The sequence below is a fragment of the Arachis ipaensis genome, chromosome B4 (assembly GCF_059453495.1).
Source record: "Arachis ipaensis isolate K30076 ecotype BB chromosome B4, ASM5945349v1, whole genome shotgun sequence".
NCBI lineage: Eukaryota > Viridiplantae > Streptophyta > Magnoliopsida > Fabales > Fabaceae > Arachis > Arachis ipaensis.
This window is the reverse complement of record NC_142439.1, coordinates 107,203,579-107,347,757: the sequence shown is the minus strand read 5'-3', so window position 1 is coordinate 107,347,757 and position 144,179 is coordinate 107,203,579. Positions and strand designations below refer to the sequence as shown.

The 144,179-nt window shown below is 36.9% G+C and overlaps 4 protein-coding genes, 2 non-coding genes and 2 pseudogenes across 8 annotated transcripts; 4 read left to right on the top strand and 4 right to left on the bottom strand.

The window, feature by feature from the left end:
- Positions 1–41,203: 41,203 nt before the first annotated feature.
- LOC107637896 (peroxisomal targeting signal 2 receptor-like) lies at positions 41,204–41,833 on the top strand (annotated as a pseudogene).
- Positions 41,834–48,854: 7,021 nt separating this feature from the next.
- Positions 48,855–49,289, top strand: LOC148568692 (uncharacterized). Its single transcript, XM_088484747.1, has one exon. The coding sequence runs from the start codon at positions 48,855–48,857 to the stop codon at positions 49,287–49,289; it is 435 nt and encodes a 144-aa protein (XP_088340873.1).
- Positions 49,290–68,719: 19,430 nt separating this feature from the next.
- LOC148568691 (small nucleolar RNA R71) lies at positions 68,720–68,823 on the top strand. The gene has a single exon (XR_015881695.1). It is a non-coding gene; the product is annotated as a small nucleolar RNA R71 (small nucleolar RNA).
- Positions 68,824–79,912: 11,089 nt separating this feature from the next.
- On the bottom strand, positions 79,913–81,871 carry LOC148568690 (uncharacterized). The gene is made up of 4 exons (XM_088484746.1): positions 80,818–81,871; positions 80,674–80,766; positions 80,126–80,179; positions 79,913–80,043 (listed from the first exon to the last, which is right to left on the bottom strand). Exons 1-4 carry the CDS (start codon positions 81,869–81,871, stop codon positions 79,913–79,915), a joined length of 1,332 nt encoding a protein of 443 aa, XP_088340872.1.
- Positions 81,872–83,976: 2,105 nt separating this feature from the next.
- On the top strand, positions 83,977–90,590 carry LOC107639493 (Peptidase C13 family). 2 transcript variants are annotated; one of them, XM_016343003.3, is made up of 11 exons: positions 83,977–84,586; positions 85,630–85,902; positions 86,285–86,326; positions 86,444–86,588; positions 86,793–87,022; positions 87,517–87,574; positions 88,202–88,279; positions 88,438–88,526; positions 88,859–88,940; positions 89,724–89,915; positions 90,012–90,590. In XM_016343003.3, the coding sequence occupies exons 2-11, from the start codon at positions 85,736–85,738 to the stop codon at positions 90,183–90,185; spliced, it is 1,257 nt and encodes a 418-aa protein (XP_016198489.1). In that variant the 5' UTR covers positions 83,977–84,586; positions 85,630–85,735; the 3' UTR covers positions 90,186–90,590. The 2 variants fall into 2 exon arrangements, with proteins under 2 accessions (XP_016198489.1, XP_088340020.1); XM_088483894.1 differs by having other exon boundaries at positions 83,977–84,588; positions 85,695–85,902.
- Positions 90,591–106,581: 15,991 nt separating this feature from the next.
- LOC107636701 (protein OCTOPUS pseudogene) lies at positions 106,582–109,450 on the bottom strand (annotated as a pseudogene). The gene has a single exon (XR_015880602.1). The product of XR_015880602.1 is annotated as a protein OCTOPUS pseudogene (transcript).
- A 4,147-nt stretch (positions 109,451–113,597) lies between these two features.
- Positions 113,598–114,420, bottom strand: LOC107636702 (uncharacterized). The gene is made up of 2 exons (XM_016340195.1): positions 113,886–114,420; positions 113,598–113,770 (listed from the first exon to the last, which is right to left on the bottom strand). Exons 1-2 carry the CDS (start codon positions 114,418–114,420, stop codon positions 113,598–113,600), a joined length of 708 nt encoding a protein of 235 aa, XP_016195681.1.
- A 22,949-nt stretch (positions 114,421–137,369) lies between these two features.
- Positions 137,370–137,479, bottom strand: LOC148568689 (small nucleolar RNA R71). The gene has a single exon (XR_015881692.1). It is a non-coding gene; the product is annotated as a small nucleolar RNA R71 (small nucleolar RNA).
- Positions 137,480–144,179: the final 6,700 nt, after the last annotated feature.

The following is a 144,179-nucleotide window of genomic DNA, read 5'->3' as shown; positions in this document are numbered from 1 at the left end:
TGAATCAGAGCTAGAGGACTTCTTTGAAGATGTTCAGCCTGATCTGGAGGAACCAGAGGAAATTAAAGAACCTCTAAAAATCCCTCAGGAAGAGGAGAAACCTCCTAAACCTGAGCTCAAACCACTACCACCATCCCTGAAATATGCATTTCTGGGAGAGGATGACACTTTTCCAGTGATCATAAGCTCTTCTTTAAATCCACAAGAAGAGAAAGCGCTAATTCAAGTGCTACAGACACACAAGACAGCTCTTGGGTGGTCCATAAGTGATCTTAAGGGCATTAGCCCAGCAAAATGCATGCACAAGATCCTATTGGAGGATGATGCTAAGCCAGTGGTTCAACCACAGAGGCGACTAAATCCAGCCATGAAGGAGGTGGTGCAGAAAGAGGTCACTAAGTTACTAGAGGCTAGGATTATTTATCCTATTTCTAATAGCCCCTGGGTGAGCCCTGTCCAAGTTGTCCCCAAGAAGGGAGGCATGACAGTAGTTTATAATGAAAAGAATGAACTGGTTCCCACCAGAACAGTTACAGGGTGGCATATGTGTATTGACTACAGAAGGCTCAATACAGCCACCAGAAAGGATCATTTTCCTTTACCATTCATAGACCAGATGCTAGAGAGACTAGCAGGCCATGAATACTACTGCTTTTTGGATGGCTATTCAGGCTACAACCAAATTGCAGTGGATCCTCAAGACCAAGAGAAAACAGCATTCACATGTCCATCTGGAGTATTTGCTTACAGAAGAATGCCTTTTGGTCTGTGCAATGCACCTGCAACCTTTCAGAGGTGCATGCTCTTTATCTTCTCTGATATGGTAGAGAAGTTCCTGGAAGTCTTCATGGATGACTTCTCAGTATTTGGAGACTCATTCAGCTCCTGTCTTGATCATCTAGCACTTGTCCTGAAAAGGTGCCAAGAGACTAACTTGGTCTTAAACTGGGAAAAATGTCACTTTATGGTAACTGAAGGAATTGTCCTTGGGCACAGAATTTCAATCAAGGTAATAGAGGTGGATCAAGCCAAAGTAGAGGTGATTGAAAAATTACCACCACCTGCCAATGTTAAGGTAATCAGAAGCTTTCTAGGGCATGCAAGATTCTATAGGAGGTTCATAAAGGATTTTTCAAAAATTGCAAAACCTCTAAGCAACCTGCTAGCTGCTGACACGCCATTTGTGTTTGACACAGAGTGTCTGCAAGCGTTTGAAACCCTGAAAGCTAAGCTAGTCACAACACCAGTCATCTCTGCACCAGACTGGACATTACCATTCGAACTAATGTGTGATGCCAGTGACCATGCCATTGGTGCAGTGTTGGGACAAAGGCATAACAAGCTTCTGCACGTCATTTACTATGCCAGTCGTGTTCTAAATGATGCACAGAAGAATTACACAACCACAGAAAAAGAGCTGCTAGCAGTGGTTTATGCCATTGACAAGTTTAGATCCTATTTAGTAGGATCAAAAGTAATTGTGTACACTGACCATGCTGCTCTTAAATATTTACTCACAAAGCAGGATTCAAAACCCAGGCTCATAAGATAGGTGTTGCTTCTGCAAGAGTTTGATATAGAAATAAGAGACAAAAAAGGGACAGAGAACCAGGTAGCTGATCACCTGTCCCGGATAGAACCAGTAGCTGGGGTGTCCCTCCCTTCTACTGAGATCTCTGAGACCTTTCCAAATGAGAAACTCTTTGCCATTCAAGAAGCACCATGGTTTGCAGACATTGCAAATTATAAAGCTGTGAGGTTCATACCCCAGGAGTACAGTAGGGTGCAAAAGAAAAAACTAATTTCTGATGCAAAGTACTACTTGTGGGATGAACCATATCTCTTTAAGAGATGTGCAGACGGAATGATCCGCAGATGCATCCCTAGAGAGGAGGCACAAAAGATCCTGTGGCATTGCCATGGATCACAGTATGGAGGACATTTCGGAAGTGAGCGCATAGACACTAAAGTCCTCCAATGTGGCTTCTACTGGCCTACTCTCTATAGAGATGCCCGAGAGTTTGTGCGTAACTGTGATAGTTGCCCAAGAGCTGGCAAGTTACCTCATGGTTACGCCATGCCTCAACAAGGGATCTTAGAAATTGAGTTGTTTGGTGTATGGGGTATTGACTTCATGGGTCCTTTCCCACCATCATACTCAAATACTTACATTCTGGTGGCAGTAGACTACGTATCTAAATGGGTGGAGGCAATTGCCACACCCACTAATGATACCAAGATTGTGCTGAAGTTCCTTCAGAAACATATTTTCAGCAGATTTGGTGTTCCCAGAGTACTAATCAGTGATGGGGGCACCCATTTCTGCAATAAACAGCTTTACTCTGCTATGGTCCGATATGGAATTAGCCACAAAGTAGCAACTCCGTATCATCCACAGACAAATGGGCAGGCTAAAGTCTCTAATAGAGAGCAAAAAAGAATCCTGGAACGGACTGTAATTTCCCGTAAAAAGGATTGGGCAAAGAGCTTGGATGATGCTCTGTGGGCATACAGAACAGCATTCAAGACTCCTATAGGAACCTCTCCATACCAGCTTGTGTATGGCAAGGCCTGTCATCTGCCCGTGGAACTGGAACATAAAGCCTACTGGGCAACCAGATTCCTAAACCTGGATGCTAAGTTAGTTGGTGAGAAAATATTGCTCCAGCTAAATGAGCTAGAGGAGTTCAGACTCAATGCTTTTGAAAATGCAAAAATTTATAAGGAAAAAGCAAAAAGGTGGCATGACAAGAAATTGTCATCCAGAGTCTTTGAGCCAGGACAAAAAGTTCTGCTGTTCAACTCTAGGCTCAGATTATTTCCGGGAAATTAAAATCCCGGTGGAGGGGACCATATGTGATTACAGGAGTATCACCATATGGATATGTTGAGCTTCAAGATATTGATTCTGACAAAAAGTTCATTGTTAATGGATAGACAATCAAACATTATCTTGAAAGCAATTTTGAGCAAGAATGCTCAAAACTGAGGCTTGAATGAAGCTCAGTAAAGGTCCAGCTAAAGACAATAAAGAAGCGCTTGCTGGGAGGCAACCCAGCCATTAGCAGGTTATTTGTTTTAAATAATACTTGTAGAAATTTGATATACATTTTCTTCAAAGGTTAATCATCAAAATTGAAGGAATTCACAGAGTTACAGAAGGATTCAATGCAAAAAGTAGAGAAAAGGAGCTTGCTGACAAGAAAACGCCAGTAAAGGTACCATTTTGGGCGTTAAACGCCAGAATTGGTACCATTCTGGGCGTTTAACGCCAGAATTGCAGCATCCTGGGCGTTCAGCAAAACGCCCAATGATAAAGGGATTTCTGGCGTTTAACGTCAGCCAGGGTACCTGGTTGGGCGTTAAACGCCCATAATGGCCAACAATTGGGCGTTAAATGCCAGAATGGATACCATTCTGGGCGTTTAACGCCAAAAAGGCAGGGGGAGGAGATTTTGTTTCCAAATTCAAATTTTTTCAAATTTTCATGTTTTTACTCATAATTTTCTGCATAAACATGTTTCAAACTTTCATTATTCACCCTCAATTTTAAAAAATTCAACAATTATCTAAATCTCTTTTCAATTTTCTTTCAAATCCTTTCCAAATCTTCTTTAAAAACTCAAGTATCTTTTCAATCTCTTTTCAAATCTTTTCAAACCCATCATATCATCTCTTATTTCTTAGATGCATAACCAAATTATCAGATTTAACCTCTTTATATCTTTTTCAATTGAAAAACTCATCTTTTTTCATATCATGATTTTATTTTCTTCCACCAATCATATCTCTATGGCATATCTCTTTCAAAATTTTCGAAATCCCTCCCCTCCTCTTATAAATACACATTCGGCCATCCCCTCCTCTCCACCATTTGAATTTGCCTCTTCTCCTCTCTCTCTCCTTTCCTTTCTCTTGCTTAAGGGCAAGCAAACCTCTAAGTTTGGTGTGTTTTTTCGTGATCACTGAGCTAAGACTCATCAGGATCATGGCACCTAAGGGAAAACAAACCAAATCAAGAGGCAAGAAAGAGAATACTCCAAAGAGTCTTTGGAATCAAGAGAGGTTCCTAACCAAAGAATATGCAGACCATTACCACAAAATAATGGGTCTGAGGTCAGTGATCCCGGAAGTTAAATTCAATCTGAAAGAAGATGAATATCCGGAGATCCAAGAGCAAATTTGAAACAGAGGATGGAAAACTCTAGCTAATCCTGAAACAAAGGTTGGAAGAAACATGGTTCAGGAATTCTACTCAAATTTGTGGCTAACAGATACGCAGAGAATAACTAGAACTGCCTTTCATACCTACCGAACCATGGTCACAGGGAGGCTTATTTACTTCCATCTGGACAAAATAAGAGAGGTCTTCAAACTGCCTCAACTACAAGATGATCCAGATTCCTTTAATAGGAGAATGGTGAGAGTAGATAAGGGGTTGGATCAAGTTCTAGAGGACATATGCCTCCCTGGAACTAAGTGGATAACCAATTCAAAAGGCGTCCCAAACCAACTCAAGAGGGGAGATCTCAAACCAGTTGCAAGAGGCTGGTTGGACTTCATTGGGTGTTCTATATTGCCCACTAGCAACCGCTCTGAGGTCACTGTCAAAAGAGCGGTGATGATTCATTGTATTATGCTTGGAAAGAAAGTGGAGATTCATCATCTGATTTCTTGTGAGATTTACACAATTGTAAACAAGAACTCCACTGAAGCCAAACTGGCCTACCCAAGCTTAATTTCTCTGCTATATAAAGATGCTGGGGTGAGGATGGGAGTAGATAAATTCATCCCAATCGAACACCCAATCACCAAGAAGTCAATGGAAGGACAAGTACAAGACAACTCCATAAAAAGGAGGGCGCAGGAGTTCCTCCCAGAAATTCCTGAAATTGACTACTGGACCCACCTAGAAGCGTCTGTTATCAAGCTGCAAGAAGCTATGAAACAACTTAAAGAAGAACAGCAGAATCAAAACTGCATGCTCTGCAAACTGCTGAAGGAACAGGAGAAGCAGGGACGTGAGCTACAGGAGCTGAAGCGCCAGAAGCTCTCCCTTGAAGGACCAAGCACCCCACAGATTGAGGGAGCATCCACTTCTCAAGATCAAGGTTGTTGAGTCCTAACTCTGTGATAACCTTTATTATTAAGAGTCTATTTTAAGAGTCATTTACTTTTCTGTTTTTTACTTTTCTGTCTTCTATTATTATTAGTTTGCTCTTATATTTATTTTTGAGTCTTATTATCATTCCATGATTAATAAAATTTAAAGTTTATGTCTTAAAGCTATGAATGTCCTATGAATCCATCACCTTTCTTAAATAAAAAGTGTTTTTAATTGAAAAAGAAAAAGAAGTACATGAATTTTAAATTTTAAAACAGTTTAATTATTTTGATGTGGTGGCAATACTCTTGTTTTCTGAATGAATGCTTGAACAGTGCATATGTTTGAATTTGTTGTTTATGAATGTTAAAATTGTTGGCTCTTGAAAGAATTATGGAAAAGGAGAAGTGTTATTGATAATCTGAAAAATCAAAAAATTAATTCTTGAAGCAAGAAAAAGCAGTGAATAGAAAAAAAAACAGGATGATATGCGAAAAAAAAAGAGAAAAAGAAAGAAAAAGCAAGCAGAAGAAGCCAATAGCCCTTTAAACCAAAAGGTAAGGGTAATAAAAAGGATCCAAGGCTTTGAGCATCAGTGGATAGGAGGGCCCTCAGGAACAAAATCCTGTCCTAAGCGGCTAAACCAAGCTGTCCCTAACCATGTGCTTGTGGCGTGAAGGTGTCAAGTGAAAACTTGAGACTGAGCGGTTAAAGTCGTAGTCCAAAGCAAAAAGAGTGTGCTTAAAAGCTCTGGACACCTCTAATTGGGGACTTTAGCAAAGCTGAGTCACAATCTGAAAAGGTTCACCCAGTTATGTGTCTGTGGCATTTATGTATCCGGTGGTAATACTGGAAAACAAAATGCTTAGGGTCACGGCCAAGACTCATAATGTAGCTGTGTTCAAGAATCAACATACTTAACTAGGAGAATCAATAACACTATCAGGATTCTGAGTTCCTATAGAAGCCAATCATTTTGAACTTCAAAGGATAAAGTGAGATGCCAAAACTGTTCAAAGGCAAAAAGCTAAAAGCCCCGCTCATCTAATTAATACTGATCTTCATAGATGTTTTTGGAATTCATTGTATATTCTCTTCTTTTAATCCTATTTCATTTTCAGTTGCTTGGGGACAAGCAACAATTTAAGTTTGGTGTTGTGATGAGCGGATAATTTATACGCTTTTTGGCACTGTTTTTAGTATGTTTTTAGTATATTTTAGTTAGTTTTTATTATATTTTATTAGTTTTTATTTAAAATTCACTTTTCTGGACTTTACTATGAGTTTGTGTATTTTTCTGTGATTTCAGGTATTTTCTGGCTGAAATTGAGGGACCTGAGCAAAAATCTGATTCAGAGGCTGAAAAAGGACTCCAGATGTTGTTGGATTCTGACCTCCCTGCACTCGAAGTGAATTTTTTGGAGCTACAGAAGTCCAATTGGCGCGCTCTCAATTGCGTTGAAAAATAGACAACTTGGGCTTTCCAGAAATATATAATAGTCCATGCTTTGCCCAAGATTTGATGGCCCAAATCTGCGTTTCAAGTCAGCTTAAGAATTCTGGTGTTTAACGCCAGAACTGGCATAAAAGCTGGAGTTAAACACCCAAACTGGCACAAAAGCTGGCGTTTAACTCCAAAAAAAGTCTCTACACATGAAAGCTTCAATGCTCAGCCCAAGAACACACCAAGTGGGCCCCGGAAGTGGATTTTTACACTAAACACCCTAGCTTACTCATTTTCTGTAACCCTAGGTCACTAGTTTACTATAAAAACTACTTTTAGTAATTCATCTGGTACCTCATGACACTTTACACGTTTCATATTGTATTCTCTACGGCATGAGTCTCTAAACCCCATGGTTGGGGGTGATGAGCTCTGCTATGTTTCGATGAATTAATGCAATTACTACTGTTTTCCATTCTATCATGCTTGCCTCTATTCTAAGATATTCATTTGCACTTCAACCTGATGAATGTGATGATCCATGACACTCATCATCATTCTCACCTATGAACGCGTGCCTGACAACCACTTCCATTCTACATGCTATCAAGCTTGAATGTGTATCTCTTGGGTTTCTAATCTAAGATTGGAACCTTCGTGGTATAGGCTAGAATTATTGGCGGTCATTCTTGAGATCCAGAAAGTCTGAACCTTGTCTGTGGTATTCTGAGTAGGATCTGGGAAGGGATGACTGTGACAAGCTTCAAACTCGCGATTGTTGGGCATAGTGACAGCCTATTCCGACATGATCGAGAACCGACAGATGATTAGCCGTGCGGTGACAGCGCATTTGGAATATTTTCACTGAGAGGACGGGAAGTAGCCACTGAAAACGGTGATGCCCAACATAAAACTTGCCATGCAAGGAGCCTTGCGTGCATGAAGAAGAAGACGGTAGGAAAGCAGAGATTCAGAAGACAAAGCATCTCCGAAACCTCAACCTATTCTCCATTACTGCATAACAAGTATTTATTTCATGTTCTTCTACTTTTTACAATTAAATCTGAGAATTATTGATATCCTGACTAAGAGTTACAAGATAACCATAGCTTGCTTCAAGTCGAAAATCTCCGTGGGATCGACCCTTACTCACGTAAGGTATTACTTGGACGACCCAGTGCACTTGCTGGTTAGTTGTGCGGAATTGCAAAAGTGTGATTGTGATTTCGTGCACCAACCGCCAACTTGTGGCACATTAATTTGGGGTCTATGCCCGGCATGTCTGCAGCCTTCCATGTAAAGAGGTCGACATTATCTCGTAAGAACTGTACGAGTGATTCTTTTATGTCTCCTTTTAGGATCGTACCAATATTGGTTGTTTTGTCCTGGATATCTCGGATCTGGACTTTCTCTACTTCACCTTCGGGTTGTGGGCGGAGTTCTTCCCACCTCTGAAATCCACCGAGTTCGATTGTGTGGAATTCTTCTCCTCTGCCTCTGAGGTTTATACTTTTGTTGTAACAGCGGCGCGCCGTCTTCTGGTCTGCTTTTATTGTAGCTACCCCTTCCGCAGTTGGGAATTTCATGCATAGATGTGGAGTCGAGACTATTGCGCCGAGCTGATTCAATATTGTCCAACTTATTAAGGCGTTGTAGGCAGAACTCACGTTGACCACGATGTAGTCTATCTTGAGTGTTCTTGACTGGTTTCCTTTTTCGAAGGTTGTATGTAGTGAGATGTATCCAAGTGGTTGCACTATGGTGTCTCCCAGTCCGAACAGGGTGTTCGGATATGCTCTAAGTTCTTTTTCTTCCTGGCCGAGCTTGTCGAAGGCAGTTTTGAATAAGATGTCGGCAGAGCTCCCTTGGTCTATCAGTGTGCGGTGGAGATTTGCATTTGCCATTATAATGGTGATGACCATGGGATCATCGTGTCCTGAGATGATACCGAATGCGTCTTCTTTAGTGAAAGTAATTGCAGGGATGTCGGGTGCTTCCTCCTTTCCCTCAAAATGATATACTTCTTTAAGATATCTTTTATGAGATGATTTGGAGATTCCTCCTCCTACAAACCCTCCGTGTATCATATGTACGTGTCTTTCTGGTGTATGAGGTGATCGCTCGGTTCGTCCGACATCTTCGTCTCTTCTTCTTTTTCTTTGCTCATCATCCCGGGTGGCCAGATACCGATCTAATTTCCCTTCTCTTACTAGTTTTTCTATGACATTTTTTAAGTCAAAACATTCGTTGGTGGAATGCCCACGGATTTGATGGTATTCATAATATTCGGTATGGTTTCCTCCTCTTTTTTTGCCTTTGAGTGGTCGAGCTGGGGGTATTTTTTCAGTGTGGCAGACTTCTCTGTAGACATCCACAAGGGACACCCGAAGAGGGGTGTAATTGTGGTATTTTTTTATTTTTTTCCCATGTCGATCTTCCTTCTTTTTGGACTCTTTATCCTTTTCCCGGGAGGGATAGGTGAATTTGAAATTTGAGATCTCTCCTAGTCGAGAGTTTTTCTCCATGTTGATGTACTTCTCCGCTCGTTCTTGCACTTCGTTCAGAGATGTGGGGTATTTTTTCGATATAGATTGACTAAAAGGTCCCTCTCGCAGGCCATTGATGAGGCCGATAATGGTGGCCTCTGTTGGTAGGCTTTGTATGTCCGGGCATGTTTTGTTGAATCTTTCCATGTAGTTGCGAAGACTTTTCCGATCTCCTTGCTTGATTCCTAATAGACTTGGGACGTGTTTAGCCTTATCTTTTTGGATGGAGAATCTGGCCAGAAACTTCTTGGCTAAGTCGTCGAAGCTTGAGATGGACCTAGGAGGTAGATTGTCGAACCATCTAATTGCTGTCTTTGTTAAAGTAGTTGGAAAGGCTTTGCAGCGAACTGCATCTGAGGCGTCGGTGAGGTACATTCTACTTCTAAAATTGCTGAGATGATGGCTGGGATCTGTAGTGCCATCGTACAAAGTCATATCCAGGAGTTTAAAGTCTTTTGGGATTTTAGTCTTTATGATCTCCTTGGTAAATGGATCTTGGTCCTTGCGGGAGCTATCCTCATGAGAGGATCGATTAGCTTTGGCCATGAGATCGGCTTCGATTTTTAGGAGTTTGTCCTCCAATTCCCGGCGTCGTCTTATTTCCCTTTGTAGGTTTTTCTCAACTTCTCGTTGATGCTCCGCCTCTTTTTTGAGTTGCTTTAAGCGATCTTGAAGTGCCTCCATGGCTCCCACAGTTGATGAATCGTTGTTTTTGTTAGGTTGAGGAGTATCTTTTGGTGTAGTGTCCGCGTTCTTCTGCGGCGTTCTATCTTCCAGATCCGAATTATGGTCGTTGTCATGGTCGTCTACCATGGTGATGGGATGACTTTCAGGTTCCCCGGTAACGGCGCCAATGTTCCAAGGGTTACCTGAAACTGTAAGTCGATCTCGGATGAGATCTTCTGTACCGGTCGGAGCTGACGTGTCCGGCTGGTGGGTGGCGACCGGAGCTGTCGTGTCCGACTTGTTGGACTGGCTGCGTTACTGATCCTTTGTCACCGGAGGGTGGTGGTACCTGCAAGGGACTCCGATGCTTAAGTTAGCAAGGGTATTAAGCAGGTTTTTAGTAGAATCAGAGTATGAGTTATACCTGGGTGCTCTATTGTATTTATAATGGTGTGGAGTGACCTTTTTAGATAAGATAAGTTAGTTATCTTTATCTTATCTTATCTTTGGGTGAGGTCATCTTATCTTCAAGGGAACCACCCTTATCTCTATAGGCTTGGGCTGCCTTTGGATTTGGGTCGTGTTCCTCTATTCGAGCTCTTTGAGATGAGGTCGGATAGTTTGGCCTGAAGAGGTCGGTCGCTTTGTCTCTAAACATCCTGGGTCGGATAGTTCGACCCAGGGTATGAACAGGCGCCATAAATTTGATAGTAGATTTATCGTCGGTCTAGAATTTCTCTTATAGAAATAAGAAATTCATTGTAAGCATAGTTCCAAACCAACTAATAATCCTCGATCAAATTTAAATATTGGTTGTCACAAGTACAAACCCCAATAAAAATTAACCGAAGTATTTAGACTCCGGGTCGTCTCACAAGGAATTGCAATGATGTGGTCAATATTGGCTATGAAAATACTAGGGGTTTGGTTTATAAAGGGGCAAGAGATTAAATGACAAGAAAAGTAAATCAAGCAAGTAAAGAAAGCAAGTAATAAAGAGAGACATTCATGGCAAGGGTTGAGAATATAGGCTTTTCATCCTAGTCACTAATAACAATAATTAACAAGAATTTATCCTATTTCGTCATCTCCAATGTTGGAAGAAGATGTAAGTTATCTTCCATGAGAGAAAGTCAAACAAGACTAGTTAATCTCAATCCCAAAAATCCTAATCAACTCACTAATTAATTTAGCAAGTGGCCACCGGGCGTGTTGTCATGGCCACCGGACATGTGTAATCCAAATGGGGATATGTTGGGCGTTTAGGAGAGGCCGTCAGGCATGAAGTTGTGGTCGCTAGGCGTCCATGCTTGAAAGCTTGGGTGTCTGGTTTTGTTCCTTTGGGCCTGGTATTGTTCTTTTGGATACGGTTGGGCTTCCCTTGAATCGTGTTTGTGTTTTCTTGCTAAAAAGGCTTTAATTATTTGTTATTTTGAGACAAAAACTCCTAAAACTACAATAACACTAACACAACTCCAGATGCTTGATCATTTATAAAATTTCACTAGAAAACATAAAAAATTTTATTAAAATCTAAGAAAACAAATGAAAAATAACCCTAAAAATGGCTTAAGATGGTGTTTCATCACTAAATCTTATGTATTTCTTCCTTTCTTTTATTATAGTGGCAATGGTTGGCTACAACACAACGATGGCTCACTTGAAGCAATCTCTTGGTTTGGGCATCGTGTCACCGGCTCCTCCTTATGTTACTGCTTATCCGAACCTGGAGCAGCCAAGACCCCGGATTGAGGAGCTTGAGCCCAGCCCATCTGGTGACGGTAAAACTCCTTGAGGTGCGGGGATCCCCACAGAGACCACCCCAAATAGAGATGGGGGACAAAATTCTTTTGAGGCAAGCACAGAGACCCAAACGGGGATCCCCGCCCAGTCCTCGCTAATCTCTGATATTCATAAATTTACTTAATTTTCCTTAATAATTTATTTCTCATATATGTTTTTTAGTCATTTCACATGCTATATATATATATATATATAGAGAGAGAGAGAAAGAGAGAAATTCTAAATTCCTAATCCTCATTTGGATAACCCTTCTTCATTTCAAAGATCCCTAGCACCGTCCATGCTCCACCCAACCTCTTTGCAACCACCCCTCGCCACTCTCCCTTCTCATTGCACCGTCACCCCTGACCGTGCCATTCTCTCTGTTCACGGTGTTCTATCTCCTCTTCAAGGGTGCATCTATTCTCCTCCTACAACTTTGCCTCCTGTCCATTCTCTTCCCTGCTACTGCATCTTCCATCTCATCAACTGCTTTGTGATCTGCTTTGCCGTCGCATTTCCCCACCGCGTCAATGCGATAGAAGTCGTCATTTGTCATTTAGCATTTTTGTATAAAATCTTACTATTTTATGTAGGATAGATACTTGTAATTCTACTCCTATGGAAATTAATAATTAGTCAGAATATCAAAAAGATGGAGAATGGAGATAGGGAGAAATTTCCCCCCTCAGTGGGGAACAGGGGCAGGGACGGGAAGTAAACTAAGGGCAGGGACAGGGAGCAGGGAGGTATCCCTCGCCCCCGCCCTGCCCCGTTGCCATCCTTAAGCCCAGCATTTAAGTGGTGGATGAAATGGACTCCCAGCTGATGCGTATTTTTCAAACCACAGACTACTAGCAAGTGCACCAGGTTATATAAGTAATAAACTCACAGTGAGTAAGTGTCGATTCTACGAGGATTAACAGATCAAGCAAGCAATGGTCAATTGATTAATCTAGTCAGACAATCAAAATTAGGTTTTTAAAAAGCTTGAACATAAACAGCAATGTAACAAAAGCAAACAGTGAGTATTAAAAGGTAATATGATTGAAAGAGTTAAGGTTTTAAAGATGTTGAGACGTCCGGATCAACAATTTTCACTTTCTACCTTGAGTATGCAAAGATATTTCCATGGCAAATCATTAGTAATTAAATTCCAATCTCTTGGTAATTCAATTTCTTCTTAACCTAATTCATCGCTAATTCCTTAGTCAATTACTTAAGAAAAGAGTTAAGCACATTTACTGATTCATAAGCCACACAATTTATAAGAATCTCCCCTAGTTGATTTGATGTCACTTATCAAGTCTAGTTTCAAAACTTAAGAGTTGTGAGAATTGGTTTTCAATTTTAATTCAATTAATAAACTTTTCAAAGAAGTTAAAAGAATTCAAGTCAAAGAATAATTATTTCCCAATACATTCAAGCCCTTTTTTGATGAAGAACGAAAAATTTTTCTTAAGAAGATATCAATGCATAAATCGAAGGTAGAAAAAGCTAGAATATTAATCCATGGACTTAACAAAGCTCCTGACCTTAACCAAGGAGAATTAGTTGCTCATGTTCTTCAGAGAAATCCTAAAATTATGAAAAGTAAGAAGTGCTGAAGAAGCTCGAGCCGACAGTGACTTCTCCCCTTATATACTAATCCTATAAACCAGTTTCAAATTCAAACCTAAAACTGAATCAAATATTTTTCATAAATGTTTTCTTCTCTGCAAAGATCTCCCGTCTTTCTATTTGCCAATCCTCAATTAATGCTATCATACGGCCTTTGATTAACCATCCAAGTGCTGAAGAATTGGAGATAGAGTGGCTTTGTTTGAATCCCCTGGAGAGTGTCCATAATTCCACGTCACACGTGAAGAATCAACGTGCAACGTAGAGTCCATTCTTGATTCACTTTGCTCTCTGTCTCATCTATGTTGCACGTGAAGAGTCCCATGTGGTACGTAGTCTTGATTCCATTTAATTGCTTCCTCTATTTGCTCTATAACATTGCACGTAGAAAAATCCATGTCCCACTGATGAGCGGATAATTTATACGCTTTTTGGCATTATTTTTACATAGTTTTCAGTATGATTTAGTTAGTTTTTAGTATATTTTTATTAGTTTTTAAATAAAAATCACATTTCTAGACTTTACTATGAGTTTGTGTGTTTTTCTATGATTTCAGATATTTTCTGGCTGAAATTGAGGGACCTGAGCAAAAATCTGATTCAGAGGCTGAAAAAGGACTACAGATGTTGTTGGATTCTGACCTCCCTGCACTCAAAGTATAATTTCTGGAGCTACAGGAGTCCAAATGGTGCACTTTCAATTGCTTTGAAAAGTAGACATCCAGGTCTTTTCAGAAATATATAATAGTCCATACTTTGCCCGAGTTTAGATGATGCAAATTGGCGTTCAATGCCAATTCTCTGCCCTATTCTGGCGTTAAACGCTAGAAACAGATTGCAAGTTGGAGTTAAACGCCCAAAACAGGTTACAACCTGGCATTTAACTCCAGAAACAGCCTAGGCACGTGTAAAGCTCAAGTCTCAGCCCCAGCACACACCAAGTGGGCCTCGGAAGTAGATTTCTGCACTATCTATCATAGTTTACTCATTTTCTGTAAACCTAGGTTACTAGTTTAGTATTTAAACAACTTTTAAAGATTTATTCTCAACATCATGACATTTTCACGTTTTACATTATATCTCTACGGCATGAGTCTCTAAACTCCATGATTGGGGGTGAGGAGCTCTGCTGTGTCTCGATGAATTAATGCAATTACTTCTGTTTTCTATTCAATCACGCTTGTTTCTATTCTAAGATATTCGCTTGTACTTAACCGTGATGAATATGATGATCTGTGACACTCATCACTCTCAACTTATGAACGTGTGCCTGACAACCACTTCCGTTCTACCTTAGATTGAGTGTGTATCTCTTAGCCTCTTGGTTCATGATCAGAGTCTTTGTGGTATAGGCTAGGATTATTGGCGGCCATTCCTGAGATCTGGAAAGTCTAAACCTTGTCTGTGGTATTCCGAGTAGGATATGGGATGGGATGATTGTGACGAGCTTCAAACTCACAAGTGCTGGGCGTAGTGACAGACGCAAAAGGATCAATGGATCCTATTCCAACATGAGTGAGAACCGACAGATGATTAGTCGTACGGTGACAGCGCATTTGGACCATTTTCACTGAGAGGATGGATGGTAGCCATTAACAACGGTGATACACCAACATACAGCTTGTCATGGAAGGAGACCTGCGTGCGTGAAGAAGAAGACAGTAGAAAAGTAGAGATTCAGAAGACAGAGCATCTCCAAAACCTCAATCTGTTCTCCATAACTGCATAACAAGTACTATTTAATTTATGCTTTTTACTCCTCATAAATATAATCACTCTTATCATTGATTTTCTGACTAAGAATTACAAAATAATCATAGCTTGCTTCAAGCCGACAATCTTCATGGGATCGACCCTTACTCACGTAAGGTATTACTTGGACGACCCAGTGCACTAGTTGGTTAGTGGTACGAGTTGTGAAAAGTGTGATTTACAATTCGTGCACCAAGTTTTTGGCGCCGTTGCCGGGGATTATTCGAGTTTGAACAACTGACGGTTCATCTTGTTGCTTAGATTAGGAAAATTTTGTCTTTTGGGTCAGAGTCTTTTATTTTCTTTTCAAAAATTTTTCAAAAATTTATTATTTTTCTTTATTATTCTTTAGAGTTTTCTGTTTGAGTCTAGGTGCATGTTTTAAGGTTGGTGTCCTTTGTGTTTTTGTCATCCAAATATATATATATATAGTTTTTCTCTGTTTAATCCTTGCATTTGTTGAATGTGTCTATGTTCTTCTGAATAGTTGCTCCTTTGAATCTTTCTTTCTAAAATTTTTTCAAAAATAATTTTTTTTTATTAAATCTTCTGTCAAGTTTTAAGTTTGGTGTTTTCTTGTTATTTTTTATTTAATTTTCGAAAATTTATTTTTGGTTTTCTAAAAATTTTAAGTTTGGTGTTCTTTTTTATGGTCTTGAGTCCTTTGAGTCTTTGAATTTTTGTTCTTTGTGTACTTGTGAATCTTCAAGGTGTTCTTGAGTCTTTCTTGTGTTTTGATCTTAAAATTTTTATGTTTGGTGTTCCTTGGTGTTTTTCCTCCAAATTTTCGAAAATAAGGAGCATTAGATCTAAAAATTTTAAGTTTTGTGTCTTTTTATTTTTTTCTCTTTCCTCACTAAATTCAAAAATATCTTTTCTCTTTATTTTAAATTAAATTTTCGAAAATTACCCTTAAAAATTCAGATTTTTTATTTTAAAAATCAAATCTTTTCAAAATTCAAAATCTTTTTCAAAAATCATATCCAAAGTTTTTCCAATCTTCTTAATTAAGCAATTACTTTCATTTTCAAATTTATTTTTCTCTTGGTTTTCGAAATTTACATTCTAATTTCTAATTATTTTATTTTATCTTATTATTTTTAATTATCTTAATAATTTGGTTTATTCTACTTAAATAAAATAAAAATAAAAATATATTTTCTTTGTAATTCATATCAATTCCATTTTATCCATCATGGATCTAAGTGGAAATGAACAGTCCAGAAGGACTCTGGGGTCATATGCTAATCCCACTGCTGTTGCATATGGGAGTAGTATCTTTATACCTCCCATCAAAGCAAGCAGTTTTGAGCTAAATCCTCAGCTCATTGTCATGGTGCAGCAAAACTGCCAGTATTCTGGTCTTCCACAGGAAGAACCTACTGAGTTTCTGGCACAATTCTTGCAAATTGCTGACACAGTACGTGACAAGGAGGTAGATCAGGATGTATACAGGCTGTTACTGTTTCCATTTGCTGTAAAAGATCAAGCTAAAAGGTGGTTAAATAACCAACCCACAGCAAGCATAAGGACATGGAAACAGTTATCAGAAAAATTTCTGAATCAATATTTCCCTCCAAAAAGGATGACACAGCTAAGGCTGGACATCCAAGACTTTAAACAAGAGGATGATGAATCCCTTTATAATTCCTGGGAGAGGTACAGAGGGATGCTAAGAAAATGCCCCTCTGAAATGTTTTCAGAATGGGTGCAACTAGACATCTTCTACTATGGGCTTACAGAAAGAGCTCAGATATCTCTAGACCACTCAGCTGATGGATCTATACACATGAGAAAAACTATTGAAGAGGCTCAAGAGTTTATTGATATAGTTGATAGAAATCAGCATCTGTACATAAGTAGTGGGTCCTCCATAAAAGAAGAAGCCAAAGCAGTGTCTACTGAACCTGGTCCTCCAGAACAAGTTGCTGAACTCAATCAACAATTGTGTTTTCTAACAAAACAGCTAGCAGAATTGAAGGAGATGCTACAAGACACTAAAAATACTAATAAAAATATGGAAGAACAATTGAATCAGACAAAACAACAGTTGTCAAAGCAGATAACAGAAGAGTGCCAGGCAGTTCAATTAAGAAGTGGGAAAATATTGAATACCTCACTTCAGAGCAGCAGAAAGCCAAGAAAAGAACAACTGACAGAGGATGAGCAAAATATTATCCAAAATCCCTCTGAGGACAGTAAGAGCCCATAGAGGAACAACTCTGGCGTTCAAACACTAGAAAAGGATGCAAAGTTGGCGTTAAACGCTCATCCCACGCGCAGTTCTGGCGTTCAAACGCCAGAAACAGGCAAGGAGTTGGCGTCAAACGCCCAATGAAAGCTTAGTTCTGGCGTTCAAACGCCAGAAACAGGTAAGAAGTTGGCGTCCAACGCCAATCAAGCTTCTGACCCTGGCATTCAAACGCCAGTGAGGGATCAGACAAACACAAGTGCTGATAACAACCCCTCTAAAAAGGCTTCTCCAACCACCTCTGTAGAAAATAAACCTACAGCAATCAAGGTTGAGGAATACAAAGCCAAGATGCCTTATCCTCAAAAATTCCGCAAAGAGGATCAGGATAAGCAATTTTTCCACTTTGCAGACTACCTCAGGACTCTTGAAATAAAGATTCCGTTCGCAAAGGCACTTGAGCAAATACCCTCTTATGCCAAGTTCATGAAAGAGATCTTGAGTCATAAGAAGGATTGGAGAGAAACTGAAAGAGTTCTCCTCACTGAAGAATGTAGTGCAGTCATTCTGAAAAGCTTCCCAAAAAAGCTTAAAGATCCCAGGAGCTTTATGATACCATGCATATTAGAGGGTAATTGCACCAAGACAGCTTTATGTGATCTTGGGGCAAGTATCAACCTAATACCTGCATCCACTATCAGAAAGCTTGGTTTAACCGAAGAAGTCAAACCAACCCGGATATGTCTCCAACTTGCTGATGGCTCCATTAAATACCAATCAGGCGTGATTGAAGACATGATTGTCAGGGTTGGGCCATTCGCCTTTCCCACTGACATTGTAGTGCTGGAAATGGAGGAGCACAAGAGTGCTACTCTCATTCTAGGAAGACCTTTCCTAGCAACTGGACGAACTCTCATTGATGTCCAAAAGGGGAAAGTAACCCTGAGAGTCAATGAGGATAAGTTTAAGTTGAATGCTGTCAAAGCCATGCAGTATCCAGACACACCAAAAGACTGCATGAAATTTGATCTTATTGACTCTTTGGTAGAGGAGATCAACATGGCTGAGAGTCTCGAATCAGAGCTGGAAGACATCTTTAAAGATGTTCAGCCTGATCTGGAGGATTCAGAAGAATTGAAAGAGCCTCTAAAACTTCCCCAGGAAGAGGAAAAACCTCCTAAACCTGAGCTCAAACCATTACCATCATCCCTGAAATATGCATTTTTGGGAGAAGGTGACACTTTTTCGGTGATCATAAGCTTTGCTTTAAATCCCCTGGAAGAGGAAGCGCTACTTCAAATGCTAAGGACACACAAGACAGCTCTTGGGTGGTCCATAAGTGATCTTAAGGGCATCAGCCCAGCAAGATGCATGCACAAGATCCTATTGGAGGACGATGCTAAGCCAGTGGTTCAACCACAGAGGCGGCTAAATCCAGCCATGAAGGAAGTGGTGCAGAAAGAGGTCACCAAGTTACTGGAGGCTGTGATTATTTATCCTATTTCTGATAGCCCCTGGGTGAGCCCTGTCCAAGTTGTCACCAAAAAGGGAGGCATGATAGTGGTTCATAATGAAAAAAATGAACTGGTTCCTATAAGAACAGTTACAGGGTGGCGCATGTGTATTGACTACAGAAGGCTCAATACAGCCACCAGAAAGGATCATTTTCCTTTACCATTCATAGACCAGATGGCTATTCAGGCTACAATCAAATTGCAGTAGATCCCCATGATCAAGAGAAAATGGCATTCACATGTCCATCTGGAGTATTTGCCTACAGAAGGATGCCATTTGGGCTGTGTAATGCACCTGCAACCTTTCAGAGATGCATGCTCTCTATTTTCTCTAACATGGTGGAAAAATTTCTGGAAGTCTTCATGGATGACTTCTCAGTATATGGAGACTCATTCAGCTCCTGTCTTGATCACCTGACACTGGTTCTGAAAAGATGCCAAAAGACTAACCTGGTTTTAAACTGGGAAAAATGTCACTTTATGGTAACTGAGGGGATTGTCCTTGGGCACAAGATTTCGAACAAGGGAATAGAGGTGGATCAAGCTAAGGTAGAGGTAATTGAAAAATTACCGCGACCTGCCAATGTTAAGGCAATCAGAAGCTTTCTGGAGCATGCAGGATTCTATAGGAGGTTTATAAAGGATTTTTCAAAAATTGCAAAATCTCTGAGCAACCTGCTAGCTGCTGACACGCCATTTGTGTTTGACACAGAGTGTCTGCAGGCATTTAAAACTCTGAAAGCTAAGCTGGTCACAGCACCAGTTATTTCTGGACTAGACTGGACATTACCATTCAAACTAATGTGTGATGCCAGTGACCATGCCATTGGTGCAGTATTGGGGCAAAGGCATGACAAGCTTCTGCATGTCATTTATTATGCTAGCCGTGTTTTAAATGATGTCCAGAAAAATTACACAACCACAGAAAAAGAATTGCTTGTAGTGGTTTATGCCATTGACAAGTTTAGATCATACTTAGTAGGATCAAAAGTGATTATGTACACTGACCATGCTGCTCTTAAATATCTACTTACAAAGCAGGATTCAAAACCCAGGCTCATAAGATGGGTGTTACTTCTGCAAGAGTTTGATATAGAAATAAGAGACAGAAAAGGGACAGAAAACCAAGTGGCTGATCATCTGTCCCGGATAGAACCAGTAGAAGGGGCGTCCTTTCCCTCTATTGAGATCTCTGAAACCTTTCTGGATGAGCATTTGTTTGCCATTCAGGAAACACCATGGTTTGCAGACATTGCAAACTATAAAGCTGCAAGGTTCATACCCAAGGAGTACAGCAGGCAACAAAAGAAAAAATTAATTACTGATGTAAAGTACTACTTGTGAGATGAACCCTATCTCTTTAAGAGATGTGCAGACGGAATAATCCATAGGTGTGTGCCTAGAGAAGAAGCACAGAAGATCTTATGGCATTGCCATGGGTAACAATATGGAGGCCATTTCGGAGGTGAGCGAACAGCCACCAAGGTCCTCCAATGTGGCTTCTACTGGCCTACCCTCTATAAAGATTCCCGAGAATTTGTACGTAACTGTGACAGTTGCCAGAGATCTGGTAATTTGCCTCATGGTTACGCCATGCCTCAACAAGGAATCTTGGAGATTGAGTTGTTTGATGTATGGGGTATTGACTTCATGGAGCCTTTCCCACCATCATACTCAAACACTTATATTCTGGTTGCAGTCGACTATGTATCCAAATTGGTAGAGGCCATTGCCACACCCACTAATGATACTAAGACAATGCTGAAGTTCCTCCAGAAATATATCTTCAGCAGGTTTGGTGTCCCTAGAGCACTAATTAGTGATGGGGGCACTCACTTCTGCAACAAACAGCTTTACTCTGCTATGGTCCAGTATGGAATTAGTCAGAAGGTGGCAACTCCATATCATCCACAGACAAACGGACAAGCTGACGTCTCTAATAGAGAACTAAAAAGAATCCTAGAACAGACTGTAAGTACCCGTAGACAGGATTGGGCGAGAAGCTTGGATGATGCTCTGTGGGCTTACAGAACAGCATTCAAGACTCCTATAGGGACCTTTCCATACCAGCTTGTGTATGGTAAGGCTTGCCATCTGCCCATGAAACTAGAGCATAAAGCCTACTGGGCAACCAAATTCCTAAACTTTGATGCCAGATTTGCTGGAGAAAAAAGATTACTCCAGCTGAATGAGCTAGAGAAATTCAGACTCACTGCTTTCGAAAATGCCAAGCTTTACGAAGAGAAAGCAAAGAGGTGGCATGACAGAAAGCTGTCATCTAGAGTCTTTGAACCAGGACAGAAGGTTGTGCTGTTTAACTCTAGGCTCAGGCTATTCCCCGGGAAACTGAAATCCCGGTGGAGGGGACCATATGTAATTACAAGTGTGTCACCATATAGCTATGTGGAGCTTCAAGACATTGATTCTAATTAAGAAGTTCATTGTTAATGGACAGAGAATCAAGCATTATCTTGAAGGCAATGTTGAGCGAGAGTGCTCAAGGCTGAGGCTAGATTAAAAGCTCAGCAAGGTCCAGCTAACGAAAATAAAGAAGCGCTTGCTGGGAGGCAACCCAGCCATTAGCAAAGCTTTTTATTTATTTATTTAGTTATTTTTAAGTATACAAGTTTAATATAAATAATCTTCAAGGTAAAGAATCAATTGCATAAGTTCACAGGATTACAGAAGGATTCAGAATACAAAACAGGGAGAAGGAGCTCACTGGCAAGAAAACGCTAGTAAAAGGTACAATTGGGTGTTAAACGCCCAAAAGAAGCATCTACGAGGTGTTTAACGCCAGTAATGATACCTTTTTGGGCGTTAAACGCCAGAATGGGTACCATTCTGGGCATTTAATGCCATACTTGCAGCATCCTGGGCGTTCAGAAAAACGCCCAGTGATGAAAGATTTCTGGCGTTTAACGCCAACCAGAAGCAACAGCTGGGCGTTAAACGCCCAAAAGAGGCTACAAATGGACGTTAAATGCCCAAAACAAGCAGCAGTTGAGCGTTTAACACCAGGATTATGGAGGGGAGGAAGTTTTTGTTCCCAACTTGGATTTTTTTCAAAATTATTTCCATCCAATTTTCTTGCATAAACATGTTCCCATACTTTCATTTTTCAAATTTTTTTTCCAAAAAATTTTTAAATATCTTAATCCTAAAATTAAATCTTTCTCAATTCTTCTTCAACCTCTTCTCAAATCTTTTTTTTCAAAACAGACCTATCTTTTTCAAAAAAAATTTTCAAACTCATCAATATCTTTTTCAGATCTTCCCAATATTTTTAAAACAAATCTATCTTTTTCAAATATCTTTCATATCTTTTCAATTTTAAATTACATCTTTTCTGATCTTACTTATCTCTTCCAAATCACATTTTCTATCATATCTTTTTAAAAGATTTTCGAAAACCCACCCCCTCCCCTTTAAATCCTCGTTCAGCCTCCCCCCTCTCCTCCACATATTCGAAATTGGCTCTCCCTCTATCCCTCTCCTTTCTTTTCTTTTGCTTGAGGACAAGCAAACCTCTAAGTTTGGTGTGTTTATCCGTGATCACTAAGCCAATACCCACCAAGATCATGGCTCCTAAGGGAAAACAAACCAACTCAAGAGGCAAGAAAGAGAATATTCTAAAATCACTTTGGAATCAAGGGAAGTTCTTAACCAAAGAACATTCAGCCATTACTACAAATAATGGGTCTAAGGTCAGTGATCCCGGAAGTTAAATTCAATCTGAAAGAAGATGAATATCCAGAGATCCAAGAGCAAATTTGAAATAGGAGCTGGGAAGTCCTAGCTAATCCTGAAACAAAGGTGGGAAGAAACATGGTTCAGAAATTTTACTCTAATCTATGGCAGACAGACAGGCAGAGAATAGCTGGAACCGCATTCTATGACTATCGAACTCTGGTAAGAGGGAAGATTGTTCACACCCCTCCTAACAAAATAAGGGAGATCTTCAAGCTGCCTCAACTGCAAGATGACCCAGACTCCTTTAATAGGAGAATGATGAGACCAAATCAGAGCTTGGACAAAATCCTAGAAGACATATGCCTCCCTGGAGCCAAATGGACAACCAACACAAAAGGTGTCCCAAACCAACTCAAAAGAGGAGATCTCAAACCAGTCACCAGAGGCTGGATGGACTTTATTGGGCGCTCTATACTGCCCACTAGCAACCGCTCTGAAGTCACCATCAAAAGAGCAGTAATGATTCATTGCATTATGCTGGAAAAAGAAGTGGAAGTTCATCAGCTAATTTCTTGTGAGCTTCACAAAATTGTAAACAAGAACTCCAAAGATGCCAAACTGGCTTATCTAAGCTTGATCTCCCTGTTATGTAAATATGCTGGAGTAAAAATGGGAGTAGATGAGTATATTTCAGTTGAGCAACCAATCACCAAAAAGTCAATGGAAGGACATGTGCAGGACAACCCCATCAAGAGGAGAGCACAAGAGTTCCTCCCGAAAATTCCTCAATTTGAATACTGGGGGCGCCTAGAAGCATCTATCACCAATTTGCAAGAAGCTATGGATCAACTGAAGAAAGAACAGCAAAATCAAAACAGCATGCTCTGCAAACTGCTTAGGGAACAAGAAGAGCAAGGGCGTGAACTGAAAGAGCTGAAGCGCCAGAAGCTATCTCTTGAAGGGCCAAGCACCCCACAGACTAAAGAGGCATCCACCTCCCAAAGCAAAGGTTATTGAGTCCTAACTCTGTGATAACCTTTTATCTATTTTTAGAGTATATAAGTATTAAAATTAGAGTCATTTGTCTTTATGTCTTTAGTTTCTTTTCTTTTATTGCTAAGTGTCTGCTTTTATGCCTAATTTATAGTATTTCCATTAAATAATAAATAAAGATTAGAGTATATGCCTTAAAGTTATGAACATCCTATGAATCCATCACCTCTCTTAATTGCAACTATTCTAAAAACAAAAGAACAAGAAGTACATGGTTTCGAATACATCCTTGAAACTAGTTTAATTACTTTGATGTGGTGACAATACTTTTTGCTTTCTGAATGAATGCTTGAACAGTGCATATGTCTTTTGATATTGTGATTTATGAATGTTAAATATGTTGGCTCTTGAAATAATGATGAAAAAGGAGAAATGTTATTAATAATTTGAAAAATCATAAAATTGATTCTTGAAGCAAGAAAAAGCAGTGAATACAAAAGCTTGCAAAAAAAAAAGAGAATGGCAAAAAAAAGGGGGAAGAAAAAGAAAAAGCAAGCAGAAAAAGCCAAAAGCTCTTTAAACCAAAAGGCAAGAGAAAAAAGCCAATAGCCCTTAAAACCAAAAGGCAAGGGTAATAAAAAGGATCCAAGGCTTTGAGCATCAGTGGATAGGAGGGCCTAAAGGAATAAAATCCTGGCCTAAGCGGCTAAACCAAGTTGTCCCTAACCATGTGCTTATGGCGTGAAGGTGTTAAGCCAAAAGCTTGAGACTGAGCGGTTAAAGTCAAGATTCAAAGCAAAAATAGAGTGTGCTTAAGAACCCTGGACACCTCTAACTGGGAACTCTAGCAAAGCTAAGTCACAATCTAAAAAGGTTCACCCAGTTATGTGTCTGTGGCATTTATGTATCCGGTGGTAATACTGGAAAACAAAGTGCTTAGGGCCACAGCCAAGACTCATAAAGTAGCTGTGTTCAAGAATCAACATACTAAACTAGGAGAATCAATAACACTATCTAAAATCTAAGTTCCTATAGATGCCAATCATTCTGAACTTCAATGGATAAAGTGAGATGCCAAAACTATTCAAGAGGCAAAAAGCTACTAGTCCCGCTCATCTGATTGGAGCTAAGTTTCATTGATATTTTGGAATTTATAATATATTCTCTTCTTTTTATCCTATTTGATTTTCAGTTGCTTGGGGACAAGCAACAATTTAAGTTTGGTGTTGTGATGAGCGAATAATTTATACGCTTTTTGGCATTGTTTTTACATAGTTTTCAGTATGATTTAGTTAGTTTTTAGTATATTTTTATTAGTTTTTAAATAAAAATCACATTTCTGGACTTTACTATAAGTTTGTGTATTTTTTTTGTGATTTCAGGTATTTTCTGGCTGAAATTGAGGGACCTAAACAAAAATCTGATTTAGAGGCTGAAAAAGGACTGCAGATGCTGTTGGATTCTGACCTCCCTGCACTCAGTGGATTTTCTGGAGCTACAGAAGTAAAAATGCCGTGCTCTCAATTGCGTTGGAAAGTAGACATCCAGGGCTTTCCAGCAATATATAATAGTCCATACTTTGCCCGAGTTTAGATGACACAAACTGGCGTTCAACGCCAATTCTCTGCCCTATTCTGGCGTTAAACGCCAGAAACAGGTTGCAAGTTGGAGTTAAACGCCCAAAACAGGTTACAACCTGGCGTTTAACTCCAGAAACAGCCTAGGCACGTGTAAACCTCAAGTCTCAGCCTCAGCACACACCAAATAGGCCCCGGAAGTGGATTTTTGCACTATCTATCATAGTTTATTCATTTTCTGTAAACCTAGGTTACTAGTTTAGTATTTAAATAACTTTTAGAGATTTATTCTGGACATCATGACATTTTCATGTTTTACATTGTATCTCTATGGCATGAGTCTCTAAACTCCATGATTGGGGGTGAGGAGCTCTGCTGTGTCTCGATGAATTAATGCAATTACTTCTGTTTTCTATTCAATCACGTTTGTTTCTATTCTAAGATATTCGCTTGTACTTAACCGTGATGAATGTGATGATCTATGACACTCATCATCATTCTCAACTTATGAACGCGTGCCTGACAACCACTTCCGTTCTACCTTAGATTGAGTGTGTATCTCTTAGCCTCTTGGTTCATGATCAGAGTCTTCGTGGTATAGGCTAGGATTATTGGCGGCCATTCCTGAGATCCGGAAAGTCTAAACCTTGTCTGTGGTATTCCGAGTAGGATCTGGGATGGGATGACTGTGACGAGCTTCAAACTCACAAGTGCTGGGCGTAGTGACAAACGCAAAAGGATCAATGGATCCTATTCCAACATGAGTGAGAACCGACAGATGATTATCCGTCCGGTGACAGCACATTTGGACCATTTTCATTGAGAGGACGGATGGTAGCCATTGACAACGGTAATCCACCAACATACAGCTTGCCATGGAAGGAGACCTGCGTGCGTGAAGAAGAAGACAGTAGGAAAGCAGAGATTCAGAAGACAGAGCATCTCCAAAACCTCAATCTATTCTCCATAACTGCATAACAAGTACTATTTAATTTATGCTTTTTACTCCTCATAAATATGATCACTCTTATCATTGATTTCCTGACTAAGAATTACAAAATAACCATAGCTTGCTTCAAGTCGACAATCTCCGTGGGATCGACCCTTACTCACGTAAGGTATTACTTGGACGATCCAGTGCACTTGCTGGTTAGTGGTACGAGTTGTGAAAAGTGTGCTTTACAATTCGTACACCACCCACCTAAGCCAGGAATAGGATGCGTACACATGACGGCCCAAAATCCTCTTATTGCCGTACGCATGATAGCTTATGTACCACGTGATAGCTTTTACGTCCCACGTTGCCTTTGGTGTCTCAACATTTTGCTCTCTGTTTGGTTCTAGCGTGCCACGGTCGTAATTCTACATCCCACACAAAGGTGAAGTCATGCGTACGCATGACAGACGTGTACGTATGATAGGCAAATTATCCATATTTGTGTGTATGCATGTTACATGCGTACGCATGAATCCCTTTTATTCTTTAATGTGGTACGTCTTGTTTCTCACATTGCACGCCCATTATCTTTTGTTTCAGAGAGTTTTCTGTTCAGTCCAGAGAGCATTCTATTTAGTACAGAGAGCTTTCTGCTTGGTAATTCCTATCCTCTTTTCTTCTCTGTTTCTTGTTGTTTTCCTTCCAAAGTTTTCTGTAATAAATAAATTCAACTAAATCAAAGTAATGCTCATTTTAACCATGAAATCATTGCATATTCAACAAGAATTATTAGTAAATCAAATGAAATCATGGAAGAAAAACACTAAAGATGTAGATGCATCACTACACCAAACTTAATACTTTGCTTGTCCTCAAGCAAAAGAGAACAGAAAAGAGAATAATTGCATTAAATGGAGTAAGGTTAAACCCCTCTTGAAGTTCATGCCTTTCTAGGGAGTGGAGTTTAGCAACCCATGCGATCATCTTGAATTCTTTTTATCCTCACTAAGTCTTGCACTCCTAGAAATGGATTATCCCTAAAGTTAAGGGTCGGATAATATTGTAAGATAGATGTTGATTACAGAGGTTATCAATACATGTATTAGCTAGAGAGAGCCTCACCTGTAAGACCTAGGTTGCTTACAGCAGTTATGTTTTTGCATACATTCGCTCAAGAGAGTCGGACCTGTAAGATAGAAATTGCTTACAGAGGTTATGACACTGAAAGCTAAACTCAGACAAAGGTTGCTGAGTTAAGTCGGAATATAATTTAATAAATAACAGAGAATAAAAGAATTAAAAGAATAAAAGAATCTAATGAATCTCTGCCACAGGAGAGCTGAGCATAGAAAAGAAAAGAATGTATTAACTAAAAGGATCTCTACTACAGGAGAGCATATGCAACCTTACTTGGGCCTTAGTGCCAAATGTATAGTGGGGACACCCACACACTGACAACTGTTTTTCAGATGTAAGCATATTGATATACATTTAAAAGTCTCACTGTATGCGGCCTAGCCGTAAGACTTATATGCAAATTGTATGCATCTGGAAAGCCATTTCTGAGACTTGTGCCCGGATAATGTCGGGAGCGGGTAGGCAACCGACACATGAGCTCATGGCCGGCATAGGATAGACATGCATCATACTTGTTTGCGCATACTTCTATATGATATGTGTTTTTGTGATTGTGTGTGTGTGCTTCTTGACTTGTGATTTTCTCTGTATCTCCGGTTTGTTAAAGTTGTTTGTATTATGAGGTTTGTTACTATTGGCCGTCTTTTGAAGATTGTAAGTATTCTGTTGTGGAATTCCTGTGTAACAAATAATAAAATGAACATAACTATACACTCCGACCCTACTAAGAACTCCCCAGTTCTTACCCCCTATTTTTACCCATTTCAGCTACACGTGCGAAGGTTTAGTGCGGAGCTACAGGAGCATAGAGGATTATGTTTACGAGTTGAGTTATTAGAATTTATTTTCCCCTTATCGTTTATTCTTTTGGTTTTTAGAGGGGTAAGACTTGTAATTGAGGTTCTTTGAATAAGTCTATATATATAAAGCTATGTGAATGTATATACTTTTGTGATTAAATGATTTAAAATAAAGTCTTGTTCATTTTTTTAATTAAAGTTTCGGTTCATATTAGTGAAGGCTCAATATTAAATAAAGATAGTATATAATAAAAAGGTTTTAGAGGTAAGTAACGCCTGAGCTTTTGGTACGATCATGAGGTGCTAAAAGTTAGGGGATTACACACCACCTCCATACTACTTATATCAACTTCTAAAATTTGTAGAAAATGGCTCACCAGCAGTAAAGCAGCACTATGGCAGCAGCAGAATGTGTACTATTATGCATCAAGGGCAACATGTATGCTCGGACAGCAATGAGCTGGCAGTGCTTCCTGGTGCAGCTATCTTTCTCATTCAGTTTTAAGATAGGACTTGGAGCCAAATCCAAAAAGACTTTACTGTGTTTAGGAATACATGAGACCAATTAATAGAATTTTTCAATCAGTAGCTACATATGAGAATCTTAGGAATCAATGAAAACCAAATAGAAGTATTGGAAATATATATTAAATAACCAATTATTCAATGAACATTCTCTTCCAACACAAATAATATTAATAGAGAAATGACATTTAATACAAAAATAATTTTGTACTATCATTTCACACTGATTTTTGTCATGGTGCAGCATTTATCTTCATTTTTTAATGCATGCTTATTTAATTGAAGTGAAGCATTATACTGCCATGTCGGGTTTCTGAACTAATCACACTTATAACAGTATGATCCTAAATACCTTTTTTCCATTTGCATAAAAACAAACATCAAACCAAATAAAATCCAAAAATTGCAGACTAAACACAACATTAGAATAAGGAAGAGCTAACAAAACAAAACATCTCCCTTTTAACATTTGGATAAGAACGAAACACTGAACCAAATAAAACCTTAAAACTGGAAACTTTGAACAATTAAATCAAACCATCAATACCAATCAACAAAAATTAAACAAAATCAAAGCTCTAATCGTGAATGTTTAAAGTATGAAAAAATTAACCTACTAATAGTTGATGTAGAAAAACTAGCTGAACAGAACAAGTAAAGCACTAGCAGTTCAGCACCACCTAGTAGCAGCTGAGCACTACAACAGCTGCAGCAAAACAGGACCAAATATCCAGAAGTTTAGAGGGAAAAAAAACCTAAACCAAATATTAGAATAGAACAAAAAATAGTTTAGAAAAATTAAAGAAAATGAAGAACCAAGAAAATCAAAATAAAAAATCAAATTCAAAAACAAAACATCAGATGAAGAAAAAATTTGATCAAATAATTTATCATGGCACTGCAAACACTAAACGGGGCTGACAGTTGGCGCTGATGGGTGGCGAGGAAAAGGGTTGAGAAAGGGAAACGGAGGTGCTACGAGTGAGGGAGAGGGAGACGATAGCGCGACGACTTCAGAGAGGGAAACGACAATGCGACGGGTGTTGAGCCATGGAGGTACATACAAAGAGTGCCAACGCAAGGAGCACTGGCAGAGGGAGAACCGATGGAGGGGTTATGAGAGAGGTTGACCAACGAGTGTCATTAAGAGCGAGAGTGAGAGTGCCAGCGAAGAACTACCACTGCTCCTGTGTGAGAAGGATGGAGGAGGAGGAGGAGAAAAGCGTTGTAGCTGGGACTCACGAACGCGCCATGAGAGCAACGACAAACCCACCACCGCTGCTGCCGTCCTGCCGTGTCTACATTACTGCTGCTCGAATTAGGGCTAGGGGAATGGGGAATAAGGGTTTTGTTACTGCATTTTCACTTTCAGACACACAAAATTAAAATTTTTTTGTAATCTTTTGGCCACGCTTTTGAAGCATGCCAAAAAAGTTACAAGAAATGGCCACACTTTTAAAACGTCACTATAACGAAATCATGTCGCCATGCTTCAAAAGCATGCCTGTTTCTCTCTATAGCCACGCTTTTGAAGCGTGGCAAAAAAACGTGGCCAAATCTCTAATCAATTGCCACCCTCATAAAAGCGTGGCCATTGACTCCTTTCTCCACGCTTTTGAGCGTAGCAAGAAAAAACGTGGCCAAATATCTAATTAGTCGCCACCATCATAAAAGCGTGGCCATTGACCCGTTTTGGCCACTCTTTTAAAGCGTAGCAAAAAAAAGTGTGGCCATAAGCCTTTTTTCTTGTAGCGAACCTAGCTCTCACCTTTGGCTGGAAATATCTAGAATAGAATAAGCTTTATGATGAGGCAAAATTTGAGCTCACGGATATCGGCAAATGCACCGGATCGTTCAAATAATACTACGGTAAGTGGATATCGTTCTCACGAGAGTTAACGGATTGAGACAAGCAATGTCGAATTAAATATCTAATTAGATCGATCAAACCTTAGATTTTAGATTGTGGATCTTGAAGAAAAGAAAAAGAGACTTGGAAGAATGCTTGAAGTTGGAAGAAAATTAATAAATGAGAATGTTGAAGGCCTCAGATATGTTTGATTCTTGGAAGAACAATGTGCAAAAATCTTTTCACAAAAAATCATTTATAATCAAACCTCAATCCCTTGGTGATTTAATTTCTCTAAATGCAATTAATTGCCAATTCCCTAGTCAACAAATCGAGAGAAGAGGTGAAGAATGATTTCAATTTTATTGGCACGCAATCTTCAGGAACTATCACTAGATGAATTACATGTCACTTATTCGAACTAGCTCTAGATAAGTGAAGATTATGAGATGAGTTTTAAGCTAAATTCCAAAATTAATTTTTCCAAATATAAAATCAGAATCTAAGACAGATTTAGAATATTTCCCAATAGTTCTAACCCTTTTTTATGAAGAACAAAATTCAATCTTGAAAAAATAAAGAAGCATTATTGAAATAAAGAAAACACTTACATTATTAATCCTAAAACCAAACAGAGCTCTTGACCTTCAACGGGGAGGTTTAGTGACTCATGATAGAAAAGAAACTAATCCTAATTATGAGTGATCCTCCGATGATGATTCCCTCTTGTGAACAAGGTTCACTTATTTATATCTTAAGTTTTATTTAGAATTCAAATTCAAAACTAACCCTAATCTTATCATTCAGAAAGATAAGATAGATAACTACGTACTTCAAATTCAAATCAAAAAAATAATTTAAATTTAATCTAGAAACAAATTCTAACAACCAAATCTTTATATTTCTAGAAGGACTTAATAATAACTAATCTCTTGAATCTTTAATCTTGGGATGTGACTAAGGCTTTAATGATTTTTATAATAAATTCGGGCCTTAATAAATATTGTATTCTGGGAGTCGAGCTAGGGAATGCTGGGCTTGCATCCTCAAATGTGGGTGTTGGCCCAAATTGCACCTCTAGAGAAGGTTGCATGCCGGGTTTGGAGTGAGATGCTGGGCTTATGTGTTTAATTAAAGGGGATGCCAGGCTTATGGAATGGGCCGCCGGGCATGTGTGTGCTTGGAGAGGAGGTGCTGGGCATCCATGCTTGAAGGCTTGGCGTCCGGTTTGATGCCTTTTAGGCCTGGTTGGACTGTCTTTGAATTGGTTCTGAATTTTCTTACTAAAAAGGATTTAATCCTTAATTATTTTGAGACAAAAATACCTAAAAACACAAAATACTAACACAACTTCAAATATTTGATTAGTTATGAAAATCCATTAGAAAACATAAGAAATTCGATTAAAAATCTAAGAAAACCTAAGAAAACAAATGAAAAATGACCCTAAAAACTACTTAAGATGATGTGTCATCACAACACTGATAAACCCCGATTTTGTGGTTTATCTTGTGCTTAATTTGGGTGGTTTTATCAACTTTTTTCACATTTATTCATTGAAATAGCATGGTTTTGTAATTCTCCCTAAATTTGTGCTTAAGTGTGAAAACATGCTTTTTAGGCCTTAAAATAGCTAAATTTAACTCACTTTAATTCCATTCGATGCCTTGATATGTTTGTTGAGTGATTTCAGGTTCATAAGGAGTATATTGCATGGAAGAAGTGAGGAGAAAAGCATGCAAAGTGGGAGAACCCATGAAGAAATGAAGGAACCGCAAAGCTGTCAAGCCTGACCTCTTCGCACTCAATCGATCATAACTTGAGCTACAAAGGTCCAAATGAGGCAGTTCCAGTTGCATTGGAAAGATAACATCTGGGGCTTCAAAATGATATAAAATTTTCCATATTTTCCTGACGTCTAGGGATGCACACGTGCACTGTACGCGTGCATGCCGATGGAGCAGCGTGATTCACTAAAGTGAAATCATGGCCAGTAATTTGCAGCTCATTTTGGGCCCAATCCAACTCATTTCTGATGCTATTGAACCCAAGGATTGTGGGGGGAATGAACCAAGTAGTCATAGTTTAATTTTCATCATGTTTTCGGGTAGAATTCTAGAGAGAGAAGCTCTCCCTTCTCTCTAGAATTTAGGGTAGTTTAGGTTAATCTCTCTCAATTTTCTCTTTCAATTCTTGTTTTGATTTCAATTCTCTTTATGTTTTAGTGTTCTATTGTCTTAATCTTCTTAGTTTTTCTTGTTAATTTCTTATTTTACTCTCTTTTATGTTGATGAACATTGTTGGATCTTGATTTCTTTGAATGCAATCTTATGTTTCCATGCCCTTTTATGTTTATCTTAGTTGTTATTGTTGATTTCTTGCTTGTGGTTGTCATGGGTTTCACTAATTCTAGCATTTTGTGATGTTTGCTTTTATTGCACTCTAGTTGTTTGATAAAATGTTTACACTAATTTTTTATTAGTTTTCTTGACTCTTGGCCTAGGCTAAGGGAATTGAGTGACCTTGAGTCATTGGGTCTCATTGAATTGGTGATTTGAGAACCCTTGGTGATCAATTTGATACGCATTGACACTAACCCACTACTAATCTAATTAGTAGATAGGTTGGGACTTATGGGTTGATGTTGATTAAGCCATTTGATATACTTCAAGTATAGAAGTACACTTAATGAGCTTGGTTCCTCATAATTATCAATATTTGGTTTGTAGACAAGGATGGTGATCTCAATTACCTATGCCTAGCCAAAAGTTCTTTTCTTTTATTTAATTAGTTCTTATCATTTTACTTTCTTGTCATTTAATTTTTCTTGCCCTTTATTTTCTTGCAAAAATATATAATCAAACCCCTTGCATTTTCATAGCCAATAATTGACCACTTCATTGCAATTCCTTGTGAGACGATCCGAGGTTTAAATACTTCGGTTAATTTTCATTGGGGTTTGTACTTGTGACAAAACCAAATTTAGTTTGATTTGAGGATTGACTATTGGTTTGGACAATACTAACAATGGAAATATTTTGTGGAATTCCGAACCAGTATAAATCCTTGTATCAAACACCAAACTTAAAACTTTTCTTGTCCTCAAGAAAAAACAAAAGTAAATAGAGTTTATCTTAATTTGAAAAGAATTAAAGAGTTTGCAAAATTAATTTTCAAAAAGTGGGATTTATGATAATCCTTGTGATTACATTCGCCTTCTCTTATCTTTGATGAATCTTGCATACTTAGGGTTTGAGTTTCCAAAAACCTAGATCCAAATTGTATTATAAGAATTCTTTTGAGATTATATGACTTGAAGACAGTTACTTCACATTTAATTCAGGGAAAGATCTTTGATACTTTTGACTCTATGTGTTCTGTTACAACGTAGCTCTTAATTAATGGGCTTTTAATCGATAATCCCGGACTAGTTGGCCCAAGTTACTGGGCGATAAAGCACCATTCGGATCTAATTATCCAAACCTCTCCTTGACACAATTACACCACAAGCACATAACTAGAAAATTATTGATCCATACTTCAATGCCCAAAGCCTCTTTGGACTCTAAATGTTTTATCTTAAGGCGACTCTTTAAGCGGGCTTTCGATAATCCTGATTCAGTTGACTCAAGTTATCGGGTGATAAAGCACCCCTCAAATTTACTTGTCCAAGTCTTTCCTTGAAACACAAACATCATAAGCACACAACTGGGCCCTAGTCATTGGTGCTCAAAGCCTTACAATTTTTGAAATTCTTTTATCTTTCCAGACTTTTTTTTCACTACTTCAAGGAATTGATCGTCAAATTCTCATAATACTTCTTCAAAGCTTTATTTTTGAAGATTCCCCTTCCATTTCATCAAGATTTAATTATCTTAAAATTTCTCAAATGTAACCACATATTCTTAAGCACCACCACTTTTGTTTTAAATTTATTATTCAATTTTTTTTATTAAGATATCCTCCATTACAAAAGGATCATTGGAGGTACAAGCATAGAAGAAAAAGAAAAAGTAAACAGACTATGGTATGCATGTAAGAAAAAGAAAAAGAAAACAAATAAAAATAGAAAAATGAAAACAAAGGAAAAAGAAATAACAAAAGGAAAAAGAAATAACTAACCATCACCAGAAAAGAGAATTCACCAAAACACCACTCACTCATCTTCACTACTCTCCTCATCTTTTGTTTCAACTATCACCTCTTCCATTCGAGCATGCCACACTTGTTGTTTTTAAAGCTCTTCTTCTCGTATTTTTTGAGCTTCTTTTTCCCTGTCAGATTGTTCCACTCTAGCTCGAGCTTCTAGATATGACATGACTTGAGGATGTGTATCGTGCATGGTCATGCAGAGATAGTTGAGCTTAAACCTTATTTCCAGGTGACGTTGTTTCATGTCCAACTGAAACTGTTGGAATTCTCTATAGAATTGTTGCAAGTTAACCCCTTGAGCTTGAGGTTGACTCGGCCCTGCTTAGAATTCTGGTGCAGGAAGAGGAGGAATCTCAGGTGCTTGAAGAGGAGGGGGAGAATGTTGTTGTGGTTCTCTCATTTGGTCCCCACGGATGTACCTTCTTGCGGCTCTCTCCATCACTACCTTGGTGATGGGCCTTTCATGCCTAACAAAAATGTCATCTTTAATGGATACTCCGGCCGCTTGGAACAACTGGTGGATGATACCCAAAAATCCAAGTTTTATCCTTGTTGTCTTGTTTTCCACAAAGACACTTATATAGTAAGGGATGAGTTTCGCTACCCTTACTTCTTCTCCCCTCATGACGGAGTGACTGAATACTGCCCTCTTCACTGTTACTTCAGAATGGATAAAGGTTAGAATAGTGTTATGTTGAATAAATCTAACCATTCTTTAGCAACGGGAATGAGTTTAGTTCTTTTAAGTTGGAGTGGCTCTTCACTTATACTCAACCTCCACTGCGTCCCTGGGACACATATATTTTAGAGAATTTCCCCAACTTTTTGTCACCAGTCAGCCTTAGCTTACCCCATAGTCATAGTAGTCATCCCCCAAATTGTAAGGTTGAGGAGGGATGCGGAGGACTCTTCAAACATTCTTAGAACCAAAATCAATACTCTTACCTCTTACATAGCTCTTGAACGGAGGTTCTTGAGCTACATCTTCAATTGTTCTCCATGCATTTGCATAGAATTCTCGGACTAATGTGGCTCCCATTAGTTCTGAAGGGTTAGCCAAGATCTTCCATTTCCTCCTTGCTATTTCGTTTGAAATCTCTGAATATTCTCCAAATTTCAAATCAAATTTCACTTCTAGGTTGATTGCTTTATTTATCAACTATTCATTGTAGTGTTATTAATGAAGTAGGGAACAAAACCAGTGAGTGTTATATGATGGAATAGCCAATTCCTTACCCTTTTTCTTCTTGAACAAAGACATCTTTGAATGATATTTTAAACCACAGAATGATATCTGACACCAAACTTAGAATTTTGGATACGAGTTGAGAATGAAGTATGGAAGAAGAAGACTGTATAGTGTGTGGAGTGAGTGATGGTTTATGCATGCATTTATAGGGAAACATGAAGTGGGGGTGTGGTGGTGGATGCATGAATTGGTGTGTGGTGTGCATGCTATGCAAAGAGAATCATCAAAAATCAAGAGCTAAATGCCAAGGTTCCAACAGTTGAGAGTTGAAATTATGAATGCATGTGAGTACATGTGAAAATATGACAACGGAAGGGTTTAGGAAAGATAAACACATGCATGCTAGATGAGTAATTGAAGTGATGTGTCATGCATGCATGGTGATAACTCAAATACAAGACAATAAAAAGAAATTAGAAGCTTTAAATATGCATGACATTATCAAAATCTAAGCCTAATTTTTGAAAATAGAAAAGTGATACGTCGGGAATTTAATGCTTAGTTTGCTCCTTGGGAACGTGCCCATGCCAAACACCAGGCTTCCAAGGATGGCCGCCGGGCGTGGCTTCTCAACATGCATAGATACGTTGGGCTTTTAAGGGTAGCCGCCGGGCGTGGATGCGCCAAATGAAGGGGACGCTGGGCTTATGGAGCATGTCTGTTGGGCATTCACTCCTCTCCCCCCCCCCCCTTTTTTTAAAGGTAACATATACAATAATTGACTATGCATGCATGCAAAATAAAGAATGTAACTAAAGATGCAATGTAACTTAAAGTAGAAAAGAAAAACTAAAACTAACCTTGGTTGAGTTGCCTCACAACAAGCGCTTCTTTAACATCACTAGCTTGACGTTGAATCTTCTAGGTCGGGAGTCAGATTATTTTATGGCACCTTTCAGTGTTGTCCTCTATCACTACTAATGCCTCTTTAGTTGCCCTTTTTTTGTAATGCACCTCCAGCCAATGAATCAATAGTGGTCCTTGAGCCTTGAGAGACTCCATCATAAAAGAATTATATCAGAAGCCATTCGGGTAGGTCATGGTGTGGACATCCTCCGAAAAGTTTTTTGTACCTCTTCCACACTTCAAGGAATGATCCGCTCTCTTTTTGGGAAAAGAAAGCGATATCTTTCCTTTATCAGACTAAGCTTTTATTATCTGCTGCCATTCTTTCTTTCCTTTTTTTTCTTGCATGCACAAACACACAAAGAGATCAAATGTACCTTGCGGAATAACAGAGTAAAGAAGGAAGAAAAGAAAAATCTAAACAAAATAAAGAAAAGAAAAGAAAAGAATATAATAGAAAAATTAAACAAGATCTAATTTAGGATTTAACCGGATGTATGTTGTCAATCTCAATTATTCCCGACAATGGGGCCAAAATATTGATGAGTGAAAATTTGAGCTCACGGATATCGACAAGTGCACCGGATCATTCAAGTAATACCACGATGAGTAGATATCATTTCTACGAGGATTAACGAATTGGGGGCAAGCAATATTTAATTAAATATCTAGTTAGATCGATCAAACCTTATATTTTGGATTGTGGATCTTGAAGAAAAAAAGAAATAGAAGAAAAAACTTGGGAGAATGCGTGAAGTTGGAAGAAAATCAATAAATGAGAATGTTGAAGGCCTCTGAGATGTTTGATTCTTGGATGAACAATGCTTATGATTTCTTATTCAATTCATACAAAACTCTTTTCACAGCAAATCATTTTAATCAAACCCTAATTCCTTGGTAATTTAATTTCTCTAAACCCAATTAATTATCAATTTCTTGGTCAACTAATCGAGAGAAGAGGTAAAGAATAGTTTCAATTCTATTGCCACACAATCTTCAAGAACTATTACTAGCCAAATTATATGTCACTTATTCAAACTAACTCTAGATAAGTGAAGATTATGAGATGAGTTTTAAGCTAATTCCAAAATTAACTTTCCCAAATACAAAATCAGAATTCAAGACAACTTTAGAATATTTCCTAATAGTTCTAACCCTTATTGATGAAGAACAAAACTCAATCTTGAAAAAGTAAAAAAAGCATGAATTTAAATAAAGAAAACACTTACATTATTAATCCTAAAATCAAACAAAGCTCCTAACCTTCAACGAGGAGGTTTAGTGACTCATGATAGAAAAAAAACTAATCCTAATTATGAGAGAATGATCCTCTGATGGATGATTCCCTCTTGTGAACAAGGTTCACTTATTTATATCTTAAGTTCTATCTAGAATTCAGATTCAAAACTAACCCTAGTCTTATCATTCGGAAAGATAAGGTAGCTAACTACGCACTTCAAATTTAAATTAAAATAATAATTCAAATCTAATCTAAAAACAAATTCTAACAACCAAATCTTTATATTTCTAGAAGGACTTAATGATAACTAATCTCTTGAATCTTTAATCTTGGGATGTGATTAAGACTTCTAATGATTTGTATAATGAATTTGAGCCTTAATAAATATTGCATCATGGGAGTTGAGCTAGGGAACGCCGGGCTTGCATCCTCAATTGTGGGCATTGGCCCAAATTGCACCTCCAAGGAAGGTTGGATGCCGGGTTTGTGTGTTGCAAATGGAGGAGGGATGTCGGGCTTGGAGTGAGATACGTCAGGCTTATGGAATGGGCCACCAGGCGTGTGTGTGCTTGGAGAGGAGGTGCCGAGCGTCCATGTTTGAAGGTTGGACATCCGGTTTGATATCTTTTAGGTCCGGTTGGACCATTCTTAAATTAATTTTGTATTTTTTTTGGCTAAAAAATGCTTTAATGCATTATTATTTTGAGATAAAAGTACCTGAAAATACAATAATACTAACATAACTCTAAATATTTGATTAATTATGAAAAACCACTAGAAAACATAAAAAATTCGATAAAAAATTTAAGAGAGCCTAAAAAAACAAATGAAAATTATATTAATCCTTAATGTAGCCAATTAACTTACATCTCCTATAGGTGATTTAACACATAATATGTCTAGTCGGGAATAGATCTTCTCAATTGTTAAAAAAAGTTGAGGAAATAAAATGTGATATATATATATATATTGTTTCGCTTATAAAATTAATGGTGAAAAATTACACTTTACTCTCTCAATTGTTAAAAAAAAATTAAAAGAATCTATTTTCTGTCTAATCTAACTTAAAACTTGTTAAAAGACAAACTTTTTAAAGTTACATTAAAAAGTTAAATAAAAAGTCACTAAATATTTTTAGCAGCTTAATACTATACTTATAATTAATATTTTTAAATTTTAGCAGCTTAATACTATACTTATAATTAATATTTTTAAATTTGACTGACACACTGCTAACTAAAAATAATAAATTGTATCGGTGCTGTAGCATTATTTCTCTAACAATAAGGTAGTGTTTGGTGGAGAGATAGAGATGAAAAGACTAAAACTGAGAGACAGAGTTAAGAGACAGAAATTGAAATAAATTTTAGTATTCTGTCTGGTGCAAAGTAGGAGACAAAAATTGAAACAAGAATAAAATTCTAATTTAATTTGTACAAAGGGTAAAATTGGAATTAATTAATTAAAATGAAGGTATTTTAGGTATAAAATGTTATTAAAGTTTTAGTCGCTATCTCTAAAAATTTTAGTCCCCTCTGTCCATACTTTTTGGAGGTACTAAAATACTCAAATTTTGAGGATAGAGACAAAAATTTTAGTACCAATCTCTAAACCAACAAACATGATATTAAATCTCAGTTTCCCAGTCTATGTCTCGGTACCCAAAACAAACGCTACCTTAAACCAAGTAACGCAATGATTTTGAGATCAAACGTGGATGGCCATGTTAAATACAAGACAACCTATAAAACTTGTGATAGGCCACCAATAATAATAGTCAAGCCACTCCACATTGCTAATAATAACCCCATGTTCGTTGAACATAGCAAGCACATCTAAGATGTTATTGGTTAAAATTAGACTCTCCCCTTTTATTTTCCTATTCACACTTGCTGACATATTTATCAAGGCTTTAACCAACTTAAGTTGGTTGGGTGATAATTTATTCATCTGTTTTGTTTAAATAAATGTTTCAAATTTTACATTTTTTCTGTAATAATTTATTAATTAATAATAAATCCTTAAATAAGACTTTGATTTGTGATACATTGTTTCTTACTCGATTAAATTAAAAAATAGCATAAAAGTTTAATATTTTACCAAAACTTTATTTGTGTTCTGAAAATTTTGCATCACTCTTGAATAAGTTGGGCCATTAAAAAACTATAAACTTTAAGTTGAGGGGTATTGTAATGAAAATATATCCAAATCATTATTATATCATATATATGTATCCTTCGAAAATATTCTTTCTAATTTTTGGTTATTTGATTTGCAATAATCTCTCCTTAAGACTATGATTAAAAGAGAGATTGAGACTAAAAGATAGAGATTAAGAAATAAAAATTAAATTAAGTCTTTATATTGTGTTTAGTATAAAATGTGCTAGATTAATGAGTTATGTCTAAATATCATATTTGGTTTAAGATAAATATAAAAATTGAGCAGTAGATTTGGAATTTAAAAAATTATATAAGAGTATTTTTGGAAAAAAAAATATTGTTAAAGCTTCAACCTCCAGTTTCAGAAATTTCAATTTTCTTTGTCCTCATTTTTTTAGAAGTACCAAAAATACTGAAATTTTATATCTCATGACAGTAATTTTAGTTTTGACTACTAAATACAAATTTACAATACTAAATCTCAGTCTCCCCATCTTAGTTTCACTCTCTAAAAACAAACACTACTTAAGTGTATACTTGTTTATATACATTTAAGTATATGATCTTGTCATATTTAGAAAATTTGCTTATTGAATTAACTAAAAAACTTTTATATATATTACTTGTAATAGTATTTAGATTTGTCCAAAAAATTATAGCATGGTTTGATTTGGAACATTATTTGAATCATATATTGATTGAATTATTTCACATTATGAAAAAAAACGCAATAGTTAAATCAATATTTTAATAATCTTTACTGAAGAAAAAGTTTTAAAATAATTTTTTTCAAAAAAAAAAAACAAAAAAATAAATATTAGAAAAATAAGAAAAACATCAAAATTATTTTCGATTATTGAATATACTGAAAAAAAAATACTTGTTACTTGTGATAACGATAAAAATATTCTCAAAATATTTATAATGCGACAAAATAACCAAAAAGAATATTATGTGACAAATTATTTTTGTATTTGTAAAACTATTTATGTATTTTATTCAAATTAATGTAATAATATTTGAATAACTATTTAAAACATACATATAAAAAATAAGATAAAAATTAAATTTCTAGAATTCCTTCATTTTTTTAAATATTCTTCGCAGTCGACAAAAACATACAAAAAAATCTATTTAGCATAAAATCGCTAAATTTTAAAAATAAAAATATTTTATTTTTCTAATTATTCTTAAAAAAATTCTATCAAAATCCGAATTCTAAAATAATTTTTAAAAATATATGAGTAAATAACTATTTCTAACCATAAAAAAATCAGGCGTTGACAAAAACTACTCACAGAAGAACTAAATGAACTTTATATCCTTGAAATATGAATTATATTCGACAAAAATATCCAATCATTGAATGTTTATTGACTCCGTCTAAAACATACTTTAAATTTCAAAATTAACCCTATCACTAATCATCTTCAACCTCCTACTATGCCGTCCTCACCTTCTCTTGGGACGACATCGCCAAGCTTTGGACCCTTGATCGCTCTTCCTCCTTCAGCACCTTCAAGGAACAGTCCTACTACATCTACTCTGCCGTATAGAACCTTCGCCATGCTGACGTCTTCACGTCTACCTCCGACGACTACACCTTCCACGTATGGGATGTTCATGAACCTTCGTCCTCCATGGTGTTCCCTCCTCACAAATTCGAGGTGCTAACTTGCGATTGGAACAAATACGATGACTACATAATTGTGATTGTTTCGGTGGATAAAAGCATCAAAATTTAGGATGTGAAAATCTTTAGGGTTTCAATTGCGGTTATGAATAGGCACGAGTATGTGGTGAGGAAGGTGAGGTTTTCGCTGCACGTGCGGAATTTGATGGTGTCTTGCTCTTATGATCTGACGCTTTGTGTTTGGGATTTCATGGTGGACGATGTGCTTATGAGTCGGTACTATCATCACATGGAGTTCTTCGTTGGCATGATATAAATGTTCTTGTTGAAGGCTTGATGGCCAGCACTGGTTGGGACGAAGCTTGTTTATGTTTGGCAGCATGGCACTAATAAAGTTTTGTTGGGTCAGAGCAAGGCATAGCAAGAGTTGAAGGTTGAAAATGATTGGGGGTGGGGTTAGTTTTAGAATTTAATGTATTTTTTAAACGGAGTCAACAAAAATTTAACAGTTGAATATTTTTTATTGAACATAATTCATCTTTCAAGAGTATAAAGTACATTTAGTTTTTTCATAATCAATTTTGTCAGCGTATGAATCTTTTATGGTTAGAAATAACTATTTAATCAAAATATATATATATATAACATTAGATAAATTTTTTAACAAAAGTCGAATATTTTGTAGTTTACCCAAAAGTAAAGGTAATAAAAGGCTTAAAACCAAGGTTCTAAAAACCGGACCAGTCATCAAACTGCTCTAGTCATTAGTCTACTGGTCCAACCGGTCTGACTGGTGGTTGATAAATTCCGTTTTTAGGATTTATCATGTATAGATTTTAAGGGTTTTATCAATGATCTTCCATACTTGTCCATATAAAACTGCATGATTTTGTGTTCTCTTTCCAACTTTGCCTCATAGATGAAAATATGCTTCTTTTGCATCAAAATGAATATATTGTAATCCTCCTCTATTACCATTCAATGTCTTGATCCGTTCGTTAAGTGGTTTCATAATTTATAGGGCAAAAATGGCTAAGAGAAGTGAAGGAAGCATGCATGAATGGAAGGAGCATAGAATAAAGCAAGTTTTGAAACTTGGGCATGTGCGCGCACGCGCAGCGTGTGCGTACGCGTGGATGTGTACCCCAAGAGCCGACTGGGTGGAGCCGAGACGAGAAGCCGGCGCGCTTATATGGCTGGGCCACAAGTCATTGGATGCGCGCGCACTATGCGCCTGTGCGCAGATCGCAGAGGACCCCAGGTGCACGTACTCGTACAGTGCGCGTACGCGCCGATGTGCGCACGTGATTTTTTTAAAGGAAAACGTGACCAACAATTTCAGGGGATCCCAGGCCCAGTTTTGGAGTAGAATTTTGGAGGGAAAAGCTTAAGAAGACCAAGGATTAGGAGTGTTAGAACAATTAGTCATAATTCTAGATATTTTAGGGAGTTAGTTACATTTTGTTTTTAGAGAAAGAAACTCCAACTTCTCTCTAGGATTTCACTTCCTCCATTGCAAGTTTCCTTTGATTTCTTGGTGAGATCTATTGCCAATTCACTTTTGTTTTGATACAAGTTGTAGATCCACTCTTCTTCTACTCTTAATTGATGTTCTTTTGATTCAGTCTCTTAGATCTAGATTTGTTTGACTTTGTTACTTTGAATTTTGATTAATGAATTGTGGAATTTCATTTAATTGCTTGATTGTTAATGATTGTTTGGATTAGATAGCTTTAATTCAATTTTCTTCTCTCAATTACATCATGTCTTCTATGATTACCTACCAATTGTTTGTGATAATGACAACCCTAGCTATGGAGTAGATTTCTCTTACTTGGCTTAGGGGTTGAGTTATTGGAAACACTTGAATAGTGGATATCAATTGTAGATTATGAATTGAGAATTGCTAATTGACTTGGAGTGCACTAAAGCTAGACTTCTCTAGGGTGAGACTAGGACTTGTGACTCAAGTTAGTTACTCTCACTTGACTTTCCTCCATTATTAGGGGGTTAACTAAGTGAAGCAATAATAATTCTTATCATAATTGAAGGAAACTATAATGATGGAACTTCCAATACTTGCCCTTAGCCAAGGCCTTTATCTCAATTAATTGTTGTTTGCTTTTGTTAGCTTGAATTCTTGCACCAACTCTCAAAACCAAAAAAGACTTCCTAATCAATGATGTGCATTCTAAGGTAATTCCTAGGGAGAATGACCCGGGATCAATACTCTCGGTCATAGATTTTAGAATCGTTTGATGCGATATTTGCGTGTTGGTTAGACTATACTCACGATTGGATTCATTGTTAATTTCTAACCGGCATACGAATATTTCGGTTCATCAAAATGGCGCCGTTGCCGGGGAGTTGCTTATGTGTGCCATTCTATTGGTTAGTGTGAATATGTTAATATGTGGATACTTGCATTTCTCTCTTGATTGTTTGTTTGTTTGATTGTAGTTAGGATTAGTCTTTGCTTAGATACAAATTGATGTCCTGAGCTTCTTATCTCCTTCATTGTATGACGCGTTCACTACCAAATCTGAGCTTAGCCCCATTTAATTCGGAAATTGAAAGAACTTTGCTTCATATCAGGCAAGCTCGGAGGCGGTTGGCCTTTGAGGAAGGTGAAAAGGTTTTTACCAATTCATCAACCATAACATCGTCATCCAACGAAGGCACTAATTACTCTTCCGTTGATACTACTAATAGTTCTTCTTTTGATCTAGGTGTTGACGATATGGCCGCTCCAAGGAGAGTTACTCTCAAGGAAGCGGGTGCACCGGATTTTGTTCTCCAACCTCTCCATGTACTACATCCCAACTTGAATGCAAACTTTGAACTCAAGACCGCTCTCATCAATCTTCTACCAAAGTTTCATGGACTTCCCGCACAAGATCCAATTAGACACCTCAAGGACTTTCATGGTGTGTGCTCAACCACTAGGCGGGAGGGATCCGATTAAGTGGCCATATGGTTGTTTGCCTTCCCTTTCTCTCTTGAGGGAAGGGCCAAGGAGTGGTTCTATACCTTACCCAGTGATGTTGTCTCCGATTGAGACTTGCTTACGAGAGAATTCCTTGATAAATTCATGCCCGTAGAAATGACGGACAAGCTAAGGAAGGAAATCTCTTGTATTATACAAGGTGAAATGGAAACTCCATATGAATATTGGGAGCGGTTCTGCAAACTTCTTGACTCATGTCCCAACCACATGATTGACACTCAAGTATTACTTAGCTATGTGTGCCAAGGCATGAGGGAGCAAGATAAGAACTTATTAGATGCTTCAAGCAACGGTTCTTTGTCAAAGTATAGGACGGCGGAGGAGGCATGGCAACTCATTACCGACTTGGCCGAGTCCACTCAACATGCTAGACGGAGAGTCAACCGCCCAAAGGCCGTGAATGAAGTCTCTTCTAGTGATGAGACCGCTACCCTTACCAAGACCTTGTGTGAAATGACAAGCCTTCTAAAGCAACTCCAAGTGAATCAACAACAACCTCCATCTCAACAACAACCACCACCTCCTCAAAACCAACAATGTCAATAATTGGTCCCCCAAAAAGTGTGTGGCATTTGCCAAAGCTACTCCCACTACACGGATGAATGTCCAAGTCTCCAAGAAGATAACACTCTAGCGGCTACCCACAACTTTTATGATCTCTCCTACTATGAACGTGCTAATCAAGGATACCATTCACAAGGGAGCAATTACAACCAAGGGTACCCCCAACAAGGAGGCAACTATAACCAAGGGAGTAACAATTCTAATCAAGGTTGGAGGGATAGATCCAACCAAAGTTGGCGGGACAATTATCAACAAGGAGGTAGGGACAATGGAGGCAACCAAAGATGGAACAATAACACTCCACAAAACCGATATTCACAAAATCCTCCAAACTAACAACCAAACCAAGGAAGGAACTATCAAACCTACATACCACCTCATAGACAACCACTTCCACCCAATCAATCACAAGCACCACAAATCACCTATCCGTCCACTTCTCCAAATCAAGATGACACACTCCGATCCATACTCCAAGGGCAAAAGAAACTCCAAAATACACTCAACTCAAGTCTCAATGGCCTTACTTCCACCCTCCAAGCTCTCATTGCTCGCATGGAGCCACCTTCTACCTCTACTCCTTAAGCCTCAACCTCTAGTGTCATACCTTCTCAACCTCTACCCAACCCCAAGGGTGGCATCGATGCCGTAACCTTGAGGTTTGGGACTCAATTGAAAGAAAGGGACTCAAAGGCACCTAGTCCAATTATAGTCACTCAAGAGGAGAATGGAGTTGAGATAGAAGAAATTGAAGAGGAGGAGGAAGCACAAGTGGTAGTTGAAGATGAAGACCCTCAACCAAAGAATGAGGCCCCTAGAAAGAAGCAAGTCTTAGAGGAAGTGGCTCAACCAATTCCATTTCCTACATTGGCAAGAAAGGCTAAGAAGCGTATAGAGCTTGACCCAAAAATGGTAGAGATGTTCAAGAAAGTGAAGGTAACTATCCCTCTCTTTGATGCTATACATCAAGTACCCAAATATGCGAAGTTTCTTAAGGACTTGTGTATGAACAAAGATAGAATTCATGAGTTAGAAACTATTCTATTGGGGAGTTCTATTTCGGCTTTGATGGGAGCCATTCTAGAAAAGTATGTTGATTCGGGCACTTGTTTAGTCTCTTGTGTCATTGATGGAGTCCAATTCATTGATTGTATGTGTGAGCTCAGTGCATGCGTTAGCATTATGCCTCTTTCCATTTATCATGTATTGAAGCTCCCACCGTTGAAGCGGTCGGCGGCTAGGTTTGTCTTGGCGGACAAGAGCATAATAACTGTGACGGGTATTGTGGAAGATGTGTTGGTCAACATAAAGGGTTTGATATTCTCAATTGATTTCCATATCATTAAGATGCCACCAAGTGAATCCGAAAGGACATCATCTATCCTTCTTGGGAGGCCGTTTTTGAGGACCTCTAGATTCAAGTTGGATGCCCATTCGGGAACCTACTCATTTGAGATAGATGGGAGAATTGTAAGTTTTAGCCTAGAAGAAGCAATGAGGCACCCACTGGAGAACCACTCCATATTCCGGTGTGACTTGATTGACAACATTGTGGCCGAAGTGCATTATGCAAAGCTAGATGAGAAACATATGATTGAAGAAAATAGTGAAGACCCAAGTGAGGAAGTTCAAGTGACAAGCCAAGAGTAAAAGCTAGAATTGAAGCCACTACCGCTCCACCTAAAGTACTCATACCTTGATAAAGCCCACAATTTTCCGGTGATTATAGCAAGGGAACTAAATCCTCAACAAGAAGAGAAGTTGTTATGTGTTTTGAGGAAGAACAAAAGGGCAATAGGGTGGAGCTCGGCGGATCTAGTAGGGATAAGTCCCCAAGTGTGTAAGCACCGGATTTTTTTAGAGGAAGAAGCTAGACCCGTAAGACAACCTCAAAGACGATTGAATCCTACCATTTTGGAGGTTGTTAAGAAGGAGGTAACACGGTTACTTGAGGCGGACATCATCTACCCTATTTCGGATAGTGAATGGGTGAGTCCCGTTCAAGTTGTGCCAAAGAAGTCCGGAGTAACCACAATCAAGAATGAAAGCGAGGAGCTCATAGCAACACGGGTGCAAAACTCTTGGCGAGTATGCATAGACTACCGAAGGTTAAACTCGGCCACTAGAAAAGACCATTTTCCACTTCCGTTTATCGATCAAATGCTCGATCAATTATCCGGTAAATTCCATTATTGCTTTCTAGATGGCTATTCGGGGTACTTCCAAATACACATTGCTCTAGAGGACCAAGAAAAAACAACATTTACTTGCCCTTTTGGAACTTATGCCTACAAGCATATGCCATTCGGCTTATGCAATGCACCGACAACTTTCCAAAGGTGCATGATGAGCATATTTGCGGATTTTCTAGAGCAATCCATGGAGGTATTCATGGATGACTTCACAGTGTATGGTGATTCTTTTGATCATTGCTTGGATAACCTTGAAAAAGTTTTGGAAAGATGTACTAAAACTAACCTTGTCTTGAATTTTGAGAAGTGTCATTTCATGGTTAAGCAAGGCATTGTTTTAGGACATATTGTTTCCAAAGATGGTATCTCTGTAGATCCGGCAAAGATTAATGTTATATCTAGCTTGCCTTACCCCTCCTTCGAGAGGGAAGTCCGTTCTTTCCTTGGACATGCAGGATTTTATCGAAGATTCATAAAGGACTTTAGTAAGGTAGCATTGCCTCTCTCAAGGTTGTTGCAAAAGGACATTGAGTTTGATCTAAGCAAGGAATGCATGGAGGCTTTTGATAAGCTCAAGGTAGCATTGACCCAAGCTCCCATCGTGCGAGGGCCAGATTGGAGTCGGCCATTCGAGATAATGTGTGATGCTTCTAATTTTGCCGTGGGAGCCGCGTTAGCACAAAGTGAGGGTAAGATTCCATATGTCATAGCCTATACATCAAAAACACTAGATGGAGCCCAATCCAACTACACTACCATCGAAAAAGAACTTTTGGCCATAGTTTTTGCCTTGGACAAGTTCCGAGCATATCTACTCGATTCAAAGGTGGTAGTGTACTCAGATCATGCGGCGTTGAAGTATTTGTTGGCTAAGAAGGAATCCAAACCGAGATTGATTAGATGGGTTTTATTGTTGCAAGAGTTTGACTTGGAAATTAAGGATAGGAGTGGTACGCAAAACCTAGTGGTGGACCACTTAAGTCGCGTTGAACACACTAAAGGCGATACCACTCCTATTAATGACTCTTTTCCCTTTGAGGGCTTGCATGCAATCTCGGAAACCATTTCTTGGTATGTGCCAATCGCAAATTACTTGGTATCTCGCTCCTTCCCTCCTAATCTCTCCAAACATCAAAGGGATAAGCTAAAAAGCGAATTCAAATATTATGTGTAAGATGACCCATACCTTTGGAGATGTGGGGCGGATCAAGTAATTCGAAGGTGCATTCCATAAACCGAATTTCACTCAATCTTGGAAGCTTGCCACTCCTCCGAATGAGGGGGCCATTTTGGACCTCAAAGGACGGTAAGAAAAATCCTAGATTGTGGATTTTGGTGGCCAACTCTTTTCAATGATTCTTCTCATTTTTGTAAATCTTGTTCTCAATGCATTAGATTTGGCAATATCTCTAAGAAGGATGAAATCCCCCAACAAACCATGCTATTTTGTGAGATTTTTTATGTGTGGAGAATAGACTTCATGGGCTATTTCCAAATTCTAATGGTTTTCTCTACATTCTATTTTCCGTTGATTATGTGTCCAAATGGGTGGAAGCAATACCCACCTGGACGGACGATGCTAATGTGGTCCTTTCCTTTGTGAGAAATAACATCATTTGTAGATTTGGGTCGCCACGAGCAATCGTGAGCGACCAAGGTTCACATTTTCCAATAAGAGAATGGAAGGGCTAATGAAGAAATATGGCATCATGCATAAAGTAGCCACGGCCTACCACCTACAAACAAACGGCCAAGCCAAGGTTTCCAATCGGGAGATTAAACATATCTTGGAAAGAATTGTGAAACCCAATAGGAAAGATTGGAGTGCAAAGCTTACCGATGCATTATGGGCCTACCGAACGGCATACAAAACGCCAATTGGCATGAGTCCCTTTCGGTTGGTATATGGCAAAGCTTGTCACCTACCGGTGGAGATAGAGCACAAGGCATATTGGGCCATTAAGGAGTGCAATCCAAGTTTGGGTGGAGCCGGAGTTGAGAGAAAGCTACAATTAGCGGAGTTGGAATGTTTGAGGCTTAAAGCTTATGAGAATTCTAGACTTTACAAGGAGAAAATGAAAGCCGTGCATGACAGGAACATAAGAGGTAAATAATTTAAAGCCGATGATCTAGTCCTCCTTTACAATTCTAGATTGAGATTGTTGCCTGAAAAACTAAGGTCAAAATGGGAAGGCCCATACCAAGTAGAGAAAGCGGAACCCTATAGGTTTACCATTTGCGCCATCCCTCAAGTCTGGATATCTTCAAGGTCAATGGGCACCGTCTCAAGTTGTATCATGGTGAGCAAATGAAGAGCAACAAGGAGATTTAGGTATTCCTTTTGGAAGACGCACCTCTTGGCAAAGAGCAATGAGCTAGTGAAAGTCCAACTTAAGGACATTAAACAAAAGTGCTAGGTGGGATCTATCATTTTTACCCTTTTGTATATAACTCTTGAATTCTTCATTGTTTTGTGATTGATTAGCTATAGTCTTTGTTAGATTTGATTACGAATACCTTAGATAACTTGTTCATGAAGATTAGCATTGTTTCTCAAAAGATGAATTGATTGTGTGGTAAAAGAACACCCCATCTTTGGGTTTTATATTGAGTTTTGGGTGTTTTTGACCCCTTTGGCTTGTTTAACCACTGAATTCTTGACAATTAGGCATTCTTCATGTCTCAAAAAAAAAGGGGGGTACGCGTACACACCCCTACGCATTCGCAGCTCCTAGGTCATTTTTCAAAGAGTTGTGCAAATTCTGGGCCAATTTTGAGCCCCAGGCATAACACCCCTCGTGCGTGCGTGCACCTGGCGCGTACGCGCCCATGGCCATTTGCGCAAATCTAATATTATGCCAATGGCCTAACTCGACTCACGCGTACGCGCACCTCAACCAAAATGCATATCGACGCACCAGCGCACCGTGCGCATCCACGCCGATTGTAAAATTTCATCTTCAAGTACTTTTTCCCGAGAGTTGAGCCAAAGTTGTGCCCAATCTGTGCTGGGCGCACAACTCAGGTGCACGCGCAAGCGCACCTTGCGCTCGCACGCACATCTGCTCTTCACCGCTTTGCGCGCACGCGCACTATGCGCGTCCGCGCCCTTGTTAATTTTTTCCCATGCGCGTGCACGCGTGCGTGGCGTGCGCATGCCGGTTTCACAAACCAAAGACATTAGAGTGCGCCCTTTTCTTTCAATCTCTTCTTCCCTTCTTGCCATCATCCTTCTTCTTCACTTCTACCCCCCTTCTACCATTTCTACCACCCCTCTTCCGCCACCACTGGCGGCAACCACCACCTCTGGCGGTCCCACACCTCTCTCTCTCTCTTCTCCTCTCTCATATTCTCCCCTACCTTTTCTCTCGCTTACATACCCCATTTCTCTTCTTCCTCTCAAGGTACTTCTCATTTCTTTTCTTGTTTAGCTTTCTCTTCCTTCTCCTTCTCAGTAGCTACGTTCCCTTACTCTTCCTCTTAGTTGGTTTTCATTCATATTTACTTGGTTTATTAGATTTTCTTTCTTTTTATTTTTTCATATGGGTGTTAAAAGTGGGGATTACTCTTGCTTTGTTGAGTTGGATTCTCTCAATTGCTTGCCCTTACAATGTGTGGTATGCTATGATGTTTGATGATGCTTTATGGGATGTTACATTGCCACCCTTCTCTCATTTTAGCATAAAAAGGGATGTACACCAAGTGTTTGATGGAAGGCCCACATGACTTTTTGGAGTTATATTTGACTTAATGCCCTCTACTTTAGTGCTCTTTCTCATTCACTTGCTTATTCATATGTGCATTGAGCTTACTACATTTCTTGCTTCATTTCTACATGGTCATCCCATAATTCTCACTTCTTGTTATTGATGTTAAGAGTGTGTGCTTCTCATGCTTTTTGTTTGCATGCATATACCACTCATACATCACATGCTAGTGATTAGCCATGGTTTTTATTGTTGCCTTAGTTACATGTTGCAGTTGTCATGTATCTGATAAACCATTATTTTATGATTTATATTGTGTTTAATTGAGTGGTTTTATCAAGTCTTTACCTACTTATTCATATGATTAGTATGATATTATAATTCCTTCCTAATATTGTTTATGGTTGAAAACTTGCTTCCTAGAAACCTTTAATTAGTACATTTTAACTCTCCTTTATACCACTCGATACCGTAATCCGTGTGTTAAGTGTTACAGACTTCATTGGGCAAGAATGGCTTGGAGAATGGAGAGGAAGCTTGCAAAAATGGAAGGAACACAAGAAACTAAGGAGATGACCAGCGAACACTGACGCGATCGCATGGCTCACGCGAGCGCACAAAATGAAGAAATCGCAGTGACGCGAATGCGTGCATGACGCAAACGCGTGGAGTGGAGTCTGCACGAATGATGCGAACGCGTGGACGACGTGAACGCGTGACAAGGAAAATTGCTGAATGACGCAAACGCGTGGACGATGCGTACACGTGACCTGCACGATCTGCAGAAATAACAGAATACACTAGGGGCAATTTCGGGCCGCGTTTTGACCCAGTTTTTGGCCTAGAAACACAGATTAAAGCTAGGGAACATGCAGAGACTCGAGACGCATACACACACATTCAGATACATCAATATTAGGATTGCTTTTAGTTTCAGATCTGAATCTAGATTAGCTTAACATTAGTAGTTTATGCTTTTGCTTTGTATTTTTGGATGCTGAAGATTCATTACCTCCGTGAAGACATTACTTTAGTTTGTTTCCTTATTCCTTTACTCTTATTAGTTGCTCATTGACCCTATTCAATTAAATATGTTGCATTTTGAATTTATTAATATACAGAGTTACTTTTATTTTTAATTAATTATTAATTCTCTATTTTATTTTGTTTTAATTTATTATGCCTTCTTATATTTTTATGAGTATTAATTCCATATCAATGGAGTAGATTTCCTACTTGACATGGGGGTTGATTAAGAGGAGACACTTGAGTTGGAATGCTCAAGTGCTTAGTTAAATTGGACGTTGTTGGCTAATTCTGTACCTACTAATGCTAGACCTTCCCAAGGGAGAGGACTAGGATTTGCGGGTAAGACTTAGCTCAATCACTTTACTTTCCTTTATTTAGTAAGGGTTAACTAAGTGAAAACAATAACCTCTTTACACTACACTTGAGAAGATTCTAACAAGGATAGAACCTCCAATTAATCATTCCCCCAGTCAAGGCCTTTTAATATTAATAATAATTCTTAGTTTTATTGCTTTAATTTACAATTATTTTTACTCATTATCAAAACTTAACTTTTCTGGAAAACTTCTAGTTAATAAAATAGCACTCTTTTCTGCAACTCGTTGGGAGACGACTTGGGACTCATACTCCCAGTATTTTTATTTCTAAAATTTGTGACAACCCCTTTTTAAATTGGTGAGGCAGACTTTAGCTGGTTGAGAGCTATACTCGCAACGCATTTCTCTTATTAAGACTCTCTTAATTGGTCTAACTTCTGCCCTCTCATCAATTTTTGGCGACGTTGCCGGAGAGTTGCAATAGTGTGCTAGATTATTAATTAGTGTACATATTTTATTTTATTTGCATATTTTATTTTTATTTCTGTTACCATGAGCTATACGTCTTTCTCATTGAATGACACGTTCATTGCCTGATCCAAGCTTAGCCGCTTTTGATCCTGAAATTGAAAGAACTCTTTCACGTATTAGGCGAGCTCGACGTCGGTTAGCCTCTGAGGGTGGTGAAGTGATTGTTATCGATTCACCAGTCTCATCTGAGGGCGAATCTGAACCGCCTTCTGAGAGTGGGACAAGCTCATTTACTACTGATTCAGTTGATTCACGTGTAGATGACATGGCAGAACCTAGGAGAATTACTCTCCAGGAAGCTGGAGCCCCAGATTTTACACTGCAACCTTATCAAGTACATCATCTAAATCTAGTTGCAGATTTTGAATTGAAGACTGCACTAATCAACTTGATACCCAAGTTTCATGGCTTACCTGCTCAAGAGCCTATTAAGCACCTTAGGGATTTTCAGACAGCCTATTCTACTGTTAGGCGTAATGGTGCAGATGAAACTTCTATTCTGTTAACTGCCTTTCCATTTTCTCTTGAGAGAAAGGCAATGGAGTGGTACTACTCCCAACCTGAAGCGACTGTTACCAACTGGGATACACTCAGGAGAGAATTTTGGAAAAATACTTTCCAGCTGAAGTCACAGATAGACTGAGAAAAGAGATCTCCTGCATTGTTCAAGGTGACTCAGAGACTCTCTATGAATACTGGGAGCATTTTAAGAACCTTCTAGACGTATACCCCTATCACATGATTGACAGACTAGTATTGATCAGCTACTTCACTCAAGGCATGAATCCCAAGATAAGACTACACTGGATGGTACTAGTAATGGTTCTATGAAAAAGTACAAAACCGCAGATGAAGCATGGCAACTGATCAGCAACTTAGCTGAGTCTACTAGAAATCATAGACCGAGGCGTAGCCACTCAAAAGCTGTTGCAGAGGTTTCCTCTAGCATTGAGACTACTGCTCTTACACAGAGTATATGTGAAATGACCAACCTACTGAAGCAAATGCAGTTGAACCAACAATAACAAGCTCAGCCTCACCCACCACAACAGAGCCAACAGTTAGTTCCCCAAAGAGTATGTGAAATCTGTGCTGATTATAGTCAGTACACTAATGAATGTCCGTAGCTCCAATAGGAAGACAACACTGTGGCAGCTACTCATAACTTCTATGATCGCCCGAATCAAGGATACAACCAACAAGGCGGCAATTACAACCAAGGTGGAAACCATAACTAAGGATGGCAGGATAACTCCAACCAAGGTTGGAGAGATAATTCTAACCATAATTAGAGGGACAACTATAACAGAGGAGGCAGAGATAACAATAGAAACCAGAGGTGGAATAACAACATTAACAACAGACAGCAGAATCAGAACCAGCCATACAGAGCACCTCACCTAAGACAATCTCAAGGATTCCAGCAAAACCAACAGCAGGTTTCTCAGATCACTTGCTTCAATTCCTCATCAAATGATGAGATGCTCCGTTCTCTTGCACAAGGGCAACAAAACATGCAGACGCAGCTGAACTCTACTTTAAATGGTATGATTGCCATTTTACAAGCTCTCGTCTCCCGGTTAGATTCATCACAAAATTCCACCAATCAACCTTCAAGCTCCAGTGGAATTCCTTCTCAACCCCTACCTAATCCCAAAGGTGGCATCAATACTATCACTTTAAGGTCCGGAACTACATTACAGGAGAGGAACCAAGAGGAGCCAAGCTTACCAGAACACGTCCCAACTAAGGATGTAGTGGAAGTGGAAGATGCTGAAGAGGAAGAGGACGTACAAGACATAGTTGAAGAAGAAGCAGCTCAACCACAGAACGAAACACCAAAGGATGCAAAGGCTGTACAGGATGCCATTCCTATCCCATTTCCACACCTGGCAAAGAAATCCAGGAAGCAGATGGAACTTGATCCCAAAATGGTAGAAATATTCAAAAAGGTTGAGGTAACTGTTCCCCTTTTTTATGTTATTCAGCAGGTACCTAAATACGCAAAGTTTCTAAAAGATTTATGCATACATAAGGATAAGATTAATGAATTAGAAACTATTCCTTTAGGTAGTTCTATATCTGCTTTAATGGGAGGCATCCCTGAAAAATGTAGTGACCCAGGTCCATGTATGGTTAACTGTACCATTAGAGGTGTAATTTTTTCTGACTGCATGTGTGATTTAGGAGTTTGTGTTAGTATAATGCCATTGTCTATATATGATACCTTAAGGCTCCCTCCCTTAAGGCTCCCTCACATTTTCTATTGACTTCTATATCCTGAAAATGCCCCCTAATGACTCAGGAAGACCATCATCAATCCTACTTGGAAGACCATTCCTGAAGACTTCAAAGTTCAAGCTGGATGCATTCTCAGGAACTTACTCCTTTGAGATAGATGGCAGAACAGTGAAATTCAGTTTAAATGAAGCTATGAAGCACCCTCCAGAAGATCATTCTATCTTTTAGTGCGACATTATTGATGAAACTGTAGCTGAAGTTCACCAAGAAGAAATGGAAGAGAAGCACATGGAGCAAGGTCCAAGTGTGGGGACACTTTCTGAAAACAATGAAGACCCTTTACCATTATCACCAGCCCCGGATGATCCAGAGCCTAGCTATGAGCAGAAATTGGAATTAAAGCCTCTTCCTCAACACCTCAAGTATGCTTACCTTGAGGATAAGCAGAAGTTCCCAGTTATCATTGCAAGAAAACTCACCTCTCAACAAGAAGAACAACTACTTAATGTGCTGAGAAAACATAAGAAAGCAATTGGATGGAGCTTGGTGGATATAGTAGGTATCAGTCCCCAAGTTTGTGAACACAGAATATTCTTAGAAGAGGGAGCAAAGCCTGTCCGTCAACCATAAAGAAGATTGAATCCTACCATCTTAGAAGTTATCAAGAAAGAAGTAACCAGACTACTTGAAGCAGATATCATTTACCCCATTTCAGACAGTGAATAGGTAAGTCCAGTACAAGTGGTGCCCAAGAAGTCTGGAGTCACAACAATAAGAAATGTGCATGGAGAGCTCCTGACAACTAGAGTGCAGAATTCATGGAGAGTTTGCATTGACTATAGGCGTCTCAACCAAGCCACTCGCAAGGATTATTATCTCTTGTCATTCATTGATCAAATGCTTGATCGCCTGTCAGGTAAATCTCATTATTGTTTTTTAGATGGTTATACAGGATATTTTCAAATTTATATAGCTCCTGAAGATCAAGAAAAGACTACTTTTACATGTCCCTTTGGAACATATGCTTATAAAAGAATGCCTTTTGGTTTATGCAATGCACCAGCTACTTTCCAAATATGCATGATGAGTCTTTTCTCTAATCTCATTGAGAACTGTATGGAGGTTTTTATGGATGATTTTAGTATATATGGTGATTCATTTGGCCTTTGCTTGGATTGTTTATCTAGAGTGTTAGACAGGTGTGTTAGTACCAACCTTGTATTAAATTTTGAAAAATGTCACTTTATGGTAAAATAAGGAATTGTACTAGGACATGTTGTGTCTAATACTGGCATTTATGTAGATCCAGCAAAGGTGGATGTTATTTCTAGTTTACCTTACCCCTCCTCCATGAGGGAAGTCCGTTCGTTCCTTGGCCACGCGGGTTTTTACAGGATATTCATTAAGGACTTCAGTAAGGTAGCACTGCCTTTATCCAGATTGCTGCAGAAAGATATTGAGTTCGAGTTCAGTGAGGATTGTATGCAAGCATTTGATAAGCTGAAGATTGCCCTGACTCAAGCCCCAATTGTGAGAGGACCAGACTGGAGCCAGCCATTTGAAATTATATGTGATGCTTCCAACCATGCAGTAGGAGCGGCACTGGCTCAGCGCGAAGGTAAGGATCCTTTTGTAATTGCTTATGCATCTAAGACTTTAGATGCTGCTCTATTTACTTGGTACTAAGGTAGTAGTGTACTCAGATCATACAGCTCTAAAATATTTATTAGCTAAAAAGGAGTCCAAACCAAGGCTAATACGTTGGATACTGCTGCTGCAAAAATTCAATTTAGAAATTAAGGATAGGAGTGGTAACCAGAATTTAGTGGCAGACCACTTGAGTCGCCTTGAGCACATTAAGGATAACTCCACTCCTATAAATGATAATTTTCCTTTTGATAGCTTACATGCAGTACCTGAAGTAGCTCCTTAGTATGCACCTGTAGCTAATTATCTAGTTAGCCACACTTTTCCCCCAAATTTTACTAAGCATCAAAGAGACAAGCTAAAAAGCGAGTTTAAATATTATATATGGGATGATCCATATTTATGGAGGTGTGGTGCTGACCAGGTAATTAGATGGTGTGTGCCTCAATCAGAATTCCAGTCCATTTTAGAGGCCTGCCACTCATCTGAGAGTGGAGGACATTTTGGCCCCTCAAAGAACAGCTAGAAAAATTCTAGACTATGGATTCTGGTGGCCTACTCTTTTTAAAGACGCTGCTGAATTTTGTAAATCATGTTCCCCATGCCAAAGGTTTGGCAATATATCCAAGAGGGATGAGATGCCTCAACAGATTATGCTTTTCTGTGAAATTTTTTATGTTTGGGGCATTGACTTCATGGGTCCATTTCCAAATTCTAATGGTTACTTTTATATACTGTTAGCCATAGATTATGTTTCTAAATGGGTGGAAGCAATTCCTACCCGTACTAATGATGCTAACACGGTTGTTTCTTTTGTTAGAAACCATATTATTTGTTGCTTTGGATCACCACGAGCAATTGTGAGCGATCAAGGCACTCACTTTTGTAACAGGAGACTAACAGGATTACTGAAAAAGCATGAGATAGTTCATAAAGTATCAACAACTTACCATCCCCAGACCAATGAGCAAGCAGAAGTCTCTAACAGAGAAATAAAGCGTATCCTGGAAAAGATAGTAAGACCTCATAGGAAGGACTGGAGTGCCAGGCTACAAGATGCACTCTGGGCATATAGAACAGTGTACAAGACACCCATTGGGATGAGCCCCTTCCGCTTGGTATATGAAAAGGCTTGCCACCTCCCAGTAGAGGTGGAACACAAGGCTTTCTGGGCTGTGAGGGAGTGCAACATGAACTATGAAGAAGCTGGTGCTGAAAGGAAGCTGCAACTAGCAGAACTGGAGAACCTTCGCCTAGAAGCATATGATAACTCCAGGAGATACAAAGAAAAGATGAAGGTCATCCATGACAAGCACATAAAAAGGAGAGAATTTAGACCAGGGGAGTTAGTTCTTCTTTATAACTCCAAACTGAGGCTTATGCCAGGTAAACTGAGATCAAGATGGGAAGGTCCATACAGAGTAGAAAAGGCAGAGCCATACGGAGTTTTCCACCTGCGTCATCCTTCTAGCTCCAAATTTCTAAAGGTGAATGGACATCGCCTGAAGCTTTATCATGGTGAGAAGACGAAGGATCAAAAGGAACTAGAGGTCTTTCTTTTGGAAGACCCACCAACAGAAGCAGAATGAGTCTGAAGAGCGTCCAACTTAAGGACGTAAAAGCAAACTGCTAGGTGGGAGACAACCCACCATGGTATGATCGTTCCGTTTCAGTCTTAGTTTTATTTTACTTTATTCTATTTTTATTTTTGTTAATGACTCTTCTCATAATCTCTACATAAAGTTGCATATAACATGCATTTACATTTGCATATTGCATACATATATATATATATAAAGAAAAAAAAACACGCACGCGACGCATAAGCATCGCTGACGCGTCCACGTCATATGTGCGTTCCGAAGAAAAGATAATTAAACAGAAAGTCACGCGAAAGCGTGGCTGGAGGCGTGCCTTAGGCACAAACATGCCCACGCGTCCGCGTCACCCACACGGCCGCGTCCTTTTCGAAAATAGCCTCCCACGCGTCTGCGTCACCCACGCGAACGCGTGCCCCTAAAAATCAACGTAAAAGAGGTGTATGGCAGCAATTTATGATGGAGCTGGGCTGGAATGATGCTGGAAGCACCAGCCCTACCACACGACCGCGTGCCCCACGCGGCCACGTCGTTTTCAAAATATAGTCACCCACGCGAACGCGTCACCCTAAATTTTGGCAAAATGAGTTTGAAACAGAGAGTCGCGCGAACGCGAGGCTGCTCTCGCGCCAATCGCATAAATCAAGTCACGCGACCGCATGACCCATGCATCCGCGTCACTTAACAAAAATCACACACCACGCGACCGCGTGACCCACGCGTCCGCGTCACATGCGGCGCACAGATTATCCAGATCAGCCAAATATCATATCTTTTCTTCCCCAAATCCTAATTTCTCCTTTTCATTCTTATGTCTTTCTTCTCCCTTCTTCCTCCTCTATTCATTCTCACTTTTTACCTTCTCCTCCCTTATTTTTCACATCCATTATCAAGGTTCTTTTCTTTCTCTCTTTATTATTATTTTTCCATTATTTTTATTTATGTTTACTTCTTCTTTTACTTTCATTCTCTATATTCTATTTTTCTTTTACTTTTCTTTTTATTCCTTTAATTGGTGTTAGAAATTTATTTGGGTTATTATCTTCTTTTATATTTTGTTTGTGAGTTATTATGAATTGTTTGACAATTATATATTACTTTTCATAAGGGTTGCTTGCATGACTCAATTTACTACTTCCAATAACATATTCACCATGCATGCCAAGTGTTTGTGAAAAAACCCGTATGGCATTGTGCATTATTTTAAATTATTCTATTCTATTACTTTAATGCCTGTTTTTTACAAAACCCCTTTTATATTTTATTGATTAAATATAATTGTCAATACAAACAGATTATTAGTTTGAAAGGCTTGGTAATCTAACTTGGACATTGAATGTTTGATCTATGCTACTCATGCCTTTGCCGGCATGCCAATAAACATCTTGCATTTAATTGCCGTCACATGCACTTACTATATTACCTTTGATGAACTTTTCACATGTAGTATAGACCATGTGTTAACGACATCCTTCTTTACCGTGAATTGATTATCACCCTTCATATTCGCTCCCTTGCTCGAACCCTTAGCTTTATATATTACTTTCCTTTTCCTTTTTCAGGATGGCCACCAAAAAAGGTAAAGAGAAAGCTACTCCCAAACCACCAGCAAGAAGAGGAACAAAACAAGCATTAGTGGAAGAGCCATCTTCAACAGCGGTGAAACCCTCAACAAAACGAATCAAGAGGATCATCAAGGTCGATGAAAAAGAGAAAGCATTCCCAGCAAAGGACACTGCGCGGTTCACTAACCGCTACTGTGAGCAGATGTTCCCCATCCTGGTAGCAAGGAACTATAACAATGAACAACTTCTCATCCTCCCAACCATCATTGCTGAAATTGTTGAGCCCCGCATTGAGCAAAGACAATGGGGATTCCTACGGAGACAGCCACGGCAGGTTAATCTATCATGGGTAGTTGAATTCTACTCCGATTTTCACATGCCAACCATGTAGTCTGTCTATGTCCGTCAGAAGCAAGTCCCCATAACAGAAGAAGCCATTCAACAAGCTTTAGATCTTTCCCCTGCTCCAGAGGGATTGGACGCATTCCAAGAAGCCTCACTCAAGTGCCAGACATACCAATTTGACTAGGACGCCGTTCTCAGAGTTATCGCACAACCTGGCAGCAGATGGATCTACGGATACCATCGTTCCCGACCTAAGGGCATATTGGCTTCCGCACTCACCTTAGAGGCTCGAGTATGGGCACAGATCATGTCCCATTACGTCTTTTCGAGCACTCATGAGTCCTCCTTCACTACAGACATGGCTGTTTTACTCTGGTGTATCCTTACAGACCAGCACCTCAATTTACCAAGACACATTCAGCATGCTATGGGACATGTAAAAATTACGGGCAACTTACCTTTCTCCGCCTTGGTTTCAGATCTAGTCTCAGCAGCCGGAGTCTCCTATAGAGCTGGGGACACCAAGGCCATGATTCCACGAGATGATCAACACGTCCCTAACGGGAAGTATATCAGACCTCCAGTAGCAACTATCAACCGGAGCACGAAACCAGCAGAAGATATTCCTTCTTCTTCCACACCACAAGCACCTTCTACAAACTGATGCACGGAAAACTTGTCTCTCAACAAATCTCCCTTCGGCAAGTGTACCGAAGTTATCGTCAAGTAAAAACTCACAATAGAGTGAGGTCGAATCCCACAGGGATTGATTGATCAAGCAACTTTAATTAGAAGAATGTTTTAGTTGAGCGAATCCAGAATTTGGGTTGAGAGTTGCATAAATTAAAATGACGGGAATGTAAATAACAGAAAAGTAAATGCTAGAATTAAAGGACTGGAAATAAATGACTGAAAATAAATTGTAGAATTGTAAATGGGAATGGGGGATTTGCTCATAAAAGTAAATGACAGAAATTAAAGAGAATAGGTAAGATCAGAGATGGGGAGTTCATTGGGCTTAGGAGATGTTGCAATTCTCCGGATCAAGTTCATTTTCATCTCTTCCTCAATCAATGCACTCATTGATCTCCTTGGCAATCTTAAGTGATTGAATTACAATTTCTTGCAATTCAATCTCTCAAATCTTGATCAATAGCCAATTCCTTGGTCAATTGCTCATGAGAAGAGATGAAGTATGGTCACTGATTATACCACATGCATTTCCCAAACCAAGTATTGAGAGGGTTATAGTCACATACCCATCCAAACCCAATTTGGTCCAGCATGAGAAAGTATTTCTAGCTTGATCTCTTCATTCCTCTTTCAAGGTTCAAAAGAGATCCAAGTTTGAATAGCTTCTCTTCCAAGATAACTACTCAATTGGATGAAGATCGAAAGCTTTCAAGTAAAATCAAGAGGAAAGATAGAAGAAGAATAATGAAAATTAGTATTGATCCATCAAATTACAACAGAGCTCCCTAACCCAATGAAAGGGGTTTAGTTGTTCATAGCTCTTGAAAATGAAAACAAAGATGGAGAATACATCATAAAACTAGAAATTGCAAAGAAAGTAAAATACAGAGAGTAGTTCCGTTTTTCCCAGCCTCTAGAACCTCTTTACAATTCAAAGCTACTCCTATATATACTACTCTTCTCAGCTTCTAGTTTACTCTTCAAGTCTTGGGCCTTCGGATCTTGAGTTTGAAGCAGTTCGTTTCTTCATTTGGGCTTGGCTTTACTTGCAGAGAGAAAGTGCTAAGTGGGCAGAGACTTCAGCTCAGGACGTTAGGGGTGTTAATATTTAGTGAGAATATAAGTTCGAGAACGTTAGTGACACTTAACATTGTCACTAACGTTCCAATGCACCCCTTTGTCTTACGTTAAAACCCACGTTAACTAGGTTAACGTGGCTTTTAACGTTGCCTTGTTAATCCTTCGAGAACGTTAGTGACACTCAACATTGTCACTAACGTTCCAGTGTGCCCCTTCTTGTTTCACGTTAAAGCCCACGTTAACTAGGTTAACGTGGCTTCTAACGTGGTCCTTGCCAACCTTCGAGAACGTTAGTGACATTCAACATTGTCACTAACGTTCCAATGTGCCCCTGGGTCTCACGTTAGAGTCCACGTTAACTAGGTTAACGTGGCCTCTAACGTTGCCATCTTTAGCCATCCCAACGTTAGTGACAATGTTGAGTGTCACTAACGTTGGCTCATCCTTCATTCCTCATCGTTAGCTTCCACGTTAACCAAGTTAACGTGGAGGTTAACGTGACTCTTGGGGGTTGTGTGGTTGCTTCAACGTTAGTGACAATGTTGAGTGTCACTAACGTTGTCGACAACTCTTCATCCTTTACGTTAGTTCCCACGTTAACCAAGTTAACGTGGGAGTTAACGTGGTACTTTGCACCATAGGCCAACGTTAGTGACAATGTTGAGTGTCACTAACGTTGGCTTCTCTTCCCCCCTTAACGTTAGAGGCCACGTTAACTAGGTTAGGTTAACGTGGCTTCTAACGTGGCCACTTATGAGTAATTGCCAACGTTAGTGACAATGTTAAGTGTCACTAACGTTGGCTCAACTTCTCTTCTCCACGTTAGAGTTCACGTTAACTTAGTTAACGTGACCTCTAATGTGGGCATTGATGGCTTTTTGAGAATGTTATTGGCAATCACTTTTCTCATCAATCTTGCAGGTTACCTCCCCTTTTCTTGCTTCCTTTTTGGTACTGAAATCAAGCAATAAAGTGCATCAAAGCTCTAGTCCAAGTCATGAGTAATGCAACATAATATTTGTCACTAAACTTATGCAAAATTCTCATGAAATTATGTAAAATGCACAATGTATGCTTGAATCAAGGCATAAGTGAATATTTACCCAAAACTAGCTTATTTCCTAAAGAAATGCATGAAACTAACCTAAAAACAGTAAAGAAAATGTCAGTGAAACTGGCCAAGATGCCCTGGCATCATAACACCAAACTTAAAGCTTGCTTGTCCCTAAGCAAGTACTGGAACAAGAGAATGATGAATGGAATATCCAGAGGAATGAGTCTTCCTTGTGGAAGTCATATTACTGATTTTATGGTGGTTTCATGCATAGCAACTTAGGTTCATTCCATTACTGGCTTTCAGACCTTTATCATGTCCCTAAACACTTACTTTGTTTATATCCCATGAGATTTTTATTCATTGATCCTTTTATTGTTATTTCAAGGGTTATTTGTGTTATTTAGGCTAAGTGCTCTGTAAGGGGGCAACTCTTTAAGATAAGCTTTCAGCCAACACTCCCGAACCAGTTGGTTCAAGATGCTAGGTGTTGAAGCACCCCTAAGGACTTACTCCCTCAAGTCTCTCCCCCATACATACACACCACAGGCATATAGTTTATTTTTTTTTTTCTTGAGACCTTGGTGTCCAGCACCTCTTTGGGTTACTAAATGCTCTGTAGTGAGGGTTACTCTTGATAGTGGATTTTCAGCTGATAATCCCAGGTTAGTTAACCCAAGTTACCAAGTGATAAAGCACCCCTAAGAGCTTATTCATCCAAGTAGATCCCTCACACAGGAGCACCACAGACACTTGCCTCAAGATTAAAACCATTGATGCCTAGCCTTATTGCTTACTCTTTTTCTTTTGTTTTTCAATTCCATTGTTCTTTCCCTTTTCTCTTCTTAGGATCTTGTTATTAACTTAGTCTCATGAGTATATCCAAAGTCAAGTATTCAGGATAGATAATTGTCCTCCTAGCCTTGTGGTTGAACCAATTTAGCTAACTTATGACTACCCCAAAGATTCATGAATGCACCTCCACATTAGGAACCCTACTCTGGTCTTTTAAAAACATAAACATTATCTTCTTCATTTGATAAAAAGGGACAAGCTTACAAGTAAATAAGGGAATGATGCAGTGACATTTAAACCAGAAATCATGGACCTATTCAGAAGGAAAACTTAAAAGACAGAATTTTAAAAAGTTTAAACATAACATGGAAGCAGGTTCTATTTCATACAAGATCTTCCTTATTTAAAGCATATAAAACAATGGACTAAAAAGAACTCCACCACCTTTCATTCATGTGGATGCCCCTGCTCCCCTCCTTGCTTGTCCTCATTGTGTCTCTCTTGAATGCTTGTGCTTCCACTTCCTTTGCCTTTTCCAAGCAGCTTCTTCCAGAAACCACCATCTTCCATCTTCTTCTTGAGTGTCTCCTTTTGCTGTTTCACCTTCCTCTCTTCTTGTTCTACAAAATCTTTTTGGACCTCATCATATGTAGGGATGGCATAGTGTAGCTGATGCATATTACTGGTCATGTAGTTCAACTTGGCTTGAGTATTTACATAGAACTCCTCCCTATGTAGTTGCCTTCCTTCATTGAGTACACTGAACTCATTGAAAGTTTTCATTTGGGCTATCTGCCGCTAGTTGAGTTCTTGCAAGTGCTTCTCTTGAATTCTTGCCTCTCATTCACTTGGTTGATGGCTTGAGTGAGCCGGGAGTAGTGTTCCTGCTGCTGCTCCATTTGTTGTTTTTGCCATGCTTCCTGTTGGCTCAGCCAGTTGGTTTGAAGGTTCAGTATTTGCTCTTGTCCTTCCATATGTCTCTGTCCCAAATCTTCAATGGCTCTTAGAAGGTGAGTCATATTCAAGTTGGCTGGGTCATGATGCTCTTCTTGTTGATAATCTTCTTGATGATATTCCTCTTGATGAGCTTTTTCCTGGGCCCTTTGCCTTCCTATATGTGGCCTTCTTAGTTGCTGAGCCGGTGTGGTATAGACCATTCGCTCGAGTGTGACTGGCCTCCCTGGGTTCACCCAGTCTGGGCTGCTGTCCTTAAATATTACCTTGGCCTTGTTGCACTAGCGGAGAATGGTGCTGGGGTACCAAAGTCTGGCACCTGAGTCAGCTTTCTCAGCTGACTCTTGAATCCCTTCGGCAATGAGCTCATGCACTTTGATTTCCCCACCTTGCACTAAGCATTGTACCATAGTGGCTCGATTGATGTTAACCTCTGAATTATTAGCAGCTGGTAGGATGGACCTCCTTACAAGCTCAAACCACCCTTTGGCTTCAGGGTGAAGGTCTCCCCTTTTTATGAATTTTGGTCTCCCATCTGAATACCTCTCCCAGTCAGCGGCTATGACACAGATATCTGATGCTATTTCTGAGAGCTCATCCTTATCGGGGCTTCTACTTATCCTTGCCTGATAACTCTCCTCATCAAAATGAGGTGATTTCAAGTGAAGAACTCTTGTTATGGCACTTGGGCTGAAGTGCACCTCCCTTCCTCTCACATAGCTTTTGAAGGTTGGGGCTTTGGTCTTATCCTCTCTAACTGCATTTGCATACAATTCTTTGATGAGGTTTCTATTGATCTTCTCCTCTGGACTGGTGAGCAATTGCCACCCCCTCTGTTCGATTTTTCTCCAAATCTGTGGTGATTCATTGGTATTGATTTGGAAGATTAATTCTGGCAATATCCTTCTGGCACTTATCCGCTCAAATTCATGCTCATGAAAGGCAGTCTTGAATCTCTTGTCATCAAAAGGAGCACTCTCCATAGGCCCCTTCCTCTTTTGCCTCTTTGAGCTTGATGATGCCATGACTTGAATTGTTGTTTGAGGGGGTTTGGGGCTTCGGATAGATGAAGAGTGGGTTGGTTAAAGCAATTTGTGATGAAGAGTTTAGTGTGCCAATAGAAGTGTGGAGAGTGGGGATTTGGATGTGAGGAGTGAGCATGCACTAAGGTTCACTTATATAAGAAAATCATGAGTGAGTGAAGGGTGTGGATTGCATGAATGTTTACTAGATGGATGGATGGGGTTGTATATGAAGGAAAGACAAGGATCATCACTTTAATGAGAGTGATTGGTTCGGTCTTCAAGGGTTTTCTTTCTCCAATGTTGCATGGCAGCGTTTCCTCATGCGTTCCCTCTTGAGACATGTGTGTAGTGCTCTTCATTAAGTGGCGAAATCTCCCCCATTTAATTGTCCAATCAATCCCTTTTTATGCTTCTTTTCCTTTCCTATAAAGATTTGAAATAAGGAAATTAATATCATAAAAAAAATCTACGGCTAGAATAAAAATGAAAGAAAGGATTTGATTGTTTGTTTATGAATTCCAACTAACTAACTAACTATTGGTGGGTCCTTATATGCATTTTGGTGGCACCATGAGGTGACACCAAACTTAGTTTGGATCACTGTGATGAAAGTTTTGTGTTCAAAGCTCCCAAGACTAGCATGCATCTTGGTTTGCTTTGAACACCAAACTTGTCCCTCACTATATTCTGCATAAGAAGATTTTCACCAATTGTTTGTTAAGTTTGGATTGAAGCTCATAAAGATTGACTTATTCATTATCATCTGAAAGCATATAAAACATGGGTTGCCTCCTATGAAGCGCTTCTTTAGCGTCACTAGCTTGACGTTTTTCCTTCATCATGGTGGTTGGTAGTGCTTAAAGTCCTTCCCTCTTGCTGTGGACTTGTATCCATTGGTTGGATCAATAATCTCCACATGTTCCAGAGAAAGAACTCTGTTGATAGTGAAGACCTTGGGTAATTAAGATGGCACAGTAGGGAGATTAGGGGGAATATCTGGGAAGTAGGCTGAGACAACTCTATCCCCTGGAGAGAAGTCTTCCGTAGGGATCTTCTTGTTCCTCCATCTCCTTGGTACCTTCTTCTTTGTTTCTTTTGAGGTTGCTTTCCCCTTGGTGACCTCTTTTCTCCAAGGATTTGTGCTGCTATCTTTGCCTGCCTCTAAAGGTTTGCGTTCCTCCAACTTTTTCTTGAGCTATGGCAATTGCTGTTTTCCTTGTTTGTCAGTTAAGGGGATCTCAGAATGAACTGGCTGTGCTTCAGTGCTTGTTTCCTCCTTCAGTGTCTCATTATCATTTGTGCTTAGTTTCTTGTCCTCTTGATCTGTTTCTTGTGAGAGTTTGAAAACATTGAAGCTGAGTCGTTCATCATGGATTCTCAATATTAGCTCCCTTTTCTCTACATCAATAAGTGCTCTGGCCGTAGCTAGGAATGGTCTTCCCAATATGATTGGGTGAGTGTGACTCTCTTCCATGTCCAGAATGACAAAGTCTGTTGGGAGAAAGTACTTTCCAACCTTTAGCAACACATTTTCCACCACTCCTATTGCTTGCTTTTGAGTTTTGTCAGCCAGTCTGATAATGACATCTGTGGACATTATCTCATTGATCTGCAGCCTCTTCACCAGGGATAAGGGCAGTAAGTTGATGCTGGCCCCTAAATCACATAGTTCTCTGTCGAACATGTTTTCACATATGGCACAAGGGATATGAAAACTTCCTGGGTCTCTTCTTTTTGTAGGCAACTCAGGTTGAATAAGGGCACTACATTCCTTGTTCATCACTATAGTCTGTCCTCCCTTGAGTGAGCTTTTCCTGGGAAGAAGTTCCTTCATATACTTGATGAATGCAGGCATTTGTTGAATTGCCTTGATGAATGGTATGTTCACATGCAGAGATGCAAACAAGTCTAGGAACCTTGAGTATATTCTTTTTCCCACAGCACCATTGAGCAGTTGAAGGAATGGTGCATAGAGCTTCAGCAGCTTTTGTTGTGAGATTCCTGGTTCTTTGTGATCTCTATCCTCCTCCTTTGTTGAGTTGTCTTCAGGTTGTTTGCACACTTTGATTTGCTTGTCTTCAATCTCTTGATCACTTGTAGTGACCATTTTGCAATCTTCCCATCTTACTTTCTTTGCTTCTCCCTTGGGGTTTTTCTCCGTGTCACTTGGGAAGCTATCAGTAGGTTTGGGAATCTTCTCAGCTAAATATCCCACCTGGAATTCCAGCTTCCTAATGGTCTATCCCTGGTTCTTAATATTGGCTCGCACCTCCTCTTTGAACACCTTATTTTCTTGAATCTCTTGGCATATTCCTTCAAGTAAGGCTTCAATCTTAGAGAGCTTGTCATCAATTAATGAGTGATTCGGAGCAGACGTGCTGTTTTGGTTTTGATAAGTATGTGGAGAAGTGTTGTTGTGGGGGTGTTGAGATATCCTCTGGGTGAATTGCTGGTGAGCTGCATTATTGTTGGAGTTGTAACGTCTCTGGTCTTAGTTTTGATCTTGCTCACTTTCCCACCCAAAGTTTGGGTGGTTTCTCCATCCAGGGTTGTAAGTTTTTGAGTATGGATCATAGTTTTTCCTTGGTGAATTCCCAATGTAGTTGGCTTGCTCATGACTACCCTCTGCTTCTTCATGCACTCCTTCTTGTGTTGTTGATGAAGTGGAGATTGCTGCTACTTGGTTCCTCTCCATCTTCTTGGTGAGGTCAGCCAGCTGCTAGGTAATGAGCTTGTTTTGGGCCAACAGAGCATCTACATTGTTTAGCTCCATCACTTCTCTTGTGTTCCCTCTTTTGGAAGCATAGAAGTAGTCGTTCTCTGCTACTGTTTCAATAACATCTATGGCTTCCTCAATGGTCTTTTTCTTGTTCAAGGATCCTCCAGATGAATGGTCTACGGCCTTCTTTGACTCATAAGAGAGCCCTTCATAAAAAATGTGCAGCTGCACCTATTCATTGAACATGTCAGGTGGACACCTCCTTGTTAAGTCCTTGAACCTTTCCCATGCTTCATATAGAGTCTCACCATCTTGTTACCTGAAAGTTTGAACCTCAGCTCTCAGCCTATTGATTCGTTGAGGAGGGTAGAATCTTGCTAAGAATTTGTTCACCACATCTTCCCAAGTTGTCAAGCTCTCTCTTGGAAAGAATTCCAGCCACTTGGCTGCCTTGTCCCTGAGTGAGAAGGGAAATAAGAGCAGTCTATAGGCGTCAGGATGAACACCATTAGACTTCACTGTGTCACATATTCTCAGGAAGGTGGTTAAATGTTGATTGGGGTCTTCTTGAACACTTCCTCCAAACGAACAGTTGTTCTGAACAAGGGTGATGAGCTATGGTTTAAGTTCAAAGTTGTTGGCATGGATTGTTGGCTTTTGGATGCAAGTTCCACAATTGCCTGGGTTTGGATTAATGTAAGAGCCCAAAACTCTTCTATCCTCCCCAGCATGATTTGCTCCACCTCCCCTGCCATGGTTGTGAGTCTCTTCTTCATGATGATTTTTCATGTTTTCTTCCATGTTAGGTTCAAAGTATTCCTCAAAGTGTTCCTCCTCTTCTTCAGCACCAACTACACGTTTTTCTTTTGCCTCCCTCCTTAGTCTAAGGAAGGTTCTCCCAGGTTCAGAATCAAAGGAATTTGAAGCCCCGCTTCTTCTTCCTGTCATACAACCAACAAGTACAAGCAAAGAAAATAGGTGCAGACAGCATTTGTGTCAGAATTACTGTTAGTTGTGGGTGGTGCAATATATCAAACAGTTAGTGGGTTAGCAAACAGAATTGAAAATAACAAAAAAAAACAAACGAGTAGAGGGAGAAGGGAAGAAGGTTAACTAAAACAAAAAGTAAATCATTCAAACAGAAAAATGAAATTCACAAAATAAAAATGCTCAATCTAGTGATCTTCCAATTTAATCATTGTTGATGCACAATCAATCCCCGGCAACGGTGCCATAAACTTGATGCACGGAAAACTTGTCTCTCAACAAATCTCCATTCGGCAAGTGTACCGAAGTTGTCGTCAAGTAAAAACTCACAATAGAGTGAGGTCGAATCCCACAGGGATTGATTGATCAAGCAACTTTAATTAGAAGAATGTTCTAGTTGAGCGAATCCAGAATTTTGGTTGAGAGTTGCAGAAATTAAAATGGCGGGAATGTAAATAACAGAAAAGTAAATGCTAGAATTAAAAGACTGGAAGTAAATGACTGAAAATAAATTGCAGAATTGTAAATGGAAATGGGGGATTTGCTCATAAAAGTAAATGACAGAAATTAAAGAGAATGGGTAAGATCAGAGATGGGGAGTTCATTGGGCTTAGGAGATGTTGCAATTCTCCGGATCAAGTTCATTTTCATCTCTTCCTCAATCAATGCACTCATTGATCTCCTTGGCAATCTTAAGTGATTGAATTACAATTTCTTGCAATTCAATCTCTCAAATCTTGATCAATAGCCAATTCCTTGGTCAATTGCTCATGAGAAGAGATGAAGTATGGTCACTGATTATACCACATGCATTTTCCAAACCAAGTATTGAGAGGGTTATAGTCACATACCCATTCAAACCCAATTTAGTCCAGCATGAGAAAGCATTTCTAGCTTGATCTCTTCATTCCTCTTTCAAGGTTCAAAAGAGATCCAAGTTTGAATAGCTTCTCTTCCAAGATAACTACTCAATTGGATGAAGATCGAAAGCTTTCAAGTAAAATCAAGAGGAAAGATAGAAGAAGAATAATGAAAATTAGTATTGATCCATCAAATTACAACAGAGCTCCCTAACCCAATGAAAGGGGTTTAGTTGTTCATAGCTCTTGAAAATGAAAACAAAGATGGAGAATACATCATAAAACTAGAAATTACAAAGAAAGTAAAATACAGAGAGTAGTTCCCTTTTTCCCAGCCTCCAGAACCTCTTTACAATTCAAAGCTACTCCTATATATACTACTCTTCTCAGCTTTTAGTTTACTCTTCAAGTCTTGGGCCTTTGGATCTTGAGTTTGAAGCAGTTCGTTTCTTCATTTGGGCTTGGCTTTACTTGCAGAGAGAAAGTGCTAAGTGGGCAGAGACTTCAGCTCAGGACGTTAGGGGTGTTAATATTTAGTGAGAATATAAGTTCGAGAACGTTAGTGACACTTAACATTGTCACTAACGTTCCAATGCACCCCTTTGTCTTACGTTAAAACCCACGTTAACTAGGTTAACGTGGCTTTTAACGTTGCCTTGTTAATCCTTCGAGAACGTTAGTGACACTCAACATTGTCACTAACGTTCCAGTGTGCCCCTTCTTGTTTCACGTTAAAGCCCACGTTAACTAGGTTAACGTGGCTTCTAACGTGGTCCTTGCCAACCTTCGAGAACGTTAGTGACATTCAACATTGTCACTAACGTTCCAATGTGCCCCTGGGTCTCACGTTAGAGTCCACGTTAACTAGGTTAACGTGGCCTCTAACGTGGCCATCTTTAGCCATCCCAACGTTAGTGACAATGTTGAGTGTCACTAACGTTGGCTCATCCTTCATTCCTCATCGTTAGCTTCCACGTTAACCAAGTTAACGTGGAGGTTAACGTGACTCTTGGGGGTTGTGTGGTTGCTTCAACGTTAGTGACAATGTTGAGTGTCACTAATGTTGTCGACAACTCTTCATCCTTTATGTTAGTTCCCATGTTAACCAAGTTAACGTGGGAGTTAACGTGGTACTTTGTACCATAGGCCAACGTTAGTGACAATGTTGAGTGTCACTAACGTTGGCTTCTCTTCCCCCCCCCCCCTTAACGTTAGAGGCCACGTTAACTAGGTTATCGTGGCTTCTAACGTGGCCACTTATGAGTAATTGCCAACGTTAGTGACAATGTTAAGTGTCACTAACGTTGGCTCAACTTCTCTTCTCCACGTTAGAGTTCACGTTAACTTAGTTAACGTGACTCTCTAATGTGGGCATTGATGGCTTTTTGAGAATGTTATTGGCAATCACTTTTCTCATCAATCTTGCAAGTTACCTCCCCTTTTCTTGCTTCCTTTTTGGTACTGAAATCAAGCAATAAAGTGCATCAAAGCTCTAGTCCAAGTCATGAGTAATGCAACATAATATTTGTCACTAAACTTATGCAAAATCCTCATGAAATTATGTAAAATGCACAATGTATGCTTGAATCAAGGCATAAGTGAATATTTACCCAAAACTAGCTTATTTCCTAAAGAAATGCATGAAACTAACCTAAAAACAGTAAAGAAAAGGTCAGTGAAACTGGCCAAGATGCCCTGGCATCACAAACCAACTGCTCAATCAGATACTTGAGAGGCTAGAACGGCTTGAACGGAAAGGAAAGCAAAGAGAACGCCGTAACAAGCGTAGATTTACATACCTCAAAGAGCTACTTGTTGGTAACCACCCACCTAGAGAAGACCCAGACACCCCGGACTCTACCTCATTTACCAGCACAGGGAGCCATGACGGTCCCGATGATGGAGATGCTGCTATTAGCCCCCCTTTGTTCCTGATAGATGGCACCGAAGACGGTGCAAAGCTTTAAGTGTGGGTAGGTCGGTCAGTACCTAACTTCCGGAGGTAATTTCTTTTTACCTAAACACCAATAAAATAAGGATATTTAGTTAGTTTTTCTTTTATTCAGAATAGGATAAATTGCATAGTAATAGGTTAATTGCTTGCATGTTCTACTTGATTGAAAAATAATAAGTTTTTTTTTCAAACCCTATTTTTGAAAATTTTTACTAATTTAAAATAAATATTTTGTGTTAAACTTGTTAGAAGTTGTATTTGGAACATAGTTTAAAAAGCTAAGAACACACAACCCGTGAGATTTTGAGCCTAATTACATGGTTACATTATTTAACCATAAATATTTTATTCTTGTGTGTTTACTTCTTTATGATTGTAATCTTTATTTTGTTTCATCCTGTATGTCCAATGTTTAATGTATCTATATGCATGCATATGATTGAGGTCATTAATTGTTTAGCTCACTTATCCCAAATAAGCCTACTCTTCAATTACCTTTGTCAGCCAATTTGAGCCTTTTAAATCCCATTTGTTCTATATTTTACCACATCACTAGCCTTAAGCAGAAAAATAATTAAATATCCCAAAATGAATCTTTGGTTAGCTTAAGATAGAAAGTGTGTTAATTAAGCATGAGAAAATTGTAGGAATATTGGTTAATAAGGGGATGTATCATGATGGAAATTTGGATACCTACTCATATAAAACATAAAAAAATTGAAATTCCATGTGCATTGGTATGTTATTTCTATCTAAAAAAATCCAAAAATATTCAATAAATATTTAAATAAATAAGGGAATAAAATTACCCCAATTCTAAGTTAAGTAAAGCTCCAATGCATATGTGATAAGAAAATTAAAAGATAAAAAGTTAACGCATGAGTATGTAATGTGAAAGTGAGAAATTATGGGTAGCTAGGCATGAATTAGAATTATATAGAGTATATGTATGTTAGGTGAAGGCTTAGGTTAGTCAAAGATTCATATTCTAGCTCACTTAGCCATATATATATACCCTTACCCTTACCTTAGCCCCATTACAACCTTGAAAAGACCTCATGATGTTTGCATTAGTACATTAAATATTGTTGATTGGTTAGGTAAAGAACAAAATTTAGAAAGCATGATTAGAGAAGAATAGAGTGATTACCCTATACACTTGAGATACTAGAGTGCATATACACCATCAGTGAGGGTTCAATGCTTAATTCTATGTTCCCTGCTTTCATGAGCTATCTTCTTACAATGTTACCTGTTTTTACTATATAAAATTGATTTAGTGGAATTTGATTTACGTTTGTCTTGAAGAGCTTATTTATTTTTAACCAAGTAGACAAGAATCATATAGTTGCATTCATATATATAGGTTGCATTGCATTGCATGAGTCTTACATTTCTCTACTCATTCATTTTATCTCCTTAAGCTAAGCATGAGGACATGCTAATGTTTAAGTGTGGGGAGGTTGATAAACCATTATTTTATGATTTATATTGTGTTTAATTGAGTGGTTTTATCAAGTCTTTACCTACTTATTCATATGATTAACATGATATTACAATTCCTTCCTAATATTGTTTATGGTTGAAAACTTGCTTCCTAGAAACCTTTAATTAGTACATTTTAACTCTCCTTTACACCACTCGATGCCGTGATCCATGTGTTAAGTGTTTCAGACTTCATAGGGCAGGAATGGCTTGGAGAATGGAGAGGAAGCTTGCAAAAATGGAAGGAATACAAGAAACTAAGGAGATGACCAGCGAACACTGACGCGATCGCATGGCTCACGCGAGCGCGTGAAATGAAGAAATCACAGTGACGCGAACGCGTACCTGACGCAAATGCGTGGAGTGGAGTCTGCACGAATGACGCGAACGCGTGGACGACGCGAATGCGTGACAAGGAAAATTGCCGAATGATGCGAACGCGTGGACGACGCGTACGCGTAACCTGCGCGATCTGCAAAAATAACAGAATACGCTGGGGACGATTTCGGACCGCGTTTTGACCCAGTTTTCGGCCCAGAAACACAGATTAAAGCTAGGGAACATGCAGAGACTCGAGACGCATACACACACATTCAGATACATCGATATTAGGATTGCTTTCAGTTTCAGATCTGAATCTAGATTAGCTTTATATTAGTAGTTTATGCTTTTGCTTTGTATTTTTTGATGCTGAAGATTCATTACCTCCGTGAAGACATTACTTTAGTTTGTTTCCTTATTCCTTTACTCTTATTAGTTGCTCATTGACCCTATTAAATTAAATATGTTGCATTTTGAATTTATTAATATACAAAGTTACTTTTATTTTTAATTAATTATTAATTCTCTATTTTATTTTGTTTTAATTTATTATGTCTTCTTATATTTTTATGAGTATTAATTCCATGTCAATGGAGTAGATTTCCTACTTGACATGGGGGTTGATTAAGAGGAGACACTTGAGTTGGAATGCTCAAGTGCTTAGTTAAATTAGACGTTGTTGGCTAATTCTGTACCTACTAACGCTAGACCTTCCCAAGGGAGAGGACTAGGATTTGCGGGTAAGAGTTAGCTCAATCACTTGACTTTCCTTTATTTAGTAAGGGTTAACTAAGTGAAAACAATAACCTCTTTACACTACACTTGAGAAGATTCCAACAAGGATAGAACTTCCAATTAATCATTCCCCCAGTCAAGGCCTTTTAATATTAATAATAATTCTTAGTTTTATTGCTTTAATTTACAATTATTTTTACTCATTATCAAAACTCAACTTTTCCGGAAAACTTCTAGTTAATAAAATAGCACTCTTTCCTGCAACTCGTTGGGAGACGACCTGGGACTCATACTCCCAGTATTTTTATTTCTAAAATTTGTGACAACCCCTTTTTAAATTGGTGAGGCATACTTTAGCTGGTTGAGAGCTATACTCGCAACGCATTTCTCTTATTAAGACTCTCTTAATTGGTCTAACTTCTGCCCTCTCATTAGTATCCAAGCCACTTATTCTCTTATGCTTTATCACTTGCATGAGTATTATCTCTTGGTGCTTCTTTAAGCTTAAATTTTGCCACCTTTCCCTCTTTTCTAGGATGGTTATCAAGAAAGACAAAGGGAAGGCATCTAAGAAGGCACCGCTCCGGTCCACTAGCAAAGCACAACAAGCACCTAGAGCCAAGCCCCTCCTCAATAAGACAAGGAGCGTTGCTAACATTGATGTTTTGGAAAAGGACAATCCGGCAAGGGATCCGAACAAGTTCCCCGACCGCTATTGCGAACTTGCCTACCCTTTGATAAAGGAAAGGAACTATCTTGCGGAGCCTCTTCTAGCCCCTCTGACTCATGTCATCCCGCTTGTCATGCCCTACATCGAACGGCAGCAATGGGAGTTCCTATTGAGGAAGCCACGTGAAGCAAACTTGTCGTGGGTGATAGAATTTTACACCAATTACCACTCCTTATCCCTTACATCAGTATTTGTGGGCCGAAAACAAGTTTTCGTCACAGAGGAGGCCATTCAAAGTGTGCTTAAGACCAGACCGTTAGCGGAAGGGATTGATGCATATCAAGAGGTTTTGTCGGCATGATGCAAATATGAGTTTGATTGGGATGCCATCCTCAAGGTCATTGCTACACCCGAATCATTCTGGATTCGAGGGAGGATGAGGCCGAGGCCCAAGGGCATTGACGCACGTTTTCTCACCAGAGAGGCTCAGGCATGGGCATAAATTCTAGTCCATTATGTGCTCCCTACCACCCATGGCTCATCTATTACTGCTGAGTTAGCCTTGTTGGTTTGGTGTGTCCTCACAGAGAGACCGATTCATATTCCCCGTCTCATTCGCCAAGCTATGGGCCGCATCCACGCTAAGGGGAACCTACCCTTCCCCGCTCTAGTGACCGACTTAGTTACCGCAGCCGGTGTCCCCCGAGAAACCAAGGACCGGAGGGCCATGATCCCGATAGACGGTGATGTTGTTCCAAACGGGAGATATCTCTACTCTCCGGCGGATACCGAGGACCCGAACTTAGCCATCCCCATGAGCATTCCCACCTCCTCCACCGCACCACCAAAATCATCCATGCAATGCATAGAGGACCTTCACAAGAAGCTTGATCGTTATGAGCGGCGCAATCAACGCCGATACACTTTTGTCAAGAAGATTCTAAGTTGCTTAGCACCACCTATGGAAGAACCAGAAATCTCCACATCCACCGGCACCAACAATGAAGATAGTGATAATGGAGAGGATGATGGACATTCGGAAGCCGATCAACCACTGCGTCTCACTCAAGGCGCGGAGGACCGTGCCAACTTCTAAGTGTGGGGAGGTCAGTCGGCCGACCGGTCTTCATAGGTAACACCCGAATAAATTTTGAATTTGTTTTGTTAAGTAGGATAGATTGCATTTGACATCCATTGCATGTTAGTTATCTCCTAATGAGTCCACTTGGTTAGAGTAATGACTTCTTTCCTAGGAAGCTAGAACTTTAGGGCAAACTCACCAATTTTAAAGATGCTATGCTTGTTTGAAGAATGTAATTTGGAGCATGGATTTTGAGCCAAGAACACAAGCAAGCGAGTTTTGAGCCTAATTGCGTGGTTACATCTTATAACCACTTACTTCCCTTCTTGTGTGTATTGTTCTTTCTCTATGATTGTGATCCTTAATTTGTTTGACTCTATATATCCATTTTTATATGTATGAATGCATGTACATGATTGAGACCATCAATTCACTTAGCCACTTACCCAAATGACCTTACCTTATAACAACCTTTGCAACCAATTTTGAGCCTACGCTTAACCCACTTATTCTTAATTTTAGCACATCACAAGCCAAAAGCGAAAAACCCATGAATGTCCCTATTTGAATCCTTGAATAGCTTAGGTTAGTACGGGTGTGCCATTCAAGTGTGGGAAAACGGGGGAGAGCATTGGTTGAGGTAAAAGCATGTTATTGTTAAAAATATTGGGAAGTGGATACATACTCATGTGATTAATTGAATATATAGACCTTATGCATTGATATTCTTGTACATAGTTTGAAAAAAAATTTAATAAAAAGGGGAAGGAAAAAAAAAAGAAAAGAGACCCAAAGAAAAAAGAAAAAAAAGGGAAAAGGAAAAGAAAAGAAAAAAAAAGAGATATATATAAAGAGAAGAAAAAGAGAAGCAAGAAAAGGGGACAAAATGTCCCAAAATAAGACTCAAAGACGAATCAATGCATATGTGTAATGATCAAAAGTGAAAGCATGAGTATGTGAAAGAGTGAGGAGCGGGTGGTTAGGTTAGTACATAATTGTATAGGATGTTATATAGGTTGGGAGGGGAGCTTAAGCTAATTAAAGGATTCAACCTCTAGCCCACTTAGCCAAATATATAACCCTACCTTAACCCTAACCCCATTACAACCTAAGGAAAGACCTCATGATATATGTATGCATGCATAGAACAAGTGTTGATTGTTAGAGAAAGAAAAAATTTTGGAAGAGCATGAAGTAGGAGAGGATTGAGTGATCAACCCTATACACCAAGCGGATAGAGTGTAAATACTTCCGGTGAGGGGTTCGAAACTCAATTCCTTGTTCTCGGCTCTCGCAAGCGCTCTTCATGCAAGCTATGCATATTTCACTTTGATGACTAATATTGGTAGAGTTCATACATTGCCGATCATCTTGCCCTATGTGCATATATATATGTGTCCTAGGAGGATTGAATTGCTCTTGACCAAGTAGATAGTAGCATACACCCTAGTTGCATTCATGTAGGTAGATTGCATCCCATGAGTCCCACTCTCTTGTGATCCTTTGATCTTTTGCTTTCCTTTAGCATGAGGACATGCTACACTTTAAGTGTGGGGGGTTGATAAACCCCGTTTTTAGGGTTTATCATGTGTAGATTTTAAGGGTTTTATCAATGATCTTCCACACTTGTCCATATAAAACTGTATGATTTTGTGTTCCCTTCCCAACTTTGCCTCATAGATGAAAATATGCTTCTTTTGCATCAAAATGAATATATTGTAATCCTTCTCTATTACCATTCGATGCCTTGATCCGTTCGTTAAGTGGTTTCAGAAGTTATAGGGCAAAAATGGCTAAGAGGAGTGAAGGAAGCATGCATGAATGGAAGGAGCATGGAATAAAGCAAGTTTTGAAACTTAGGCATTTGCGCGCACGCGCACCGTGCACGTACGCGCGGATGTGTACCCCCAGAGCCGGTTGGGTGGAGCCGAGACGAGAAGCCGGCGTGCTTATATGGCTGGGCCACAAGTCATCGGACGCGTGCGCGCACTATGCGTCTGCGCGCAGATCGCAGAGGACCCCAGGTGCGCATACGCGCAGCCGATGTGCGCACGTGATTTTTTTAAAGAAAAACGTGACCAGCGATTTCAGGGGATCCCAGGCCCAGTTTTGGAGCAGAATTTTGGAGGGAAAAGCTTAAGAAGACCAAGGATTAGAAGTGTTAGAACAATTAGTCATAATTCTAGATATTTTAGGGAGTTAGTTACATTTTGTTTTTAGAGAGAGAAACTCCAACTTCTCTCTAGGATTTCACTTCCTCCATTGCAAATTTTCTTTGATTTCTTGGTGAGATCCATTGCCAATTCACTTTTGTTTTGATACAAGTTGTAGATCCACTCTTCTTCTACTCTTAATTGATGTTCTTTTGATTTAATCTCTTAAATCTAGATTTGTTTGACTTTGTTACTTTGAATTTTGATTAATGAATTGTGGAATTTCATTTAATTGCTTGATTGTTAATGATTGTTTGGATTAGATAACTTTAATTCAATTTTCTTCTCTCAATTACATTATGTCTTCTATGATTGCCTACCAATTGTTTGTGATAATGACAACCCTAGCTATGGATTAAATTTCTCTTACTTGGCTTAGGGGTTGAGTTATTGGAGACACTTGAATAGTGAAAATCAATTGTAGATTATGAATTGAGAATTGCTAATTGACTTGGAGTGCACTAAAGCTAGACTTCCCTAGGGTGGAATAAGACTTGTGACTCAAGTTAGTTACTCTCACTTGACTTTCCTCCATTATTAGAGGGTTAACTAAGTGAAGCAATAATCAATTCTTATCATAATTGAAGGAAACTATAATGATGGAACTTTCAATACTTACCTTTAGCCAAGGCCTTTATCTCAATTAATTATTGTTTGCTTTTGTTAGCTTGAATTCTTGCACCAACTCTCAAAACCACAAAAGACTTCCTAATCAATGATGTGCATTCTAAGGCAATTCCTAGGGAGAACGACCCGGGATCAATACTCTTGGTCATAGATTTTAGAATTGTTTGATGCGATATTTGCGTGTTGGTTAGACTATACTCACGATTGGATTCATTGTAAATTTCTAACCGGCATACGAATATTTCGGTTCATCAGTGGTTCAACCGAAAAAACTATTTTAGAATAGAATAATAAATAAATTATAAATAAACATCCTAAAATATAATTATAGTCTAATATAAATCTTAAAATATCTTTGAAATTTAAAACACTACATAAACTATCATCAACCAAATCCATATGATCTTATCAAAATACAAACTCAAAAGTTAAATAGTAAAAAAAACATATCTAAATATTAAATCTTATCATCATGATTTATCAATCATCAAAATCTGCAAGAACTTAATGCAAATTTGCTTCGGTGGGATTATCTTCACCTTCATTTCCACCCTCTTGAGCAGAAGAATCAAGAGATGCAGCATAAAGACCACTACTACCACCGCAACTTTGATATAAATCAACATCAATATCACCTAATAAAATACACATGTTATCATTATATTATCAACTAACAACATTCTAATAAATCATTAGAAAATAAACTATAATACTCACGCAATAAGTCATCCACATTACTAGGAAGATCAGGCTCTTTGTCTACAACCTCTTCTGTCACCCAAAAATCAACTAAATTGATACTTTCATAATCAATTGGATCATATTGTATCTTTTGCTTTCTTTTTTCTTTTTCCTTCCTAAAAATTTAAATACAATATATGAAGAATTAATAATTTACAAATTTGTTATGATAAAAATTCCGTATGAAATAATATGATATTGCATGAAACATATATTACCTGGATTTAAGATGCAAATTATAAGTAACGTAAACAATATCATTTAGTCTATCATGCTCCAATATATTTTTTCTTTTTGTATGAATCTAGTCAAAAAGACTCCAATTTCTCTCACACCCAAAAGAAGTAGATGCTTGGCTAAGAATGCGAACAACTATCCTTTGTAAATATGAAGCAGAACTATTGAATAACCTCCACCATTCATCTACCAATTATAAAACCATAACATATTAAAAGTTATCAATTAAAAACATAAAAGCATAAAACAAGTTACTATTAATTAAACAAATATTCAAATATTATTACCAGGCTTAAGTTTAGATGCAGCTCGAATAGCTTCTGGTCTATCAAAGCTTTCCTTCCGATCTCTATATAAATGTATTTCTTTCATTGCCTCAACTGAATCCAAATTGTTTCACTTGCAATACAAGGTAATAAGATCAAGCAAACCTCGCATAACATCAGGTGCTTCTTTATAATTTTCATTAAAAAATAATGCAGGATTCAGGAAGTAAGCTGCCACATGAAGATCTTTCTTCAAATGCTTGTCCCATCTTGAGTTGATAATATCTGTGTACGGCTGATATACAGTCTTGTTTTGCCTAAACATCTCTTTAATTGCATCTTCTGCCCTTAGCATTTCTTCATAAACATATCCCAAAGATGGTTTGTCATCAGCATCAACAAGCCTCAGCAATTTAATCAGAGGGCCCACAAGTTTACATGCAGTAAAGCAATCATCCCAAAATTTGCTATCCAAAATAATAGCACTCACAGCTCTACCAGTAGCACTCCTTCCTAATTTGTGACCAATAAAGAATGAATCTACAATCAATGCTTGCAAATCCGCTTTACACTCAAAGATGCTCTTAAATTTGATAAATATAGTTGCAAAACGGGTTGCACCAGGACGTACAATTTCTCTCCAATTAGGTATTTTTCTAAGCCAAGATAAGAAAACCATATGATTGTATACAAATACTGTGATCTTTGAAGCACATGTTGCAAAGTTAGAAATATGCGCCATGCTGCTTATATCTTTCAAAATAAGATTAAGGCAATGAGCAGCACATGGTGACCAATAGATATTATCATATTTCTGATTGATAAGCCATCCAGTAGCAACATAATTGGCCGCATTGTCAGTCACAACATGCATAATATCATTAGGGTCAATCCATTCAATCACCTCAGAAAACAAACTATACAAGAGTGAAGCATTTTTTACGATACTGGAAACATCTATTGATTTCACAAAGCATAAACCTTTAGAACAATACACCAGAAAATTAATTAACGTTCTTTGTCTTTGATTTGTCCAACCATCAGCCATGAGGGTACATCCAGTTTCTCTCCATGCACTCCTATAACTATCAACTAGGATTTGACATTCTCTTTTAAGATCAGCCAACAAGTGAACCCTTAACTCATCATAAGAAGGACCTTTGTAACCAGGTCCAATACCACCAACACCATCCAGCATATCTTGGAAAAATGGAGACATCACAGTATTAAATAGAATTTTACAATCCAAAAGGCACTGAGCAAACCATTTATCAACCTCGTGTATTGCCTCTTTGTTTTGCAAAAAACTTTTTAAGATTTGGTTGAGCTCCTGGAGTTGTTCTTGGTGCAAACATAGGAGGAATGACTTTGGCTTTCTTTTTTGGATCGCCTCCAACCACTTTCTGACTAGAAGTATGCTGCTGTTCTTGTTGAGCTATTGCTTCATTAATTGCATCCTCTACCTCATCACCACCCTTTACACTAAAACTTACTTTTCTTTTGTTTTTCTTGATCTGAATTTCTTTCAATAAACTTTTCATCTATTTTTCCACATCATATGGAACTTTAGGACATTTTTTCACGTCTCCAATAATCTTTGCTAGATGTTTCTTCATCCTGTGAATTTTGCCTCCATTGAAAACTTGTAGACAAAATAAACATTGATATTGTGATTTTCCATTCACTATTTGTAGAGTAACATATTTCCAAGCTAAATCTGTTTTTTCCCGTAAATTAGAAGAGCCTTGTGATTGACTATCGTTAGTACTAGGGGATTAGGATTAGTAGCATCATTCGAAATAGGAGGATTGACAGGCAGATTATTATTCACAGATGCATTATTATCAGCAATTGCTTCTTGATTAATACTATTATCCATAACTGAAATTAATAAAACAGATACGAAATTAAAAACAGCCGCAGCACAATGAAAAATCAAAAAATCATCAACAAGACCATATCTGAATTCTGCCTACAGCATTCAGCAGCAAACAAACTAAAACATTAACCAATAATCACAAAACACTAAACCTTCACCCAACAATTACAAACAAAGCTAGCAATTACAAACTTTAGCATATTGGAAAACATTCCAAAACACTAAACCTTCACCCAACAAAACCAGCAACTACAAAACAAAGCTATTAGCAAATTTGAACAAAAAAATTAGGAGCCATCAGCAACTAGTAAAACAATAAAACACTATCAGAGCCATTTTGCAATTAGAAAATACTAAAACAGAGTAACAGACTAATAGAGCCATCGAGCCATCAGTAAATTTGAAAAAAAAATCTTACAGCCATCAGCAACCAGCAAATGTAAGACAGATCCATCAGCAACAGGCAATTACAATTTACAAAACATTACAAGAAAAATGGAATAAAAATAGAAGAAGAAGACCGAAAAACAACAATTTCAGAATTTCAAAGTTCAAACCAAGAAGAAGACCGAACATTCAGGAAGATGAAGACGAGAAGCCACTAACCTGGGTTCCGTGCCGAGAAGCTAGTGAAGATGAAGACGACGTGCCGAGCTACTGGGTTCCGAACACGGAGAAGAGGAAGAAGCGGCGCCCCTGAGGACCTGGGGACGGCGGCGGCGCTAAGGACTTGGGAACAGCGGCAGCGATGAAAGGCTAGGATTTTCCCTTTGCTTCAAAGTTCTCCAGGGAGTAAGTGACGAATGATTGGGGGAAGAAGGGGGGTTTTGGTTCACGAATGGATCTACTTCTGTTTTTTCTTTTTTTTTTTTTTTTTTTACAAATCAACAAAATGGCATCGTTTTATTCGAACCGGTTGGTTATCGGTTCGGTCCAACGACCAGTTCTCGACCGGTTCGGCATTTTTCAAGCAGTTTTTCCTCCGACGGTTATAGACAGCGGAGCGGATCGTTTCTATCGCCGGTTTTCAGAGCCATGCATAAAACTTGTTGGGCTGATCTGTTTTATTCGCCAGACTAGAAAATTGAGAGTCCTCTAATTCACCTTTTTTAAAAGGGTGTGACTCCTCCAACTACAGATTCAGTCGTTGCCGGCTCCAATCCCTACTTAACTCTGGTTAAGAAGCCCTTATCTCCCCTTTCGCATCAAAACCTTCCATCGGACAACTTCTTTGTTCGCATCAAAGGCCACCATCAGTGAATGTGATTAATTTGTTCTGTAATTTTTCAATAACTATTGTAATTTAAAAGAATAAAAAACACTTAGTTGAATTAAAAAAAAAAGCTCTATCCTTAATTATCAAATTCGGCTCAATCCAATTGGTTCGATCGAAAATCCAATCGACCCGGATTAAACAAAACCCAGACCTCTAACCGGACCGGGTCATGCTTTTGTTTTTGTTCGAAAGTTGAAACGGCGTCATTTCTTGTGAAGTTGTGGTGCCCTAGTCTCTGTCGGATCACCCAACCCTCAACGTCTCTCTTCTCTGGACTTCTGGTGTCTTTTTCTCGTCGCTCTCTCCCTCAACCTCAAGCTCTCTCACCTCCGATCTCTGACTCGGTCTCGCACTCACTGTCTAGGACTGAGGCTCGTCGTCGCCCTCTGTGTCGTCACTGTCTCGAACTCCGTCCCCGCCTTCCACCTTCCTGCGCACGCTTCGCCGGCGGCAGAAGCAGACGGAACCAGCATCTGGTCCCTTGGGTGGTGGTCATTGTCGTCTTCTTGCTTCGGCCATCAGTTCATCTGGTCAGCTTCCTTCACCGTCACCGTCTCGCTCCCAGTCGCGCGCCTTCCCCGCGATCGTCGTCGCCGCGGCAGAAGCAGCAAGTCCCTGGGCAGGTCGTCGTCGTCGCTCTCTGTCTCGTCACCGTCGCACTCAGAGGCACGCCTTCCCTGCGCTTGTTGTCGCCGGCAGCAGGTCTCGGTGGGCTAGTCTCCGTTGTCGTCTTCTTGCTTCGAGCCTGGCTGTCAGCTTCCTTCACTCAACCCGATTTGGTGTGTTCCAACAAATTCCCCATTTCTTTCCATTTCAATTTTGTTGCTGTAATTCATCACTGCATTTTGATTTTGTTGCTGAAAGTTGAATGTGTTGCGAACCTTGAATTTGTTGCTGTCTTGCTGAAATAATCACTTAGCTTAAATTTGTTCATTGCTGAATGAATTTTTTGTTCATTGAACGATGAATAATCACTTAGTTAAATTTTTTTGTTGCTGAAAATCATCACTGAGTTGAATTTGGTACTGATTATCATCATTGAAGATTGAAGCTATTGTTGTCTTGCTGAAATAATCACTTATCTAAAGTTTTTGTTGCTGTAAATCTGTAAATCATCTTTTGAGCTGAATCTTTAGTTGCTGAAAATTATTATAGTTGAATTTGTTGTTGAAAATGAGGTTCATCTTCTTTGTAACTCAGAATAAAATTGTTCAGATAAATTGTTGTTTCCATGCTTTCTGTTTGTATTATTATGGATTATTCTTGGTATTGATTTGTGAAAAATACACAAATGTAGCTATAGATGCAATCAAAATGAAAGAAATGTAGGTCAAGCTTCAAATTTTTCCTATGAAGATATAGATGCCAACTTTCTTATTATTCCTTGGATTTGATTTACTGATTGTGTTATCTTTTGTTCTCTCTTGTTCATTTAAATTGAGAAAGTATTTTGTACTAGTGACTAGTATATTATCTCTTTTTGCATCATTAGTTATGTACAAGAATTGATACTTAATTTTATATTTTTATTTAATTATGACCGGATCAATCGAGTAAATTAGTGACCCACCGGTTGAACCAGTGATCCGGTGACCTCGTCGTATGACCAGGTCAATTACCGGTTTAGTTTTGATAACTATGGCTTTATCTTGCCATTACCATTACAGTTGCTTGAACATACACTGATCTGGACTCTTCCTTGCTAACTTTTGTGAGATATCAGTCGTTTGATATGTATTTGACATTTGATTGTTTGAGAACAATCAGAAGATATTTTACAGTTTAATGGGAGTGACTTCTGGTGGCTGAATTTTGTATGCAGCTATGTAACAGTTCTTTGGTAGTGGAAGGAAATAAGCAATTGATCATTAGTTTCATATCTACAAGAACAACAAATTCAATAGATGCGAGAATAGCTTGATAGAAGGATGGAATTTTGCTTCCTAAGGATTTTAAAGCTCACTATGAAAGTACTCGTGATGTTATTGCTATTTCTGGGCAATATCAGGAACTCTGCAGCATATTTTTCATCTTCTTCTGAGGCTACCATGCATACTAATAATTGGGCTGTTCTGGTCTGCACATCACGCTTCTGGTAAATCAAGGCTTCATCTTTACTTTATCCAAATTCCTTTTGAACAATGCTATGTTACTGTTTTATAACCTTCTATATAGCTTCCTGATTCTAATTATATGAATAATAAAAGCATTTTATAGCTACCTAATGTTTCATGTTGTTAGTTTTCTCTAGTTTCTTTGCTGAGCATCTTAATTCTTCTAGCAGTTTGGCAACAATAAATGTGAATGATGTATATAGGATACTCGGTGAAAAGTTTTCAAAATTGTTTACCGAGCACCGACGGTTTTTTTCCCTAGCTTAGAGAGTAGATTTAAACTGATGTTTGCATTGGACTATTGTTAACATCGCAATTCTATGACAAGGCTAGTATACTAAGCACGCTGCTTCCCATTTTCAGGTTTAACTATCGACATATGGCAAATACGTTGTCACTGTATAGGTAAATGTTCAACTTTAGTTTTATTTTTAATTTTTTAAAATTATGGTTGGTACTGATCAGTTGATCATTACAAATTCTTTCTCTTTTATTGATAAATAAATAATTTCTCTCATTCAGGACAGTTAAGCGGCTAGGAATATCTGATGAGAGGATTATACTCATGCTAGCAGATGACATGGCATGTAATGCAAGAAACAAGTACCCTGCCCAAGTTTTTAATAACGAAAACCATAGACTTAACCTGTATGGGGACAATGTTGAGGTGAGTTTTTGAGGTATGCATTATGCCTGACTCTTCTATAGGGCTTAGATGGGACAATGATTATTGTTAGGTTTGCCTTTGTCTTATTACAAACTTCTGATCTTGTAACATTTGGAAGCTAAAATATTTGCATCTTTCCAATTTTTTTTATGGCTCCCATATGTAGTCTTTAAGAGGGTGATGATTTTTCCTGCAATCCATCAGGTAGATTATCGTGGTTATGAAGTGACAGTTGAAAACTTTCTGCGTGTGCTTACTGGACGTCATGAGACTGCTGTTCCAAGGTCCAAGCGACTTCTTAGTGATGAAGGAAGTCATATTCTTCTCTATATGACAGGGCACGGTGGTGATGAGTTTTTGAAGTTTCAGGATTCAGAAGAACTTCAGAGTCATGATTTAGCTGATGCTGTGAAGCAAATGAAAGAGAAGGGCAGGTCTTGAATTCCTATTTAACTTATTATTTGTAACTTTTCAATCATAATTTGTATGAATGGAAATAATAAAAAAAATTTGGGGTATAAAATTTGTTCGATGAAGGAAAAAAATAATTCAAGAGTAGGGAGAATAAAGAATACTTTTTAACAATCTAAAATGGGGGAAAAGAATGGAACATAGCTTCTCAATCCCCAATGCGTGCAGACTAAGGAGTATGGACTCTTTGTACATGTACCTATTTTGCTGAGAATAAGGATCTTGATGGTGACTTTATCAATATGATTCCATGAATTCAGGAACCTTTTTCTATTCTTTCTTATCTATTTTAACTAAGAAAATCTACATGAATATTGTCCTTTTCACTATAAAGTTATAGACTTATAGGAGTCTAATTTATCTCAGTTACCTTTATATTTACCAGTCATTGACATATCGAATCATAATTATTATGTTGGATTAAGAACTCATTTTTTGAACATTTGGGATTTATTAGGTTTAAGGAACTGCTGATAATGGTGGACACTTGCCAAGCTTCTACTCTCTTCTCTCAGGTTAAACATTGATTTTGACATGGTTGTTTGGATTTTTAGGAGCTTCCATAATTTTTATGCCAATTCTCATGGAAAAAGAGTGATGTGATCCTAAGTATTCATTGTCCAGGCTAAGAGTGATCTCTGCCTAAGTCAAATGAACCCTTGTGTTTCTCTATATATTTCATGTTGCTGTTGAATGCTTGCAGTTGGTGGAAGTGCTATATTTTCAATGATTAGAGAAATCTGGAGCTTGGAGCTGTTATATTTATTTGTTGTTAGCAGTTTAGCTGTTGTTGTTAGCTTCTTGAACATCCCTAGAGCAATTGCGTAATCTTTTTGAATGGGGAGATTTACAAATATCCTGGTCTGATAATGATGTTAATCTATTTTATAGCTATACTTGCATAACCAATTTTTTGGTATATTATATATTTCATTCAGTGTTAAACATCATATTGTGAAGTACAAAGATTTTGTATCTTACTTTTTTTCTCCTAATCTAGTTTTAATTTCTTCCTAGGATAAAGGGATGCTCTTAGCTTTTACTATCGATGCATTTTTAACATATTTATGTTCTTGGAAGCCACTCTATTTCACAAGTGTCCTATATATATTGCTGACTAGATTCATTTTTCTGGGTTGCAGCTTCAATCACCTGGAGTTCTGGCAATTGGAAGTAGCATGAAAGGAGAGAATTCATATTCACATCACTTGGATTCAGACGTATGTATTAATTTGACATTGTTAACCAACTTGTAAAAAGCACATAGAAGTATTTGACATAATATGCTACAGTTTATCCATTGGATTTCTTCATGTTTGGCTCCATAGGTAGCAAACTAAAATTCCCTTTTGTACTTGCACTTTAAAATATCACACAGGTTGGTGTTTCAGTTGTTGATCGTTTCACTTTCTACACACTTGCCTTCTTTGAGAGGCTGAATATGTATGACAATGCCTCATTGAGCAGGTACATACAAGAATGTTCTTTATATATATTTTCAGGAACTATTTTATCCATGCTAATGTGTCTCCCTAGTATGTGTATCTATTGTCATGTACATTCTTTTAATTGCATTTCACTTTCTATACGTTTTGGTGCAATTCATCATAACTTTTAACAATCCTCCAAAAAATTCACTGATCTGTGCTGATTAAAATAATTGGCCTACTTGTAACAAGAATTTTTCTCACTCTTATTTATTGAGAAAGTTGGTAATCATGAATGGCTGAAATTCCCGCCAAAATTATATATTCACAGCTAGCTTGTTTACTTTGCAAATTTTTATGCTTTGTTTGCAGTCTTTTCAATTCATATAATCCAAATCTGTTGATGTCAACTGCTTACTACAGAAGGGACCTATACCAACGCCATTTAGAAGAGGTAATAAACATTGTGGATGTAATTTGATTCCTTTGCTTTGCGTCTGACGAATTGCTTCTACCTGGTAGTGTATGTGATGTTTCCACTTGGTTAAATTTGATTGCTCTCTTGACAACCAATAAGATCTTTCTTGAATTAAGATCCAACATTATTGCAAACTTATTCCACTCCATTTAAGTATCATTTACAATCTGTATTCTGGTCTTGAAGTTCAGTGATGTTTCTACTGTTTCCTGATTTAAGTCCAATTTGTATCATATTTGTTGTAATAGACTATAAATCACTTTGTCAAGCTACTACTTAACTAAACTAGTTGGAAAAGCCAATCCGCATTTATGTAATAGGTTTACTGCTTTGAGACATCATGACAAAGCTGAGCTTCTTGAAGTTACACGAGAATGGTGGGTTTGATTTAATGTGTTTATTCTACATTGTAATTGTTGTGCTTTATACATGGCTTGTATGTAGAGTGGATACCTCTTCCTTGTGGACACATTTTGATGGGTTGAGTGATTTCCGTCCCTCCATCAATAATAAAACCGTGAGGCCCAGAGTGCCAAAGTAAACAATATCCACAAGCGGGTGGACTGAGCTGTTACAGCATTCCTATAGCTATAGCTAGACTGCTGGAGGTAGAGGGAGACTTGGGAAAACCATAGGAGGAACTATAAAAGAATGCTTTAAACATAAATATGATAGAACAATTTCGTGGTGTTTGATTCATGTAACAGACTCCATTTAGTAGAACAATGCTCAGTTGTCTTTTTGCTTTACTTTTTCTAGGTACCTGTGACAAACTTCTTTGGCTCTGTGATGGAAACAATACACACTGATTCAGCATATACATCCTTCACAAATAAAAATTTTGGGGGAGCTAAAACCAAAATATTTTTGGGTCAATCTTTCTCCAGCAGTGACATAAATTCTGTGAGAAACTCTGATGATGAAGATCAATTCAATAATTTAACGGCAGAGGTAACTCACCCCCCTCTTCTCTTTTGGTAGCAATTGAGAATTCAATATTCCCTCCGCTAGGGTTATGTTTACTCTACTTATATCTGGCTGGAACAGGAAGATCAACACAATGAAGTTGGACAGTGTATTTTCTGTGCCATGGATAGTGGACATCTGTGGAGTGTTATTATCGGCAATGTTATTACACACGAAAGTGTTGATTTCTTTGTGTGCTATGGCCTGGTTTTAATGCTTCCTCTTTTGGTGTTTTCGACATGGCTATCATTGTAACTGGTTGAAGAAAACATTCTATAAGTCTCTAGGCTGAGTTCCATTGACGCCAGATGTCATGGTGGCTTGCTATGCAATTTCACACCATGAAGATTTATCAGGGCTTTTACTTGTACATGGGGGTATATGCACACTGAGAGAGCTTCATAGTTGCGTATCATTTATATTATATTGGCTATTTTATCCTTGATGCAGAGTTGAGTTCTTCAGTTATAATGTGTTCCACGAACATGATCTTTCTCTCCGTGAATACATTATAAATGAACCATCAAAAGATTTTTATGCTTATTGGGGGAGGTTATGTATAGGTAGGCAGCTTTGTTTATCAGTAGTATCATTAAACGAATGGGAATTAGCCATACTTAAAATTAAAGTGGTTATTCATAAAACACTCCATTTGGATTATCGTTTGCAAATGGATATTGATATATAGTTTTTGTAGAATAAATTTTGATAGAAATTAGATTAGATTGATGTCAAAGAAATTTGTGTTTGGATATAGGCTTTAAGAATGACTTCATATTCATGAACAAAAAAAAAATTTAATACTGACATCAAATTCAAATATTAGAGATCTAACAAGCAGATTTATTTTGTTGGGTTATTAGGACTGCAAGTGATGTGTAGTTTTCATTGATTAAACTTGTACGTTTAACAATACAAAAAAAAAAAAAGTTGGTACGTTTAACTTAAAATGGTTTATTGTTATTTGTTCTTTTCTTTTTTTTAGTAAGTATTGTTTTTATCTTTAGTATTTAGGATAAGTCTTAAAGTTGTCTCGAACGATTAAATTATCCTATTTAAATTCTTAATATTTTAAAATCTCTGTTGTCCTGTCATTAATAATATGTTAACAGAATTGACAGTAGAACAACATTAAGATAACTTTGCAACGGTAAGAACTTGAATAGAACGAAAATATTAGGGACAAAAACTCTTTGAAGAATTATCTAATCAAGTAAAATAACAGTGAATTTCAAAGAAATGAATTGTAATACAAATTCAGGATTTTTACTCGTATTTATAGAATGGTTAGTAGTTAAATTTTCGAGAAAGAAAAAAAAGAATGTGGTACATACATATAACAAAGTATAAGTTATACCTTTTGTCTCTAATATACTAAACTTCTTTAATATTTAATTTAATTAAATTATTTTTAACTTTTAAATAAATTTTAATTTTTTCTTCAATAATTTTGATTTTTATTAACTATAGATAATTACTTAGTTTTTTTTTTAATTTTTGTAATACCCGGTCTAACTGAAATTAATTAAATAATAAGTTAAATAGGAGCGAATACGGTTGGAAGATTTGGCAATTTGAATTTGATGATTTAAATATGATATTTGGATTCAGTGAATTTTTCCGAGTCGGAAGACATAGTTTTCTGCGTAAAAGCGCGCAGTGGAATTTTGACCGGCAGTACCGGCTGAGACCTGTCTGGTACTGCAGCTGAGAAAATTGATTATGAGTAAGTAGGATTAAGAAATGAGGAATTATAATTAGGGGAGGTAGAAATATTTGAAGTGCGATTTAGAGCGCTAATCTTAAAGGTTTTGGTCCAAAATTGGGCCAACGGACAAAAATAAGTGAACCGGACCTAAGTGGGCCCAAGACCCAACATATATAAACATTAGTTATGAGCATTTCAGCTCATTTTGCCCTAAAGAAGGGGTGTTGGGCGCTGAAATTGGGAAGAGAGAAGAGAAGAGAGAAAACCTAACTGTCTTTGATCTTCAAACCACCATAACTTGAGCTACGGAGCTCCGATTGACGAGCCGTTTCCGGCCACGCGTCGCTCTTCTCATCCTCTACAATTCTATCTAGGTTTGGTGGTGAGTATTCCATTCATCTCTGCCCAGTTTTTGAAATTCCCCACTGTTACACGTTTTTGGGTAGTTAGTGTTGAAATCTTGTGATTTTGGGTGTTTAGGGATACTCCAACATAAATTCTAAGTGGGTTCTATCCCTACTTCATATGGGCTGAGGTAAGAAGTGCTCAAACCCTTGTAATTTGTCATTTTTATGAGCCCTAAGTTGATGTATGTATGTGATATTGGTTATGTTAGTGTATTTGGTGATGTTGGTGCACAATTGGGAGATTGGTATTGCTTGAGGAGCTTTGGTAAGGCTTGGAGCTAAGGTTGGTGAAGAATTCCAAAGAAGAGGCTCAATTGGTTTGGCTACAAGAGGTACGGTTTAAGTTTCATTTAAGTACCATGTGTTGTGATGAGAATTCCTAGGCTAGATGCCCCTAGGATTAAGTTTGGATTATGTAAATGGTTGGTGCTAATATGCATAGTTGATATGTAACGTGAATTAATGATTGGGTTGAGAATTGTGTGACCTTGTATGCTTGGTGTATTGAGAATTTGATGTACTGGGTAATGAGTATTGATTTTGTGGTTTATGCATTTAAATTGTGAAAATTGGGCCGGAGGCCGTGAATTTTGGGCCGGAGGCCGGAAAGAGGTAAGAAAGGTAAGTCGATGTGTGCATTGTATGATGGCACAAGTGATTGGATGAATTTCAGATAATGAATATATGAATGATTAGGTTGGTTATTGAATAATAAGGTTTGAGAAGTTGAAGTGTGGAATTTGGTAATTTTGGGTGAATTTATGTAGATGAGGTATGTTTGGTTCGGTTGAGATATATTATGTGATCATATATGTGATTATGATTATTGATGCCTTGATGGTATGATGATGCATTAGAGATATGTATGTTGTGATATATGCTTGGGGAATGATTAAGGTTGATTTGTGGGTGAAATCACGTGATAGTGAGTATGATATTGATTATGTATAATGATGGTTGATTGGAAATGGTATTATTGGAAATTGGGATGAGGAAGGATGTATGACATGATATTGTGTTTGTCCTTTAGCCATTTGATTGAGAAGTGTTAAAATGGTTGGATGTGGTTTTGGAAATTTTTGGTAAAGTGTCAATGTGTGAGTTGAGGATGACTTGATGTGGATTTTGGTACATTTAGATTGATTTCAAAAAGGGTTGAAATTGGCATGTTTTGGTTGATTTTGAAAAGAGTTGAAAATTGCTTGTTTTGAAAATGGCACCTTGTGGTTTTGTATGAAAATATGGTTTTTGGACACACTTTAACGGGAAATAACTTGGACTACGGATCTCTGTTTTGTGCCAAATCTATTTAGAAATGAAATTGGATCCGGGATGTCCATGCCGTTCGAAGAACGGGTGAAAAATGATTTAAAATGAGAAAGTTATGTTCGTCGGAAGATTGGGGGTTGAATCTGTAAATTCTGCAGCTTTTAACTTAGAAAATTTTTAGCAGAATGACCCTCCACGCGTAGGCGCACTTGGCGCGTACGCGTCGTTCTTCAAGAAGGCACCATCCACGCGTGCGCGTGGTGTGCGCGTGCGCGTCGATGCGCTGCACCCAATGCCCAGCTATTTTCCAGAGAGTTGTGCCAGAGTTTTGCCAGTTTTGTGCCTGGGCGCAAGAGCACCCACGCGTACGCGTGGCTGACGCTTGCGCGCCGTTTGGATATTTTTCAACCCGCGCGTATGACGTTTGCGCGTCGATGAGTTTTTGGCCATCCGCGCGTGCGCGTGGAGTGCGCGTACGCATGGCCCTGTTTTCATGCCAAAGATGGTTTTTAAGTTTTTAAAGCCAAATCTCATACTTCTAAGCCTCCAATCTCATCCCTTAGGTATTAAATCATTATGATATGCCTAGCAATGAGGAAGGAACTAGGAGATGTGGTAACTTGCGAGTGAAGCAAGGGAAAAGGTTATGATCAATGATGATCAGATATGATTATATGAGATATGGAGGGTGACGGTGGAAGTACCGTGTAAGCCATGAGCCGAAAGGCTATAATTATTGATAAATGGCCGGTTCTTGATTGAACCATGGGCCGGATGGCTGAGTTATTGCCGGGTTACGGCAAGGCCATTATTGTTTATGGATGAGTATAAATGCCTATATGATTAATAAATAAATGTGTTACATGGATAACAATGAAAAAGGTTGAAATGTGATGTGTGACCCCGGGTAGTAGGCAGTGGCGTTGTCCACTTGCTCCGGGTATGAGACGGGAAAGGATGTTTATGATAAATGAGTTTAATTATGGAGTTTTGAACACATGTGTATTTGTGATACCTGGGTAGTAGTAAGGTGGTGGTTCGTCCCGCTTGCTCCAGGTTAATGTTTGAGATTTGATAACAGTGATGATTACTTCTAAACTGAACGAATGTATGTTTTGAGATCCTGGGTAGTAGCAAGGGTTGTGGTTCGTCCCACTTGCTCCAGGACAGAGATTGAGACCCTGGGTAGTAGCAAAGGTTGTGGTTCGTCCCACTTGCTCCAAGTCAGAGATTGTGACGCCTGGGTAGTAACGGCAGTAGTGGTGAATCCACTGGCTCCAGGTTGAGCTTGTAAACACCCGCTTGGGTAGTAGCCGCAGTAGTGGTTATTCCACTGGCTCTGGGTTGAGCGGGTAGTAGCAAGGGGTTGTAGCTCAAACCTACTTGCTCCGCAATTGGTGTTTCTGTCCAATGGTTAGCTACCAGGACATGTCGGGTTGGCTATATAACCGACAGATGATATCATCAGCCATAGGGCAGGCATTCATCATTTGCATATGTTTGAATTGTTTGGGTTTGCCATTTGTTTTGGATTTCTACATCATATATGCCATGTTACCTGACTATATGCTACTTGTTCTACTTGTACCATATTTGTGTATTACTTGCCTGTATTGCTTGTGTTTGTACAACTGAGAGGCCCCTCATGCTGGTGTCGGTGGGTGTGAGGGCTGTTCTTGATGGGATGAATTGATGATGCGATTGCATGATGATGATGAATATTGAATGAGATAACTGGAGCTTCCTGGGTAGACGCAGTGATGTGGTTTCACTAGCTCCAGGCGAGTGTATGATGTATTGATATAGAATTGCTGAGGCAGAACAACTGGTGATGGTTTTGCTTATAATTCTGAGTCTGATTCGTGGAAGAGTCAGCGAGTTGGGAAACATGTGAAACATGAATTGAATTTAGCACTCCCTTATGACAGTTGCCTATTCATGGATTAGCGAGAACCTAGGATGAATAATTGGTGAAGAAGTTTAGGATGCTTAGTGAGTTTTTATTGCAGTACATTGAATTTATTTGGCACTTTTACCGTACTGGGAACCCATGGGCCCGGGGTTCTCATTCTGTATATATCTCTTGTTTTTCAGATACAGGTCCAGGTGCTCAGAAGTGAGCTGTGGTTCGTCTGAGAGATGGCGAAGATATTTATTTTCTCTACTTTGTGTTTTGCTTAGAATCTCTCCACCTTTGTTTTGAAAAGATTATATTATGTATTGAACTCTTTTGGAACTTGCCTATAGAGGCTCTTATGTTTCCTTTGGGAGAGATTAGGATATACTGTTGTCATCTACTTTCATACTGTACCCTAGCCGGCCTAAACTTCGCAGGTCGCGACTAGTGGCTATTTACTTATGCTATAAATATCTATCTGTTATCTATCTCTTAATCTCCTTTATGCCTTGTCCATATATCGCGTTCGGCTTAGCAGTTTAACTTTTCGTTGTCGAAACGTGAGTGATACGTCTTCGCGATTTTATTTCTACTCTTTTCAGGCTTCTCGATTAATACTCCTTTCAAAAATTACCTATATTTATATATTAAAAATCCACCTGAGAGTCGTACCACCGTAATATCATTGACTTATGACTCGAGCATAAGGATTTGAATATTAGGGTGTTACAATTTTTCTCTTAATTAAAAATAAATTTACTTAGAATGAACATAATATGATAAAGGGTAAACTTTTAAAAATAAATTTATTTAGAATAAAAGTAATGTAATTAAGAGTAATTTACTTAAATATGATTAAAAAATAATTGAATAATTATCTACTATAAAAAATTGATATTATTAAAGAATAAAATTAAAATTTATTTTAAAATTAAAAACAAAGTTTAATTAAATTAAACATTAAAAAAATTTGGTACATTAGAGACAAGGATAATTTATATTTTGTTGTATATGTATCATACTCTTTTTTTTTTCTACAAGTTTATGTACTAGTCATTCTATAAATATTCCATGATGAGTAAAAGTTTTCAAGAGTAAAATTGAAAAAATAAGTTTACTTTCTAAGTAATGTGATTAAGAGTAATCTACTTAGATGTGATTAAAAGATAATTGTATAATTATATATTATAAAAAAATTGATAATATTAAAGGATAAAATTAAAATTTATTTAGGTAAACCACAAAAAATACACTCGAATTGTCTTGATACTAACAAAAATGCTCTCAAATTTCGTTATCAACAACAATGACCTCAAATAATTTAAGAACATGTCAAAAATATCTAGTTGTGACCAGAGAGAGCTACTCCATTAACGAAAAAAAATGTTATGTGACTTGTCAATATCAGAGTCTCACTTGTCACATAGGAAGTTTTGTTTACCACATCACTTTTTTTCGTTAATATGAAACATCGAGAGTAATATCTTTTTATTACGTTTTTAAATAATGAGGGTATTTTTGTCAATAACAATATTTGGAGACATTTTTGTCAGTGATAAAATAATTCGGGTGCATTTTTGGTGGTTTATCCAACTTATTTCAAAGTTAAAAATAAAATTTATGTAAATTAAATATTAAAGAAGTTTGGCACATTAGAGACAAAAAAATTATAATTTATATTTTATTGTATATATATCATGCTCTTTTTTTTTTCGAAAATTTATCTACTAGTCATTCTACAAGTATTTCATGACGAGTAAAAAGTTTTCTCATAAAATAAAATAAAATAATTATTGTTTTCCATAAAAAAAAGTTATTTTTATTTCCTGAGATTATTTTTTTTTTGAATGCAGCAGCAAGTTAGCCCAACATTTGTGGATTCATATTGAAGTTCATCCACCACATCAACAAATTTTGTAATTTCAACCTTAGTCTGCCTTTGCCAACGATGAACTTGCAGATACTCCCAAAGTTCGCTTATGGTTTGGGCAAACTTGTCCCAACCGTAGCACAGAAAATGCCTCCTTATAATTCATAGTGATCGAATTCTCTTCATTCACATTTCTATTTACCTCTCCTTCTACTTATTATTCTCATTCTAATCACTTAAAATGTTTGGAATATCATTGTTATTAATTCATTATAATGGAGAAATCTTATTTGATCAACTGTATTTAGTTCTATTCAACCGACCTTTATATACTTGCCGACCGAAGTGAGGGGTCTGATAACGTTAAAACTTTTTGTAGTACATGCTATTGATCAACAACACACAAAGAAGGTGAAAAAAATCTATTATAGATATCCAATGGAGGTGGGCAACACTTTACTTTACAAAAGGTTTTTTTTTTTTTTGCTGATGAACATTTTTATAATTATTTTTTTATATCATTATCACTTCTAATAATTTTATATTTGATATAGGTATGAAATACATGATGACAAATGTAACACCCTACCACACAGAGTCTTATACTTAAGTCATAAAATAGAGGTGTCGAGGTATTACGACCTCTAAAAAATAAAATTTAGTACGTATAGTAGTGTGAAAAGATTTGTAACTAGGAGCCTTTGAAGAAAAATGGAGTAAATCAAAACGTGCAACACTCCGATCGATAACGTAAACGAAGCAGATAAAGAGTAAACTGATGCTACGAGATATACAAAGAGTGCCAAAATACATATATCAAGACTCGGGACTTGGCTTGCGAAGATAACCGACCCGAACATATAAGTATATATACATATATATAAGGGAATTACTCAAAGACAACCCAAAAGACAAAATACAGAACCTGTTTCTCCAAAATAACCTCTAAGAGGAGTTAATACAAAATACATATATAGTGGAGAATATAAGCATCTAAACAAGTATATAGTGATCAAAATAAAATCCCAAAAAGTTAAGGGTCTCCGCCAAAAGGAAGTCTCTAGCATGCCTCAGCGAGGAACCTCACGTCCTGCATCTAAAAACTGGGGATTCTCAGCATGGTAACAGTGCCTAAATATCTAACATGTAATGTCTTGGAAAAGCCGAAGGCAATCCTAGAACTCCCACTTGCATAATCAAAGCATATAAACAATTCTAATCCATAAGAATAAAAAACAGGCAACTAACTAAGGGTCTTCGTTCTAACTACAAATCCCCATTCCAATTCCTGCAAATCTCCCAACCGCCAACAGTAATTGAGATGCAAACACAAGTATATCAAACAAAGAAATGCACAAGTAGGAAGCAGATAAGACAATTAGGCAATTAGCAAGTAATGATGTAGTCAATTAGGCAATCCATACAAGTCACATATAATGCATATGATGCATGCCTGTCCTAGTGTCTGATGAATCTCATCTGTCGGTTATAAAGCCAACCCGACAAGTCCTGGTAGCTAACCATTGGACTGTTCCTCTGTCGTGCATCCCCAACTCGAGTTATACTCAACATAAATCATAATTTCATATATATCCAACACCCTCACTGGTGTATATTTACGGGGGCGAGCTCATCTGGAACTTTCACAGTGTCTGGCCACACTTACGACATAGGGTCAGTAGAGTATTGAGTCTCCACCTGGAGTACGTAGTGGCTAGCCACTTCTTTCACCCAGAGAAACTCGTGTCTCAGATAGGTGGAGTGCAACAATCCCAATAATCACAATTCAGCATATATGCATATAAATCACAGTCATATATTAACATTCATCTCAGCCATCCGGCTTACAAATCATACTCCGTAATCAGCCATAATCATCATTACACACAGCCATTCGGCTCATATCATACCACATCCATTCGGCTCATATCATATACAGCACACCAGCATCCTCCCTAACAACTCATATCATCATAATTCATCATACTCAACATAACATCCCATTTCTTCCTCCACAATTTACCCTCTTCCCTAGCTTACTCTCGTTCACTAGGCATTTACATCAATTTAAGATTTAGGAGATGAAACTCGGGATTCATAAGTGTGAAACAACATCTCGGAAGGTTACAAGCTCGTTGGAAATGTGAAAAACTTGAAAACAATAGCTTTAGAAAATAACTGGGTTGCGTGCGTACGCACAGGCTTGTGTGTACGCACAGAAAGCAAAATCTCCAGGGTTGTATGCGCGCACGAGGTGTGCTAGCGCCACCAACAGCGTGCCATTCCCAACATGTGCGTGCGCACAGGGCTGTGCGTATGCACAGCTCGAAATCCTTCGTTGGTTGTGTGTGCGCACAGGGCGTGCTAGCGCTGCCAGCAGTAGCCCCATTCCCGCGTGTGTGTACGCACAGGGCTGTGCGTGTGCACAGATCCAAATTTTCGTGAGGTGTGCGTGCGCACACAAACCAGAAATCACAAATTCTGCAGAAGTTGCAGAATTCAGATATCTGGCCCGAACTTCCAACGATCATATCTCCTTCCTCAAAAATAAGATTTCCACCGAATTTGAACCATTTTAAAGCTTATGAAATTATCTTTCTTTTGATATAAACATCATCAAATTCCGAAAACAATTGCTCAAGATATGATCCATTGAAGTTCATCAAATTTTCATTTTTACCAAAAACTTATAAACTCTTCGTTTCAAAACATACACTTACCAATTCCAACATTAACCATTTCCAAACCTCATTCAATCATCAACCCATCAATTACACCATAATTAACCAATATCTCAAATTAACAAATCTCACATCACAATCCCCATTTTATATCTCAACTCCCAAAACAATAATCATTTTCATCAATCACCATACATTTTCACATGTCAATATCATACTAAAAAAAAAACATGCTCATCAACAAGAGCTTCAACCTTTTCATCAAATAAACATATCAATCCATGTATCCATCTCAATTCAATTCATTCATCAAATATATCAACATGTCACAACCCACCAAGTCCATGCATAACAACACAATTTACATCATTCATAAACTAACTCATTATTTTAAAACCCTATCTTAAGGCCACTAGCCTACGTTTTCACACAATATTACATTTTAGATACAGAAAACCGAAACCATACCTTGACCGATTCGCGTTCCACCTGGAACACCTCTAATATCAACCTTCCAAGGTTTTCAAACTCCACCAACAGATTTTTCCAACACAAAGCTCCTTTCCAAACTTTCTAAAATCACCAATCAAGCTCCAATACACACATATATAATGCCTAAGCCATAATATCATATCAAAACACAATAGCTCAATACCCAATACCTCAAATTTAATACTTTCACTAGGGTTTGAGATCTCTTACCTTACCCAAGGGTCAAGAGAGCAAGAACAAGCCTTCCCTTCAATTTAATTTAATCCTATAATACAAAGGAGCTTAAAAATCTCAACATTTTTGCCCATGAAACTCGAAACTAAGGGCTGAAATTCAAAAAAGAAAACGTGGCTTACCTCAAGATTAATTGTATGGGTTTTGTAGAGCTCAACGCCGCGGTCGCGTGGCCGCAAATGGTGCGTCAATCAGAGCTCCGGATCAAAAGCTATGATTAATTGAATGTGGAACAAGGGTTTTGGAACTTCTCCCCTTTCTCTTTCTTAATTTCAGCGTGCTTGTTGCGTTTTGAGGAGAGAGAGAGCTAAGCTTCATTAATGAATGAGGCTTGGATGGGCCGTTGGGCCCAACTTGGGTCCGGTTAGCCAGTTTGGCTCATTCGGCCCAATCTTGGGTTGATTTTTTTAAAATTGGTGTCGAAATTCTCGTTTTTAATTTCTCTATCACATTAAACTATAAAAATCTCATTTTCTCATTTTCTAGAATATATTTTAATTTATTGGTTAATTAGTCATTAATTAACCAGATTTTACAACAAAAACATATAGTTAATTAGAGGTTGACATAATCCGTTTTCAAATGTCCATCTGTTGGAGTGATTTATATTTCTGGTTGATATGTGTGCAAGGACTTCTTCGAAAGTCAGTGATGAGAATCCTTCAATTGGGTATTAGAAAAAATATTAGAAGGTTAATGGTTGATTTGAACATGCCCCCGAAAAAAGTCAAGGGGAGTCAAATTATGAGAATTATAACGATGGAATGTTGGAAGCGGATTATAAAAGTCATGATGGTTCTATGATCAGAGACCCAATGATGGATCCTTTTCAAGCTAATATATGACTCGTAACCCACCTACCTACAATAAAATGATAAATTAAAATTTACACAACAATAAACATTAACTTATATTAACTTACATGAAAATGAAACATAATTTCTTAAATGCATATAATACCTTTCTACCAAAGAATATCGTGGCTGATCAAATCCAACAGGTCGACAGCTAGGGATGTGATGATATGCGCAGGATAAAAGCAACTCCTGCATCCACTCAAGTTTTGTTGCTTATAGTCAGTTGCATGACACATCTGGTGGTACAACCACACAAGCACAACTAAACCCCCAAGATAGCCGGCCACAACAGTCCAAATCCTCCAACAGAGGTAACCACCTCATGTTCATGCAGGAGTCAAATGCGTCTGGAAACAAAATGCCTCTTAAGATCTGCATGATGTATCCTTGGGTGTATTGAAATAGTCGTTCCTTCGTCGCATCTCAGCAAAGTCACTACATGCAGTCTTTCTAAACCACGATAAGTTGACAATCCACTTATTTTGCACCTATTTGTGGTTCGGACTTGGTATATATCCTAATAGCTATTGGCATAGGTTTTTCATGGAATATCCATCGTCGAATTTCTCTATCCACCGATCTAGCCATTAACAGTATCTCTATCAACATTGAGACCCAACTTATATGCCACATCCTGTAAAGTTATCGTCATTTTTCCACATGACAGGCAAAAAGTATGAGATTCTAGCCGTCATCTCTCTACCAACACAAAAACCAAAGTTCGATTATAGTCCCAGTCAACCATCAAAACTAACCCATCTAAAATGTATCCTGACGCATTCATAACACTCTACCAGACTAAAAAAAAATATGTCAAATTCATGTTTGAAATAATAGAAATTTTATATTTATTAAAAACATAAATTAAACATTATATTAGTTGGTCAACTCTATCAGCAATGTGCTCTGTTTGATCTAATTTATACAAGGTATCCTAATAACCTACTAACTCTTGGTTCATCAACATAGCTAAAATAAAATATTTATAAAATTAATATCAGTAATTTTAAACTAACATATATATTTTACAACAAATATATTAATAAATAACTCTAATTAATTAATAATAAAAATTACAGAAATTTATCCAAAATACTTAAATAAGTAATATCAATATCTTGGAATAATTAAGTTTACAAAATAAAAAAATTATAACATATTAAATCTACACTTATCTAATAAATTATTTTAAATAATTAACAAAATATCTCTATCACTTGCCACTAATTTCAAAATAATTAATTCTAAGTAACTATTACACTAATTTTTAAATAAATAACTCTAAATAATTATCTCTATATTTCTAAATACATAACTCAAAATAATTATTTCTATATTTCTAAATTATTAACTCAAAATAATTAAAAGATATCTTTCTAAATAATTAACTCTAATAAATTATTTCTATATTTCTAAATTACTAACTCAAAATAATTAATTCTATATTTTCAAGTAACTAATTTTCAATAATTATCTCTATATTTTTAATTAATTAAGTCTAAATAATCACAAAATATCTATTCTAAACTTAAAAAAATAACGTTAAATAAATAATATAACAAAAAAATAATTTAAAAATAAAGTAATAATTTAAAAAACTTACCTGAAACTTGACTTGAGACAAGAGGAGAGTAAAAATAAAATATTGGGAGACAATAAAAGTGGGAGGAGAAGAAAAAATTATTTTTTATTGGGATGAGAAATGAGGGGAGACCACCAGGGTTATATACCTAACCTCACTCAGTTTTCTACACTAGTGGATGAACTTACTACATTTTATGATGATAGCCGATGTAATGGGCGAACTTCACAATACGAATCTACAAGTTTGCTAAAATATGTTAGGTGAACTTATTGTTGCATAAAAAAAAGATCTCAAGAAATAAAGATGAAAATTTTTTTTATTTTGTTAAAAAAAACTGAGTAAAAATTTTGAATTCTTAATGTAATTTATTTTATTAAAATTTTCTTTCATTTTATTTTATTTGATAATTTTTTTAAGAGTAATACATTGCATTTGTCTTTAACATTTTTTTTTCTATTTAAATCCTTAATGTTTTAAAATAAACTCAATTTTATTCTAGTATCAATTCTGTTAACAGATCATCAACAGTAGAATAATATTGAGATGATTGTGAAATATTAGAAACTTAAATATAATGATTTAAACATTAAAAATCTAAACATTTGGAATAAAAATGATATTTTACTTTTTTTTTTCCATAAAACTAAGCTTTCAGTTTTGATTAGGGTTGCACACGGAATAAATATGATCAAAATTTTGATCTGATCTGCATTAAACTCATCAGATTATATCGAATACAATATCTACACTTTTTTATATTCGGATCCGATCTTATCTGCATATTTGCGGATTGAATATCAAATATATTCGCAAAACAGAAAATGTTTTAAAAAACTTATTTCTAGTAAAAATTTTATATTAAAAATTTATACAAAATATAAATATAAAATCAGAAAAAGTACCATAAAATCAAATAACTCAGTGTTATATCAAAATTTCGTCAATTATATGCCATATAACCTCCATAAATATTATTTCTCATAAATAAGCTTGAAGTGTACATAACTAATACCATATTTTAGAGTCGGAATTTTATTCATCATTTATCTTTAAATCAAAAACTTCAACTGAAAAAAATAAAAATAAAAATATCAAACAAATGTTGTAAATTCTCCTTCCAAACACTTATACCTGAAATAATAATTTTCTTTTCTCTACCAAAATTTTGGAATTTGCAATATGCAAATTAAGCATGGCCATAATCCGTTCTTAGATGTATCATTGTAAGATTAAATCAATAGAAATTTATATTAGTAGAATAATAGATAATAACAATTTGAATGTCACCTAATCCCCGATGAATTATGTATAATACCTACTTATTGGTACATTAATTTTTTTTTTCTTTTGGCTATGAAAGTTTAAGGGTAACTACTCTATCCTGTTTCTGATTTTTTTTTATGAGCTCGAACGTATTTTAATCATTTTTAAACCTTAATTAAGCTCCATTCATTAAGAAAAATGGACTCGTACTTCGGATAATAAACTGTTATCTGCTGATATAGTGATATCTCAGGTAACAGTATCAATGGTTGCAGGACTGAAAACCCTCTTTCTACTTTTTTTTCTTCTTCCTTTTCCTCCTCCTCTCCTTCCTCTTTTCTCACCAAAACCCCCCATTTTCAAGATGCTGGAACTCCATTTGGTGCAAGATTCTCTGCTGAAGAAGGTTTTAGAAGCAATCAGGGAGCTCGTAAACGATGCAAACTTCGATTGCTTCGCGACTGGGTTCTCACTCCAGGCCATGGACTCAAGCAACGTTACTCTCGTGGCGCTCCTATTGCGGTCCAAAGTTGGTGCGACTGCAACATCTCAATGGGGATGAACCTCAACAACATGGCCAAGATACTATGGTTCGCCGGAAATGATGACGGCAGCGACACCGTCACTTTCATGTTTGAGAGTCCAAGTACTATTCATTTTCCCAAGAAATATTGATTTCAATTTTTGTTTTAATTTTGTCCGATTATATCTAGGGTTTTAGATCTATATGGTTCATTTTTTTATTTTTGTTTGATCTTTAGTTGCTAATTTTGATATGGTATTATTCTAATTCTTTAACCTTTTTATTGATATTTAGGATTTTTTCTTGCTAGAAAATTGTACTGGAAAGGAAAGACCTATTACATTGTTATTTGTGTGTTTGAAAGTTTGATCTTGATTCTGTAGTTGATATGAGTTCAGTTGTTAATGAATTGGTACAAATTTTAGTGTTTGGTGTTTGGATTTTGAGGAGATTTTTAGTCCTACAATCATTTGTTGGAGTTGATATTTGGCACTGTTAGCTGATACATCAGTAGATAATTATTTATCATCTAATAGTAGGGATCAATTTGTCTATTTTTTTTTAATGGATGGAGCCTGATTGAAGTTCAAGGATAATTAAGATGTCCTGTGTTTTTACAGAAAAAAATTTAGACCCGAATAACATATTTACCCAAAATTTAAATAGGTTCAGCAACATTCAATCGAATTATAAATCACTTATTAAAAAAAGTATTTTCTATGACGAATGAGATTACTCAAACTCATTCTTTCTTAATATGTTCCAAACTTTTATCACCTATGTTAATTCTCTTTAGCAGTTGTACATTAGTTCATAAGTGTAAAAGCATCTTTATTTTTGTCACCTATGTTCCAAATATTTTTTATTTTTTTTTTTAAAATATTATGCATACACAAACAATCAACCACTAAATCAACATTATATATTTATAAATATGTTCCAAATACTTTTTATTTATTTTTTTAAAATATTATGCATACACAAACAATCAACCACTAAATCAACATTATATATTTATAAATAAATTATATATTTATAAATAAATACATGTGACGTTTAATTTATTTTAATATATATTTTCTATTCCAATGTATTTTTACACGACAATGAGAGCCGACAATTTCTCACCTTATAACTGTTTTGTATTTACCTATTCTTACTTTCTCACCTTAACAAAATACTCGATATCCCATTCTTTAAAGAATTTGTTCAATATATTCTTGTTGAAATGTAAGGGCACACTAACATAGCTGTGTGCACGTATCATAACAATCTCCTAACATTACCGACTTAGAAATTTGGTAGTTGGTTTAAAGAAGTCGAAGCTCATCATTAGAACTACTTACTGTAGATAATTCCAAGGTACAAAGTTTACCTTAAGTGACAAGAGCATTGAATGAACATAAAACACATTGACATGACAAAGATAAGCTAAGTGATGTGTTCGTTGGGACCATGGTCGGAAATCACATGTAATAAAGTTTGATTAATTGATATCAAGGGTGAAAAAAGCACTCGAACAAAGTTATCCTGTTGTACTCAAAACTACAACTTATGACAAACAGCAAAACCAGGTGGCATGAGCCCACCTAGTTATCACTTTTTGCAGGAAAATCCATAACATGCCAAAAATTCAAGTTAATATGCTCCCAAAATTATAAGCCCTTCCAACCAAACACCATCCGGCTACCCTTTTGCAGCATAAAGACATAAAAAGCAACCATATTGTGTCCAAAGCCTAGGCATAATTTTCAGGAGCGTCATATATTCTATCATGCTTTTTTTGGCAATAAAAGCAAAAACCACCATTGAACTTAAGAGAGGGAAAGAGAATCAAGCCATTAATTAACATCATGGTCATATAGTTAAAGTAAAAAAAGAAACCACTGAAAATTATTGTTATTGAGTTTAGGGGTAACATGCTAATTACTGTAAAAGAAATGCAGGGTGCTTTTTTATCCAACCAACCAACCAAGAATACATAGACGTGTGTTTTACACAACAAATGCAGCAAAATCTAACAACACCATCAACAAACCAAAGAACTATGGACCTTCATTCTTTAATACAATCCAAGTACACTTCTAGCAATGGAATGTGCCTGGTTAGACCTGCCTTTCCCGGGCCAATTTCTCCGGCTGCCACGCATCGGCGTCAAGTAAAGCCGTAACAGGCCATTGTCTATGCTGTTGTTGTTAGGAGAATACCTTGCACTCCTATTTCTTTCCAAAACAACCTCATCCCTGCCCTTCTTCCCATGCCCATTAGCCTGAACATCACTCTTCCTCATGGCCGCCAACGCTCCAACTCCACCTCCAAAAGCTGGTGCATTCCTCCAACTAACACTGCTGTTGCTCCTCAACGCATTCCTATTGAATATGCCTCTAACATCCCCGTTCCGCTCACCTCTAAACTCCTGCCATGACTCGGAAAAAGATCGCTCCACACCGTTCCCGCCATTTCCTCTACCATACCTATTCTCCTCATCATCGTCCTTATTACCCCCACCTCCTCGCCGGTTAATCAAGCCCCAAATGTTCCACGCCTTACTCCACCTGAATGACTTCTTAGCCCCTTTCCGCTCCCCATTGATCCCAGCTGCATCTCTAGACCCCAACTCAAAGGTCTCAGAGTGATCATCCCTCAAGGAATTCGAGTTTGAATCCCTGTCCCTCAAGTCCCTATCAGGGAACACGGCCTTCGGCCCATGATGCGACAAATCAACACCACCACCGATACCGATACCAATACCAATACCAACACCACCTCCCACTCCACCAATGCCAACGGCAGGAGTTACCTTGGCATTTGCAACCGGAATTGCACCAGAAACAGGCTTCAACTCATCCATCTCAGCCACAACCGCAGCTGCAGTCTTCCTAATTGAACTAGACCTATCAAGGCTCTTCCTCCTCCGGGAGGAACTATCAGAATAATACTCCCTAGTCTGCAAAGTGCCACCGGGGACCTTAGCCTGATCAGCATTCTCAATGATAGCATTCATCATAACATTCACAGGCTCCTCCACAGGAATCTGAGTATCAGTCCTCAGGACCTGATGAACAGGAGCATCCTCCACCACAGACAACATTGAAGGCATCCTCGGAGGAGGAAATGTCCTCCCTATGAGGTACCCATCCCACGACGCCCTCGGCTCATCGAAAGAATACCTCGGGTCGTCCAATGACACCCTACCGGCCTCAAATGACATCCGTCCAATGTCCAGCGAGAACCGCGGATCGGTGTCACAGGACCGCCTGCCGAACCCATAGTCAGCGATCTCCGACTGCGTCTCACGGAATTGCCTGCCAATGGGCTTCTCCACAGGCAGCAGCGTGGTGCCGGAGCCCAGGGCACCATTTCGGCAGCGCTGCTTCTTCAGCTTCTGCTTCTGCCTCCATTTCTGCAGCTTCTTGCTGAACACTGAGGCTGCAGACCAGAAGCTACCCTTGAAATCGCGGCCGGAACTCTTCTTAGCGTTCGAATCCAGGTCGATATGTTCCTTCATCGGCTTCAGCAATTCCTCTTCCGGAACAACCACAATTTCCGGTTCTGGTTGGAGTTCAGGTTCTTCTTCCACGATTTCTGTAACTGCAACCCTCTCTTCTGTCACAATGTTGGGAACTACCGCATTTGTAGGTCCTTCTAGAACCCTAATTTCGTCTTCGTTTTGATCATTTTCTTCTTCTTGCTCTTGAATCTCTTCCTCCAGAACAGAAGCGCTCTCTGATTCTGATTCTGATTCTTCTTCTAAGGTGACCGGAGCTTGAACTATAGTGGAAGAGGAAGCGAGGTTTCTGGTTTCAACCTCGACGGAGGGTTCTTTTTTGGGGATTTTGCGCTCGTCGTCTTGGTTGAAGAGAGAGAATAGAGTGCTGCGAACCCTAACGTCACAAGATCTTCTCTGAGGCTCAAATGCGCCGGAGAAGAAGCCCTCGTTGTTCTTCGAGGCGGAGAAGGATTTTGTACGGCGGAGCTCAGGGAAGAACGAGGAGGACGAGGATGAGGTCGGCGGCGGGCGGTTTCCGCGGTTGCTGCCGGATGCGGACGGGCGGAAGATGGCTCTAAGGGCGGCGGCGGCGGTGGAGGAAGAGGTGGACCTGCGGGGGCCGGAGGAGGAGGAGCTGGCGGCGGTGCCGTTGGGATCGAGCACGGCGAGGCGCTCGCAGAGGCATGAGGGGCAGAATCCGGTGAACTGCTCCTGTGGGTGGCGATCGCAAGATGTGGAAGGACGGTGAGGCTGCAGAAGTTGCGGCGGTTGTTGCTGGTGCAGCGGCGGTGCCGGAGGTAACGGCGGCGGAAACAATGCTTGCTGCTGGTGATGCTGAAGCTGGTGCAGTTGCTGGTTGGGTTGTAGTGAGGGGTTGGATTGGGTTGTGGGATTCATACCCGGAAATGGTGGTGTGTGAAGTTGGCGGTTAAAAATGTGGTCATGTTCCGGTGGGAGTAACGAGTGAAAGAGAAGGGGGGGGGGGGAGAGAGAGAGAGAGAGAGAGAAGAAAGAGAGAAAGAGTGAGGTAGTGAGTGAGTGAGGGAGTGTGTGTGTGTGTGTGTGTTTTGCTTGCTTTGTCTGTGTGTCTGTGTCTTTGACAGAGAAAGGGAAAGGGGAGAAAGGGAAAGATAGAGAGAGAGAGGAGAGAGAAGGCACTGTTTGGTTCCCAACGGACACAGAGAAAGTGAAGAGATACAGATTTTGTGTCAATTTTGTGATTTTGTGAACCATCCAGAAAGCTCAACAAAATACATTAAAAGGGCTTAAAACAGAGCCTATATTACATGGCCATAAATACAACAATTCAATTCTCCGTTTAATATATTAATGTGTACGGACACTAATACAGAATATATATATATATATATATATATATATATATATATATATGAATTTTAAATTTTTATAAAATATAATAAAAATACCGTGTATATATAAAATATAAAATATTTTTTAGATAAATTATAATTATATTTTAATATTTTATTGATATTAAAATATAAAATAATTTTTTAATTATTTTAATAAATAATAATATATATTTTATTTTTAAATTTATTGTAAAAATACATGTTAAGAATAAAATTGGACATGTTGATAAGTGATAATATTTAGATATGTCTAAATGTGTCTGATAAAAAAATTTTAATTTTTATTAAGATATGATTAGATACGACAGACACGCATACAGACGAATATCGTATTTAAAATGTGTCTGAGACAATTCAACAGAATGTCTATATTTTATAAATAGTACCGTAATAATATTGCTATTTTTAATGTCATTTTGAGTATTATTTTTTAAATGTATATTTGTATTAATTTATAAAAAATACAATATTCAATAATATCAATTTATTATTTTTCATTAATACTGTAATAGTACATTATACTATTTTATTTTAATGTTATTTTATATATAATTTTTTTAATATATATCTATATCTATATCATCACTTTGTAAAAAAATAAGTGATATTATCTGATAATATTTTTTTTTTAGTAGTAAATAGTAACATCAGTTTATTATTTCTTATTACATATTGTGATAGCATGTTGTTGTTGTTGTTGTGTTAAAAAACAATTGTTGACCTCAGTGGAAAATTTTTACTCCTCGAATATATTAATTAACGATATACTTTCACACTTTTAGACAAATTTAAAATATGATTAAAATTCTTCAATGAAGTTTTGCTCGGAGTTGAACCAACTACCAATTTCCCTGCTATTGAGACATAAAATTGTGATGAAATATAGAAAAAAATTATTATGTTTTAAAATATTAAATTAATGTATTGTGTCCTATTTAATAAAAAAATGTAGAAATATTAAATAAAATATATTTTATTTTTTATTATTATTATCAAATTTTTATAATTATATTTTTTATTATTTTATTTTGTGTGAACAAAAAACAAAAGTTAATTAGATTATTTATGATTTGTTATATCTTATATTCAGTTCATTCCTAAACAAAATATAAAAATACTAATTTTTATGTCATTGTCTTTTGTATCCTGTTTTTAATATCTTATCTTGTCTTGTTCTCAAAATTAAACACAACTTTAGGAATGAAAATAGATCAGGTCTTTGAAAGACCTGTAACTTAGCTTGCATTCGACTTGGTCTAGCCTGAGCTGTCATAAAATAGTTTTAGGTTTTGACCGATCTAAAAATCTAATTTTATTAATAGGCTAAGTCTAGACTCACAGAATAGTTTATAAGACTTCTCAAACCTATCTAAATCTGTTAAAATATAAATAATTTTTTATAATTAAAAAGCTACTAAAATTTTTAAATTTATTATATTTTATTATAAATATTTTTTATATTTTAAAAATTTAAATATTATTATAAATATTAAATTTAGTATATTGTATATATAAATTTTTAAAAGAAAAGTAAGTTTTTTAAATATTTTTATTTTTTATTTTGGTAAAAATTATATATTAGATTTTTTATCAACTTTGAGATTAGGCCAAGCTCAACATCAGTGCAGACTTAGTACTTAAAAGGTTTAATTATTTTGTAGGTCCTTATAGTTTTATCGAATTTTTAATTAGGTTTTTATACTTTTTTTTCTTTTCAATTAGGTCTCTATACCATATCAAATTTTGTAATTAAGTTTTTTTTGTGACAAATATTAGAATTAATAAAATATTTTATTAAACAAAATGAATATGCCTAATACTTGAATAAATATTTTATTTTATTTAACAAAATATTCAATTAATTCTAATATTTTTGTAATGGTAGAGATTTAATTACAAAATTTAATATGATATAAAAATTCAATTAAAAATATAAAAACTTAATTAAAATTTTAATAAAACTATAAGAATCAGTAAAATAATTAAACATACTATAAAAAAAGGTCCATAATAAACTATATGTCTAACTTAAATACATTACAAAACTAACCTGATAAGGGTGAAGCTTACCCTATCCTATTTTTATCCCTACTCTTTGTTGTGAGTTTGATATTCTCTCTTTCTAGTAATTGTTTAAGCTTTTTTCCTTAGTGAAGTTTTCTTGAGCTTTTTTATTTAAATAAATAATACATTAATTCCCAAAATACGCAGGGGAAGAAAGCTTGATGAAAATGTGCATGGCCATTTCAGGTGAAGCACCCGCAAAATTGAAAAAGGTGTCAATTCAAGGGCAGCGGCCGCAAAATGGGTCTGACATGGCAGACTGAAGGATTGATCACCCAATCCAATGCTGGCGACCACGAATTGGATGACGTCGTGAATGGGCGCTTGTGAAGTGGCCCAAATCAGATGCAGCAGCAGCGAAATGGAGCAACTCATTGGCGGCGAACACGAATTGGGCATACTGTAGCTGGCGACCACGAAATGGCGACCCGTCATTCAAAGATGCAAATTTCAGTGAACACCAGTCTCCATACGAGCATGCACTAGTTAAGCTAGGTGGCCATGGACAGAGGTGTAGGGGGTTGGTTGAATATAAAAGGGGAGAAGGAGGAGGGGACCAAGTCGAACATGCAGTAGAAGGGAAAGAGAGTTTAAAAAATTGGGTGGTGGGAAAAACAAATTGTGCTGCGGTGAAAAATATTGTATTGTGGTTTGAAAAAAAATTAAAATGAGTAGCAGTGGAAGTAACGTGGAAGAAAATCTTAATAAGTTGGATGAAATTCATATTGTCGCACATTTGCTTCACAATGTTAGTTTTAGTGATTATGTTTAGTGAATTATATTATTAGTATTCTTGTTAGAACTAATTTTGTTGTTATTTAATCTTGGTAAGAGTATTTTTAATTATATTTTTCATGTTTTTTTATTGTAGCCCACCTGTGTTCTTACTCTGCATGGCACACTTGTTAATGTTTTCACGTTAGATCCGGCGAATCCAAGCATGGAAATTAGGCAGCAGAGGCTTGAGCCTTATCTAAGACGATCAGGATTTTATTATACTTCTTTAATAAAGTATTTCGAGTATGACAATCCACTGATAAGTGCCTTTATCGAAAGAAGGCATCTTGAAATGCACATATTTCACCTTCCTTGGGGTGAGTGTACCATAACTCTAGAGGATGTTGCAATACAATTAGGGTTACCTATTGATGGCGAGCCTGTGAGTGGTACTCTGAGGTCATGAAGCAAGTTCCACTAAAGAGATATATGGAAATAGTGTCAAGAACTTCTGGGTGATGTTCCAGCTGGCCATGTAGGGACAACGAAGTTCAACATAAAGTTGAAGTGGCTCAGGACTCGCCTGACTTATCAGATAATGCCCTCATTCAGTATGCACGTTGTTACATTTTGCTTACAGTGTGTTCCGTCAACTGAGACCAGTGGCTTACAATGCTTGAAGGCTTCAACACACGACGGAAACGATTAGAAAACCGGATGAAACATGAGATTGTCACGGTCCAATGTGTTGTCGACATAGTACGGTCCCATTTGTAGGTCAACAATTGTCCCTGGTATCAATATGCTTAATTAGTAAAACAGAGAAACAACTAAAAACACCATCAATAATAAAGTCCAATAAGTTTGACTTACAAGTTATACCTGGAACGAACGTTTGCAGAGCATTGAAATATCTCTGTAGCTGGTCATATGACTCCTCCCAATCACCATAAATTTTGGCAATTGCCTTCTGCTTCGCGTGCCAAACCTTCTTGTAAGAAACCTTATACCCGTATGCTGACTTTACTGATCCTTGCAACACCTTTATGCAAATGGTCGCATCAGCGTGAACCATGGGGAATATATGTTGGCAGATGACATTGCTATCAAGTTGAGCATGATCTTGCGACATCGAACTTGTCAAACAACTATGAGGCCCTTGGTATTTTTGAATTTTCCAAAATCTGGAAGACTTGGTCTTTTCAACTCGTACCATCCAACGATATTGGTCCCCAAACTACTTGCATCGACATACATACTGACTTTGATCTGACTCTACCACCTTGTATTCCGCACTTCTGCGGAGGTTGTAGTTCTTGACAGCAAGCATCGCTATTTTTCTATTGAGAAACTTCAACCCAATCTCGAGCTCCATCTCACCCGACAAAGCATAGTTGTTCGGTCTGTTTTCTGTAGTGGTCGAGTTCATTGCTCCAAGATTTAAAGACAGGTAGTGTGCTGGAGTGCCGCTGAATACACCACCACCCCCCGCTACACCTCCCGATTCGGCACGAATTGGAAGAACCGTCTCGCGATAAAAGCAGTTGGGTTTCAGGAACAACTTCTGCTTTGTCACCACTAAAATCTTCGATCTCATCTTCATCAGACGTGTCTGCCAAGCCATCAGCATGACCTTCTGGGAATGCAACATCGTTGGAAGGGGAAGGACATGCATGTCGATTTTCTATATTTTGTTCCAGCCTCACAAAGGCATTAAAGGTAGGACTACGAGCCGTATCAATCTCCTGAAATGGAACGAATTTTGCTGATCCAAAATTTCTAACCTGCTCCACATTATTAGAACTAGATGAGCTTCCACCAATATCTTGAAGATTCACACAAAGTTTCAATGAATAGATGCTTCCAATGCTACAATGATAAGAAAGCATCATCGAAACATGCTGGTCAGATTGAATCTGCATTTTCGGATACACAAATGAGTTGGCTACTGCAATTGGCATCCTGTAAGTCAACTTCGTAATTTCCTTTTTTCCAACCATACCAGTATTCATGAGAATCAAATTTTTCAGTTCTTGCAACGATGTTTGTGGCGGGATCATTATCCAAAGTGGATCATCACAAACAAATGTAATACCTTCAGATGTATGAGAAATTTTTCTATTCGAATATATGATGACATAGATATTTTCAGAAGCGATAGACACAGCAAAACTAGCAACCACAATATTTGGAAGAGAAAGTAAAAGGGTGGAAGAGAGATTTTGGAGTCGGAAGAGATTGCAGGAAAATAATGTCTTCCAGGTATGGTAACACACTCGTAGCAAAAAGCATTTATATAGCGAAATTCGGAACCAATTTCGCATGTGGTACACCTTAATTGTACCATTTCATTTGTAGTACCAATGACTTGGATCCCCATTTTGTGTCTGCCCTACCTGATTTGACCAATTCATGACCACCAGCCATTAATTGGCATCGCCTGCCTATTTCGCTAGCGCCAAGGGAAAAATAGCTCTATCATGTCAGACCTATTTTGTAGTCGATACTCTTGAATTGACACCTTAACTCATTTTACTGGTGCTTCAACTGAAATGGTTATGCGTATTTTTGTTCAACTTAAACGTATTTTCTTTATTTATTTGAATAAAAAAAACTGTTTTCTTGGATTAAATCTCTTGCTTTCTTTTTTTCCTAAATATAATGGACATTTGTCACTCATTTTATCAATGAAATATAACTATCTTTTGAGAAAAAAAAACATGATTAAAATATATTGAAATTTTAGTAATTTACACCATTGTTGTTAATAGAAAGCACTTTATGAAGATTGATGAGGGTTATTGTAAACTCTTAATATTTTTCATGAGTAATTATTAATAAAATATAAAATTAAGAAAATAGAATTGAGGAAACTATATTATATTCTTCGTGAAAGTTAATTTTATAAAATGGGTCGAATAAAAAAAATTATATATATATATATATATATAAAATGATGCATCTGATTCCATGTGACTTTTTAAAGTTTTATGACGAAACTATACAACATTAACTAATTTTTTTCACTAATAATTTTATTAAATGAAAGCACAAGTAAGTGGCAAAAGAGACTAAAATAAATTATTAATATAAAATATATATTAAAATATAAAATATAAAATATATATTAAAAATTATTAAATTATATATATTTATAGATAAATATATAAGGGCTAATTTTTTTATCTCTTCACATAGCATTTTATAAATTGAATAATACGATGTGTTCACAATTTTATATTTATTTTAAATTTTGCTTTTAAATAATAGTGAACAACTGGAATTTTGAAAAAAAAGTTTAAACTAATACTAAAAATTTCAAAACATGGGGCCTGATTGATTTGAGGAAATGTTTTTTATTTTCAGTAATTTTTATTTTAAAATCTTTAAAAATAAAAATAACAATGAGAAAAACAAGATTTGTTTTCTATTTATATTTCTTTTTTAATTTTATTTTTTTCTTCATCTATATATTAAAAACTAAAATAAAAAGGTCAAATATCTTAAATATAATATTAACAAGTGAAATAATGTTACACATATAATTTTTTTTAACTAAATCTAATTAAATTATTCTAATATAATAAAAATTAATCATGTCTCATATTATTTGAAATTTTATTATTTAATTTGATTAAATTTTGTTTATAAAAAATTTAAATGTATAGTATTATTTTAACAAGTGGTCAAATATCTCATCTCAAATTCAATAAACAATTCAACCATTAACTTCACATTTTTCCTTACTCCCCAAGGCTAATTTTCATCTACATCACTTTGAGCAATTTCTTAAATATATTTTAGAAATAATTCAGTTTTTTTTTTTTTAAGCTTTTCCTTTTGTTACATGGGGATGCTTCCGATTTTCAAAGATTCCTGTCGAGAGAAAAAGCAAAAGTTAATCACGCCATAACAATTTACATTTCAAGAGAGAGAAAAAAGAAAGGGCCTTCTTCTGCACTGTTATCTTCCTTTCTCACATTTCGCTTTCTTTCTTGCTTTCCTTCTCTCTCTCTCTCTCTCTATATCTTTCTTTTTTATTTTTATTTTATTCTTTTTTTTTTCGTTGTCTTTAACTTTCCTTTTTTTTTTTTCTCTCTCTCTTTTTCTTTTTCCTGTTTCAAGTTCCTTTTTTGTGTTTTACGGCTTTCTTTTCCTCCAAACAGCTCCGATTTCCCCACTTGGCTTATATACTCTTCATAAGTGAACAAATAACTGTGCTTCCATCAAAGGCCTCGAACATAGAAGCCAAGCCCCACATCTTATTCTTAGGTCATAACCTAAATAGTTTTAAAAGTTTAGCGGAAAAATTATATTGGGTAGCAAAATTATTTTCCCAAAATTTAAAAAAAAAAAAACTATCAAAAAGACTGAGGTGTAGATCATTCAAGAAAACATAGAGTGAGAATCATCTATAAAAATTTTAATGAAAATAGTGATTTTTATGCATGTATTAAAATTTATTAAATATTGAGTGAGTTTAACCAAAACTATTCTCGTTCTCTAATTGATATAACAATACCTAATTAATTATGAAATATGTTACAAAAATATATTCTAAATATATTGGTTAAACTAGGCTGCATTTGATTATGAGAAATCGAATAAAATAAGTACCGAAAACAAAATATAAAAGATAATAATATAAAAATAAATATTTTTATATTTTATTTAATAATAAATTAAAATAAATTATAAAAATTTAATTTATTTTTATTTAAAAATTTGAAAATAATTATAATAATAAAAAATATAATTATAAAAAATTAATAAAAATAATAAAAAAATAAAAATAAATTATATTTTTTATTAATGTCTCTATATATTTTTTATTAGAATAGACATAAAATACATTAATTTAATATTTTTAGACATAATATTTCTATATCTTATTTATCAAATAAAATTTTATATTTTTATATTTTTGTTTTAGTGTTTTATGTCTATAAACAAACACAGCTCCATAAACACTATAATATGAGTCTCCTTATTACTAGTTCTTCGGTTTCTAAAAAAATACGTTTTATTATTATTATTATTATTATTATTATTATTATTATTATTATTATTATTATTATTATTATTATTCAATCAATTTTTTCTATATTTAATGAGTTCATTTGATTTTAATTGATGAAAATGATTAGTTGGGGTACTTAATTAAATAGTTAGAAACTAATTTGATTTGTCGAGTGATCAATTTACTCGTTTGCTTAAGAGAAATTCGAATTTTACTTTATACATACAACAACTATTGGTCAATGACAGATCTTTAAATTAAGCTCAAATCCGTCGCGGATTAATTCTTAACTTATCGAATTGGAGGGATACCATTCACAAAAAAAAAAAAAAATTAAATAGTTAACGTGCTTAATTAGACTTAAGGGTTTAGGCTACCAAATTTTATCTGGCTCGATTTAACTGATATAATTAGATCATTTTTAATACTTGATTTTAGTTCAATTTTATTTTAGATCCCACAAAATAAAACATAAATATTTATAAAATTATATATCATAAAAATTGATTTGAGATTCAATATAAAATTTATGACTTTAATATTTGGTCTCAAGTTAATTTAAATTTTGTATTATATATTTTTAATTATTTCATATAATAAATTATACAAGTGATATCATTTAATTGGTCTTTTTTTAGAGTGATATAATCTCTTTTTACTAATATCGATCTCATTTTAAATATTATATTCAATATAAATATTAATTTTAAATCAGTTTAGTTAATGCAATTACTAAAACTAATATCCAAAAAGTATCGCTTGTACGAACAAATACTCAAATAAATGAAAAATTCTAAATGAAAATATACCTTTGAGTATTTTTTTTTCTTGATTTTATATAGCTGAGTTTAATTTTGATATAAGTGCAAAATATTTTACTTAATTATTTAATTATATCCATTTTTAACAATTATTTAAGTAATTAATATAAAAAAATAGTTATTTTTACTAATGTGACGTTATATAATTAAATCTATTTTATACTAACAATACATCAAAATTAAATTCTTAAATAATAGTCATGTTAAATAAAATAAAAATAGTAAAAGAAATAAATTAAGTATAATAAAAAAATTAATACAGGTAGTTTATATAAATTTAATTTATCTAAAATTAACTAAAATAATTATTTTAGTCAATTTACGGAATTAATATTGGACACTTAATTTAAACCGAATGTAGTATTACTATATATTTAGCTATAATTTATTTCTGTATACAGATATAGAATGGTTTTGGATTAAATTGTCAATTTATCATGTAGTTTGAGTCTAGTGTTTGTATCCCTAAGCCTTTGTCAAAGATGTTTTTTTCATTTTGTGAGTTGAGGAATGAGACATAAGGTTAAGCATTTTTTGTTAGTGTGGCTTGCCTTTTTTACGTTTAGAAAAAAAAGGGTACGTAGGAGACTAAATACTTGACAAATGAATGAACTAAGTCCCACCCCTCAAAAAGACAAAAATAGTATAAGCATAAATGTGAACGGCCACACAAGCTTCAAGCTCCTTCATCCATCAATATCAAAAGGAAACATGCTTTGTATCCATAAATTAAACTCTAGTTTTCTCAAATGGAAAACCTCATCCGTGTCAACTTTTGGGACAAGCAAATTTTCGTACTCATTGTTTTGATTTGCTTTTGAACATTAATTCATAATTTATATTACCTTTTATATCTTTCTATTTTCTTTTGACGTGAAGTTTAGGGATTAATTTAAATGCACTCTTAATGTAAAGTATTAGACACTATCATGCATATTACACTAGATACATATAGTTTTGAGATAGTTCGTTATAAAAGTTAAATACTTTTAATAAAGAAATAATGTAAGTATGTAACAATGTTATAAGAGGAAGGTTTTAGAATAGGAAAGAACAAGCCATAATTAAAAAAGAATCAAGGAAAAGAGATAATTTTATTGAAGAAATTCTTAAAAAAAAAACATCCCTTCTGTTTTGTTTGATTTATTACATTCTTATTATTTTTTATAGTAATTTTAATTAATTAATAAAATTATTTTAGTTACATTTCAGTCCTATTTTTATTCATTACATTACTTTTTTCTTAAGAGAATGTTGTCTTTAAAGTTGTAAAACAAAATGTAAATCATAATTACAATTAATAAAACTAACAACTACTCTTAAAACACTACCACAAAAACGGGGTTTAGTCACCAAATTTTAACTACGAATATTAAATCATGATAAAAATAAATGAGTGTGTCTTCTGTTTATCACGAAACATTGTTATAGAACCTTTTGCCACAAACAATGTTTTTTGATAGCTGTACTTCCTGCTTACATTAACATGCCATCACTATCCTGTTTTGAATAAATTAATTTTTTAAATAAATTTATTAATATATAGTATCATTTTTTAAATATTTTGACATTAACACATATTTATGAAATTAAATCTAAAAATATAAAAAAATGAATTTAAATAAAATAAAAAATTATAAAAATAAAGATAATATTCTAATATTTGAGTTAATTATAAAGATAAAATTTATTTAGCTAAAATAATATAATTTGAATAGATAATAAAAAGTTCAATAATTTTTAAGTATAAAAAAATTTAGTTTTTATTAAAAATAAATTATTTTATCATTTTCTAAATTTAAAAAATAAAAATAAATTAAAAAAATTTAGTTTTTATTTACATGATTTAGTACTCACTATATATTTTTGTGAGTACTGTACTCTTATTATATACATAATTATCTTTTTAAAAATTATTTTGTGAAATTATGAATTAAAGTTTTTATTTATACTATTATTTAATTGGTATATTCTATTAATTAATTATTTTATAATTATTTTTAGTTATAAAAAAATTAATACTAATTAATTTATGAGTCACTTATATAAAAGTTTGTAATTTTATTAAGTAATAAAGAAATTAATTTGTAAAATTTTTTATAACAATTTTATGTGATAATTAATTTGTCTAATGTAATAAAATTTTAGTAACTAATTTAGTAATTAAAATTTATTAAATATTAAATTTTTCAGGTAAAAATATTTGCAAAACTTACTTAATGTATAACTCTTATTATATTGTTTCGTGTATAATAGGTAAATAATTAAATAATAGTGCATTAATGTGCGCCTAACTTGAGGTAGTTTTTGGCAGAAAAATAAAATAATCACGGACAAATTCCAATATAACTTTTTATCGTTCACGTTGTCTTTTAACTCTTACTTTTCTGCAGCACCATTTTCTTTAACCACACTATATGAACCCTATCATACCATATGATAGGGTATCCTCCAAACTCAAAATATGGATTTTTTCTTTCTTAATTTTGATGTTATTTGTTAGTTTTTTTAGCAGATTTTTTCGTTGAGCAAAAATGTAATAATTTAGGAGAGACCCTTTAGCAAAACTACGATAACCACAAAATGTCAACAACAATGAAAAATTTGCAGAAGATTTGGACGAAATAAGTTTCAAACAATTTTATCTACCAGCAAAGATTATAATAACCCTTTAATCGTGAATGTCAAAGGTATATGAAATTTCAATTTTTTTTACCTGATTTTTTGAGTTCTAGTATTTAATTTATTTCTTTTATTCAATTTTGTATTCAGTGCGGGAGAAATCACAACTGGCAAAAGGACAACAATTCAAGTTTGGCATTTGAAAAATGATGAAAAAGACATTATGAAACTTGATGGGCATGGACAAAGTCGAGATAATGATGCAAATTTATTGGTACCCTGGGTGTAATGGCCGGTAAAGCAACGCTGGAAATTAGAAAAGTCTTTGGTGCTGAAAATGTAGGACGTGTGATAAATTTAGAGAAGTTGGTTGAAACTTTAGAGAAAAAGTTATGGATATGAAGAAACCAATGCAAGATTCTGTTGGCTCTGTATAAATTTTTGTTATGGAAATACAGTGATAAAGTGCCTAGTTTATCCAGTGATATGCCAGATATTTAATTTGTGTATTTAATAAGTAATAGTTAAAATTTTAAATATATTTATTCTAGAAGGGATTAGAATTTATTTTATTTATGTTAATTTTTTTTATTTCTATTATATATGAGTTTAGACTTGTATTATTATTATTATTATTATTATTATTATTATTATTATTATTATTATTATTATGAAAAATGTTAGATATTATATATTTAAAAAGTTTGATTTTTGTTATTAATGTTATATATATAAATATAATTTTAATTTAATAAAATTATTTAATTAGAGCAAATTAGCATAAATTAGTCACGGATTATATGTGAAAAATCGACCTGCACAAATTATTTAGCCACGGTATTATACGTGGACAATGATATAAAATTGTGGCTCTTTGAAGGTCTCCACGATGTTTAAAACTGTAGCTAATAACACTAAAATCGTGGCAAATTGAAAATACAACCCCTCGATTAATCACAAATATTCTTTCGTGGCCAATATATAGTTGTTACGGTTATCTTAGAGTTTAGCCACAATTTTTTTCGTGGCTAAACCCCTTATTTCTTGTAGTGAAATAATATTTTTTATTTCTATTCTATTGCTCAACAAAAAGAATTACAACCAAAATTCTGCCATGTAATTAATTAGGGGAGTGCAGCTAACTGCAGTCAACTAGTAATTTTTTTTGAGAGAATGTGAATTTAAATTATCATGAGAAACATTTAAAATCTAACTAAAAAACATCCAAAATTTAAAAAAAGAATATCTAATACCAAATAATAACAAACATCCAAAATCATTTTAAAAATTGCAAAAATTATTTTAAAAATTTATTTTAAAATTTTCTAATAAAAAAAACATTTGAAACATAACAAAAATAAACATCCAAAACCTAACAAAAACGGCATATCCAAAATCTTTTCAAACTTTCAAAACCTAACGAAACAAGACATCCAACAAAACATTAGAAAAAAAACATCCAAAAATTAAGAAAAGAAACATCTAAAACTATTAAAAAAATTATCCAAAATCTAAAATGAATAAACATCCAAAACATAAGAAAAATAATCATCCAAAACTTAGAAGAAAAAATATCCAAAACCTAATGAAAAAATATATCCAAAATCTAAAAAAAAATAATAAACACCAAATAATAATAAATATCCAAAATTATTTTAAAAATCATAATAAAAATTTCAAAAATCATTTTAAAACTTCCACAATTATTTTAAAAATTTCTAATAGAAAGAAATATCCAAAATATAACAAAAAGAAACATTCAAAATCTAACAAAAAGACACATCCAACAAAATATTGGAAAATAACTTTTGAAAATTAAGAAAAAAAATCCAAAACTATTAAAAAAATTATCCAAAATTCAAAAGAAGAAACATCCAAAACATAAGAAAAAGAAACATCTGAAACTTAAGAGAAAGAAACATCCAAATCTAATAAAAAAATATCTAAAATCTAAAAAAAATCTAATACCAAATAATAACAAAATCCAAAATCATTTTAAAAAATATAGTAAAAAGTTCAAAAATTATTTTAAAAATTTATAATAAATAGAAACATTCGAAACGTAACAAAAAGAAACATCCAAAATCTAACAAAAAATAGATATCCAAAATCTTTTTAAAATTCTAAAACCTAACAAAATGAGATATCCTACAAAATATTAGAAAAAGAACTTCCAAAAAATAAGAAAAGAAACATCTAGAACTATTAAAAAAATATCCGAAACTCAAAAAGAATAAATATCTAATGTAATAACCGTAATTACTGAACCACTTAATTAAAATAATTTAATTTTTTGAAATAGGTTCAAAAATTTAGAATATTAATTAAAAAATTTAAATATAATATTTGGACTCAATAGATTTTTCTGAGTTGGAAAATATAATTTTTTGCAAAAAATTGCATAAAAACGCATACCGGTAAATTAGCTAGCAATACCGGCTTAAGTCTATCTGGTACTGCGTGAGAATAATAAAAACTGTAGAAAAACTTAGAAAGATAATTAAAGTTGAAAATTGTGCGCTAATTCTAAAGGTTTGGCCCAAAATTTGGGTCAAACAAGCCAAAAACACTAATGGGTTAGACTGGGTCCAAGTTAAACACAAACCCAACATATATATAACCTTAAGTGAGGCAATTTTAGCCTCATAACTTCATAAACCCACACACTTACAGCTGCATGAGTTGAGAGAAGAGGGAAGAAGAAACACTATTCACTTCCTCACTCTTTTGCTTGTATCTTGAGCTACAATGCTCCGATTCGCGTCTTGTTTGCGCCTATGCGAAGTTCTTACCGAGCCCATTAGTTCTAACTAACTTTTACTGGTAAGATTTCGAAATTCTCTCTCTATTCTTCAGCCCTAAGAATTTCAAAAATTTAGGTTTTGATATTGAATAGATTTTGTGATTTTGATTGTTTAGTGGTATTGTAGTATTGAAGTATTATTGGGTTTTGTCCCCAAAACTATTCGGTAAGATAAGAATGTCCTAAGCCTTTATGAATTTATGATTTTGCTAAATCCTAGGTATTAATTATGATGAATTAATTGTGTATAGTTTGGAATTTATGATTATTGGAGCTCTTGGGTTGGTTGTGGTGGCTTGATTGAACTTGGAAACTTGTGGAAGCTTGGCTGAGGTCAAATTTTGGTATTCTGGTGTATATTAGAAATCGGCCAAGGTATGGTTTCAGTTTCCTCTATATAATATGTAATATTTCTGGACACTTAGGCTAGTAGACTTTAGGATAGGATTGAATTGGTCGTTGATAATTGTGATATATGATGATTTGGATGATTGTGATGATTTCGGGGAATGATGATGTTGATTTATGATGTGGGATTGGATAATGATTATGAGTATTAATAATGAATTATGAGGCTTGTTGATGTTGATAAATATTGAGGATGGTAAAATGATGTTTTGTGATGTTAATTATTGAAATTTGAGTTTTATAAGTAGAATTTGGTGTATGGAATAGATGATATTATATGTTGCTAAGTTGTAGAATGATGAGAAGGTATATAAATATAATTTAGGTACATTGGAGCTATTTTGGATGTGAAATAATTTGTTTTGAATTGAGAGTTTGGTAAATTTGAGGTTTAAAATTTTTTTGGTAAAAACAAATTTTTGGTCAACTTTGGCGGATCATATCTTAAGCCTCGGTTTTTAAAATTGATTGGATTTTGAATCAATTTAAAGATAATTCAAAGATCTTTAAAATGATATAGATTTCGTAAAAATCAGAATTTTGTAGAAAAAGATATGATCGTTGGAAGTTGGTGTAAAAAATCTAAATTCTGTGATGTTGCAGAAAATTGTAAGTTCTGGTTTGTGTGCCCATGTACACATCTGTGCCTATGCACCAAGCAGAATGGGTGTTATGACTCGTGCATACACATGCATACCCTGTGAAAGTTGCAAGTTATGCGTACACACAAGCTGGGAAGAGCCTTCTGTTGAGTGCGTCCGCACGTATTCATGCGTACGCACAAGCCCTACTTTTCAAATAAAAACTTTGTTTTCAATCGTTTTACCTTCCCGGTAAGATTGCAAACTTTCGTGACGCTTGTTTAAGATCCCTTAACTTGTTTTTAGGCTTTGAAACATAGAGAATACAATGAGTGATTTTAATTAGATATTTTTTGGTAAAAGTTTAGAAGACGAAAGTTTAAGTTTCTGAAGTTGTGAGTGGACCGTGGAATACTATATTGATGATGATTGTGAGAACTTAAGAGCTGATGGTAAACTTGTGAAATCAAGAGATTAATGATGGTTATGACGAGTCGAGGACTCGAAGAGAAGTGGTGAATTATTGAATATTGAAAGTGATCACTGAATGAGATATGGATATATATTGTATTATACTGATATTGTTGAGACGATATGCGCCTGACAGGGACGGTAGGTTAATCCCACCTGTCGAGGTCGTGGCGGTGGCGTAAGGACGGTGGTTAGTCCCACTTACGTTGAGATGTGAGGTTTGTGGCTGAGCATCCCACTCGCATCCTTTCGAAATCACAAGAGTGTGTCGGGCACTATATCCCTGGACCGTGTGCCGGGCACGATATCCCTGGGGGTTCCCATTTATATTCGTGACCGAAAGACAACATTCTCATGGGAATGTGTCGGGTTGGCAGTTGAACCGACAATGTGATATCACAGCCAATAGGACAGGCATTCATTATGTGCATTTTCTATATGTTTGCTTGCTTTGTTTACTTGTATACTATGCCTAATTGTATAACATGTTTAATTGCTTCTTGATTATTTGCTATACTTGGTTATTTTTTGTGTTTTACTTGTGTGCAAATACTTGTCTTTTCTACTGGGATTGAGGAGGTTCGGTAGGCGGTGGCGATGGAATCGCATGGCGGTTAGGCTGGCGAAGACTGTGGGACAGCAATGAAAATGTTATATTAGAAATCCCCTAAGATAGATGACCTATTTAAGGATTTATTTATCTATTTTATAAGTTTGAATATTACGATTGATGTGAAGTTCTAGGATTGCCTCTGGCGTCTCGGAATCTTATATCTTACATTACTGGGCACTGTTACCAGACTGAGAACCTCCAGTTCTCATACTATGTTCTGTTGTTATTTTTCAGATGCAGGTCGTAATCCACCTCAGTGAGTTGCGTGATGGTAACAGAGTGGAAGATCTTTATCATCCTTTGGATTTCTTTTGAATATTTTGTTTTAGTACTCTCACTTTTGTATCTACATTTGCCTTAGAGGCTAACTTTGAGAGAGATGTTGCATATGCTGTTTTAACTTTCCGACTCTGTTATGTCTGTATATAACTAGTCGGCTTAAACTCTGCGGGTTGCGGCTAGTATTTTAAAGCTATTCATATCTACATATGCCTTGTTATCTTGTATCTATATTTTGTGCCTTTAGCCTTGTAGCTTCGTGTGAACGTTTCGCGCTTTTGAAATTCTGTTTTTGAGCTTATTTCTTCATCGGGCTTCTAGAATTACTATCTCTTTCTATATATATATATATATATATCGTATAAGCCTTAGAATTGTTGTGACATTTAATTATCCTTTGGTTTACGGCATAAGGTAAGATTTAGGGTAATTAGGGTGTTACATTTAAAATATAAGAAAAAGAAACATCTGAGAATAAGGAGAAAGAAACTTCCACAACGTCTCCATGGCATGGTACGCGACCTCATTGGTGTGATGTGCGACCTTGTTCTGCTTTCGACCGACTGCAGCATCGCGTCTTCGTGGTGGGTGAGCTCGGTGGTTGGTGTTGCAGAGGACGGCCGCGGTGGCATGTTTATGCGCTTCTTTCATTATGCGTGTTGCAGCTCGGCGGGTGGTAAAGTCTCAGCGGTTAGTGGCAGAATGTTGGCCGGCGGCTAGTGCAGCGGTAAGGATGGTGCGTCACTCGACAACTTGATAGCTGTGGCTGTGGAGCAAAGGAGAGTGATAATGGTTTGTGAGGTTGTTTACTTAACTGCGAATGGAAAGAAAAGTGAAATTAGGATAACTCTTTTGGGTATTGTTTTAGATTTTAAATTTTAGATTAGGATAACTCTTTTGGGGTTATTTTGAAATGGATGAGCATGATCAACAAATGGGCTACAAAAAGGTTTTATTCGATCAGTAAATCTTGATTTTCACTACAAGAAAAATAGTGAAAAACCTTTTTTGCTTGTTCTGGAGAATTTAGAGGGCTGAGGAAGCAGTGAAGTTCGTTTCAAATAGAGAAAGGGAATAGGGTTTTACTATCGTTGGTTGTGTCTTCTGGATCCTTGATAATAGTATCCACTTCAGTTGAGAGAATTTATAAACTTGCTTGTTTGAAAGATTTTGTGGTCTTGCTTCCCCCTCCATGCTCTACGGGTTGCTTTTCTTTGGCTTTCACTGAAGTCACGGCCAACGAGGTAGAATCATCCATTTCTTTGCAATCTGAATAAGAAGGGTTTAGTTGTTAGTTCTCGAAGATAGATTAGAACAAGAAAGAAAAATTGTTGATGAAGAGTGAACCCCGAATAATTAATCTGTTAAAAAAATGTGGGGTTAGGTTTTTTCTTCTTTCTTTCTTTTAAATAAGAAGGTATAATGTGAATTAGAGGAATCAATAGAGATGTTAAATAGTAATGCAGAAATAGCATGAAGCAAAACGTGCCAAGAAAATATCAAAGAATAATAAAGCTTGAAACTTGGAGGTTTTATGATAATGATGATGGAAAAAAAGGAGGAAGATGGAGAACTATTGAAAATAAGCAGCTTTTGGATTTTTTTTCGAATTTTTGAATAAGGAAGATCCTTAATTAAATAATCTTGAAAAATTGAAGAGAAAAGAGAGAGAAAGAAGAGTAACTAATTGGAGATGCACGAAATAGGCACAACTAATGGGATCGTGCAAAATTGAAATGACTACTATAAGAACCGCAACTAATCAACCAGTTAATTAAGTAATTAATTGCCCAAATTACGTTCCGTAAAGTTAGAGTGAGAATTTGAGGATTTAAAGGTAATTTTTAGACTCAATGGATTTTTCTGAGTCAGAAAATGTGCTTTCTGCGAAAAACCACAAAAAATCACAAACCAGCAGTTGAACCGGTACAAGTCTGCCCGGTACCGCACAAGAAAAAAGTGAAAACCGTCAAAAACCTTAGAAAAATATTAGAAATGGAAAACCGGGCGTTAATTTTAAAGGTTTGGCCCGAAGTTAGGTCAAACGGGCAAAAAACGCTAACGGGTTGGACCAGACTCAAGTTGGGCCCAAGCCCAACATATATAAGGTTCATTTAATGAACCCAAACAACCATAACACACTCAAACACACCCACAACCAGCTGAGAAGAGAAGGAGAAGAGAACTCCATTGTCACTATTCACTTCTAACTTCTCAAGCTCATATCTTGAGCTACAGAGCTCCGATCGCCGCACCGTTTGTGGCCACGCGTTCCTTGTGAAGAGCTCTACAAAACCTATCCAAGAAACTGGAGAGGTACACTCTAGCCTTTGATTGATATTGGTTTTGACTTCCAAAACTGTTGGGCAAGCTTGATTATGGTGAGTTTGGAGCTTGTTGATGCTTGTTGGAGATTCTTGGTGGCTTAGATTGTGATTGAAAGCTTATCTTGGGCTCAATTTGGAATTTTTGTGCATATAGAGAATCGGCCAAGGTATAGTTTTGGTTTTCTCTATGTAGTATATAATATTCATGGACACTTAGGTTAGTGACCTATAGGATAGGTTGGATTTATATGGTTGTTGATGATAGTTGGTTAATGTTGTATGTTGGATTGATGTTGCTATGTTGAGAAACGATGATGTTGAGATATGATGATTTATGATTTTGAATGATTGCATATTGATGGATATTAATGTAATGTATGAATGAGGAGGAAAATGAGAATTTATAGAGATAAAGTGATGATTGGTGAATGTGTTGATGAATGATTGATTTTAGAGCTATATACTTGGGGTTTGGTGATTGAAAATGGTGAATGGTAATCCAAGAGGGAAATTGTGTTGTAAATGGACTTTTGGTATTGATCTAGTTGGATGTGGCTTGTGGATTTGGTAGATTTGGGTATATGTGAAAGTTGGGTAAAAAGGGATTTTTGGTGAACTTTGTCTGATCATAACTTTTGCCTCGATTTTCAAAATTTGATGAAATTTGTTTAGAATTAAAGATCTTTAAAAATCCTTTAAATTGATATAAAGTTTGTAAAATTTGGAATTTTTTAGAGGAAGTTATAATCATTCAAAGTTGGTGTTAAAAAAATCTGAAATTCTACTAAGTTGCAGAATTTTATGATTTCTGATGTTTGCGCACGCACAGCCTTGTGCGCGCACACAACCCTGCGAAAATCTTACTCTGTGCAGACGCACACACCTGTGCACACGCACAGGTAAGGAAGTGCTTACTGGTTGCAGCGCTAGCACAGCTGGTGCGCGCACACATCAACGGAGAATTACGAGGACGCACACACCCCTGTCCGCACGCACAAGTCGGGAAGGGGAGTCTGTTGGGGTGCTAGCACACCTTGTATGAGTAAACAGACCTTATGAATTTCAGTATCTGTGCATATGCACACACCCCTGTGCGCACACACACTTTTAAAATTTCCTGGGCGTGCGCACGCACACACCTTTGTGCGGCCGCACACGCCCTGTTTCTCAAAATTTACTTTGTTTTCAATTATTCCACCTTCCCAAAAAGGTTGTAAGCTTCTATAACACCATTTTAAGACTCTTGGGCCTAGTTTTGGGTATTTAAAAACATGGTAAAGAATTTAAGGGATTCAGATGATATTAATTGTGAAAGTAGAAAATGGAGGGCCTAGGTTTCTGGCATACTGAAGGTGGTTCAACGTATGTGATGAATGGATGTTGAAGGAGATGAGAATTAAGGAACTGTTGAGTTCAGAAACTGATATGTGATTGAACAGTGGCTAAAAAGAGTCGAGGGCTCTGGATGAAGTGATGGATCCATCTTATACTGAAAATATTTTCTGAAAACCACTGATGTATCATTTTGATATTGAGACTATGAGACGCTATGCGCCCGGTAGGGCTGTGGTTGGATCCCGCCTGTCGAGGTAGCGACAGCGACGTAAGGGCGGTGGTTCGTCCCGCTTGCGCTTAGATGCGAGGTCGGTGGCAAGAGTATGCCGCTCGCATCCCTTCGGATCATTAGAGTGTGCAGGAGCCGATACCTGGACAGTGATCCGAGCACTATATCTCAGAGGTTCCCATATGAGGATTTCGAAGGGTGACGTCTCCATGGAGATGTGTTGGGTTGGCAATTGAACCGACAATGTGATATCACAGCCAATAGGGCAGGCATTCATCATATGCATTTTCTATCTGTTTGTCTGCTTTGACTACTTGTAAAGGCTTGCCTATTTGTATAACATGCCTAATTGCTATTCAAATTATTTGCTTTATATGCTTCTACTTGTGATTTCCTTGCATTGTAAATAATTGTGATTTCTACTGGGATTGAGGAGGTTTGGAAGGCGGTGGCGATGGGATCGCATGGAGGATCGGTTGGTGAAGGCTGTGGGACAGCGGTGTTTGGTTAGAATAGAAATTCCCCTAAGATAGATTACCCGGTTTAATTATGTTAAGGTTTATATAATCATGCTTATCTATTTTAGTAAGTTTGAATATTGTGATGGATATGGAACTAGGATTGCCTTTGGCGTTCCGGGGTCTTATATCCTACATCACTGGGCACTGTTATCATACTGAGAACCTCCGATTCTTATACCATATTTCTGTTGTGTTTTTCACACGCAGGTCGCAACCTACCTAGGTGAGTTGTCTGGTTGGTGACAGGAGCGGAGGATCCAGACATCTTTTTTAGTCTTTTGGTTTATTTTATATATGTCTCTCACTTTTGTATTTTGATTTTGCCTAGAGGCTTGTATATGAGAGAACAAAATTGTATAATCTGTTTTTACTGTCTGGTTCTTTTTGGTCTGTATATGGCTAGCCGGCTTAAACTCTGCGAGACGTGGCTAGATTCTTATGATATTACACTATTATATTTTGATACACCTTATCTATATCTTGTGCTTAAGTTAGGAGCTTCGTTAGCACGTTTTGCGCTTTTTAAATTCTGATCTTGAGCTATATCCTTCACCGGGCTTCTAGATTCTACTATTCTTTCTATATATGTATTATGTATGAGCTTAAAACTGTCGTAATCTCTGATTAACCTTTGCTTTACGATGCGAGGTAAAGTTTAGCCTAATTAGGGTGTTACAGTTACCAAGTGTGAAAAACTGATTTCTTTTGTTTTCATATTTATCTAAGTTATTCGAAGTAAAAGATTGATTTTGGATAGGATTAATTGTTTCTTCTTTAAAATTAATTTTAGCAATAAGAATAATCCTAGAAGATAATTTTTTAGTCGATAAATTTAAGATCGAAACATTGAACATTGAAGTATTGGTAGTCGAACCTTAAAAGGTGTGAGTTCGAAGGGAAGATATCGAGAAAAGGAAAACTGATCCTTTGAAGCGCATTACGAGTCGAAGTCAATAAATGGAATAATGGGATGATTATGATGTTCATGAGGACAGTTATTTGGCTTTGTGATTGGCAGAGCCAGTTAGTTTTTTTAGACTTTTTAGAGGTGATAGTTGCCAACATAAGATTGGTCATATTGTTCTATAAATTAAGAGGGCTTGGAAGGAGCAAGGGATTGGATCGTCTTCAAAAAACACTCACGCACACTCACATCCCAACGAATTTCTGAATCTGCCTCAAGCTTCTTTTCTATAGGATTTCTTCCATATCATTTCATTTCTTTTAAATTCCTGTAAATTGTTTTTCTGTAATTTACTTTTCCATTGCAAGTTTTTCTTTTTTTTCCTCTTTAAATTTTTGCACTATCATTTTAGATTTAAAGTCCTTCGGCTATGTTGGTGGCATTTTTACTGCTTTTTTTTTAATTAGTAGTCATTTACTTTGTTTTTTTTATAATTTCAAATAATTTAATACTAGTTTACATTCCAAATTTTTTTTCCACTTGTTCAACAATGGAGTCTTTAGTGTAATTTTCAAAACTAGTATCCATAGAAGAGGAATAGGTTTCACTCTCAAGTCATAGGTATCGAACCAATTCAGATTTGCAAAAAAATCTACATAAGAATATGAAAGAGTTAATACTAAAATTAGTCTTCTGAAATTTATTTTAAATTTTAAAATGATTCTTAAATTTTTAATTGTCTTAATTTGGACCATAAGTTCTTATTCCACAACTCATATTAGTTCCTCAAATAATTTCTGTTAACGTTGTGCTGACGTGACATCTTGACGTGGATAGTCAATATCGTGTGCTAGAATAATTTTTGCTCATGTGTTAGTTCATACACCAGTGTTAAATTTGTAATTATATTCTTTTTTATGGTGAATATTACAAAAATATTTTCATACATCACACACTACTAGCAAATATGTGTTAGCATATTCCATTAAGTTAAATATTTTTTGAAAGGCAAACATGTGATTATAAATTTAAAATTGGTGTAGCGATGCAACTAAAAACTTTAGGTGTAGAGAATCAATTATAAATTTGATGAAACTATAAGGACAAATAGAATAATTTAATTAAGAGAAAGTTGTTTTTAGGGATCAATTTAATTTTTATTTTTAATTTCAGAAAATAAAATGAGCCATGAGTAAAAATTTAGGACTAATTTAAATAATTTATATTCGTAACATATCAAAGATACATGAACAAATTAAGTGGCACTAAATTAACATGTGAGTAAATCGTGCTATGACACATGAAATTATCTTCCCTTTCAACATGCCACGTGTCCTAACAGACACTTCATTAATTTATCTCGCGTGATTAAACCTTGTTTGGATATGTGACATCGACTATCTATATCTATAACATCATGAATTTTTAAAAAATTAAATAATAAATTATCATGATTTAGTATTTTATTTAAAAAAATATTTCTAAAAATAATTAAATTAAATTTTATGGTATTTAAATTTAAAATTTATTAAAATTTTTAAATAATTTTTATTATAATAAGATATTCTAAGAAAAATATAAAAATTATTATTATTATAATTATTATTATGATTACCATTAATAATTAATAAGTTTGATAAGGAACAAGGGAAAGAGAATCATTTACTTGGACGAAGTCAATGTGAAAGCTATATATATATATATAGGCTTCATTCATTCATTTCCACCGAATGGAATTTGAGAAATAAAGAGAGAAACCGAGTGAGAGAGAGACCGTGGGTGTGGGAGAGAAGCCATAAAAACCTCCAAGCTTCCGGCCTCGATTTCTTGAGATCTGTAACTCCAATAAAAAATCTAATCCGATAAAAGTATTCGTATTTTCCTCCTTTAGACGTTGGTATCACTTTTGTTTGGTGAAAGTTGACGGTGACATAGCTCCCCTTCCTCTTGAGTTCGGCCAATTGGAGTTTTAGGAGGCACAAACGATTTTTGACGTTTTTCTCTTCAGCAGCTCGGTCAAAAAGTTTTTTCAAAATTTCTGTTGTTGTGATTTCTGCACAGAGGTAGAGTTTTAGTAATTTTATAATAATTAAACGTAAATTTGAAAAGTGAATGTTGTTTGATTAATTATTTAAGTTTAAATGAGTTTATGATGAATTATTGTTGAATTATTGTTGTTTGCTTGAGATTTTGATTCGGTTATGTATGAATAGCCACCTAGGGTATTTTAATTATCTTGGGAGTTAAAAATGGATTTTCAAAAGTTTTAAGAATTATATTATCTAATTTTGAATCATTAAGAAAATGATTATGTTTTGAGTTTTATCGAGAAAAGTATTAAATTTGAATTTGATTTATCAAGAAATGGAGTTTAATGAGAGAGAAATATATTTGAAATTGTTTTTAAAAGAGAGATTTTGATATTTGGAAAACACTTGGGCAGTACGCAAGGGTTGTGGAATAGTTCGACTTGTTCCAAGTCAATATTTTAAAAGACTGTGGTTTTGAATGTCAGCTTTGACCTGGCAAGGATCGTGGTGGTGTACCGATTGTCCAGTGTCGCGATGGACGTGGGGATCGTGGTTGTTTATCGCCCACAGGTTGTGAATGTATTTGTGGGGATCATGGTTATTTAGTATCCACGTGTGTGTCGTTTTTTCAATTGAAGATCTTGCAAGGTTCATGGTGGTGTACCGCCCGCCAGGGGGTTTGTAGTTGATGAGCAGATATTTTATACGCTTTTTGGCATCATTTTCATATTGTTTTAGTTATGTTTTGTTTAAGTTTTATTATATTTTCATAGGTTTTAGTACAAAATTCACATTTTTAGATTCTACTTTGAGTTGTTGTATTTTATGGGGATTTCAGGTAATTTCTGGCTGAAATTGAGAAGTTTTTGGCAAAGTCTGATTCAGAGGCAAGAAAAGCGTAGCAGATGCTGTCAGATTCTGACCTCTGTGCATTCAAACGAGCATTTCTGGAGCAATAGAGGTCCAAATGATGAGTTCTTAATAGTGTTGAAAAGCTAACTTCTAGAGCTTTCCAGAAATATATAATGATCTATACTTTTCTTCAAAGGAGCCTGCTCATACTGGGCATTGAACGCCAAGAAGCTACCCCCTGGTTGGCGTTCAACGCCCCAAGGAGACAAGCCAGCATTGAACACCCAAGAACCACCCCATTCCTGGCGTTCAATACCCACCAAGACACAAGGCAGTGCCAATCACTCCCTAATGGGCGTTTAACGCCCATTCCTCAAAGTTGGACGCCAAGCTCAACCCAAGTACTCAACCAAAGTGGGCCTAACGATGGATTTTTGCACCTCTAGTCAAGACTGTCATATTTTTTGTACTTCTTAGTTAATATATTAGTATTTAAAGGAGAAGATCAACCATTTTTAGGCTCTTCTGCCTCATCTTTACCTTTTCACATTTTTCATTACTTTCTGTAAAAGCATGAGCAACTAAACCTCCTAAGTTAGGGTTAGGAGCTCTGCTGATTCTCATGGATTAAAAATATTACTGTTCTATTTCAATACACTTTTGATTCCATTCTCTTGTGCATTTTCGTTCTTCATCTCATGAATTGAGGATGACCCGTGGCAATCATCCTTGTTCTACATGGTTTCCCTGTGAATCCTGACCCGGATAACATTGAACCACAGCTAGAGAATGCACTACGGATTCCAAGAGCGTGGCTGGGCAACTTTGGATATGTGACACATGATTCCGGTAATTGTGGGTTACTGAGGTTTCTATGGCATCAAGGCTAGAGTATGAGAAGCAGTGTTCCCTGCTCCAGAAGACCCGACCTTGTCTGTGGTGTTTTAAGTAGGATTGCGAAGGGAAGTGGATTGCTTAGGTCTTCACCTTCGACTATAGTGGGAAGCCATGAGTTAACTTGATGAGGATGCTACATGAGTTGCTCGAATATGGTGGACTGCTATAGCTTAGAAGAGACTCACTTGATGAGGATGCTACATGAGTTAGTCAATTACGGCTGCCATTGAATGAATCATTCGTTATTAAAGTAGACAGTAAGAAAACTTACTCCGGAAAGAATACGCATCTCCGAAGCCTTAACTAATATCCATCACTGCTTTTACAGTAATCTGGTATTTCGTTTCCTTTACTATTTCGTTTATGCTTTCAAACAAACAACCATCTTTTCTAATCGCCTGACTAAGATCTACAAGATAGCTATTGCTTGCTCAATCTAACAATCTCCGTTCCCTCACTCACCTGAGGTATTACTTGGATGACCCGTTGCACTTGCCGGTTCAATTGTGCGGAGTTTAATTTCGCACACCAAATTTTTGGCGCCGTTGTCGGGGATTGTTCTGAGATTGACAAACTGCCGAACTATCTTGTTGCTTAGATTAGGTATTCTTTAAGGTTTAGTTACTCTTTTAATTGTGTCTTTTGGTTTTTTTTTTCAAAAAATTTCCAAAAATCTTTTCTTTTCTTTAGTAATCTTTTTCTTTGTATGAGTCTTGTGTCAGTTTTTAAGTTTGGTGTCCCTTTTTGTGTTCATATTTTCTTTAAATTTTCGAGATTGTTCTTTAGTGTTCATCTTAGTATTCGAATTGTTCTTGGTGTTTTTCTTTGTTTGATCTTAAAATTTTTAAGTTTGGTGTCTTCTGGTGTTTTTCTTTCAAATTTTTGAAAATTAGTGTCATTTGATCTTAAATTTTTAAGTGTAGTGTCTCTTAGTTGTTTTTTTCTTTCCTTAAAATTCGAAAATCAAAAAAATATTTCTTTTATCTTTGTTTTAAATTTTTGAAATTTTTGCTTTCTTTTCTTATCTTGATTTAAAAATTTTAAGTTTGGTATTTCTTGTTAGTAAAGTTTAAATCTTGAATTTCAAATCTTATCTTTTCAAATCTTTTTCAATTCTTTATCTTATCTTTTTATCTTTTTTTAAATTTCAAAAATCCTATCTTATCTTACTTTAATCTCAAATTTTAAAATTCAATTTCAAAATTCAAAATTTAAAAATTCAAATTTCAATTTTCAAAATCAAATCTTTTTCAAAAATCAAATTTCAAATCTTATCTTTACAAATCTTTTTCAATTCTTTATCATATCTTCTTGCTTTAAGTCCTTCCTATCTTATCTTCTTTTGAATTTTAAAAATTTTAAATTTCAAATTTTTACCTTCTTTTAAAATTAAAATTTCAAAATCAAATCTTTTAATTTATTTTCAATTCTGGTTAGTTGGTTAGTTACTTGTTTTATCTTAATTTAATTTTGAAAGTTTGGTATCTCTCTAATTCTTCTTTCTTTCTCTTCTATTTTCGAAAACTTTTTACTTCTTTCTCTCTCTCTTTTTTCCGAAAATTCTTAGCTCTCTCTGTCTCTCTTCTATTTTCAAAAATCTTCTTTTTCTTTTTTCTATTTATTTTTTGAAAACTCTTTTAATTTAAAAGATATCTTTCTTTTCTTTCCTCCCCTTCTAACTCTCTCAAACGACCTCTATACTACGACATAGAGAATTCTTTTCTTCTTACATTCTTTCTTCTTGTTTATGAGCAGGAACAAGGATAAAGAACCTCTCTTTGATCCTGACCCTGAACCTGAGAGGACTCTGAGGAGGCGTTTACAACAAGTTAGAAGACAACACTCTGGAGGAAACCTCACAGAGTTTTTCAAACAAGAAGCTGAAAATATAGACATGGCAGCCAATCCTAATGGTGGAGGAGACGCAAGGAAGGTCCTAGGTGAGTTTACTGCACTCACTTCTGACTTCTATGGAAGAAGCATCTCTATACCTGTAATTGGTGCAAATAACTTTGAGCTGAAGCGTCAACTGGTCACTCTAGTTCAACAGAACTGCCAGTTTCATGGACTTCCACAGGAAGATCCCAACAAATTCATCTTTGATTTCTTGCAGATCTGTGATACTGTCAAGACTAATGGAGTGGATGCAAAAATTTACAAGCTTATGCTTTTTTCCTTTGCTGTAAGGGACAAAGCTAGGTTATGGCTGGATTCTCAGCCTAAAAAAAGCCTAGACTCTTGGGAAAAGGTGGTCAATATATTCTTGACAGAGTTCTTTCCACCTAAGAAGGTGAGTAAGCTCAGGGTGGAAGTTCAGACCTTCAGTCAGAAAGAGGGTGAATTCCTCTATGAAGCCTGGGAGAGGTACAAGCAATTAATCAGAAAAGTGCCCTCCTAACATGATTTCTGACTAGACCATGCTAGATATCTTCTATGATGATCTTTTTGAGATGTCCAAGATGGCATTGGACCACTCTGCTGGTGGTTCACTCCACTTGAAGAAAATGCCTGAAGAGGCACCAGAACTCATTGACATGGTTGCTAACAACCAATTCATGTACATTTCTGAGATGAACCCTGTAAGCAATGAGGTGGCTCAGAAAAGAGGAGTCCTGTAGATTGATACTCTAAATGCCATATTGGCTCAGAATAAGATCATGACCCAATAGGTCAACATGATCTCTCAGCATTTGACTAGATCACAAGCTGCAGCTGACAGCACTCAAGAAGCTTCCTTTGAAGGAGAGGCATATGATCTAGATCAACCCATGATGGATGAGGTTAACTATTTGGGAAATTCCTCAAGAAATCCCAATAATGAGCCTTATGGAAACACCTACAACTCATCATGGAGGGATCAATAGAAGCCTCAGCAAGCTTTCAATAACAACCAAGATGGAAGAACCCAGAAAAGGTTTAATAATAGACCATTCCCACCTTCTCAGCAATAGATAGAGACTTCTAAGTAGAGCCTCTCTGACCTAACTACTATAGTCTCCAATCTCTCCAAAACTACTCATAATTCCATTACTGAAACAAGATCCTCCATTAGAAATTTGGAGGTACAGATTGGTCAGCTGAGTAAGAGATCCTTGAGACTCCTCCTAACACTCTTCCTAGTAACACTGAAGTAAACCCAAGAGAAGAGTACAAGGCCATCACTGTAGAAGTTGAGGCCAAAATTGAAGAGGAGAAGCTGGCGTTGAATGCCAGCAAGGGAGCAGCTGGGCGTTCAACGCCCAAGGAGGAGCAGTTATTGGCGTTGAACACCAGCAATGCAGTAGAAGCTGGGCGTTCAATGCCCAAAGAGGGACAAGTTGTGGCGTTGAACGCCACAATAGGAGTAGCTGGGCGTTCAACGCCCACTAAGGATCCCCTTGTTGAAGAACTAAAGGAGACCAAGGCTCATGAGGAGACTATAGAGGTTCTCTTGAATGCCTGGTTGAAGATTATAGAATCTGAGGAATACTCCTCCTCTAATGAGGAAGAGAAAACTAGGGAAGAGCAAATTGCTCAGTACCTTGGAATTCTGATGAAACTGAATGCCAAATTATTTGAAACAGAGAGATTGGAGGAAGAACCTCCAGTGCTCACCAAGGAACTCAATGCGTTGGTTCAGAAGAAACTACCTCAGAAACTGCCAGATACCAGACGCTTCCTAATTCCCTGCACCATAAGGACAATTACCTTTGAGAAAGTTTTATGTGACCTAGGGTCAAGCGTAAACCTCATGCCTCTCTCTGTAATAGAGAGGCTGGGAATCTTTGAGGTGCAAGCTGCCAAGATCTCATTGGAGATGGCAGACAAGTCACTAAAAAAGGTATATGGACTGGTAAAGGATGTCTTAGTAAAGGTTGAAAACTTCTACATCCCTGCCGATTTTATAATCTTAGATACTGGAGAGGACAAGGATGAATCCATCATCCTTGGAAGATCCTTCTTAGCTACAGCCAATGCCATAATTGATATGGCAAAAGGAGAGCTAGTTCTGCAATTATGGGAGGATCACATCTTATTCAAGATGTCCAAACCTAACTCCTTCCCCAAGGAAGAGACAACTATGTAACACTTAGTGTTCCAACCCCCTCTCTCAGTGCAGAGCTATACAAAGCCCCCAGATACCAAATCTAAATTTGGTGTTGTTAAACCATCCACAAGCACTGAGGATAAGGGTACTAAGAAGAAGGTACCTAAAGGTTGGAGGGATAACAAAATCCCCACTGAAGGCCTCTCACCTGGCATGAGAGTTGTCTTCACAGACAGCCCAGTAATTTTATACACTGTAAACAAGATCCTGTCTTTAGAACACGTGGAGCTTATCCATGAGAGCACAAGGAAGAAGTTCATTGTAAGGGGTGACATTCTAAGCCCCTATCCGTCTCCATAAAGAAGCTAACCGTCAAGCTAGTGATGTTAAAGAAGCACTTGTTGGGAGGCAACCCAACCATAACTAGAGTCTTCCTATTTTTTCCTAAGTTTATTTATCAAATATTAGTTTATTTTCATAATTATTTTTTTAAGTTGTGATCATGTGCAGTAGTTAGAATAGAGACAATACATTCAGAGATAGAAGCAGAACACCCTAGAGTACACCCCTTGCTAGCGTTGAACGCCAGACAAGGAGGCAAAAAGGGCGTTCAACGCCCCAATGGGTCAGGAAGCTGGCGTTGAACGCCACACAGGGAGAAGTATGGGCGTTCAACGCCCATGAGGGAGCAGCATTGCTCACGTTGAACACCAAGGGAGGAGTCCCTAATGGGAGTTCAACGCCCTACATGGAGTAAGAAGCTGGCGTTGAACGCCAGCCAAGGAACAGAGGCTGGGCGTTTAACACCTTATATGGAGTAGGAAGCTGGCGTTAAACGCCAGCCAGGGAGCAGAGGCTGGGCGTTCAACGCCCACAATGGAGCAAGAAGCTGGCGTTGAACGCCAGCCAGGGAGCAGAGGCTAGGCGTTCAACGCCCACAAGGGGCAAGGAATTCGAATTCCCTAGCCTCTCAAGATCAGTGGTTCCCACAGAATCTCCACCTACCCCACATTCTTCTCTCTCTTACTTTCCCTCTTCTCCATATACACTCTTCGCCATACACCCTCAACCAATCACATCCACAACACCTTTTTCTCTCCATCACCCCTTCATACCCACACATACATAACCCTCATACACTATAAGCCCCCCCCCACTTGGCCGAATCATTCTCTCCCTCTATCTCCACTATTTTCTTCTTCTTCTTCTACTCTATTCTTCCCTTTTGTTCATATTTTCTTGAGGACGAGCAAAGCTTTTAAGTTTGGTATTGGAAAAGCCTTATTTTTTGCTTTCCATTCAGACTTATGGCACCCAAAGTCAGAGAATCCTTTAAAAAGAGGAAAGGAAAAGCCATAGCTTCCGCCTCCGAACCTTGGAAAAGGGAGATATTCCTTATTAAGGCCCATCAAGACCATTTCTATGAAGTAGTGGCAAAGAAAAGGGTGATTCTTGAAGTCCCCTTTAAGCTAAAAAAGAATGAGTACCCAGAGATCCAACAAAAAATCTGGAGAAGAGGTTGGGAAGTTCTGACCAACCCTATCCCCGAAGTTGGAATCTTAATGGTGCAAGAGTTTTATGCCAATGCGTGGATCACCAAAAAATATGACACTAGTGTAAACCCACACCCCAAAATTGGCACACCATGGTCCAAGGGCGTCTCTTGAATTTCAATCCGGAAAATGTAAGGTTGGCGCTCCAACTACCATTAATGCAAGGAGCACAATGGAGAAGGAATACTCAAGGCAAGCCTATCCAACTAAGAAGGCTTGACCTCAAGCCCGTAGCTAGAGGATGGTTAGAATTCATCCAACGCTCTATCATCCCTACTAGCAACCAGTCCGAAGTGACCATTGACTGAGCCATCATGATTCACTGCATCATGCTTGGGGATGAGGTGGAGGTACATGAGGTGATACCTCAAGAGCTGTATAAGGTGGCAGAAAAGACCTCCACTTAAGCAAGGTTGGCATTCCCTCACCTCATATGTCACTTATGCAATTCAGCTGGAATTGTCATAGAAGGAGACATCCCTATTGAGGAGGATAAGCCCATCACTAAAAGAAAGATGGAGCATGTTAGAGAGCCGGCACATGAACCACAGCAAGAGCATGTGGAGCTGCCTCAATAAGAAATCCCTGAGATGTCTCAAGGGATGTATTTTCCTCCCCAAGGATATTGGGATCAACTGAATACTTCTCTAGGAGAATTAAGCTCCAACATGGATCAGCTGAGGATGGAGCACTAAGAGTATTCCACCATCCTCCAAGAAATAAGAGAATATCAAAGAGCTATAAGGGAGGAGCAACAGAGACAGGAGCGTGACATAGAAGAAATCAAGCGCTCCATTGGATTCTCTAGAGGAAGCAGTAGCCGCCGTCACTAAGGTGGTCACGTTCCATATTCCCCTTTGTTTATGTTATTTTTCTGTTTCCATTGTATTTCATTGTCTGTTTCTTGTTTCTAAATGCATGATCACCCTTTATTTTGTCTTAAGCTGTGAAATATTCCATGCATCTCTCACCATAGTTAAAAGAAAAATTTTCTTTGAAAAAGAAAAGTAAGATGCATGAACTCGAGTTATATAATAAGAATAGTCCAATTGATTGATGTGGTGGCATTACTTTTAATTTCTGAATGCATGAATCAACAGTGCATATTTGATGTTGGAGTAAAGAATGTTGGTTCTTAAAAGATTGATGGAAAAGGTGAAGTATTATTGGTAATCTGAAAAATCCAATTATTGATTCTTGAAGCAAGAAAAATCAGCAAAAAGAAAGAAAAAGAGAAAGAAAGAAACGAAAAAAAAAAAGAGAGAATGAGAAAGAGAAAAAGCCAATAGCTCTTAAAACCAAATGGCCAGAGCAAGAGAAGAAAAAGAAAAAGCCAATAGCTTTTTAAACCAAAAGGTAAGAGCAAGGGGTCCAAGGCTTTGAGCATCAATAGTTAGGGGGGCCTAAAATAAACAAAAATCTTGGCCTAAAAAGTTCAGTTGAGCTCTTCCCCTAACTAAATGCTTGTGGTGTGAAGGCGTCAAGTGAAAAGCTTGAGATTAAGCAGTTAAAGTCGTGATTCCAAAAGCAAAAGAGTGTGCCTAAGAACTCTGGACACCATTGGCTAGGGATTCTAGCAAAGCTAAATCACAATCCTAAGGGGTTCACCCAGTCAAGTGTCTGTGGCATTTATGTATCCGGTGGTAATACGGGAAAACAAAATGCTTAGGGTCACAACCAAGCTCTAAAAGAAGCTGTGTTCAAGAATAAAAAAGAACTAAACTAAGAGAGTCAATAATATCATCCAAATTTTGAATTCCTAAAGACACCAACACTTCTGAGCTTCAAAGGATAGTCATATGCCAAAACTGTTCAGAAGTAAATAGTTACTAGCCCCGCTCATCAATTGGAACTGAGCTTCATTGAAAAACTCTAAGATTCATTGTATCCTTCTCTTCTTTCTCATCCTACTTTATTTTTGGTTGCTTGGGAACAAGCAACAGTTTAAGTTTGGTGTTCTGATGAGCGGATATTTTATATGCTTTTTGGCATCATTTTCATATTGTTTTAATTATGTTTTGTTTAAGTTTTATTATATTTTCATAGGTTTTAGTACAAAATTCACATTTTTGGATTCTATTTTGAGTTGTTGTATTTTATGGGGATTTCAGGTAATTTCTTGCTGAAATTGAGAAGCTTTTGGCAAAGTCTGATTCAGAGGCAAGGAAAGCGTAGCAGATGCTGTCAGATTCTGACCTCCGTGCATTCAAACGAGCATTTCTGGAGCAACAGAGGTCCAAATGACGTGTTCTCAATAGCGTTGGAAAGCTAACTTCTAGAGCTTTTCAGAAATATATAATGGTTTATACTTTTCTTCAAAGGAGCCTACTCATACTGGGCATTGAACCCTAAGAAGCTACCCCCTAGCTGGTGTTCAACGCCCCAAGGAGACAAGCCAGTGTTGAACTCCCAAGAACCACCCCATTCCTGGTGTTCAACACCCACCAAGACACAAGGCAGTGCCAATCATTCCTTAATGGGCGTTCAACACCCATTCCTCAAAGTTGGACGCCAAACTCAGCCCAAGTACTCAACCAAAGTAGGCCCAAGGATGGATTTTCGAACCTCTAGTCTAGATTGTCATATTTTTTGTACTTCTTAGTTAATAGATTACTATTTAAAGGAGAAGATCACCCATTTTTAGGATCTTCTGCCTCATCTTTACCTTTTCATATTTTACATTACTTTCTGTAAAAGCATGAGCAACTAAACCTCCTAAGTTAGGGTTAGGAGCTCTGCTGATTCTCATGGATTAATAATATTACTGTTCTATTTCAATACACTTTTGATTCCATTCTCTTGTGCATTTTCATTCTTCATCTCATGAATTGAGGATGACCCGTGACAATCATCCTTGTTCTACATGGGTTCCGTGTGAGTCCTGACCCAGATAGCATTGAACCACAGCTAGAGAATGCACTGCGAATTCCAAGAGTGTGCCTCGGCAACTTTGGATATGTGACATATAATCCTGTTGATCGTGGGTTACTAACGTCTCTGTGGCGTCAAGGCTAGAGTATGAGAAACAGCGTTCCCTGATCCGGAAGATCCGACCTTGTCTGTGGCATTTTGAGTAGGATCGCGAAGGGGAGTGGATTGCTTATTTCTTCACCTTCGACTATAGTTGGAAGCCATGAGTTAAGTTAATGAGGATGCTACATGCATTGCTCGAATATGGTGGACTGCTATGGCTTAGAAGAAACTCACTTGATGAGGATGCTACATGAGTTAGTCAATTACGGCTGCCATTGAATGAATCATTCGTCATTGAAGTAGACAGTAAGAAAAGTTACTCCGGAAAGAATACCATCTCCGAAGCCTTAACTAATATCCATCACTGCTTTTACACTAATCTGGTATTTCGTTTCCTTTACTATTTCGTTTATGCTTTCAAACAAATAACCATCTTTTCTAATTATCTGACTAAGATCTACAAGATAGCCATTGCTTGCTCAATCCGACAATCTCTGTGGGATTCGACCCTCACTCACCTGAGGTATTACTTGGACGACCTGGTGCACTTGCC

Excerpts from the sequence above, each read along its gene's own strand:
- LOC148568692 (XM_088484747.1), top strand. The coding sequence starts at position 48,855 with ATGGAAGGGCTAATGAAGAAATATGGCATCATGCATAAAGTAGCCACG.
- LOC148568690 (XM_088484746.1), bottom strand. The coding sequence starts at position 81,871 with ATGTCTCCATTTTTCCAAGATATGCTGGATGGTGTTGGTGGTATTGGA. Across the intron at positions 80,767-80,817 it reads AGCACCTGATGTTATGCGAG|TTGAGGCAATGAAAGAAATA; the intron begins GTTTGCTTGATC and ends ATTTGGATTCAG. Across the intron at positions 80,180-80,673 it reads TGCATCTAAACTTAAGCCTG|AAGAGGTTGTAGACAAAGAG; the intron begins GTAATAATATTT and ends TTTGGGTGACAG.
- LOC107639493 (XM_016343003.3), top strand. The coding sequence starts at position 85,736 with ATGGAATTTTGCTTCCTAAGGATTTTAAAGCTCACTATGAAAGTACTC. Across the intron at positions 86,589-86,792 it reads TGTATGGGGACAATGTTGAG|GTAGATTATCGTGGTTATGA; the intron begins GTGAGTTTTTGA and ends GCAATCCATCAG. Across the intron at positions 88,280-88,437 it reads CACATCACTTGGATTCAGAC|GTTGGTGTTTCAGTTGTTGA; the intron begins GTATGTATTAAT and ends AATATCACACAG.
- LOC107636702 (XM_016340195.1), bottom strand. The coding sequence starts at position 114,420 with ATGATCCCGCCACAAACATCGTTGCAAGAACTGAAAAATTTGATTCTC. Across the intron at positions 113,771-113,885 it reads ACTGCTTTTATCGCGAGACG|AAAACAGACCGAACAACTAT; the intron begins GTTCTTCCAATT and ends CGACCACTACAG.